We start from the raw sequence: 116,974 nt of genomic DNA on the forward strand, positions 1-116,974 counted from the left end.
TTTAAGACACAGAGTAAAAATTCTCCCAAACTCACTCCTTTGAAGTTGCTTCTTTGAGACAAATCCTTTGAATTCCATGTGGTTACCAAATCACATCTGAGGTCAGTGTGCCCCGGCTCAGGATACCCCTCCAGGACTTCCCACTAGCGTTACTGTCTTAGAGGTGGCATCCTGTGGGTTGGTGAAGGTTTGCTTTTTCCCACTCCCTTACCACACCTCAGAGGTCTTGAAGATGTCATGAAAGACACCACTGTGCTTAATAACCTATTTCCAGGCTACTCTGGTACGATAAACATATTGAGCCGTGCAGTTTGTGTGTAAGTGGCTCTGTAGCCAAGGTACTGGCACTGGCCTGAATGAAGCATTCACCTCCCCTGGTAACTTCAGATATACATCACTGTGTAAACAAGTGCTCTTTAGAACGCACAGCACTGTTTACTCCTGCTTTGAGGAAAAAGGTTATTTAAATAGATGGCATAGATGGAGCCAAAAGTTTTGGAGGAATGGAATGACTATTTTGGTCTTTACAACTTAAACTACATCTCTGCTGCAAGTCCCTGGTTATCATTTACATAGTCCTTGGGGCATGGTGTCCCCTGTTTTTCGTGATATACAGGGAGAGGGCTGTCAAATGAGCTGCCATTTTTCCAAAGTGACAGCTATATATTTATTCTGCTTTGAGCCTGCATCCATGCACATCTCAAGTCAGAGTTTAGTACTGAAAACATATGTTGTTTTAATCTGCTTTATGTCTAGGATCAGTAATAACGGCAGCAATATAACCCATTTATTTCACCTGAATGAAAGAAGCCAAAAGCCACTCTTTTAATGATTTTTCCATTCCTGCTGTTTATATTTTTATAGTGCCTATTAATTGGAGACTATTAGTAAAACAATACCATGTACGCTGTTTAGGAGCCATGTTTAAAATTAACTCATTAGCTGACAAGTTGTTACAGAGAAATACTTTGGTTAAAAAAAAATAAATAAAAAACCACATTCACTCCAGCCCAGTCTTCAGTGACTAGCACTGAAAGGAGTTCCCCCATTTTCTGAAAGCACTTCCATGGGGGAGAGTGAGCTTACTTCCTAAGGAAATTACTCTAGAGGTGTCTGCAAGAGAAAACCAGGCACCGCTTTGCAGCTCTACAATTGCAATGAGAGTAGTCATGAATGAACGCTGAGCCAAAAGAGTGATGCATGTTTACATTATGCTTACTATATTATGCCTGCAAATGCATAAAAATGTAGCTGCCATGAACAACTGCCATGTATAGCACTTAGTATTCAGGAAAGCATTTGGTTCTGGGTATAGGGCTCTGTGTCAGCCTCCTGCTTTAAAAAAGCCTTCTCCAGGCAGTCACAGGCTTGCAGAGGTGAATGCTCTGGCACATAACGCACGCTGCAGCAGATGAGCAGTGCCTGTGGGCAGGCTTCATTTAAAGAAAACCCACTGTCGCTTACACTGTTCTGGGACCTCAGAAGAAGCAAAGCCGGCTTTGTGCTAGGCAGTCTCTTCGCAGGGCCCCAGTGGCACGGGGAGAGGTGATGGCTGCATGCATGTTTCCTTTGGCACCCACAGAGGTTCCTCCCCCTCCCTTCCACCTGGCACAGGTTACACTAGTACTACTGGTTGTGGGACTGTATCATGAACTAGGTCAGTGAGTGAGCCAAGCTGGAAATCATCCTTGGAAATAAATAAAATAAAATAAAATAAAATAAAATAAAATAAAATAAAATAAAATAAAATAAAATAAAGTAATAATATAGCAGTTTTAAGCTGGGTATATTCCCTGATTACTTCATCTTGTAGTTTCGTAAACACTTGCACTGACACCACTGAGAGGACAAAAAATGAGCAGGTGGAAGCCACTCACATGACCCTACCACTGAAAAACTGGCATGTGTAAACCACGTCCTTACTGTAGAGAAGTCAATGCACAGGTGCTTGTCTTGTGATTATTTTGGGCTCAGTTAATGATATTTTCTTTTCGTATTGTGAATTATCCTATTCCTCCTAACCAAGAAGTTTCCCAGAGTGATACCTTTTGAAAGGCTGAAAGAAATTTAAAAGTTGATTTAGATGATAACTGAAGAAACAAACACTTTTATCATTTCTTTCAAGGTTAGCAAATCCACCTGGTATGGTAGAAACTTGTGCTACCAAGCATGTAATACACCAGGAATCAGAGACTACTATCAGAAGATGAGTTGTGAAGGTGACTTTTTAATTTCTTTTTTTTTTCGCATATGCCTGAAAAAATGACTGTCTTCACTAAGTATATCGTGGAGAAAAAAATATTTTCACAAGCAATTTTTGCTTTGTCTTTCACATGTCCTCTTTGTGATCAGAGCATTAGTGTTTTAACATTCATCAAATGGTTAAGTGCACAGGCTGAGTGGCTCCCAAAATAGGAGCAGAAATACACTTTGATTAAATTCTTTCAAACTCCTTGACAAGAAAATTAGTGCTATAAAAGAGTGCTGAAATGGAGTGATTCAAGTAGTGCTACATTCACAACCTAATTCCTTGAGCCTGCCTATTTCCTCTGGACTTATTAACTTCTAAAACCCTTCCATACCCCATGTAGGCCAATACAGAACAAATTAGCCCAGGTCTGCAGCAAGCTGGCATTCAGGCACACCTGTAAATCCTGGCACAGGTAGTATACCTACTGTGAAGTTCTGTGGTCAGCAAAATAGGAGTCTGCAGGCAAACAGGAGGTTGATAAGCGCTGTGCCTAATTTCTGTAACCATTATGCAACTGGAGTAGCCAAGTGTGACGACATCCTGTGCTACCGCACTGGCACAAAGCCCTCCATCCCCCGATGGCAGCGTGGTGGAGGGAAAGGGAAAGCAAATGAAATAGCAGTTTCTGACTGCACCAAAACCTAACTAAATTTCTGCTGTACACAGATCAGTTATGTTATACCATAGTCTCAAGTTAGCTTTGAGTTCTCAAATACTTGAAATCTGCATTCTCGTGTTGTAGCTAGTCGTAGACTATGTGCACACGTCATGTGGTCTTCAAATACTGTTTTGCACCTAGCTGACATGTATGACTTTAGCAAGTCTCACCAATTAACCTCCCCTGTGTAGGAATTCAGAAAGACATCATTCATAAACATTTTGCAGCCAGTTTTCCTTACATTTTCAAACAGTTAGTCCCGAGGACTTTCATTGACTGTACATAAAACACATCCTTCCCTCATAGCCACTCTTGCATGCATTAATTTATTTTATCCTGTGCTCTCCATACTGACACATCAGTGAGCACATTGTACCTCCAGCAAACATCATGAGAAGCCTGGCGGCAGCAGCCTCCCCACTCGCCCAGTCACCCTCGGTGTATTTATGTGCTGGAGTAATGAGCGGATGACAAGCTGCTGTTCTTCATCAGAAACCTTACAGATCCCTCATTAGAGAGGTTTTAGGAGCAGATAACCTCTGCTTTTTGAAGTCCCACCCTGAGTGGATGGACAGGAAGAAAACAGTAGTTGGTTGATGTAAAGTTAGAGAGGAAATAGTCAGCAGAGGTTTAGACAGCCTGGGGAAGTGAAGCTGGCAGGCTGCATCAATTACAAAAGGCAAGACAGGGAGGGGAGGGTGAAATCAATCTTTTATATCTGTGTTCTGCAATGTTCTCTGAAGGCCAGCTTTGTTAGAGACTTTGCTGCCCACTGTTCAAATATGCGTATTTTCACGTCCACATAAAACTATGTGAAGTGTCAGGTCTTGAGGATTTAGCCCAACATTCACTTGCAGGTTGCACTGGGACAGTATTTTTAGAGGTCTAGGACACCAGCTCTGAAGATCAAGTACACGGAGGCAAGGAACTCTGAGGCAATTTTCAGATAAGAGTGGGTTAAATCACTTTACAGTAATTGGCCAAAGGCTTACACTTGAGGGATTTACTACTAAGAGTTCGCTTAAAAACCAAATCATTCCCAACAGAGATTTTCAGTGACGAATGTGTGAGTTTTAATGGAGAGACAGCTCGGAAGAAGCCTAAACTTCACCCTCTTTATCTTTCTATTTTGTTTATTTTTTTTAATCATACTCTTCCATATTTACCTCACAACAACAAATCATCTTGCTCCTGAAGTCTGCCCACAATCCTTTCCATCTCCCAAACAGATTTTTTTCAATTCATATTATGTGGAGATGGTCATGGAAAAAAAAATAGGCTATAAATCAGGCAAGATAGGGCTACTTAGGCCCCCTTTGTTATTTGGATGAGCAGCCATCAACACAACCTTACCCATCAGGAAGAAATGCGGAGCCTTCTGCAATAAGGCAGCTTGTGAAGCAGAGAGCCATGCAGAAACAGAAATAAGCATCCTCTGGCAAGATCTGCACTTGAGAGTTGTTTGTGTGGTTACATAAAATGTAGTTCTATCCATTAAACCATGCTTAGACCTATGGTTACTGTGAGATATACATGCCAGTCCTATTTGCCATATATGGCTTGCTACCGGAGTACGGGATGGTATTTGGGAGACCGAAGTGCTCAGAATCAGTGCATCAAGAACAAACATCCAGAGCCCTTTGGCACTGGCACATCACAGTTCCAAACACCTGTAAAATCCCCATTGACAGCAGCAATCACACTAGAAAATACTTCAGCTTTTTCAGCATGTGTAACTTATTTTTTCATCCAATTGTTATTGACCAATGTACCACATATACCTCCAGTAGTCCACAACTCTGGTAGCTGAAGAAGGTGGTGTTAGTGAGAAACAGGACTTTTGGCTGTATGGATTGGGTGCAAAAGGATACATAACCATTCTCAGACATGTTGTTGAATAATACTGAGTTAGACTGGCACAGCTGAGGGGAAGTGAATGCAAGAAGGGTAAGTAGAATTCTGCGCAAACAATGGATCTACTAATTAGTCTTTCTTGGCAGAGACCAAATTGCTTGAAACTAATGCTGTACCTACAAAGCATTCTTTGATCCTGTGTCTTAAAGCAGATGACTGCAAGATTTTAACATCATTTTCTGATGAAATGGGAAGTACAGAATTATATAGTCTGGCTGTCATCTGATTTTAACCAGATTTGAGATAAATTTCAGAAAGTCTTGCAAGGGCCTGAAATATGCCTGAGAAACCAAGACTCACTAGTGCTTCTTTGAATAGAACAATTTATTTTTTGTTTCCATTTTCAAAGACATGGCTTCTTTTGTCATCCTACCTAACATGATCAGAAGAGAGACATGGAGAAGTTTTGCTTCTCAATTGTAGAGAGAGTCTGAAACTCTGAAAAAGCATAGGGAAAAGAACACGGCCTTTAAGCAGGCTACACTGCCCATTCTGTGGATGGTAAATAAATAGATTGCATCTGATTTCATTTTTAAAAGGTTTATTAAAGTAGATCTTTAACCACCTGTTCTGATCTAGAGAAGCATCTGAAAAGTTACTTCTTGATTTTCTACATCATGCTGCTTGCACGGTTTTTTCAGTGCTATCAGATACGATAACTATCATTTGCTATACTTTTCTATGGGATAATTCTCAGCTTTTGATGCTCTTTCTAACGCACAATGTTACTAGTTGCAGTGCCACACCACCCAAAACTGAAAATGCTCTACTTGCATGCTCTGCTAGCTCCTGGGGTTGGAGTGTTGATTTTCACATGCTTCACCTGCTTCCCTTGGCTCATGACAGACGGCTGTTGACATGAGAGAGCAGAATGTAATAGGTTCTCTGTAATAGCATTTGGGTGCAGCAGCTAATATTAATGAATTATTCATAAATCTCAGAAAATGAATGATTAATTTCTAAACTACACTACAGGAGAAGTAATATTAGTGCATACTGAAGTTCTCAACAATTATTTGACCTGAGAATGAGTCCTTAATGAAAAGCAATGGATTGTTTATGCAGTCTCGATGTTTAGAACAGCAGACTTTCACACAGGTCTTTTGCCATTTCTGGGTGCAATCCATATGATTAGTTGGTCTACACTGCAAAAGAGCAACAGCATTGTCAGGACAACAGGAATGGCTCGATTGTTTATAGATGATGAAGGCAACATTACTTTCTCCTCTGACTTCATATCAGCCTTTCAAATATTTAGATTCTCATTTACAGCCGTTCATCACCATGCAGGCTCCTGGTGTGGGCTGTCAAGGGGCCATCCCAGTGCTTCTCCCTTGATCTGCATGGTGAAATAGATTAGGAAACTGACCTGGTTGAAAGGCAACCATAACAAAAAAGGCAGGTTATCAGTCCTCAGAAACTTTGCTTTGGCTGGCTCACCACGATCAGTTCCCAGCTCTAATCTGATTTAAATGCTACCCTGCTCGTGTCACAAGAGCACCTCCCTAGATACTTTGCTTAAAGCAATGCACAGCAATCACATAATGGCTTTGGACTGACTCCCATACTATAGGACTACAAGACCTTCAATGGTTAGTCACATAAACATGCATTGTTTTCCAAACATTTCATGTTCAACTTCTTTTGAACATAACATCTTGCATTTGTATCTTTCCTTCAGTATACTAGTGAAATGGTTTTTCTACCAGTGGTTTTTGAGAGGAAGAAACCGATTACTTTATTACTTCTGCTTAGCTCTATTTTATGAGGGAGCTTATTTTCTAAAATACAGTGCTGGTAGGAGACAAACTACTTGTTTTAGCTGTATTACAGCAAACACAGCATTTGTCCAATTTTTGTATCCAGATATCATACAGACTGACAAGATGTTCATGCCACTCTGTAAACATACAAAGAAACAGAATTTTGAGACCATATTGAAGGAATCTTAGAGGTACATTATTCAGCACTGTAAGACCAGGAAATTCCAAAATTCAGTGTAAATTTTCAACCTTCATTCTTGACTTGTAAGTTTGCACAAACCATGATTTAAATAAAGCCTCATTTTTCAAGTAATAAAATATTTCCCAAGATGTTCTAATTTTGAGTAAAATTAATGTATTATAACATTATGAATAGTGTTTGAATAACATTTTGTATATCTCACAGTTGTTACTGTAATTTTAAGGGAGTGGAGGGTGACAAATATTATTTTACATATTTCTGAATTACAGAAGCTGTTGACAAAAGCTAGTCCAGGGTTTCAACCTTAAATTTGCCATCTAAAGCCTTGCAACTGATAGTCATCCCCATATTATTAGGGCTTAGGAGGAACACCAGAGGAGTTGGAGGCTTTTTGTGGGTTTCAGGGTCTGCCCACATGCTTCTGATAGTGCTATATAGCAAAAAACTTGAAAGAACATTGTCCTAAGCTTAAGTTAAGCACCTGTTTGATTATTTAAGAGGAAATCTCTAGCAAGTATTGGGAAGATAAAACCAAATGGGCTACAAATTTCAACATTCAGAGCTTTCCATTTTGTTTTAGCTTCAGAAGAAGTTTCTCAGCTTAAACATGTCCTGTATGCTTGCAGCCTAATTGAATAAATTCTAATTCAATTGATTTATTTTATAAGCTATAAAGGGTGAACTGGGAGACCACATTTTTACTTTAAAAGAAATCAAATACTCAGATTCCTCCATAATTACGCATCTCTAAATAGTTTCCCCTTATGTTTAAAAATCTTAGCTGAAAGTACCTTCCCAGAGTTTTAAAAGTGCTAACCATCCAGTACTGCACTGGATGGTGCCCCCATTAGCTTAAATGACCAGGCAGAAAGAACTGCAGAGAGTTCAAATCCGGGAAAATACAGACCTTAGTCTGACTCTGTAGGTATTGATTTAAGTACCAAGGCTAAGCACATACTAATCTGAGCTCTACACAGCAGTGTGCAAGCTACTAGCAATCCTGAAAGTGCATTTAATAAGCAAAAGGCATTTAAAGCCTTACGATGCAAAGAAAGGCCTTTACATAATGGACCTTAGTATAGACTTTAACTAAGAAGATTCGTCTTCATTGTTAAAGAATTAAAAACTCAGTACCTGCTCTACTGTACATCATGCCCACTTTTTCCATACAATTGGAAGAGCAATTTTTGAAGCATACAGTTGAAGAGCAGGTATTCCTGTACAGGAACATATTCAACATGGACAAAAAAACCCCACTTTTTCCTTTTCAGATATAAGCTTTTTTCAAGAAAAGTCTCAGAACAATCTCAAAAATGTTCCATGGGTCCTAAATTCATTGTAAAGAACCCTTCCTTCTGTAGTGCTTTATGTTTACTGACTTTTATTTTAAATGCAGCCTTTACATTACAAAGCTGCAGCTTAGTTTCATGAAGCTCTAAGCAGAGGCAACCATTGAAAACCACTCAACCAATGCTAGCCAAATATAACCATTGATCAGCACTATTTGCCCCTTAAAGTTAGGACCTAATCCCTAATGCGATCCCTAAGAAGCCTCTACTTTATTTTGGCATTTTTTGCTTTTGGAATCTACTGCCTTCTTCGCCACAGAAAACAATTGGTGTCTCTCCCCCTCTCCCTCAGTTCTGCCACACCCAAAATTATAAGCAGAGCTGGAGGGATCAGTTCAGAACAAATACAAGCTCAAAGCGGGCATTGCTGGCAGTTTGAAAGAGTATGATTTCTTTATTCCATTGTTTTCTTCTTTTTTTTTTTTTTTTTCTTTTTTTTGTTTCTTTTTTTTTTTTTTTTTCTTTTTTGTCCTTGTGCTCTGTGTTCTGATTCCTGCAGGGACTGCAAGTGGAGAAATGCCATAAGAAAAGCTGTTTACAGAGGACTGTTCGCCTATTTAGCAGCACTAGAAATCTCATGAGGACTCTTGCATACATGAGGCTTTCAGCCCAATTGTACAAACTGAAGAACACAGTTAAGTTTCAGATCAACATCCACACCACGGTTGACAATTGCAGTTAGTTAGTTATGCTGTGACAAGAAGAAGAGGTCCCACAAGGTTAGGTAGAGTGCAAAAGAGTCTCTTTTTTTCAGCCTTCAGATTAGCAATGCACTTTATTAAAGGTGTAATGTGTGATTTCTACTGTGGTAGCCTAAAAACAGTGTTCGGTGAGGATGATAACCCTCTCAAAGCAGATACAAGAAAAAAAGATTGATTAGATATAGAGCAGTAAAGCTATCCCCAAGTAGCTTCTAGCTTCTTGTCAAGCAAGAACATTGTATTCTAAGATATCTTAATTCATCCTGAAAATGTGTAAACTAAAAGGGGAGCGAGATCCCTTTGCTCCCCAGTGAGATTGTGCGCAGCTGAAGTAAGCCAGAAATAGCTGGAATGCCATAAATTCAGACCCTTTCACCTGAATTCACTTTCAGGCATTATCAACTCCCTAAAAGATAGTCCCTATCCTACACTTCAATTTAGTACCTGAACCCAAAGATGTTTGTTCAAACCAGTCTCTGAAACACATAAAAACTAAACATTTTTCACTTAACCACCCTTTGCCGATCAGATTACCACAAGAGCTCTCAGGATCCTAAATTCCTTCCCCATAGTATAGATCTATACGAAGTCCTCTGAAGACTGACACACCACGCTGAACTCAGCCTTAATATTAAATCCCATGCAGTGTCACTGGCTTCACTGGAACTGAGTTTGTAAAATAATTTAGCTCTGTATATGATCTGAAAACTTAAATTTATTAAAGTTATTTATAGCTAATATTATCTTTTATGAGAGGTGGTCAATATTTTACTGAAGAAACTCACTTTCAGCAAATTCTCTCCTCCTTTTGAGAAATTTCTTGGTACAAGGAAAGTCAGTGTTTCAACACCTCAGGTTTCAAACTGAAGCTCAGCAAAAACTGAAAGAACAAAACAGAGGAACTGAGGGTTTGAGAAGGGTCAGGTATACTCATGGATATTTGTGTCAATCTTCCCACCTTCCCCATTTCTTTTTGATTTTTCCTGCCCGCCCCACCCCGGCCCTGCCTTACCCCAGCAGCAAACTGAAAAAGACATGTGGGGAATAGGCATGAGAGGAAGAAATGTACAAAGGAATCACATGCAGGTTTGGGTGCCCTGGAGGCTACTTGTGATCATTTCAGAGGATGCTGGCTTCAGTGACAAAACTTTTTTAAAACCTCATGTCCTGTCTCTCACCCATGTCTGTCAGTTCAAACCAAGATCTTATTACTCTTAGCATTCGAACACAAAACTACAGCAATTAAAGTAGCCCTTGATTTTTAAATTTTGGGGTTCACTATGGGCTAAAGGAACACCCTGTTCTGCAAGTTGTGCCAATGAATTCAGTATTTCCAAGGTTTTGTGTGAGAGAAGATGATGGCATCCTGCCCCTGACCTGCTTATGTTTTCAGGAGGAAGGGATGGAAAAACTTTGATTCTACAGCTTGGGTAACAAGTTATAATCACTAAATTTGTCTTTGTGTGATTTAGTCTAAGTATTGTGGTATCCACGTTTATCGAAAATTATGGAAGAAAATTATGGATTATGGTATATTTACTTTTTTTTCTTTATCTCCAACTAACATCAGAAAACACAAGTTTAGAACAGCTTCCTTTTGGTCTTGTACAAATATCAGGATGATTCAACCAGCCAAGGCATTTTTTTCTACCTGCTGCAGTAGCTAAAAATGAAGTAGATTTGAATGTATTTTTAGTTGCTGTATTTCCTACTTTTCTTTCATATAAGAAAAGCCTGTTCCAAAAAGACATTTATTATGTAGCAAGAGTTGACTATTACTCCCTAGTGATACATATATAACTTCCACAACAGTTTTGCTCAGTTTGTAGGTCAACAGCGTATTCCTTAATGAAAGAGAAAAAAACAGAGTTGCTGTTATGACGCAGGTGCTGAAATCTCGGTAACAGTTCCAGAGCAATGTGAAAGCCCCGTAAATCATGACTGTCTCACAAGGCAACCAAGGCGACGGATTTCTCCAAACTACTCTTATTTTGCTAAGAGTGTCATCTTGTGGAATTCTTGGAACACTCTTCGACCCTGATTGGCAGCTGAAGAGGAGGATTAGTTTTCCTCCTGGTGGAGTAATCCAATACAGCTGAGGGTGATTTCTTTTAAGAAAGCAATGTGTCAGCAAAATCAAAGAAAATGTGGTTCCCTGACATCTACCATTAATGAGACACCATTCTTTTATTTGCTCTCCAGAGGTATTTCCTAATGACGAAGTTGAGGGGGGTGAGAATGGTGTTTGGTTTTTTAACCTGCAGCAGCTGTGTAGACTTTGATATCAAGCTGTTGTAATCTCAAACCAAAAGGCACTCAGCACCCATAGGACTGTACAGGCTCCACTATACCTGATGGGTCTGATTCCCCCGTTCCTACCACCACTGTTACCCTCACCTACAAAGCTCTGTGGTGCTGATAGTGATCACCTTAACCAAAGTGTATGTTTTCCTCTGGGTGTCACACTGAAAGAGGAGTTTGTTTTAGATTTTCTAACTTTGCCAGCCTTTCCCTGATGGTTGACAGTAGTCTGAGCCATGGTACTGCCAAATCAATGGCAGCAACAATTAAAAATGTCGATTCTGAGAATGGAATTTATTTCTTGTAACCAAAGTTGTACTCTGTGGCACTATGCCAAAAGGCATTTTCATTTCTCTTTAATTGTCTAAAGAAATTAATGTTCTAAAGCTTTTTTTTTAAGTAATACACTGAGAAAATACAGGTTAGGAGCTTTAATAATATTATGTAGGTCAGCAGACAAGGACAGTTTTCGAAGTACAGTTCAATACAATTCATTGTATTGTGGCTTAAAACTTAACCTTGTGTGACTCAGCCCACACAGCTTTTATATAGGGTATTCAAACTACATATTAAAGGCTAGAACGGCAGCTAGCTGGATATCTGAAAACATTGCTCTCCTTTATTTGGTATGTTTCATGAATCTTCGCTCTAGGCAGATACCTTCTGCTGGTAGCATACAGGCACCTGGCTTGCAAAAAATATTCTTAATAAAGAATAGAAGAGGAAAAAAAACCCCAAACATTTCTGAATGTTCACAAGTTCTGAATTGTGACTCTTCGTCACATAATCCACAAACAGGTCAAATTTAACAGCTTTACTAGTTTTGAAAACAGCAATGAACTCCTTAACTAGCTCATAATACTAGGACTCACCCAGATGGAAGAGTTCTGTTGAATAAATCAACAGCACTACGTCATTCAAGAGCAATTAATTCTCAGTGAAGTCGACGCAGCTGGAAATAAGCCCATGGTTCTAACAGGCTGCATTTTTCTAAGCTCTTCCATCCAGCTATCACATAGCCTCTGTTTGAAACTGAGTTATTGCATAAAAACACACCATCGCAGGTATTTTAGAAGCATGAATTCTACTGGGATATAAACACTCAACTTTGTTATCTGAGGTCCCCAGGTTTTTAAGCAGATTCTTACTTGTTTGTTTATTTGCAGAGGGGTGCCCAATTGCCTCCCAAGTGGGGGAAATTAAGTGCCTCCCAAAATCAAGAACACTGTAAAAAGAAAATAAAAGTCATAGGTCAGTGATGAACTGGAAGAACCTCTATCACTACTAGCAGTCCAAGTTGGAAACAGCTGTTTACAAAATGGCAGACTCTCCAGCTACCTGTCCAGAAGAGAAAATAACCTTTTTTCAAAACAAAGCTCAACAGCAGTAGTAACAATAACGACGAGATATAACAACATGAGTAAACATTAAAAATAGATTCATAAACATCTAAGCATGTGTCTTTGTGTAGTGAATCCTAGCCTATTTGTCCGGACGATTTGTTACAGATGAGTACAAAATGCTCAGTAGCATATGTCACTGATCTTCACTAACACAGATGCTTTCTTAAGTTTCACACTTAGCAAGGATTTTGTAGCAGAGCATTACAAAGTACTTCTGTATTAGTGTAACAGCATAGTGAGAGCTAAGACTTCATTTACTCATTTGCTAGTAGATTAAATAATATCATTAATAAGGAAAATGAAACTGCCAAAATAAATATAGAAAGTGTATTGTGATGCAAAATTCTTGGGGCAAGCATGACAGAGTTGCTCTGTACATTCCTTCCCTACTTTACAAAATAAAGGGCAATTTTTTCCATTGTTATTTAAGAGAAAATACTCTATCATGAGAGTATCTTGGGTTACAACTTAAAATGCAGTAATTTTGCCCAGACTCATTAAATATTGTAGAGAAGACCAACTAGCTGGTCTTCCTCCACTGGAAAATGAAAGTACTTCACAAAACGAAAAGGCAAAGAAATCATACAAAACACAACTTCATACTGTTACTGAGGAAAATAGCTGGCATTTATCTGGGGAGGAAACCTCTTCAGTTAACTTAGCTAAGATTAAACGCCAAAAGCAGTCTTTCAGTTCTTATGCTTCAGGGCCTAAACACACCAGCAAAGGATAAAGCAGATGTCTGTCCTGCCATCTATAGATGAGCAACTAAAAATGAAGAAGGAGAGGAGAGGAGAGGAGAGGAGAGGAGAGGAGAGGAGAGGAGAGGAGAGGAGAGGAGAGGAGAGGAGAGGAGAGGAGAGGAGAGGAGAGGAGAGGAGAGGAGAGGAGAGGAGAGGAGAGGAGAGGAGAGGAGAGGAGAGGAGAGGAGAGGAGAGGAGAGGAGAGGAGAGGAGAGGAGAGGAGAGGAGAGGAGAGGAGAGGAGAGGAGAGGAGAGGAGAGGAGAGGAGAGGAGAGGAGAGGAGAGGAGAGGAGAGGAGAGGAGAGGAGAGGAGAGGAGAGGAGAGGAGAGGAGAGGAGAGGAGAGGAGAGGAGAGGAGAGGAGAGGAGAGGAGAGGAGAGGAGAGGAGAGGAGAGGAGAGGAGAGGAGAGGAGAGGAGAGGAGAGGAGAGGAGAGGAGAGGAGAGGAGAGGAGAGGAGAGGAGAGGAGAGGAGAGGAGAGGAGAGGAGAGGAGAGGAGAGGAGAGGAGAGGAGAGGAGAGGAGAGGAGAGGAGAGGAGAGGAGAGGAGAGGAGAGGAGAGGAGAGGAGAGGAGAGGAGAGGAGAGGAGAGGAGAGGAGAGGAGAGGAGAGGAGAGGAGAGGAGAGGAGAGGAGAGGAGAGGAGAGGAGAGGAGAGGGAGGCTTGCTTCTGAACAGTCTGGCATTCAGACACACTGGATTTCCCTGTAGCTGAGCTGCCTATTTCTTATAATAAGAAGATATGTAGGTAGAGACAATATATTTTATTACTCCACCTTGTACAAATGAAGGGGAAAGGGTAGCTTTTGGGTGCACAAACCCTTTTGTTATTAAATACTCCCTTCAAAATATGCACCTGGGCACTGAAACTCAAAACTGCAGCAGACACTAGAAATCCTGGATTCATTAGCTGTTTAGGGCATACTTTCCCTCTTCCTTTTTCTCCTCCAGCTCTCTCCAAAAACCTCTGTGTGTTCCCTAGGCAATAAATTACACGTTTCCTCAATTATCTTAGGAGATAACGCCTCTTAACACCTCTCTGCTTCAGAGGCCCAAATACCTTTCCTCTTATGTCTAATTAAACTCAGCATAATTAAATTCACAGGCACCGTTCCAAACTTGCAGGTAATTTTTGAGTTTTCTGCTTCTCTTTCAGAGCTGAAGGAAGATCTGTGTACCCATGAGTTTGCCTAGACTCCTCACTATTCTACTTGTCCCAACTTAAAAAATTCACCATGACTTAAAAAATTGCCCTTGGGTACAACTTTAGCACATGTGACCCCAACATCCCAGCACCACTGTCACTCTAGTTTGAAAGTAGAGCGAAGTACAGTTAATAGCAAATGATGGCATAGAAAATCCCCTTGGTCCTGATGGCTACCAGTGTCCTAGGAAGTACCACAGGGAGAAGAGCAGATTGCTCTGCCCTTCTCTAACACTTCTTCATTGGGCAGACAGGTAGGAATGACCTGTCAGCAAAACCCTTGCAGAGTCCCATGACTTACCAAGGCCACTATTGCTTTTGTTCCCAGGGAATTGTTCACCAAATTCCCTCTCTCTCCCATGAAGAGGCATAGATCTGGGAAATGCTGCAACAGAAACAGGATGTTCACAGACTGGCACACTCTTTGACACATCCTCCTAACCATACATCCAAAGTCCTCATTTACCAACATGGTTTCAGTAGGTACAAGGTATAAGTCCATTTCTTAGATCCAGATAAATACCTAACAACCACCCACATCCATGGTGCTGCTTCTGTTTCTTCTCTGCACCACATGAAATTTTTGGTCCCACAGGGATGGTTTGCACCATCTTTAGACTGACATGTAGGATTAACAAAAGGCCACACACACTGACTTGCAGATACGAATCTTCACAGATCCAGCTTTGAAGCTGACGGCAAGAAGAGACCCTGCAGAAGATCTGCCTCTCTTGTACCTTCTGTCACTTGCATTGCTTCTGAGAGTCCACCGTATTTCCTGCATCACACCAGAAACTTTATACACTATGTTAATTACCTCAATAAACCTGAGAAATCTCAGGTCAGCGATGGCTTAAGAGGTTTCTCAGGTTTACTGAGCTAATATCAAGCCAGAGATGGCCTGAGAGTGCAGCCTGGGGACCATGTATTTATTTTCAGCAAACAGCTTCCTTCAGTTACATGTTTCTGTTAGTATGGTGGGAATCCTTGATATGACATTGGGTCTTTTATCCTTGATGTGACATTCTGAAATCAAACCACCAGTCTTAGTTAGTCAATGAGTTAGCATTGTCAATCATCTTGCTGATGGCTTGCAGAAGATGGGCTAATTCCCAGCAGCTGAGCTCCCACCTTTATTCATATTTGGGCTGCATTTAATAAAATAAAATGTTTAGCAAGATCTTTAAATTAAGTCAGTGAATTTCAGGTTCACTTGCAAGATTAACAAGCAAGTTTTTTCTAACAAGGCCCCACAGAGGTAAGGCAAGACATTTCATGTTTTCATTGACAATGGCCAAACTTTTACTGGAAAGCTCACTGTACTGCAATATGATACCAAAGTAAAGTGGATAAGAAAATCATAAGATTTCATAACAGCTGAATATGATACAAAAACTGGAATAAAACTGTTTTCCAGTGACATATAGACACACTTAAAGAGAAGACTTCAGACAAGGATAATGCAGAAGAGGATCTGGGGATTATAGTGGATTCTATGCTGAGCACAAGCGAAAAAATGCCACGCTTGCAAACAAGGCAAATTCCATGCTACCGTCTGTAGGTAGAGGTACCATGTGTGAGCCTTGATTCTACAACATTTGGACCAGCTGTGGAGTGTCACAGGCACAACAGTCATTAGAGGTTTAGAACATATGCCACTGGAGAAAGGTTGAATGAATTGTCTAGAGACTGAAGATGGAGAATAGACATGGATGATATAATTTTCTTTTTTGAATGTATTGAGACGGGAAATAAACTTTATGTTCACAGTTAAAATGACAAGAAGCAATATGTCTAAACTATAGAAAAGGAAATTTGGATTAGACATCAGGAAAAAACTTTCCAGCAGTCAGAACCAGTCTCCCTCTTGTTTGTGCAGAAAGATTGTGAGGGAACATTTAAAAGGCCAGACTGGAGGACCGTCTTCCAGGAATATCACGTGAACCAATCCTGTCTTCAAAGGGAGGATGGAGCAAATGATCTGGCTGGCCCTAAGACTTCCGATACTGGTTTTTGGACATTTTTTGCTATTTGAACATCTCTTTTCCAGGGTTTCTTAAATCACCAACAGTCTGCAAGATACTCGTGATAAAAGTAGCAAAGGACTAGCAGACTTACAACCACAGCTGTGTTTCCTCTCTATAACAAATGAAAGTAAACCAGGCAGTATATTCCTTTTCCCGCTCTCCTCTCTCCTTTTTCTGCTCCAGAGATCAGCATGCTCAGGGCTGAAAACCATGGGACTTCAAAAGTGTTGGGTGATGAGGACTGATTTTTTTTTTTGGTAGTGAGGGTCAGCACTGAGGTAATAAGGGACTCCTTTTATTACCAAAAAAAAAAAAAGTTGGAAACATGGCATACTTTTGTATCAGACCTGCAGGTACTTCATACCAGATTCTGTCATTCAGGCACGGCATTGTGGCCTTGTATTATGTTCAGAATGGTTTTCTTGGCAGCATCACCTGTAGTGACAACCAAGATAGCTTGAGCTGAAGACCCTCAACAGTAGCCTCAGAAGGCAAGTACAGAATTGTACTGAAATATCATTTTTATTAGTATAGGACCGAAGTAGAATAAATTAGGATAAGATCCTGGAGCATGGATGCAGAAGATGTCTGCTTTTCAGCAGCAAAGTCAGCTTTGGCTTGGTTTTCTCACGTTCCCTTCACTTGTGAAGTACTGACATCCAAGCAGAACCAGAATGAACTTCCAGATTGCTATTTGTAATTATCAGTAAAGTCAATGTGGCAGCACTGGCCACTGTAGGGTTACCTGTGCTAGGAAGTCGTGTGAGAGATGCCATCAGGAACTACCTACCAGAAACCTCTGAGCTTTCATACTTGAGTAACCACCTCCTGACGGTCAAATTTATAAACAGGAGCAGGCACAGGAGCACAATTTCTGCTTTTTCGAGAGAGCATAATAGTTCTTGTTTGCCAGGCTATGAATTTTTCTCCCCATCATTTTCAAAGGTTTCTGTCAATGGACTATAATCATTAATTCCATTGAGAGTATAGTAACTGATCTATTTTTTCCCCAGGAGTTCCATTAAGTATAGATACACAGATGTAAATGTCTACTCACCATTCAGTAACAGCTACTATTAGTATACAATAATTAGTGAAGTTACAGAAAAAATACCAAACTATTTGCTATATAAGACCATAAATAAAAACACTATGTGTCATGTGAAGCCCCAACCTGACCATCATGCTGCGTTTAACAGGATCTAGTAGGAGGTGCTTAGGGAAGTAGTACAGAAAAGAGGACGATAATGAAGTAGTTCTTCCCTGGTTTAATTTCCCAGGTATATGTAACATCTTGGTTTAAATAGCTACACTAGAGAACTAAGAAACTAGCACTGTTACCTCTGCCCTCCTCTTCTGAAACATTCCGGATGATCCCCATACGTGTCTATTTTTTTATTTCCCCTGCGTCATGTGTCTGGCCAGTTCATGTCCAATTACACTCTTTCTTCCGAGCATGTTAAGAGCTTCAGTGACATGGGTGCAAAAGACTCAAGTTTGCTGGGTAGTGCAGAAGTAACTGGAAGAATTAGACTGGAAAAAGAAAGAGGCAATGAAAGTTATGGTTTTTACCACTGATCTGTATTTGATGTTGAACAAGTGAGGAGCCTTGTATTTCTCAGGTTATTTTCTCTGACATTCCTAACTTGCGCAAACATCCCAGTCTTATAATTGTTCCTAATTCTTTGTCTGTACCGCACACCTCTTTCTAAATCTGTACATTCAAATATTGCAATGTTTTGCCCCACTTTTCTTCCCTAGCAGGATAATTGCAGATTCTTTATGTGACTATTCTGCTATTCTGCCTCCTAACAGCTTGAATAACAGTATTGTGGATACACAGCATGGTTAGGCTGGGCACTGTGGATCCTGTCCTGTCCAATATGTAGAGTTAGAAACCACTGGGACTTATTATCAGGAGTTATGATGAGTTTCTCTGGACAATTTAAGGCTGAATGCACTGAGTGGGAGGACAGACTGGAGGATTACTACCATGACACCCATGCACCTTCTACCCTTGTTGTCTTGCTGCAGTAATTTAACTCTGTGATTGATCTGTGAGGCCATAAAAAGTGATGTATGTTTTTCATGTACACTTTAAAAATCCTGTAAAATGTCTTTTTGCATGCTTTTCCAACTCTTTATTGTTGATGCAAGCCCCTCTGTCATGTAAAAATAATAACAGTTTTGTAGGCAAAATATCTTTCTTGCTCATTATTTTGATGCCTAGTCTGGTTTTATGTAGATAAGAATGTGTACGGAGTAAGGCTGTTTAATGCAGTCTGACCGTGAGATGTTTCCTAACAGTTTTTCTTAAACAGTATTTTTATATTCTTGATAGTGCCTATATGACCATAAGATACATATTATTCTCTGTTAGTGGAATTCTCTAACGGAAGTCATGTAGATAAAGCATAGCTAAAGAATATAAAAAAAAGTCATGTGAAATCACTGAACCCAATCATGAAGCACGTTTTCTAAATGTATCACAAAGAGAAATATCTGAGGAACTTGGACACAAGACTATGGTGATATGGAATGCATTTTATTCTCAAAATACATTGTGGATATAACAAATCTGACAGCAAATCAAATATGACTGACTAGAGGAACAGGATCTTCCATGAAAAATTAGTGACATGTCTTCCCAGACACATGTTTTATTCCTTGCAATGTGCCTTAATCCAGAAACAACACTTGACATCATTTCTCTCAGATCCTGTAATGATACTCAGCCGCTACAAGATCCCCAAAAGGTAGTGGTAAATTTCTGCACTGTTTATATCGTGTTTGTAACTATTCAAGAAAAAGAGGCTTTTTAAAAAAGAAAATCACTGTGCTCCTCCCCAGCAACATTCAGGTATTATTCACTGGAGTTAACTTTCTTGCCCTGCGCTGCTTCACCACCTGAAAGCTGACATTCTAGTGACCTCTAGCAAAAATGAGCAGGACGAGCATAAACCTTCCAGAACACACCAAATCAGGTGCAGCGCGGGGCGCCCAGCAGCCAGAAGAAAACTCTGCTTCCCCCTCGTCTCCCTGTACATCCAACTATATATTTATTCTGACAACGAAACCGCTTTCCACCGCCTGGCACCTTTCGCACTCTCCCTGCTCTCGAAAGCCAAGGTGGGAGAAGAGAGGGAGGGCAGAGGCGGAACGAGCCCCGTGCGCGCTGCCGTGCGGCGGGGGGGAGCGGCGGGGCCGGGCAGCGGTGCGGGCCGGCGGCACGGGGCTCTGCCTCCCTTCGCCTTTTCTTTTTTTTCCCCCTAAAGTTTATTGTAAAGGGGTAACGTTTGCGGGTTCGTCACGTGACCCTGACAGGTCCTGCCTATTGAGAGCCAGACCACCCACATGGAGGACGATGGAGCTGCTTAATAGAAACAGGCATGTAATTGTGAGGCTTTCCAGCACTCTGCAGAATGCCTGCAACCTAGGAGGGTTATTTTTTTACACTTTCCGTTCCTTTGGGGTAGGGGAAAAAAAAAAAAAAAAAAAAAAGGAAGGAGGAGGAGGACAACGAGAAGAGAGAGAGGGAAGGAAGGAAGGAAGGAGGGAAGGAAGGAAGGAAGGAAGGAGGGAAGGAAGGAAGGAAGGAAAAGAAAGAAAGAAAAAAAAAGAAAGAAAGAAAGAAAGGAAGGAAGGAAGGAAAATAAAGAAAGAAAAAAAAAAGAAAGAAAGAAAGGAAGGAAGGAAGGAAAGAAAGAGAAAGACAGAGGAAGCAAGCACTGATGTCCTATTAAAGCCGTCAGTGCCAGTGAATGAGGGCGCACCCAGCCCTCCAGCACGGCTCCCCACCAGCGGCTCCAGCGAGGGCAGCGATGGTAGGTGCAGCCCCGTGGGGCGACGGCGGGGCGGCAGCGGGGCTGGGGGCCGCAGGACCCAGCGGAGAGGGCCCGGGGGCTGGGACGGTGCTGGAGGGGCTGCGCGAGCCCTCACCGGAGCCGCTGGCAGCGGGGGCCCGGGGCTGGCGGAGGGGGTGGGGGGAGCCTCCCTCCAGCCGCCGGGGCCGCGGCTACGCCGGGGGCCCGGGCCCTCCCCCGTGCAGGGAAACCAGGGACAGGGACCGGGCCAGCGGCTCCCGCCTGCCGGCTCCGGCCCGAGCGGGGACGGCAGCGCGGGGCACGACCGGGCAGGGTGGGGCGGGGGCGCGGTGCGGGAGGCGCGGGGTGACGGGGCTCCCCCGGGACCGGGCGCTGCGCTGCCCCTTGCCCAGCCGGCTCCCCGCACCTCGGCGGTGCCGTGGCTCGGAGCTCCCAGTGGGGACGCTGGGGATCTCACCGCTGACGGGAAGTGTCTCCTGCGGTGACTCTTGTGTAGTCACGCACAGCACTGCAGATGGGGCCTCAGTCCCAGCAACTTGGCACCTGGATGAGCTCGGGGTCCAAACAACCTGCCATGCATGGCGCAGAAACCCCTCTCAGGCCAGGCTCCATAGGACACCAGCCGCAGGGAAGATGCAGTTTGCATCCTCCTTTTCTTTGGGAAAGCTAAATAGGGATTCTTACATGAGATGTACTGAGGAGCTCTTTCCCTCTCTTCGCAACTCAGATTGAATGCCCGCAGTCAGTGGAAGCTGCTGAAAACATAGAGCTATATGGAAAAGGAGGGACAGTCACTGCCTAATGTAACAGCAGTGACATGCATGGTGTGCCTTAGGTTAAGTCGAATAGTCCTTCAGCCTCTGATTCCAGTATTAGACTCTGCATGTGGTTGGACCATCAGGACCAGTAGACCGCTGCTGTCATTGGTCTTGCACGCATTGTCCCACTGCTCCCAGGGTCTGGAGGCCTGAGGACATGCAGTGAACACATCTACCCCAGCTGGAGCCTTAAGCTCCACCATAAGAGGCAGACCTGGAGAGGGCAAAAGAGGGGAGAGGAATGGGGAAGACGTCTGGTGTCGCTGGTTGGTATTAGAAGAAGTGTTGGAGACAAAGTGGCTATCTTCCAGCTCCTAACCAGATAGCGTTTACCAGTTCTGGTTAGAGGGTCTCACATTGTTTTGGCACCAGTCTGATAGGTGTATCTAATTTCTGGTTAGGGCTATTAGGGTCATTTGTATCTGGATTATAATCTGACACTGCATCTGGACGGGAGGTAGTATTGTTGAGAAATGTTAGGGTTGAGGAGGGAAGGGGAGAGGGAGGCATTCTTTAAAATCTATTCGCTTTTGAGAGCTGGTAGATATAAAAACTGACAGCCCACTCTGAATTAAAATGTCTTGGGCTTCTCTGTTTTTATCCTTATTTCACATGCACACACACGCGCACACACACTCACACACACACCTTTTATTTTGCTCTGCCTTTGCCACAGTGTATAAAGCCCTATTGAGACATGTAGGCGTGATGTGTAAACTGGATTAGCAGTATGAAAGAAAGACATACAATGAGCCCGAATTGTTTTACTTCCTTTTCATTTCTCACACCTATATCTCTAATAAATTTGTTGCCCCAGCAGTGGATCAAAGAGATCGTGTTGCTCAGCTATTTTTTCTGCAAGACCCGATGGCAGAGATCATGAATTACCTGCCTTCTGCCAAATGCGAGACTTGAGCTATATCATTACACAGACCTGGTGTTGTCCAGACTGACTAAAAACTGTTCCGTATAACTTTCCCTCTTTATGCACATTAAAGTCCTGCAAGTGGCAGGGCATTTTGCCAGGAAAAGAATCTGTTATGAAGATGACTTGGGCTTTTAGAGCTAAAGCCCCTTGTAGAGTATGATGAAGTTTGCCAGGGCTGGGATGTCCTGCAGCTTTTGGGGGAAGATGGCTGCTGCTCCCACTGCTGTCCTCTGCAGACCCCCAGGTGCTCTGGTCCTTCCCTGGGAGTCCACTGCTGCGATGGAGGAGCACAAGAGCCTCGGAGGTTCTTCTAGAGGCACAGTTTCCCGCAGCCCTCCACAGAAGAAAATGCCTGAGCTCTTGGGTTGGTGCTGTAGATCCCTCATTTGCTCCTTTGTGGCGTGCAGAGCAGCTTTCCATTAAAGGAGATCAGGGGTAATTAGCCGCATTATTTTGACAAGTTGGCTCGAGCAGTTCCCTTTCTTCCAGGTCTGAGGAGGGGGAGAGGGCGAGCTTCGTGCTGCCGCCTCCCTCCCAGGCGTGGGCACTACACGTAGGTGCTGCCCTGTGTAGTGGGTCCCTGCTGTGCGCCACCACCCCGAAACTGCAACCCCCACTTGCCTGGTGGCAAGTGGGGCATTATGAGTGGAAACAGAGAGACTTCGGCTGCTGTGCAAAACCCAGTGAAGGTGCTGCCCTGTGGCCCTATCTGATGTCAAAGCCAGAGCCAGGCATGCCTGTGGGGTTCAGGCAGGAGGCAGACGTGTGCTCTTGCACAATGAAGATGTGTGTGACAGAAAAAAATCTGAGGGAACAGGCAAAATCAGGTTATTTTCTCTCAAGTCCTTCTTCTGCTATGGTCAGCTTTCTTGCAGCCCCTACAAAAGGAAGACAAAGTGCCCATGCTTCATTTCTACATCATTTCTTTATTAAGGTAATCAGATGCTCCAGCGCTGCAATGCCCTTGGTACTGTATCCACAGGTGTTGAGCCATCTGGAAAAATGTGTTAAAGTAAAATCAGTGTAAATACCTGTTCCCCATTGCTAACCTCTATTGGATTTGATCCCTCATCTGGAGGGAGAAAGTATGAAGCTCTGCAGTATTTGAGGTTATGACATAAGCAAGAGGCAGAGCATTACAAAACGAAGCCACTATGACCCAAGCTCTGAGGTTCTTGTACGCCAGCCCTGGCTGTCCAGGAATCAGGAGGACTGGGTGTAAAAGGTTGCAGGCTGCAGGCACCCTACCCAAGGAGACACGTTCCTAGGCCTTCGCCAGGGAGCAAGTCTGAGATAAGGAGTCTGTGGGATCCCTGCAAGATGCTGAATATGGAAAAAGCCCTTGGTGTGGAGGAGCAGTTGCACACACAGGGCATGCATATCACAGCCAGTAGTGCTTACAAATGTAAATAAGGGCAGATTGATTAGGAACAACATTATCTTCGGGAATGTAGCACACAGGCATCAGCTATGAGGCAAACTAGGGGCAGCCACTGCTTTGACCACCCAAGTGGAGACTTTTACACTGACACTTCTTCCTTAAGGGAAAAAAAAAAAAAACAGAAACAAGGCCAATTAGATCCCTGCAGTAATTCATCTCTTGTGTATGCTTTAAAAAAAAAAAAAAAAAATCCCTCCAGACCACAGGGAGAGAGGGGAGATTAAGATAGCGCTTGTTAAATTCGAGTCTTCAGACTGAGTTTTTGGAACCAGAAAGGAGCACTGACGGGCACTGGGCTATTGTGTGAAGCAGAGCAGGCAGGAGCCAGACAGGAGCCACACAGGGCAACTCTGAGGCTGGATGTGCTTGAAGGGACACTCTTCCCTGGTTTTGAAGCCTGCTGGGAGACTGAACCAAAAAGCCTTTCCACCCATCCCTTCCTTCTTCATCTCTCAGTCCTACCACCCCATCAGACTGGGTGAGGTTAAGCAAGGGCACATCGGTTCCTAGCGAGATGGATGGTCATTTTCCCAAGCGGAAACGCGTATTAGAGGTGGCCGACCGCATCTCAGGTGCGGTTTCAGCTTCCAGCTCCAAGCCCTTTAGGTTTCCTTCTCCCATATGTATTCAGCTACCTGTGCATGACAGCTTGCTGTTCCCAGCCACCTTCCTGGAGACGGTCCTGTGCGGAGCACGGGGACGGGCTTTCACCGTGGCAGGTTTCCCAGTGTGAGACAAACGGAGGTGGTACGGAGACGAAAGGAAAAGGGACACCGGCAGCTGCGACTCGAGGAAGCTGCTGGCCGTGGGTGCCCCGGGCAGTTTCACGGAGAGGCTCCGCACGGAGAATGCACGCGTCCCGCAGCCCCCTCCCGCCGGCGGCCTCGGCCTCCCGAGCGCTGCCCGCCCCCACTGCTGGCGCCGGGGCTGTGTGCCTGGCAGCCCGGCGGGCAGGGAGCTGCCCGGTCTCCCCCTGGCACCTCGGGTCCCCACACTTTTTCTCAGTATTTTCCCGCAACGAACGTACAGCCGGGACGCCCACAGCCGCGCTCCACCGCGGGCGCGCAGCGGACTCCCTGCTGGGGGGCAGTCCGTCCCCCCCCCCCCCCCAAACGCCTCCCCGGGCGCGGCGCGGAGCGGCGGGGCGCGCTTCGCGCTGCCCTCCGCGCCAGTTCGCCGGGAGGTCCGCCGGGCCGCGGAGCCGCGCTGGGGGCCGGTGCGCACAGCCCCGGAGCTGGGGGGAGTGCGCGCAGCCGTAACGGCAGCAATTAATGGCTGATTCTCAATGAACAGAGACGGGGAGAAGCGGTGCCAAAAAAGTAAACAATCGCGAATAGTTGAAGAAGTTTTTAGCGCGGCCGGGCAGGCTGCGTTTCATGGACTTTTACACTAAAAACATATTAAAATTGGTTTTCCTCAGGTTTCAGTTAAAGAATGAGCCCTAAGTTGAAACAGGCTAGCTACCGCGTGGCTTTAAATCCCTCAAGTGTTAAGTTTTCATTGTGTTTTTCTAACTGGACGGAGTGGTTTTCTTGCAAGGAACTAAGACTCCTCTTTAGTTAAAAAAGAAAGAGAGAGGGAGAAAAATCTGGCACTTTCTACCGCGGTATCCACCACTCTGTCATTATTTCTGCAAGCCTGGGAATTCAGCTCAGACCTCCCAGTATTTGTTGCAGCTTGAGGCCAAGGTGCCTCTAAAAGGATTTTCTTTTTAAGGGCTTTAGAAATCGTTTAACGCTGCTTTCCCCCCGTTTCGCTCTCTTTTTTACAAGGGAAAAATATATTTGTGTGTCGATCGCGAGAAAGTTCTGCGCGTGTATTTGTCTGCAAGCATCCCGGTCGGGAAAAAAAAAAAAAGAAAACTTTCTTGAAAAGAAAATGAAAAAGAAGGGGGGGGCAAGGGGGGGGAGGCATTCCTTAATGGAAGTATTGCATGCAAAGAAGGCTGGATCTCTTTAAGGCTCCCCCTGAAGCTGGAGATGCACACACAAGGGTTGCCTGCCTGGGTGGTCTCTCTACTTTGGTGAGCTGTTGCTAAGCAGCTAATAATAGTCATGTTTGCTGAGTAATTTCTGCCCTCCCCGAGCCAATCGCCTCGCAGAAACCCAAGCCATCTGACAGCCCTGGGGGCGGGCTTTCAGCTTTTTTTTTTTTTTTTTTTTTTTTTCCTCCCTCCCTCGCTGCCTCTCTCTCCTCTCATACTCCCCCCCCCCCTCCCACCCCTCCTCCTCTTTATCCAAATGGAGAGAGTAGTTTTTTTCTTATTCATCTCATCTCTTGAGCCGAGGGGCTGCAGCTCCGTGCTGCCGCGCACACGCCGGGGGAGAGCGCCAGGCAGCCGGCTGCCCGCCTCCGCGGCGGGGCCGACCGCGGAGCCCCGCCGGCCCCGCGGCCCGCGGGAAGCACCCCGGCGCTGAAGCAGGATGGTGCAGCGCGGCGAAGCAGCCCAGCAGCAGCAGCAGCCACCGCGGCCCGCCGCGCCGCCTTCCCGCCGCCGTCGCTGAGCGCCGCCGCGGACGGCAGCTTCCCGGAGGCAGCGGCGGCCGGAGGAGGCGATTTCAACGGGAGCGGAGGGAGGCGCGGCGGCGGCAGCCGGGGAGGCCCGGGGGTCGCGCCCGTCCGCCCGCCCTCGCCGGGCGCGGGGAGCGGCCGCCTGCAGCTCGGGGTCCGCGCGCGATGTGGCAATGGGAGGCGCGGGGAGCGACTCGGCCGGAGCGGCCGCGGCGGCAGCCGCCGCCCCGCGCCCCGCGTGAGGCGGCCGCGCCGCAGCAGCCCCCGCAGCAGCAGCAGCCCGCGGCCCGCAGCGCCGCCAGCCCCCCGCGGCCCCGCCGCGCCCCCGGGCCCCCGAGCTCCGCCGCAGCGGCGGCAGCGCCAGCTCCCCCGTCCCGCCGGCGGCGGCAACATGGCCTCGGCCGGTAACGCGTCGGAGCCAGAGACCAGCAGCAGTGCGGGCGGCAGCGGCCACCCTGGCCGGGCGGCGAGGAGCGGCGGCGGGAGGCGGCGAAGAACCGGAGGGAATCGGCGTGCCGCGGCGCCCGACCGGGAGTATCTGCAGCGGCCAAGCTACTGCGATGCGGCTTTCGCCTTGGAGCAGATCGCAAAGGTGCATTCACTCTTTTTTCCAGAGATACACGGTAGTGCTAGTGCTGTTTTTCGGCGGGGGAGGAGGGGGGTGGTGTGTTTTCTCGCGGGGGTGGAAGGAGGAGATGGAAATCAAACAGCCACCAATAAAATGCTGGGAAAAAGAGAGGGACGTCTGTGACTCTTCAGTGCGGGAAGAGAGTGCCCTCCTTCCCTGCTCGCCTGTGCCTGCCCTGGTGCGTGCTTGCACTGCGGAGCACTCTTCTGGTTAAATTTCCCGAGACAGCCTCAGCTCGCTCCCCGCCTTCCCCCCCCGCCCCCCCCGCCCGGCTAGCCCCTGGCCCGCTCTCCCTCAGCTTCCTTTCTGCTTCTCCATCCCCTCGTAGCGCCCTGCGACCTCGGCAACACTTGCTCCCGGCTGGGACGGGGTAGAAAGCGGGCAGCCGCTTTCTTGGCAGAAGTTGTGCTTTTGTGAAGTTCTCCGCCGAGCGCCGACTGCCCTCGGAGAGGGGGTTCCCCAGAAGAGAAAGCTTGCGGCGGTTTTCTTCCCTCGGCGGTCGGAGGGGAAGCGAGGGCCGTAAACAACTTGCCACCTTAATTCTGCCGCGCAGGTCGCGCCGGTCCCCGCGGTGCGGTGGCGGTATTGTTGGCGGCGAAGGGCTGAAGGTGCCGGAGCGCCCCGCAAGCCCGGCCCGGGCGGGGCGGAGGGACGTCCCTGGCCGCCAATCTCCGCCGGCCAAAAAATGTTCAAAGTAAACAACCTCAAGACGCTGCCTTGCTGCAGGGATGGTTTCACTTCAGGGAGCAGATTTCTAGGCTTTGTAAGAAGGAGGAAAGGAGGAGGGAAAAAAAAAATCCATGTGGCTGCCCTCTTCCGTTCACAAATATTGTCGTAACTTACAGATGGCTGTTCTACTTCCTAATTCAGATCACACAGCGTCTCCAAACTCTATGGAAATGAATTACTTCTGATCTTACAGCGCTGCTCACCACGTGGGTCCTGCCTCCAGCACCAAACCCCTGCTAGGAGCTGGGGATGGGGGAAACGGCAGCTAGTTTGCTACCCACTAGCTTCCCATCGCCAGTGACTCCCCCTCCATTCCCCCCGCCGCCCTTCAGAGGTCTAAGGAGAACAGGAAAAGGGACTTAAACGTTTCTTTCTTGTGGCTGTTAAGGTTCATTGGCAGTGGTTACTTCTGCCCTGGAGCCGTAGGTCTTGGCAGCAAGAGTGCTTTGCAGCCTGAGCTGCTGGCGGTGCCTTGGGCATGAGGGGAGTGCGGTGGGCAGCATAAGCGAGGGCGCAGGGGTCTTGGGCAGTGGCGTTGCTCCAAACCCGTGCGTTGGCCTGGGGCGAGGATGGCTACCAGCAGGTACACCTTGGCCTGTGTGTGTGCCCAAGGGTGGCCCTGCTGGAAGAATGCCTGCTTGAGCTGCTCACGGGGCTGTCCTTACTCCCAGGGATGCTGCGTGGGAAATGCGCCCCGAGGAGCACGGGCTGTTTGGCCCGTGGGGGGCTCCCCCCACGCGTCCCTGGGTGAGGAAGCGTGTCCAGGGGCCTGTCACAGCCCCTCTACTACTGACATCTTCTTGCCTTGCAGGGGAAGGCCACGGGACGGAAAGCGCCGCTCTGGCTGCGAGCAAAGTTTCAGAGACTGCTATTTAAACTGGGCTGTTACATTCAGAAAAACTGCGGGAAGTTCTTGGTTGTCGGCCTCCTGATATTTGGGGCTTTCGCTGTAGGATTAAGGGCAGCTAATCTCGAAACCAACGTGGAGGAGCTGTGGGTGGAAGGTAAGTCCGGGGCCCCGTCCTCTGCTGTTTCCCTTCCCCGTCCCCCCACGCCAGGCCGGCCGGGAAAAGTTAGCTCGAGCGGCGGAGGCTGGAGTGCCTGCGTGTGTACGATTGTGCACAGGGCCGCTCCGCATGCCGAGGAGGGCCTGCTGCCGGCGGGGAAGCCGGCGCAGCGCTGGGCGGTTGGGCGGGCGGTTGTCGAGGCGGGCGTTGGGCCGGCGCGTACCACTTCTCTGCCTGCGGGGGGCCGCGGTAGCAGGCCGTGCCCTCAGCGGGGGGCGCCGGGCCAGGCCGCCCCCGTTCCACCCCGCGCTCCCGCCTCCGGCCCGTTTCCCCGTGCGGGATGGCGGTGGGCGACGGGTCCCTGCGTCCCCGTCGGCGGCGGGAGGCGGTCTCGCTGCCGGGAGGCGCCCCTCCGCCATTTTGGGAGTGCGTGCGCCCGCGGCGGGGGGAGGGGGCGGGAGGCGAGGAGCGCGGCGCCGCGGGGCGGGTGCCTGTGTGTGGTCCTGTTTTTTGGACAGCTTTCAACTGTGGGGGGGAGCGTTTGTCTCAAGGTAAAAAAAAAAAAAAAAAGAAAAAAAAAAGGAAAAAAAAAAAAGAAAGAAGGAGGGAGAGGACAAAAAAGCCGGCTGCCGAGGCGAGGCGGGGCTTGTCAGGCCGCCGGGAGCAGGGTGGCCGCGGGCAGTGCCCGGGGCGGGGGGCGCCGTCCTCCCGGCCCAGCACGGCGGCGCGGGCGTCGCAAGGCAGGCTCGGGAAAGGAGAGGAGCGGCACCGGGGCTTCGCGGGCTGCCTTTCGAAACAGACACCCTGCACCCCGGACACAAACACCCGGGGCTGTGGGGTGGGCAGGGCCGTGTCAGCAGCGCCCCCTTCGCAGGCCCCGCGCGTCCCTCAGGGAGTGGAGCAGCCAGCCCGGGCGAGTCACCCTGCCCTGAGAGGCACGGCTGCCGCGTTTGTGGTGCTTTTTGTGTTTGGGGTTTTGGTTGGTTGGTTTTTTTCTTTTGTATTTTGTTCTTTTTGTATGTGTGGGTTTTTTCTTTTTTCTTTTTTTCTTTTGTTTCCTTTTTGTGTGAGTTTTTGGTTTTGCTGTGGGGCTTTGGATTTTTCTTCTGGGGGAAAATATTATTTACTTAGCGTCACATTCCGTTGCTAGCTGGGTTGACGTGAAAACAGAGTTCCTTGACTGCAGTAGTTACTCAGGTTTTATGTTGAGGTCGCTTGCAGCAGATTTGGCTTATAAAAGTTAATATGGAGAGCTGCGTAAATAATCATTCCTAAATAGCTCTCTGTATGTGAGCCTGTGGAAAAGCCAGTGCTGAGTGCAAACAAAGCTAGCGGCTGTTATGAAGGTGGTCTGTCTTGCCCCTTGGATGAATTGGAGCATATAGGACCAGATTCCATCCTAGCAGATGACAGCCATATTGGGGTCAGGATGGGGTTCCTGGGTCATTTAGTGAGTATTGATTTTTCTGTTTTGGAAAATAAAGTATTACCAGCTGAACTTGTTTTGGTCCATGTAGCCCAGGAGCCCAAAATATGATGAGATTTGCTGCCAGTAGCACTTAGAAACAGAGCAGGCAGGATCCCATCTGTAAGAAGAGACGGGCATTCAGAGTCTGTGTTGATCACTAGGTGCTGTGCACCTTAAATACTAATGCAAAGTATTATGAACATACTGGGGAGTTTTTTAAGTCCTTGTGAGTGTGTTGTGGTGAAGTTTGTCAATTTTTGCACAAGTGTTTTGTCTTTGCTTTTCTGTCAGTGTTTGGTAAATAGTATGTGAATGCAGTTCCATCCAACACCATTCCCTGAGGCTTATTATTCTAATATTACTGGGTTTCACTTACTTGATAGGGTGATCCCATCCCATAAATGCCACCTGTGTTTGTAACTGTGTAATACCAAGAAGGTACTTGCTGACAATGCCTGTATGACTGGCCTTGCAGTAAAAATGCAGTTCTCAAGGAAAAAATACGATTTGCAAAATAGCTGCTTAGTTCAGTTGCTGCAGTGACCTCGTGTCATTATTGCTTCTTGGAGGAGGGAGGGGGAAAAGTCCCTGGTAGAAAATCTAGTTGAAATTGATCTGTGAGGTTTTTATGGCCAAGATGAATTCATAATACAGTTGATTGTACAGAGTTAACCTATGTAATTTCACATCTGTTGAGTTTTGTTTTCAGGTCAGAATTAGTGTAAAATAATGTATTAAAACTCTGCATTTAGAAACCCTTGTGTTTGCAGATTGCAAAAAAAGGCTTGCTGATTAAGATGAAATAAAATATTCTGGATTTAATTTAAATTAACTTCCAGTCTTCCTGTTCTAGTGCTACGTGACGGTCTACACAAAAGGCCTTGCTATAATGTGCTTTCTTGGTAGAGACTCTATAAATATTCCAGTCATTAACCAGGGTGTTATACACCTAACAAATAGCAATCCCATATTTCTGTTGCAAAACTACAGAGGGAAGTGCAGAGTGGGAACTTGAGATGGAACAGATGTAGAAAGAGATAGTGTGGAAAATGGGGTTCTTCCTATGCAGAAATGGAAAGCAGTGACCAAACTCATTTCTCTGCACTTGTATGGCCCTGGTCCTAACAACTTTAAAGTACACTCTATGGAGGTTATTGTACTAGCTGACCCTTTAGAACAAGGTTTCTTTTAGAAGAAGCAGTGACTGAATTGCCCTGTTTATTAAAATAGCTGTCTTATTTTTGCCTTTACCTTTTGTCTACTAAGAGTTTGAATGAACTGAGCAATGTTGGCCAAAGATGGTAAATTACTTGAAATATATTACAAGTAACAGTTTTGATTTGCTGTTGAAGCTTTTTACAGTTATTACTACTGAATAAATTGGCAGTGTTTATATAAAGAGACTGATTTTGTATAGTGCATTTCTGAATACCGTGGAGCATGGAACATAATACAGCACTAAAGTTTGCTGGAAGTAAGCGGTTGCTTTAAAACCGTGACACAATTAATTAAAAATAGCAAAGTGAAGTTTGAATGAGTTTTAAGACCATGTACATTCCAAGATAAATGATTAGTAGTCTGGGTCTGAAGCTATTATGGCTGAAATATTTACATAAGAAGTTTAGAAACCCACCTCGTAGGCAAACTTTCAAAGAGAGAAAAAGAAAAACAGATCTCCGAAACATCATTCTTTCAGTTTTCCTGTAGTAGTCGTCCTCCTTCAGAATTTGTGCCAGCACTCTTGGCGTTCTCTAAGCCTCCTGATACCAAAGTGGCTTTCCTCTCAGCTTGTTTCTTGGCACTAAGTGTTGTAGAGTAGAGTAGCTTTTTTTTTTTTTTTTTTTTTTAACCCACAGTCCTCCTCTGGCTGCTCATCAGAGCATTTCAGTGTCCCCTCCCCGTGGTATGCTTTCTGGCGTTGTTGTTTGGGTCAGATACCTGTTTCCCCTGAGCCCGTCAGCAGGTCTGTCATCCCTGTGTGCATACCTTGCTATTGGAGGATGCTTGTGTTAGTTTTTTGGGCAAACAAATTCTGGACTGGCATTTTAGTGGCTGTTCTGTTGTCCATGCCGATTCAGCTTTAGTTGAATGGCTGTATGTGGGTGTCCATGCATACTGGAGTTGTGGAGACTGTTTAGCATCTTTATACATCGTAAGCCCGTGAGAGAACAAAAAGGGCTTTGCATTGATTTCCTCTGTGACTGAATTTTGTTGGACACAGATGTGCTTTTAGAAACATCCATTCATAACTAGAAAGTACTCTGGATGGAAAAGAAATCATGCCTATAACTGCTTATGTTTTTTGCTACCACTCTAATAGGCAGTCTAAGACCCTGTATGTGAACAGCAGTCATACATGTAAATTCACAGCCTCTGCTTCTGAAAGAAGGTAGTTTTTGGCTCCAGAGAAGGTTCTGTTAAGCAGAGCTTGAAATTTGGCTACTGCAATGCCTTGAATGGCATTAGTTGGAGCAGTTTATATGGGGCAATATGGTCTAGTCTTACTCCTTGATAATTCTTTTAATGTTACTATTGTCTTTGGATTTTTTTTCCCCTCACTTTCTTCATTACTTTTTCTTCTTTAAGAGATTGAAGATAATGGTGTTCTTTCCTTCCTTTCTTGCTTTCTGCAGTTTTTGAACTAGCTGTAGATCAATTGAAGCCTCCCCCATGGCCTTGGTTAGCTCTTTTCACAAAGCTAGCCAAGTTCTAACATGTGGAGTTCCTTCTTTAAGCTAGTTTGAAGGAACAGGGTAGGTGTTACAGGTAGGGATACGACATCCTGTAGGGTAAACAAAAATGCCTCAGTGGCCACATAGTTCAGCTTTGGTACTTGGAACAAGGTGAGTGTGTTCTAATTGTAAGTGAATTAGGACTGAGTTCATATGGTATAAACAGTTTTAAAGTTTTAAAGATTTGACCTATGTGTAGTATTGTGTCCTTTCATTCTAAAGGGGCAAAAATCAAGTTACTGTTGGTATTTATGGCTGACCCATCTTAAAATGTCAGCCTACCCATGCAACATAAGGATGAGTTGAAAATGAGGAAAGTGTCTAAGTGATGCAGGAGTCAGTGATTCCATAGATACTCGGTTTGCTTAACCCAGCAAGATCAAATGCAGGTGGAGAGGAAAGTTATTCTTATATTCTGCCTAAGGCATCTGTTAACTTTGCAGTAGTATTCTTTGGAGAAACAGAACAGTAAAGGAACAGATCTTTGGGAATTGGCGACAAATTTATATGAGGGGCTTGGAGTAACATATTCGGTTTGAATATAGTTAGCAGGAATTGACCCAGTTGGGTATAATTCAGTTCTCCCACAAACAAGCACATTTGTGTACAGCAGTGGAGTAGAATTGGTTTGGATGTCCTTGTACCTGCATCACCACATCAACACAGAGTAGATGGCAGAAGAGCAGAAGTTACTCTCCTGGTGAATCTGAGCTGGTGTGTTTGTTGGCTGCATGACACTCTGGGACCTTATCTCTGATCTTGTCACCAAATCCGTTAGTTTCATATGGATTGGGTGACATAAGAGTTTACATATCTCTGAATATTGTCTTGCGCTGTATTGTGTCCCTCAGTGTGTATTAAAAGTTCATGGAAAGGTGTTTATCTGGAAAATTTCCAAGTCCACTGTTTGTTTGAATTAAGTATGATTATTTATTATGTGGTTTCTCAAATGGGAAAGTAGCAGCGGTGTTTCCACATGGTGGCTGAAGGATGATCGCCTGGACAACATGTTCTTTTTCGTGTTTACTGGTCAAAATGGAAGAGTATTCTGTACTTGCTTCTGTTTTGAAAAATAACATGAAATTCTAATATTTAAGCTTTACATGATGTTTTGTGGATAAAAACATAAGCATAGTGGGTGTTGCATTCCTGTGAAGTTGAACTCCCTCTCTTTCCATATATTGAAAGTTGTTAAGAAAAGGTGTCTAAAGGTTTTAGTTATATGGATGCTCAATGGTTACCTTTCAAGTGCCTGCTGTTACATTCAAAGTCGCTGGAGCTCTCTGTTAAGCGCCATCTTGACAGGGGTCCATATCAGCAGCTCAGAGTTGGTGTTCCTTGCTGAAAAATTCTTACATAAAAAAGAATAACAAACAGCTTCAGTGTTAAACTCCTCTTTCATCTGTAAGCGTTTTAATGAAGGTATTATTGCATGTGACCATTCTTTGGTCATTGAGAAGGTAAAGGGTGAAATCCTGAACTTGCCGAATGTAGTGGAAGAATCTGGAATGGCTTTATTGCAGCCATGCTTTTACCCCCATATAAAGCCACAGCAGACTAACAGCATGCCTCTGCTCTACCTCTTCTGGGAAGGGCAGGAGGATGATGTCCTCCTGTAGAACTGGCACCCCCCTAAGCTGTAATTGCATGGTTGCACAGTTCCTTCTGCCTTTCAGACTTTAGAGGCATTTAATGTATTCAAGGCTGCAGAAAATTAATCTTCATTAGTATTTCCAAACTTAGCACACCGTCACCAGTGTCCATGCCAGAATGTGCCCTTACAGATCCTTGTTTGGAAGGGTCTGTTTCCTTCTCTGCTGAAATATGTATTTAAACAGGGTAGTGCCTTGGCTGCACCATTCCCCTCTTCTGAACTTTGAGTGTCATCTTGCACTCTGGGGATTTTGCTGTTTGTGAAGAGGGTGTGAAGGCATTTCTGTAGTTCCGGAGAGCCTGGAGATTTCAGTACAGAAATCCTGGAGTGAAATAGAACAGTTGAAAGCAGCATTGCTTTATTGGTGTTCCCCATGCCGTTGCTGCTGAGGAGGAACAAGGGAATGTAGGTAAGCAGAAGAGCTAGCTCAGCTCTAGGGCTGGCTGCTGCTGGAGTTGCGGTGCTATGTGGAGGTGGTGGTGAGTGGTTTTGAGGTCTACTACCAGCTCCTGTTACCTGCTAAGTGGACTTTTTTTTTTTTTTTTTTTGTTAAGAGAATAGGCCTTCATTTCTCATTATTCCTCAGCAGACGCTGGGTTCAGACAAGAATGAACTCTAAAAGCCATGGGTACTCAAACTCGCTTCCAACAGAGAATGCATTAAGGAAAACTCTAGCTCCTCACCCTGACTCCATCCGTTTTCATGATTTATTTTTTCCATGGGAAGAGATGGACCTAGCCCTGTTAGTATTTGTGGTGGTTCCCCAGAGAGTAGTAATACTACGTAGTGTATACATGTAGTTCTTGACCACTCAACAAATTTAAAGGCTGCTACATGCAAGTGCATGTTTCAGTTACACATAACTGTTAGGAGGCTCCAAAATATGACAGCTTCCAGATGTATGAACCGACTGATCCCTTCGTTTAGATTATGCACCACAGCCGATGCCTAGATTAGTGCTGGCTGGACAAAGCTATGGGAGATTTGTCTGGTTTCCACAATACCATGTTTATATTTCATTTGGATTTTTCCTTTAAAGCTGACCTCCCTATGACCTGTTGGAACTGTGTCCACTAGGATGCTGGTTTTAATGTGTCTGCAACTGCTTTCCTTTTGGTGTCTAATGGAACATATTCTCATTTTGATGCTCATGGACTTTTATGCACAATCCTTTTAACATTGAATCACACACTTCAGCCTATGAGCACTCAGATAAAACTGTGCTTGTAAAGCTTTCTGCCCCACAGCTAGCTTTTAAAGAATATTCTGATTAGTTTAAACAGCATTTTGGTTATAGACCTTGTGGGGCTGTTCCTTGTCAGGCATTTTCTCCCGTATGTAGAATAAAGTTAAGTCTTCCAGCCTTTGCACGGTGGTTTTTCTCTCTGGAGATGATGGCGTGGGTATATACATGGTTCTAGCTGCTCTTTTTTGGAGTTCAGCAAGAGCTGGAGTGCAGAATTTTACCAAGAAGTTCGTTCTTCATTGTGTCTACTGTAAGGTTACATGTTAATAATTCTTATTTATCTTCAGTATGACTTTGGTTATTTTCATTTCTCTAATCTCTCCTGCCTTTTATTACGGAGGAGGTCTTTTGCCATTTGTGTTTATTACCTGGGGAAACCTGAAGATACCAGTAAAACTCCTTAAGGGCTGACAGTTCTAGAATAAGATGAGTAGTCCCCTGTCAGAGTTCAGAAAGATAAAGATACACAACTTTCATTATTACTTACAGAAACTGTATGCTTTTTTTACTATTGATGCTTCACTGGGGCAACAGATTCCCAAGGTGGTACCTCATAACACAAAATTCATTGCTTTGAAGTATAATTTGTGCACTGAAAATACATGCTATCTTATAATGGCCACTTTATTTTTGTGCTCATAAATCAAGGAAAACAGGAAAGTGTTTTGCTCCTGTTTTGCATGATCTGTGCTATTTTATTATCTATTTACAGTGTCCTAAATATGACCAACGAATACAGGATACAATAAGCTATGCTCATTCTTGCTGTTAGCTGAGTGACTTTGGGAATAATATTTCATTATACTTTGCACTAGAAATACTTTGAATTCAGAATTTAAAAATAAAATTTATTTTTCTTCTTTTTTTCTGTATAAAATTAGTTTAATGTCTGTAAGTACAATTTACTCGTTACTGGTTTTTTTTTCTCTGTTATTTTCATTCTGTATCACCTCAGTCGCTATCAACATCCTGAATTTGGCAGAAGTAGTAGTTTCATGAGGTAAAAAGCCCTGTATGGAAACTGCTGACCATATAGATGTTTTGATGTATGGAGAATTTTAATTTTGGTTTTTAGAATGAATGTCTTGGCTTTGACTTCTGCTTGGTTTTGGAAAACTTAAGTTATTTCAGTGCTTGAGCAAAATATATAAGAGGTAAGGGAATGAGCAGAACCATAACCTGACTCTTCTGCAAAGGTGCTGCTCCTTCAGAGAATTGTACTGAACTTAATTCCAGCTTTAAATATACAAGTAATCATTGTGTATTTGAAACATCTGTATTTGGCTCATGTGCAAGAAAAAAAGAAAAAGCTGATATTTTTAAGGCACATGGGCGGTGTTGTACACCCGCATATCCAGAGCTGGAACTGAACCCTTAAACTGTAATACAGTCTTCATTTACTAACACTGAGATAAATTAAAAGAAACAGCCTTCTGTTGTTTACCAGTCTGATGCATTTCTGCTTTTCAGTCAGTAACCAAAAGCTAAATGCAGCAAGCTAGAAATGAGCACTGTTCAGTCAAGTTGTGTGATTTCCCACCCCCCCCCTTTAAATCATTGCTTAAGGGCTTCTGGCCCCTAGCTCAGGAATCCTGCCCAAAAATGCCAGATGTATTACAGTCAAGTATTGCAATGTAAATAGTGTTCTATGCCATGAGAGCAGGGTGGTCCATCTCCCAGTTAAAAAAAAAAAAATAGAAGAAAAGGGAAAAATCCACACAGTCTGAAAAAAGCACAGTAGTTGTAGTGTTATTTGTGTTTTTGGCTGCACAACCAGTATTTTGGAGCTGAAAAAACACAGTGCTTTGGACTGGCAGATAATAATAACTGAAACTGAGATGCTAGAAAGCAAGATGTGTCTTGGCTGAGGCTGCTTAATTTAGTCAAACAGGCGTGTAAGAAGTAAAATATTAAAGGCCATTGCCGACAGGCAGAACCTATTACTTTACCTTACTGTGAACAGCAGTCTCATGCACATGGAAGCAGAGTGGACAAAGGGTGGGAAGTAGGGAAGGCAGAGGCATTGCGTTTTTCTCGACCTCGTGCTGTGTAATGAAAAGACTGGGTGTGTTACTGCACCTTCTGAGTAGAAACATTGCTGAGCTGTTCTTGTTTTTAATTGCTCTATATTAACAATGACTTACCTTCCAGTGTGCTTATCTTCTTCAGATGCAGTAGTGGATATAGGAGGTTTATTTGCACATTTTTCCATTTTGTATATGAACATGTCATTTCATAACATTTAAAACTAGTTGAAATGAGATTCCACAAATCTGACCTGAAAGGAAATCGCCAAGGGTGATGCAGTAATCAGATTTACGTTTGGGTTATCTGACAAATCTGTGAATTGCCATAGCTTCCTTGGGTGTGTGCAGAGGGGAAAGGGGTTATAGGAACTTATTTGTATGTGATAAACTGTATTTAAATAGCTACAGGAATGTAATCCCAATGCAGATCTTGGTGTAATCTCCTGAGTGAGATACTCAGAAGAAAAATAAGATTTAGGAACTCATTTAAACCTCTCCCTTCCCACTGACCCTATTATAACATTAAAAAAAAACCCAACAAAAAACCAACAAACAACCCAACAACAGTCCAATCCCTTACAACTGTTAAGTTTTTCTTCCTAAATTACCTTTTCTGTAGTGGTAAAAAATGCATTAGATATTGAAAGAATATAGTATCTTGCACCCATTTTGCTGGTATTTCCTGTGAATTTGTCTTATTTGCGTCTCGACATGGGCCTGATTCTGATGTCGTTTACACCAGTCTTACTCCACTGACTTCACGAGGGGTTTGCCATACTCAGAAAAAAAGCCTGTGCTGTTAAGATGCTGACACTAAGTGGTAGGTAATAGAAAATATGATATTCTAGTGCAAATTATTAAGATCAAGAAACAAAACTAAAACATGTTTAGTATGACTTCCAACTGTAGATAAAAGCTAGCACCTTGAGAGAATTGTGATCAGGCATAAACATCTATTAACTGCTCTTTCTAGAGATTTGGGGAAATAGGATGACCTTTTTTTATTCCTTTTTTTAATCTTTTTTTTTTTCCCCTCTCCCCCCCCCCCCCCCCCCTTTTTTTTTTTTAAATAGGCTACAGTTTCACATGGCTTGCAAAAGAAATCTTTCTCCCTTTTTGTTTCCCACACCAATTGATTTATCATTTTGCTTGCAAGCAGACTTAGAATGTTAGGGCAGGAACACACTCACTTTTTTCTCGTAACTTTTTTGTTGCAGACCGAAACCAGTTGACTTGAATAAATTTTTCTGTGGTCTGAATGAAGCCAGCAACGTGGAAAAATCTTGCCATTCAGAGCCGTCTGAATGTACATTTCAGCCACACAGTAAGCTGTATTGGTAGGCAGTGGACTGCTAAATACAACCATTTTTCGCAGCAGAGAGTTAGACAGGTGATTAGCATAATTAGCACAGAGTAGGCTATACATATGGTAATGTTAAGTGTGTAAATGCCAGCTGCGGTGTAAAATTTATGTCAGGGGTCGACAGGGCTGTGCGAAAGTATTGTGTTACAGCTGCAGGTCAAAGCCTCCATTGCTTTACCCCCTTTTCTCTTGTTGGTGAATGCGCTAAACAGAAGAGAAAGACGGACAGAAATATAACAGATAAGGCTTTGATTGAACAGCCTGGTTCTGTGCAAGAGGGACTGCTTTAGGAAAAAAAAAAACAAACCACACAAAACAAAAAAAACCCACACACCGAAAAACAAAAAACTACACGCACACTTGCAAAACAAAAGTCTCCCTCTTTCACTATAGATTTTATTTTGCATCATGCCATCTACAAAAGTGTTGCTGCCTTTGAGTGATGTCATTACTATGGGATGAGGAGAATCTTGGTGGGGGGGTGGGTGGAGTATGAAGTTGGTAATTACGCTTTAAGGAGAAAAAAAAAAAAAACTTAAATTCACCTTCTCCTTTCTGCATTCCAACCCACCTCTGTTTTTTTAATGTTTCTGTTACTGCACTTAGGGGGCTAGGAATTAAATAGTCTTGAAGGTGACAGCATTATATGTAATAAAATCTCAACAGTGCAACAATCTTCGAGCTGCATGACTGGTTTTAGACTAAGTGCCAAAAGTTCCTCTGTGGTTTTGTGTGTGGGTTGCTGCGCTTATTCCCCAGGTTCCTCCCACCTCCTAAACCACTAAATTCTTTATAAATTAAAAATGACTAATACAGGTTTCTTGTTTTAAAGGAGCACAGCGTTGAAGGGTACACATCTTCTTAAACAGCTGATGGGGAAATCTGTAAATCTCTTTGTTGCCGTAAACTGTTCATTCACATATTTCACTTGCAATTTTTTTCGCCCCTTTTGTATTTTTTGTACTCGGCTATAAGGAGTGGTGGTGTTGACAGAGTATAGTTCACACCACACTGACCTTGCGATGAAACTTCCTCACAGCCGCAGGGGGTCCTTATGAATCGGCCCCTAATCCAGCTAATCCCGCTCGCAACAAAATCATGAAAGTGGCTCCCAGCGATGTGTGTTTCCCTGCACAGATGCGGCGGGAAGGCGCGGCGTTGGGAAGGAAAGCGCGGCGGCGTTCCGTGCCGTTCCGTTCCGCTCCGCCGGCCCGGGGCCGCCATTGTGCGCGGCCCCGGGGGGAGCAGCGGGGAAGGGGCTGGGAGGGGGTTCCCGGTGCGCCGGGGGCTGCCGGTGGGAGCGTGGGGCGGCCCCGGTTGGCGACAGGGCCCGGGAAAGCCGCCCGTGTGCCGCCGTGTCCGCTGCGGCAGGGGCGTGTCTCCGCCGGTGCTGGAGCTGCTGGTAATTGCCCGTTCAAAGGGAGAACGGACCGTTGTTGTAGCCTGGTGGGCTTGGTGGTGAAGTGAAATTACCTGCATGATCAGACTAGCTAAAAGTAGAAAATAAAGGTTGTGTTGTGGGGTGTGTTTGGTCATTTGTTTAACTTTCTTTCCCAGCCCTTTCTGCTTCAGAATAAACTTGACCATATGGTCACGCTCTCAGAGTATCTGACGGGAATCTCTGATTGCATCCTGCACAAAATGAAATGTGCTCTTTACTGCTCAGTGTGAATAGCAAGCAAACTATGAAAAATGGGCCTCCTGACAGATGCAACACTGTCTTGGGAGCTGGTGGCCAGTAAGAAATATCGAGGTGGGGGGAGCTGTGACAGGCAGCAGGTTCAGTGCTGGGGGGAGTGCTGACCTGACCTGATTGTGTCTGACAGAGAGAGCAGTTCTGCTTCACTGCAAAGCCATTCAGAAGGAAGCTGCTTAGGCAACAACAGATGGTACAGCAAGCAGCTGGTAGGGAATACTTGAAAGAAACTGTACCCTGTTTCATAACATGTTCATTCCTTTCATTTTTCTATATGTTAGCATTGCCATCTCCTAAAAGCAATATTTAGGAAGCGGTATCCCCTAAAAGGTTCTGCATTAAGAGTTTTTTCATTACTATTTGCTGCTCCTTTGAAAAAAATTGCATTCAAATTTTGTGATTCTCCATGTACAGCTGAAATTTGTGCTATCCCAGGAGTAAAGATGAAAAGACTTTAAAATGCTGCTTTTAACCACACAGGAAAACAATTACATATTTGAGGAAAGGGCACTGAGAGGTTAAATGAAAAGTTGGGCCTAGAGGAAAGCTGACTGCTGTGGAACAACACAGCAAATTGTTTTTAACATATTACCCAGCAGAAGCTCTTATTCAAGTTAAAGTAACTTAAAACAATTACATTCAGCTGTTTAGAAATCCTTAGCTTTAGACCTTGAAGCTCCTTACATGCCCTTCGCAGCAGAACTGGAAACTTAGACACTTGCATGGACAATTGAGGATTTTGGCCTGTTACGAAGTGTGCTCCAATGTTCTCTTAAATTATAAAAAAATTATTCAGCTTTGCCTCTCAGCGGGTGTAAACTGTTACATAACCATAAAAGTTGGAGAGTAGCAACAGTCTGTATTAGCTGCCTATCCTCAGTGTAGGCCTTCTCCCTGATTTCTAGGAAAAAGCAGTCTAGAGTGCTCTATTCCTTTGCTGCTTTGGCCAGAAAACTCAATAGTTGGGCTTCTCCACCAGAAGCTGTGGCTTAGGTCTGTCCTGAAGGGACCACATCTTCGGAAGAAAGGATAGTTTGCTCTCCATGCCCATTCATTCCTCAGCCTCTTTGTTGGGATGGTCAACAAGAATGCCAGTTGTGATGGTGGTTTTCTGTAATGTGGACACCTACCCACTAGGAAATGAACTGAGATCACAAACTCATTTCACATAAGCTAGCAAACAGCTGTCAGATGGTAAACAACTTGTGGTCACTATTATTCCTGGCTGGATTAGATCCAGTGACCCAGAGGTGAACAGCTCATATCCTGTTACCAAGGACATGTGTCGCAGCTCGGTAAGCAGCTACTGCGTTTTGTGTTTAATTGGAAACTTTGAAATGCAGGTAGCAGTTCTGTGTATTACTGTACATTTCAAAGCTGCTTGTGTGGGCTTTTTTTTTTTCTGTTTGTAGTGTTCAGTGCTTTTAAAACTTTTTTTTTAACTGCAGATTTCCAGTTTCTCAAACCAGAGGGGCACCAAGGAAGAAACACATCAAAAAATGTTTAATTTTTTTTTAGCAATCTGTTTGTTTTACCCAATCAGAAATAATATTTTTCTGCTTGTGGGCAATACAGATGCATATGTGTAAAATCAGCTTTTATTTGATTTTTAGAAACAAGAGGTTTCAGCTCCTAAAATTGCACAGAAGGTTTCCTTCTACAAGCAGAGGCAGCTGTTGTTGGGCTGTCTTCCTGAGTATGCAGGCAGCTTTGTGTCCTTGTCACAGCTCTAAACTTTGTCAAACTGTGATAGAATGAAAAGGCATCTTTGATGTGTGTTTTTATTTTTGCTATTCATAATCATGTCAGCATTATTGAAATGTGTAACAGGAACACTGGAGTCATCCCCAGCATGAGTGAGGAGTAACTTGACTCATACGATCGCTTGGGAGATAAAAGCAGCCTTTTGAAGTGTGGCTTTTGGTTGGTTTTTTGTTTTGGTTTGGTTTGGGGTTTTTTTCGCATGTGTAGGCTACAGTCTTTTATACTTGCTTTTTATTTCTTTTTTTAAGCAAACCCAAAGAACTTGGTGTTATCTAATTCCCAGTGTGACTGGTTGAGATGGTCATGTCGCTTCTAGATTTCCCTGGAAGTCAGTGGTGTTAAAGAGAGACTGAAGTCAGTTGATTCTTCACATTGGGATGTGGTGATATTCTGGACAGACAGTGTCCTTTTGTTGGACATTATAATGGGGAGAAGATGAAGAAGGGTAGAGCATCCACTGGGCCTTGGGGGAAGGGAGGTGGTGGGGTGCGGTCTGTCTTAACCTGGGCATGCACAACCCTCGCTGTTCCATGTCAGCTATACAAGCGCAGATATGTATATTCAGCAGAGTAAATGCCGTGCTAGAAAACCTAGACACAGCGTGGAATTTCTGACTGCCTGCAGTCAAGTGTTAGCATAGATCATGTCTAATGACATGATAAAGGTGATAATTTTTCATTGAGCTGTTGCACAGCCTATCGAACGACCATGTAATCTCTTTAAGACACTGCTTACCACTGTGTTCTAGTTCTTGTAAGCTCATAATTTCTCAGTGGTTTTTTTTGGTAGCTCAGCTTCAGTCACTCCCTGTGAAGTCTGTATTTTGCATAGTTAAATAAATGAGCAGAAAAAAATAATTGCAGGTAGCCAAAACTTTTTTGTAATGTAATCCTGATGGGTTCGTGAGAGCCATCCAGAGCATTGTTAGAATATCAGATATGTTAAATACATGGTAATGTCTTACAGTCGCTAGTTAATAAATTCAGAGATCAACCATGTGAGCCAATAGCAGTTCTGGCTCTACAAGTAGACAGCATTTCAAAAGTTTAAAGAAGCAGACATGCCAACCAGACCAATCTCTTGTACTGACTAAAGTTAGATTTCAAGGGAAGTGTTTTGCACTTCTTCCCAGCGAACAGTTTTACCCGTCCTCTGCCAGTCAGGCCTAAAGAGTGATAATTCTGAGGAAGGTGCCATCTTCCCTGCTCTTCTGTCAGGATGCTAACTAATACTGTCTGTGTGCAGAAAAACTATTATTCTGTTGCTGACGAAGAGCAGCACAGACAAGCTCAAACATCCAAGAGAACTCCCTAGAGAGCAACAGGAAGCTTTAAATCAAAAGGCCATTATTTTTCCGTGCCCAGTAAGAGTCAGGGTAATCTTCATACTTGCCAGAGAGCTTCAACTCTTCATCTCAATTTCTTTATAGGAGGTTTTGATCCTGTATGAGTAGTACTTGACTGCTGCGTTTGCTGTCATGAGGTGTGTGCTCCTTTATTAATAAAAATGGGAATTGTCATTGGTGTCATTAGGTACTACCTTCTGATATGCAGCAGGTGTGAAGACTTCTAATACCAGAATGCCATACCGACAGGGAGGCAAAGCTGTGACTGGCTGGCTTATCTGTGTACCAATGAAGTGGACTGAAATTAGTTTCATTTTGTAGTTTTTAAGTAATGCCTGTATCTGCATGTAATGTTGATGCATGTGAGAACAGCCCAAGGAGAGACTATGTGGGGGCGTGGAGTGGAAGAAAGCCCTTAACAGCAGTCAAAGCTGAGGGAGATAGGCTATGTAGGATGCATGGTAGAGACGTATGAAGACAAAGACCCATCCTGGTTCTCATCCCGGCAGGGAGAGGATGCTGAAGGGAGGGAAGACAGGGTGTCTGCAGCTTTCCCTGGCACTCACCCAGGATGGAGCGCATCACATAGGCAAGTCTGGGCTGTTCTTGTCTTTCTCTGCATGCTGCTGCTTTTTGGGTCGAGTCCTAAAGGTTGAGTCTCAGGTGGACACATTGGGATATTGTTCTCATTCTTCATTTTTATATGGTTACTGAGTCATTAACGGTTTTTATTTTCTGTTTCTCTTTTGTTCCTGTTGTGGTGGTAACAGGTATTGCAAATTGCAGAGGTTGCCTGCTTTTGCTATTGCTCAAGCTGTAATGTAAGCATTGTAAGGGGTACTGATTGACACGTCTGATTTATCAAAAAGGGTTCGCATCTTTTGGAGGGATGAAATTAAAACATGGTTTGTGTGAGGTGTCCGTGGCTATTAGAAGTACAATTGTATTGATTCGAGTTGTCATTGTCAAAAGGTTGGGCTAGATTGCCCTAATGCTACAGTTACAGTCCTGGAAAAATGTAAAAGATAATGTTGCTCAAACACAGCAGAAGTGTGTGTGCTCACCTGTCTCCCATAAGGCCCATAGTCTTCAGAAGGGAGATTCTCCAGAAAAATTTGCTCCATTCACACACCTCAACCTTGTCACAGAAGAACTTAGGCTCCAAAACCAGTAGGTATTTCTGGAAATCTTAGCTTTGGTTTCTCAAAAGTCTGTCCTCCACATTGTTAGGCAAACGTTTTTATCTGAAGTATTGGACTCTGGGGAATGTTCTCTTTCAGAGAGAGCTTGCTCTCTGCTAAGCTACTTGTTGCACAGTTGTGCACAAGGTAGCTATTGAATGGTTAATAGAGGTAGTGTTCATGTCTGAAAAAAAATAACAAAGCCTCAGGCTATATGATGCAATTCCAGTAACCTGAAATGAAACATTTTAAGATACTCTGAAAAATAAATATTTCATGCCTTTTGAGCAACCGGACAATAAATTAACAGGCAGTGATTTTTGGGTATCATTCATGGCTTGATTTAGGATCAATCTCTTAGTGTATCAGAGATCAAACTTGCTCCTGAGACTACTCAGTGTGGAAGGGATTGCAGTTCCTGGTGGTAAATTCCAGAGTTCTTTATAAGCATGTTAATGTAATGCCATGTAAATTTTGAATGTGAATTGTGAGAAGAGTGTAGGTAAAACAGTGACATTTGCAGTGGAAATGAGCACGAGGTGAGTGATGCAGTAAATTCAGAATTGGTAGTAAGTTGGTGGAAGGAAATCTGTAAGAAATTGCGTCACTGAAAACAAGTATGTTTTCACTCTAATATTGTTAGAGAGATGATCCTTGTGGGTCCCTTCTAACTCAGGGTATTCTATGATTCTCTGATTCTATGGTCACTGTTTTGCAAAGGTACACTAGAGGCAAGTAGTTTTGTTTTTCTGGGTGCTTCTCTTAAGATGCACTGAAGCATTTTAATGTGTGATGACTGAAACACTGGGACTGTGACCCCAGTGCCTGGTAATGGGATCTAGAGCCTTTCACCTATAGGTCACGGGTTCAGGTCTGCCTCAAGTTAAGGATGACTAAAACTTGTTACCACCTGACAGCTGTTCATTGCTCTTGGGGGAGGGAGACATGGTGGTCCATACATAGTTCTTAGCAACCCAGTGTCCATACTGACAATTACTGCTCTCTTTGGGCTGTTCAGAAGGGCACAGAATTTAATACCTTGACCAGCTTCTGTTCAGGTTGGTGGGAAAGTTCAGGAGAAGCGCCAGTGTGTTTTCATGGAACAAGATGCTGATTTGCGCAAGGCAGATCTGATGTGTTCTGGCTAAGAGGGAAGCCTGTGGGTATTGCGGAGAGGGGGGAAGGGGAAGACACTTTCCTCTTGCCTGGAAAGCACAAGTTTTTAACAAGAATTAATAACTCAGCAACAAAGATGCTGTCAGTAAAACTGTCTCATTTTGAACGCTGGTCCTCAAACACATTCTTAAGAATTAGAAACTGACATATTAAGTAAGAGATGGTGCCAGAATGCTGGTGTTATTACTTTCTTGTGTTTTTTCTTTTCTTTTTTAAAAATTTGTTAGCTAAAATGCAGAGATGGCATAGTATCTCATTCCTAGTAGGCAGACACCCAGAACCTAATGACGCTGCTGTAAGGATGGTATTCAAACTGCTGCATTTGTTACCACCAGCCATGAGACTGTACCGATCTGTTCTTTAAATCAGCGTTTTGGCTTATGGGAATTCGTGCCACCAACTCAGCCACTTAGGCACTAAATCATAAGGAATCATGTAATAAAGGACTCAGATGCTGTCAGTTGGCTTTTGATGTACCAGAAAAGGAGGGCGATGTGTGGATTTTGTCACCAAGATATTAAAGTGAAATAGTCTGTCTTCGATATGGAATAAAATGGGAAGTATTGGTACTGTATGCTGTATACAATTTAAGTCAGTAGCATTTTGAGTGTAAAATGTTGTCACCAAAGATAGCGAAGCAGAGTCCATAAAGGAAGACCACAAAGCACCAATATTTTGTTAATTGATCGTATTTTCCATTGCATCATTTGTCCTATAGCATGGAAATCCTATGATGACTATAATGCATGTACTTTTTTTTCTTACAAGTGGAAGGAGTCGCTTTCTGCAGAGTGTGCAAGTGTTGAGCATAGTATTGCATATCTTCAGCACAGTGAGGCCAGAGGCTTCATGTACATTTCAGTGACATGTTTAGTGGTCTCTCTCCTAGGTTTTTGCACCAGCTGTGGATAGTCAGGGGGTAGAGGGGAGGCGGCGGTGAGGGATGGAAAAAAAGGCAGCAGGAGTGCTTGATCTGAAAAAAGTGCATATTCAGCTGATAGTGCTGGTTGTGGAGGCTTAAGATCTCTGGGTATCACAGCCTTCAGTGATCTTTGCAAACTTAAATGGAAACATAACTGGTAGAAGCACTTTTTTTTGCCTTCACTTTTTCTCTTTATTACTTGTGGTGTGGTGGTATGCCACGGATGTATCTACTTGCTGCTGGTCTATGTTTTTGACATCATGTGTCTTTGGCAGAGTTTTCCTCTGCAATCTACGTTGTATCAGTTCCTTGTACCTGACTGTTACATTGTATAAAGTATCCACTTTTGCCTGTGGAGTGATCTTTATGCTATTTGACTGAAGGAATGTACATAATAGGCCCATCAAATAAATAATTAAATGGTGTAATGCCTTAAGAAGAATGTGGAGCAGACCTGCTGCTGAGTTCTGGAACGTGCACCCGCCTTCTTGGGTGGTTTTGCTATTCCTGTTTTGAATGTTAAAAGGGGAAGAAAATAGCTTCTGTTCTGATGACTGACTTGTGTGATGCGATTTTGATTAGCTAAATCTGCCTTGTTCAGTGAAGTTAATGTGGTTTGACAGGACCTTGATTAGGAAGCAATCATTTCTGTTGATAGTAAACAGTTGGTCACTTTCAGCAGAGATAGGAATGCTGCCCTTTGTCTTGCATGAAGTATGGTTTGTTGGTTCAAGTCCTGGTTAAATTCAAAAGGAAAGTGTGGGTGGGGTGGGAGAGAATATAGTACCAGGAGCAGAAGTTTATGGTAGACTCCACAGTCCTCATAAAATTGGGGCTTTATTGTCTTGGCTGGCATTGAGACACAAGAGGGAGAGAGACATTTCGTCTTTGGAAACACTTGCAGTGTAAAGGACTGCAAAAGAAAGCTCTGATTCCAAGACATACGGAATATAGGTAACTGCTCCCTTGCCCACCGCCACCCCATATTCCAGTAAGATGAAGTAAAATTCATTAGTGTATCATAGGCTGCTTGTTGGTGGAGGAAGACGGCAGTGAGCATGAACATGAGCCTGATGGGTGAAAGTATTTTTCGGGTTTAATTCTTGATAAAAAGTAACAATAGCTTTTTTTTACTATGCAATGCAGTCTCAATGATCATGTGTTCTCTCACTGTAGTAAGAGGGATGTTAAGTCATAAACAGACTCCAGGTGTGGAAGTTATACTTTGATTTTTATTTTTTTCTTACTGTGAGCTGGTCACTGTTACTTGGTGTGAAGAAGGTAACGCCACATGTGACAGGCTGAAAAAAAATGAGTGTATTGCGGAAACACTTCTTCAAAGAATTCTTGAACTAGAAATTAAGCAATGCTTCATGCCAGAATGACTGTATGGTTTAATTGTTGAGGGTCTCATTCTGACAGCTTTATCCATGCGGGGGCCCAGCTTCTTGCCTGGTGGTCCTTCTAGCCCCAGAGGGGGTTACGAATGGGTTGAGGGCCCAAGTGATTGAAAAAGTATGTCTCTGTTCAGGCTTGGGAATGTCATCTTCCACACCGCCAGCTGGTTACACATCAGTCTTCCGGTATTCAACCTAGGAGCAGATAGATGTACATGCCTAATTTCTGTTCACACTGTTGCAGAACTGAACTCTGGCAGTAATTCAGATCACCAGTGCCAAGCTGACTAGGACTGAAAAAAATGTAACAAATTATACCAGGTCTATAGCTTGGACTTAGCAGAGCAATACAGGTAATGAATTGTAAGGGATGGAAACAACGTGGTGGTATTCTTGTCCTTCTCATCTGGATGTGGTCTTGATTCAGGTAATGGGCTGAATTAATTGACCCTGCTTCCCACATGCATTTTCTAGAGAGACTAAAAGGGAGGTAATATAAAATATATGAACTCTAGAAGAATGCTTTTTTGTGGGAGGAAAGATAATTTTCCATTCTTACGTAATATTTTCTGGCAAGGCAAATTGAGTATGGCTCCCTCTAGAGCCTGTCGACTTTGCAGTCTCCCTCTGCCTTTCTCATGTGGGTTTAAGAACAGATGGTGCTTATGAATGAGCTGCATCATAACATGTTATGCAGGTTTTGGATGCACTGGGGTAAATTAGCTGTAGACAGTCCTTTCTGCTACACTCAAAACTGCATCTCTTTATATGAACTTGTTATTTTTTTTTTTTAATTTAAGGTTGAAAGAAGTACTCCTGCTCACTTAGTCTTTCCCTCCTCCCTTTTTTTAACTGAAAAGAAACATTCTCCTTCTGCCTTTGCTAAATTATTTAGCAGAAGAGTGTAAATTAAAGTAATTTATCTTGAAATGTGCTATTGGAGCAGACTGTTTATACACGTGTAAGAAATTGTAACATAGTATTTGGTCTGGTCTGCAAGGAAAAGCTTTTTCTTTTTATTTTTTTTTTAAATTTTCGCATATGGGATATTGGTTAAAATGAAGAAAAAACTGTTCGAGGCTCCAGTTTATGCATCAATGTTTTAGTGAAGTAGAGACGATGGTGTTTTAATGAGGAATATGGTTTTTGTTGCAGTTTTATTAAAATAAAGTTATTAGTTCTAGAGTTAAACTGTAATCAGTTTGGAACAGTATAGTCCATGCACATGGTGAAGTTTTCCTGACTAGGAAGTGCTCATCACGTCAATCCAGAATAAGCAGTTACTGGCTAATACAAGGCTGTTGATATTTATCCATCAGTTGGTGGACGAGTGAGTCGGGAGTTAAATTACACACGGCAGAAGATTGGAGAAGAGGCCATGTTTAACCCCCAGCTCATGATCCAGACTCCACAGGAAGATGGTGCTAATATACTAACCACAGAAGCACTCCGACAGCATCTCGACTCTGCGCTTCAAGCCAGCAGAGTACATGTCTATATGTACAACAGGTAAGAGGAAAAGCAGAAATTTTCCTGTTCCTCTGTGACAGCTAAAAAGTGGGTGCACACTTCCCTCCGTGTATTTTTAAACAGTTATCACTTCAGAACCTTTCTGTTAGGACTGTGTTTTGATTTGAAGGCCACTGGTTTCTGATACTTGACATGGTGGCATGATAAAGTGACAAGTTGGCTTTTAACAAATAAGATGGAGTAAGTGGTGTTGGAAGAGATTTCGAGTGTACCCTGATGAGCAGTGCTACAGTATCCCAGCATTTGTCTTGGTATGGCAGCGATGTCTGTGCTCTTAAACGCAGGATCTTAGCGATGGGATTCCTAACACTGCAAATCCTTCCATATTAGAGTTGAATTTACTTGCCGACACCATCATGAGGTACATAATGACTGAGCATTGGCACAGCTCGCTGTCCTTCCAATAGTTTGGATGTAAAGGGAAATGCGGATGTGAGAAATGGCGGTGGGTGGAATAACAGACATAATAGAGATGGCCTTCAGAGTGTCTGTGTGCAGTACTGAAGGCTGGGAGTTGTGTCTTATCCAACAAAAAAATAATAAAGGTGCACCTTAGGAAGGTACCAGCTTTGGGCTAGTGAGATGTCTCCCTGAAAACTGCCTTCTTCAGGGTTTCTGCTTACAGGATGATGTGCCATGGGGTGCTGCCTGCAAGGCACGAAGTCCCCTGTCTTTCAGCATATCTTTTCAACTGAAGCCTTAAGTGAACTAATGCCAAGGCTCCAATTATCTTTTACCCAGCTCCTGCCTCGTCTAAGGCATTAGAAGCCATGGCAGCAGAGGTTGTAACATAGCTGAAAAAGGAAGGCAGAATTCCTAATGGTTTCTTTTCTCCTGTGTGTCTGGGTCAGCTGGGAATATTCTAATCCTCTGAGCTGGAGCTGGCTTCTCCTTCACTTGTGTCTCTGAGTGACATGTTAAGTCACAAGTGGTCCCATTTATACAAAAATGTATTTCTGTCCCTTAAACATGTGTTTACTAGCCTGTTCCTCCAAAAGCAGCTCCATTATTTTTAATGAGTTTTACAGAGAACAGGAGAATAACTGAAACAATTGTCTAGTCTGTAACTACAAAAAGAAAGACCTTTGCTTTTTTTGAGTATATCTATGCTGAATAATATTTGCCTTTCTCAATTATTTGCTGTTTGAGGCTAATATGTGTCTATGAGTTGCAATTTTATAGGTATGTTACATTTTAGAAATAACTTTTCAGTAATTGTGAAAGAAAAAAAATGTTCTTTGCATTTCTTACAGACAGTGGAAATTGGAACATTTGTGTTACAAATCAGGAGAACTCATCACAGAAGCAGGTTACATGGACCAGGTATGGGTAGCAGGCATTTAGTGATAAGATTTGTTTATTCTTATGATACAGCTTGTGCTACTTGAATTATATTCTAATGTAACTGTGTTTTTCCCCTTTCTGATTTTGACAGATCATAGAATATCTTTATCCTTGCTTAATTATCACTCCTTTGGACTGCTTCTGGGAGGGAGCAAAGCTACAGTCAGGAACTGCCTACCTATTGTAAGCATGTTTTTATAACTTTCGGGTCTGACTGATTTTAATTGTATAACTGTATGATTTTTCATTTGTATTCCTATTGTTTGGTCAGATTCTGGTTTAACAGAAAAGTAAAAGATAAAGCGTAGTGTCTCTACAGAAAATATGCATTGATTTTTTTTCATTGAACAAAGATTTTCCTTTTTCTAAGAAGTGATTTGTAGGTGTCAGTTTAAATCCCATGTTATTTTTCCCATTCTGCTAGCATGCAAAATAAAATGTAAGTTCTGAATTCAAGCTTTAGGAATTTTATGCTTTTTTTTTTCCTGAAAGAAACTTGTTTCTGGTGTTGGTTTGGTTTTTTGGTTTTTGTTTTGTTTTTCCCATAAAATACAAAAACATTGGCTTGGAATTTTATTCCTAACAAAATGCCTTGATTTAAATCTCAAGTCTTCCTAAAGGAATAAAGAACAAATCCTTTGCTTGTGAGATCATTAAATAGACCATATAGTATCTTTTATGGGTCGTTTCTCACAGTTTACAAGTGTGATATTATATGCCCTTGAATCCTTTAAAGAGTTAATTGTTAATCTGTGCAGGCATTTTCTGTTAATTATGCAAGAGTTAGCATTTGAGTTATTGTTTCTGTCCTGGTTTGCATGTCTCTGTAAAAGCAATTCGCAATGGCCATCTCCTAACCTTTAGTGTACAGTTTTAGATGGGGAAATAAGGGGGTTTGTGTTTTCTGGTTGGGAGATTCGGAATAATGACTTAAGCCTGGTTAAGCAGATACAGTGTGGTTTGAACCACAGAATGTGGCAGCCAAAAGCCTTTCTAGTCTGTCAACATCACAAATTTAGAAGTGGGGGGTGGGAGACGTGACAGTGATAGTGGTGACAGCCATGGTAGCGGGAAAGCTTAATGGTTGATAGTCAAGCTGCCAGGGCATTTGAAGGAGTGCAGTATTGTTACAGATAAACAAAGATCAGCTATATTGATTGATTACATTTGCAAGATGATTATTAGACTAGCAAGAAGTAATCTGATACTATGAGAAAGTCTTTCTTTCCTCAGCCCCCTCTCTTCTTTCCCTCTCCCCTCCCCCCCGATTCTTTGAAGGAGCAGTTGGCTGCTTTTTTGTTATTTAGGTGCTTGATGATTTGTTTTCCTTTGCGTGTAAATGGAAATATTTTTAACCTGTGAGTATTCCGTTTTATACAGTAACTTTGTAAGAACTGAGTATTTTTGTTAAAATTACAACTGGGCTGCAAGAACAGTAAATAAACTAATCTTAATTAAAGCATGCCTTACATTTAATGAAACAACCTTACCAGAAAAGGTTTTAACTTGTAGCAGAAAATAACTCAATTATCTGTGCAAATATGATTTTGTATCTTTGATTCAGTACTTCTTTTGTCTTTTTTGTGTGTGTCATTTTCTCCTGGTTTCTCTTGCAGAGGGAAGCCTCCTTTGCAGTGGATCAACTTTGACCCCTTAGAATTCTTGGAAGAGTTAAAGAAAATAAACTACCAAGTGGAGAGCTGGGAAGAAATGCTGAATAAAGCAGAGGTTGGTCATGGTTATATGGATCGACCCTGCCTGAATCCTGCTGATCCCGATTGTCCAATCACAGCTCCCAATAAAAATTCCACCAAAGTAAGTTTGCTTGTCCTCGTGCATATCTTTTCAAGTGAGGCCAGGGCTTGAGGGGAGGTCAGAGAGGAGAGAAGGTGGTAAACCATTTTCTTCCAAGCAACATATAGTTTCTGTTCTTGAGCAATGTCATTTTTCTGTTTCTATTATATGCTGTTAGCCCACACTGACAGCCTCCTCATTCTGTGATGTAATGCTTAATCCTGTGTATTTAGAGTCAAGAGTATGGTTGTCGGCTACGGGCTGGTTGTGGCAAGGCAGTGATGTGGCATTTCAGCAAACCTGATGCGTCAGACAGATGTAGCCACTGCTGGGATACAGCTGCTGCTCTACACTCACACCATGCAGCAAATCCTTCCTGGAAGTAGCACCATTTCTGTTGGTTTTTGTGAAGAATTTGAAGTCACGGGCCCCAATTTTATGTATTGCTATCTGGTCAATAAGTATCCAGCTGATTTGTTCAGCTTGGTTTGTTGGACACATTTCTCTTTGTAAACCTCCAAGATTGTCTTCAATATCCATTATTCTAGTACACTGAGTGTTGAATTAGGGTATGAGTTTGTCTTAAGTTAGGAAACTGATTCATTGCTTATTTATGACTTTTTCTAGCCTCTTGATATAGCGCTTGTTTTGAGTGGCGGATGCTATGGACTGTCAAGAAAATACATGCATTGGCAAGAGGAGTTGATTATAGGTGGTACAGTCAAGAACAGTTCTGGTAAACTTGTCAGGTAAACAAATGTTTAATGGAAACTTAAAAGTTTTTATTGTTAGAGTTTGGTTTTCATGGCACAGGGAGAAGATCATGCAAAATCTGCTCTTTGTGTGTAGTATGAGCCCCAGTTTAGGAGGACATCCCTCAAGATAATAGAATTTAAAAGAGTAATTTTGTAACTTTATTTTTTATAACAGTGTTTAAAGCACCGAACAGTTTTGATCATGTTTTGAAATACAATCAGAGGAAAAAGGGCAAAAAATAATTTGGATAATGTGCTCACTCATTTGACATCTCTCAGAATTCCAAAATCTCCACTGAACTTTTTGTTCAGGATCAATACAGAGAAAAGTCTGGTTTTGTGTCCCTACATCTTGAATACAGTTTTGAGTAATAAAACAAACCCGTTTGTTTTTGGACACTTGAAGAAGTCATGGAACACCGGACTTCATTGTGGGGAAAAAACAGTGAAATAGAACTATTCTGAAAAATGTAGGCCATACTAAACTAAATAAAGCATATTTCTTCCGTATTTAATACAGAGAACTTTTACTAGAACTTTTAACATTAGTTTTGAATTTTTTAACATTCACACTAAATTGATAAGTCTTTCAATGAGTAGTCAAATAATATATTTTTAGTGAAAAATAAAATAGTTCCTTAAGTTTCTAAAATTGGTGGATACAGTTGGATACTGTGGAAATTCAGGGTGGATAGTTGTTGCAATTGTGTGCTTCTTGCAGCTCGTCAGGCATCAGGAGTTTAATCTGGCATTTTTCTCCAAGGGATGGAAAAGACCAAGGTCTTCAAATGACAGATTGCCAACAGCATTTACAAGATCTCATAGAAATAACTGTTCCTGTGGCATCCTCACAGTAATCTGTCTGTTAATCATGATCTTAAGTGATTTTAGTGTTACATTCTTTGCTCCTGAAACTGATCCTGTTGAAAATAATGGTAAAACTCTCATTAGCTTCAGTGAAACCAAATTGAGCCTCAATGTTGTGTGGACCGGTACAGCTGCACCGGATACACAGTAAAATAATTACACTCTCTTCAATTCTAATACGAACATGTGCCCTATAAAATGAAGAACTCCATTAAGGTCTCATTTAGGCCTTGATGCCATGAAAATAATTTCCAGAAAATGCTCATTTTATGCCTCGTCCTCTTCTTCCTTCTCTCCATGTTGCAGTGCCCAGGCTTTACAAACCATGTTTCAGTTAATGACTCCTAAGCAAATGTATGAGCACTTCAAGGGGTATGAATATGTTTCACATATCAACTGGAACGAGGATAAAGCAGCAGCAATTCTGGAAGCCTGGCAGAGGATGTATGTTGAGGTAAAATTGAAAATAACGTATATATCATACTATGAAGTCCTGCTAAGATCCACTGCCTTCTGTCGTGGATTTTTATAGTATTTCTTCAAGGAAGATGCTTAAACCAGAACTGAGTCATTGCCTACCAGCCTTTAACCTCTTTTTTTTTTTTTTGTGGTGGCTTTTGGTTTGGTTTTGGTTGGTTGTTTGGGTTTTTTTGGGGGGGCCGTTTGTTTTTGTTGATGGTTTGGGGTTTTTTTGTGGTGTGGGGGTTTTTTTGGTTGGTTGGTTGGTTGGTTTGTTTGTTTTCTTTCAATTAAGAAGCCGCTTGGTTATTCACATAAGAGAAGACCTGAAAGTTTCGCTCTGGTGTGTGGGACATTTTTGCTTTGCTGGGGCTGAGAAGGAACCAAAGAGCTAGCTGGAATTCGAAAGCTTTTGGTTGGCGTGATTATTCTAAATGCATCTGGAAAACATTAGCCAGCCACGGGCTGCTGTGCCAGCAGCAGCCTGGGTGGGGAGGCTCTGTGACAGTGCCTGGCCTCTGTGTCCCAAGCTTTGACCTCTGCTGCGCTGCTTCTGACCTCTGCAAATGGCCAGGCAGGGGGAAAGAGGAGCACTCTGAAGAGATCACTGGCCTTGGCTTAAAGGCAAAACTCATACTGCAACAAATCCACAGTGGATTTATGGAAAGAGGATTCAAGTTAAATGTTTGGAATAGGCTGGGAATGCAGTAGCCTTTCCTGAGGGATGCAAATTCTTATCTGATAACCAGTAGCTTGCAAGAAGTAATTCCCAAACACATTTGCATAGTACCAGCATAATCTCTGTGTAGGGTGTGGGCTTTCGCAGGAACATTAAGGCAGAAGTAGATATGTGCTGTAGAAGACAGTAATGAATTTGTTCTTTACTCACATGAAGTTTTATTTTTCTTTTGATAGGTCGTTCATCAAAGTGTTGCACAAAACTCTACTCAGAAAGTGCTTTCCTTTACTACGACCACCCTGGATGACATCCTAAAGTCGTTTTCTGATGTCAGTGTTATCAGAGTAGCTAGTGGCTACTTGCTAATGGTAATAAAATTTATTTAATTTTCACTGGTGGTAGAGCAGGGCTTAAATATCTTGCTTTATTGTTACCAGTCAGAAGTCCAGCACATGTAAGGCATATTTAAAATAAAACCTACAGTTTGTAAACTTTTGCCTCAGGCTTGTCACCTGTTCCTCCGTGTAGCATCTATGATGTGTCTGTTCTGTTTAGAGATGTTTGTAAGGATGTGTATTTTGGGTGGAGAGAGATAGCTGTTAGAGAAGGATCCATTCTAATATTTTGCCTTTTTTTTCCCCCAACTCCTTCCCCCCCACTTGCTTTAGCTTGCCTACGCCTGTTTAACAATGCTGCGGTGGGACTGTGCCAAGTCTCAGGGTGCCGTGGGGCTGGCAGGAGTCTTGTTGGTTGCACTCTCAGTGGCTGCAGGATTGGGCCTGTGCTCATTGATTGGAATTTCCTTTAATGCTGCCACAACTCAGGTATTTAAGAGACGCAAGTCTGCTATTAAGTTATAAGTACTCGGTTAGTAAATGAACACATCTGAATCTCTGAGGGGAAAAAAGCTGCAGAAGTATTTTCACTCTAGATTTTTACATGTGGCTTTCTCCTATCTCATAGCTTATGCTGGTAGAAAATAAGTGATTGTGCTGCCAAATGATATTAAAGAAAGGTATCATGTAGTTTATATAATTACTAGAATCTGTGTTTTTTGGTTTTTCTCGGTCCAAATACGAGTGGAGGCACTCAGTTGTACATAAAAAGATGCAGTTTTTTTCTTTACATCTGAATACATCTGGATGTTCAAATTCTAAAAATACTTTAAATATATCTTGAATTATTGTCAGATATTCTTCATCTACTCAGAACTTCAATTCTTTTGGTGAAATTTTGTACCTGTAAATGGTATAGGGCAAGTACATGGCAGTATTCCAGAATAAAAGTTAATGGCTGTATTGCATCCTTTTGATTTTCATTTTACCCTTGGATTTGTGTACAGTGTAATGTAAAAGTTGCTTTAATTAGTCATTTAATGGCTAGCTGCATGGCAGATCATAAAACAACTTTATTGGTTTTTGTTTGTTTTGTTTCTCCCTCAAGGTTTTGCCTTTTCTTGCTCTTGGAGTTGGTGTAGATGATGTTTTCCTTCTGGCACATGCATTTAGTGAAACAGGGCAGAATAAGAGAATTCCATTTGAGGTAATAACAAAATGGGGATTTGGGGGAAGATAAAACAAAAGGTTTCACATAGGAAAAGATAACTGTATCCAGAGTTAATTAGTAGTGATTAAAAAAACCCAGGTTTTTTCTCAACAGCTTTTCCTAGGGTCTGGAAATTCTTATTTCTGTCAAAATAGGAAACAATGGCAATATGTGCGATCCTAGAATGTTTTGGAATGTTCATATTCTTTTTCTCTTTTTTTTTTTAATTGTGTCTTAGATTTATTTTGTTTTTAAAATGTAATGTATAGCGGTCATATAAAGGCTAATTTACGTAATCCAAATTGTGTCCAAAATTTCAGCAAAAGTCAGTGTAAATTTAGGAACAAACTCAAATATGAATCTGACAATTAAATGATAGAATGCTTTTAATGGGAAGACAAAATTATTAAAGTGAAGAAAAGGAGGATAGCTTGGAAAACAAATGTTTCTTTTTATTTCTATCAACTGTTACCTTTACTTATTTGTTATGGCCTTAAATTTGACTTATATTGTGTATTTTTCTGTTTTTCTTTTCTGATGTTTATAATTGACCATGACATTTCAAAGCATAATATTAATGTTATGAAATGTAAGATGATGTAGCTTTTATGATCCTTTCTTTTTATTGACCTTTCTGCCCTCAGTCCTAAGTTTCCTATCCAAAGTACAAACCATTTAAAAGCAATGTATATTTGCCCATTTGGTTTTGTACAAGCAACGTCTTCCATGTGCTCTTTCCAGCGAGTTGGGCATACAGGCAGGACAACCTCAGTCTACCAAAGCCTCCATATGCTTTAAAATAGGTCATGTGTTTATCTTGATATCTCTGCATTTTTTGTGTATGGTCCTCGGTTTTGGGTTTTCTTGTTTTGTTACATACTTCTTCAAGATGTGTAGCTGTGTTATACCTTCATGCTGTTAATACATGGTTATTTTGCCTGAAAACTAAGAACACCAAGTGACTCCACTGGTAAAAAACACATCCCACTTAATTACAGATATATTTGCTACAATGTCAGTACTAATTTAGTTTTGTGTTCTGAAGCTGGAATCAGCTTTGATAATGTTTTCTACCCTCAAAAAACATGAGCACTTCATGCGTCATCTGCTTTTCTCCTGAACTGTATATTTAGTATCTTGTTTATTCTCATGTACTCTCAAGTGCACACTTGTATTCAGAATTTCATTATAAAATTTTTTCACTGTTACTGTGTTATCTCTGTAGGATGAGCCCTTCATTTGCAGGACATCACCTTATTCACTTCTAAGACACACCATTTGTTTTGCAGGACAGAACAGGTGAATGTTTGAAGCGAACGGGAGCAAGCGTAGCCCTTACATCTATCAGCAATGTTACTGCTTTCTTTATGGCTGCCTTAATCCCTATTCCTGCTTTACGAGCATTTTCACTCCAAGTAAGTTTATATGATATTTTGCTAGCTCTTATGCATGGTCCCATCCTGGGAGGCTAGTGATGATACCTGTTAGTGGCAAAGTCCGTGTTGAGTGCTGCTGCAGTTCACTGAACCAGTATGTGATGGCCGGGTGACAACAATTGCTGTCTATCCTTGATTCTGCCATTTCTCGTGCCTGGAGTCTCTCGCATCCTCTTGGTAGGTGAATGAAGACCCTGCCCCATCACAGCTGGGTTGAGTGCGAAAACCAAGATGTATTCAACTAAGCAGAAACAAGTCTCCAGGAAGATTTGCATTAAGACAAAAGGAATAGACTCTACCGTAATATTCCTTAGTAGGAATTTAATCCTTTCATTCAATGTTTGTCCAATTTGCTGCTCTTAAAAACTGTAACCAAAGTGCAAAAACAGCAGCGAATATGCATTTGCCATATTAATTATTACCGCAGCAGTTTCTGCTGCCTTGCTCCCAGTGCAATTTTAGCAATCTTGGATAAAACTTCAAGAAGTTTATGTTCCAACTGCTTTGAGAGAAAATGTGAATTTTATGTGCTGAACCATGTATCATTCTCTCTCCCTTTCTCTCTTTGTCTTCTTGTATTTGTTTGTAATATTATACCTTCAGGAATATGAAATATTAAGGATGATGGAGAAAGCTTTCTTCTAAAAGCAAGAGCTCTTCAAAGAAAGCTTTGGGAGTTTCTCCCTGGCACTGCTTTAATACACAAGCAATTTATAGCACTGTGTGACCTCGGTGCAGAGCAGACAAACTGTACTTTTTCAGCATTTATTTTTCTTCTGCTGTAGCCCAGTTCTCCAATCATTTTTCATTATCCTTGAGCCCTTGGCTATCCAGAGGAAGCAAGGGCTGCAATTTTTCTTAATATATGTGGCAATTATTGCTGTTTTCAGAGGTTTAAGTATGCCTGCATTAAGCTGTAAAGTGTTAAACTCTTTGCAATTGTAGTTACATTACCAATAAGTTTTAATAATTTGTTTACCATTTCCTTCTCAGTAGGCAATTGGTAGTGAATAATAGAGAAAGTAAAGGCCGCATTGGTTCTCTGCATTGTTTAGCAGACGTCTGTGGCAACTAAAACTAGATCCTTCATCCTGAATCATTAGCAGTATTTAGCTCTGCTGATTTGCCAAAACCTAGATGTCTCTGCTTACAGGTGATGTGACAGTGAATTATTTTATGGCAAAGATGAGTGTCAATGTGTGAAATATTTTTTGAAGTGTAACGCTTCTTCTTTTGGAAGAAGTTATTTATGTCTCCTAAATCTGTGGCCTAATTTAAAACATTCAACATGTACCCTAAGCAGTTAACACGATACTGGAGATCTTCTCTAGGAATCAGCGAAGGCTTGTTTTGTCAGGCTTTGTGGTACCTGTGTTTTACAGAAGTTACTTCAGCCTAAATGCATCTCAAAAGAAGTACTCAACAAGGGAGGGGTCATTTTGTCCTAATCGCACTGCTGAGCTATTGAGTGGGAGCCACCAGAATTATTCTTTCTTATCTGATGAAAGCCTTTCTCTGTTCTCAGTCTTCACATCAGAACATGACAGGTTGCCTTTGGAACATATGTGGAAACAACAGCTGTAATTGCTACTTTAATCTGAGTATAAGTTAAATATGCATTTCCTAAACTATTTTATTTTTGCCTCTTGCCACACTGTAGACTGAATCACTGAAAGTTCAGAAAACAAAGTCTGCATAGCAAAATGATAAAAAGTTTCCAGTGAGATTTCAACATATTCATGTATGAACATGTTGATATTATTCAGAATAAAAACATGATTATCAAAGTCCTTTTTAAGGCAGTGATTAATATGGAATCTATGTGGAGGAACTTTTGGGTGTCCAGAAATTAATGTTTGAGTTGCTCAATCTTTTCTCATATGCATCTGTAATTTGTCTTTGCTTGCACAAAGTAACCCCTGATATGTATGTAAGAGATGGAAAAACATGCAAAAAAAGGGCAGCTGTAGGCCTGTAATGAGGATTTATTGATGCTAGAGCAATATATATATAACTGGTATGTATATAAGATAGGAGCCACTAAAATAACATCCTTTGTTGTTAGAAAAGGACATCTATTACTTGTTTTGCCTAGCTTCACCAGGTAAAATCAGAATCAGGTGGTACATCAATCACAGCATTCAGAATCAGAACTATGGCAGATTTTGGTGGGTGGTCTGTATTTATGTATAGATTTCTTTATTTACAGTCTTCTTCCTCCCTCTCCCTCTTACTCAGGCTTGTTTAAACAAGAAGTCTTTGCTGTCTTTGATAGCTTCCTAGCAAGACTTAGAAAGCAATGAAATACTGCATTTACTTTTCACAGATGCTGCCTTCTTCTCATCCAGATAGTGAATTTTTAACAGATGGACTTAAAAAAAGGATTGCTCTTGACCTTGTTTTGCTCTTCATTCACTTTTCTTGAGACACTGCAAGATAATTGTCAGAGTTTCCATAACTTTTGAGGCCCAGTATCTGTAAAACAACCCAGCTGCTGGGGGAGAATAAATGGTTTCCTGCATCTGCAGCACAACTTCCAGTTTGAAACTCATATTTTGCATATCAATGCTTGCTTCTTTCCCAGCTTATCTTCTGACAGCTAAAGCAGTTCATTGGTACCTCTGAGTTGTTAATTTATTTGTGGAACTCCAACTCTGCAAGTCTGATGCTGTCTTAGGAGTTTGCTAGGGTTAGCTCTTGCTGAGTTTTAAAAAACGGAAATCAGTCCTTTTGAAAGTAATTTTTTAATTAATTAATTCCACTGTGCAGATAGGGACTGTTTTACCTTTTTAATAGTTTTAATTTTTTTCATTTGTTGATCTTATTAGCCACTTATTTAGGCAGTCTTAGGGCTTTGAGATGCTGAAGGTGTCCCAGATAGTCACAAGAATCACCTGTAAGAGTGCTTGGACTTTGAAGGAGTAGGTCCTTGGTTTTCAGATGTGTTTCATTTCTTAAAATTGTGGTGGGGGAGGTTATTAGAGAAATCCACTGAAAGTTTTTGAAGTTTGCAGTGGAAATGTCTTAAACATAGCCCTTTGTTTTGAATATAAGTTAAGGAAATCAAAGCAGAGTGTAACTACTGCTGGACTGAATTCTTTCCTCAGACAGACTATTTGGATACCATTATGGAATAAATTCTGCTCAGGAAAGAGAAGGTACAGCTTCACAAAAATTCATCCACCTCTTCTTGCTTACACCAGAAACTTCCTCCCCTGACAGTAGAGGAGTGGTGTGAATTCACTAATGAGCAGGCATGGAACTTTTCCCAATAAGTCTAAGAAGTAACTTTTTCCCTCACTATAAAAAATGACAAGCTTTTTCCTAAATGTAAAAGTGCATTACCAGGTGGTAGTGGTGGGCTTGTGGATAGGAAGAACGTAAGTTTTCAAGCTCTTTCAGTTATCTTACTCTGCTGGAGTGGTTTGTCCCTCTTCTTTTACCCACGTAATTTACCTTTCCCTGCTCCTGACACGAGAATTTAACAACCAAAGTAAAAACTTAAGGGAAAAGGCGAGGGGAAGGAGGGATCTGAGTCCAGGAGGGACTGTCAGGAGGGAGTTGCAGATAAGCAGCAGTAGGGTGGAAGTTTCTGACAGACCTCCTCCTCTGTTCATCACCTCTGGCTATACAGCACACCCCTTCTCCTTGGGTGGGCTGCCAGGAATGGCACAGAGCAGCACATACCTTCCGCGGGGCCCCAGCCAGGCTGCCTCTCCCTTGCCGCCTCCAGCACAGACTGCCATTCTTCTGTCTCCCTTAACAGTTGCACCAGCAATAATATTTTAAGGTTTGTGCATTATGAAAAGTTGCAAAGAGTGGAGCGTGTTTCTCAGAAAGTGACCAACAATTTTTTTCTGATTAATGGAATTTTTTTACTGCTCTCTGATCTCATTTCACTGAATGCCTTCATTTTACACCCTTGAGTAGGCCACATTTATCCCTTCTAGGACTAATCTTACCTTTGTTGACTTCTCAAGGGTAAGGTCTGGGGCCCTTTCCTCTCCTGTTCATCTCTGAAGGCATGAGATAAGATGCCCTGTCCTCAAAAATCCTAAGCATGCTCTCATCTGCTGCAAATAGATTGTCTGTGTTCTGCAAGCTCTGCTACCACTGGTTTTTGTCAATGTAATTGTTACAGGTTGTGGGGATTTCCATGATGGCAGTTCTCATATGTTCCCATTCCTAGCCACCAGATGTCTAAATGGCATTGGGAGGGGAAGCGATGGCTGATGCGTCAGGTCAGAGATGGAGTCACTCCTCAACAGTTCTTCCTTCCCTCTCCTTATCAAGTCACAGGGTGTTTTTTGATGGTACAACAAATTAGAATTGATACAAGAACAATGTTTTCTGTATGTAATTCTGAAAATCGAGAACTGTTACACCTTTGAAACGCTTGATAGGTGAGTGGGGGAGAGACAGTGTGCAATATATAGGAATTGTGGTGTTAAGCTCTAGGAATCTATGTAAGTACAAATCATAACAGAGAGGATTGTTTAAAAATATTTTAGTTGCAGGGTTAGTACATCAACACTGGAATGTCACAATGAAAAATCTAATTGTTCTAAAAAGAAATGCCACGTTAATAGGCAGATTTACCATGTGTTGTTGGATTAGTTTCCATGCTTCTTAAAAAATCCAAGGTGAATATCAGTAACTTTACTGGCACCTCTGCTGTACATTTAAGTGCTAGTTTTCAGGTTTAGCAGCATTTGAGATTCAAAGTTGCTGAGATCTACAATGGGAACTGATACAGCATGACATGGTTGCAGTTTATGGAGCAGGAACAAAGGACTTCTATTAGTTTTTCAGCCATGCTGGGAGGACCAAGAATTAATGAGTCAGGCCTCAGCTATTTTTTCCAAATCTCAATAAACCTTAGTTGATCGTCGATAGAAGATCTTGGTTAGACACGACTAATTATTCATGTTATATGGTTGATTCAACCTTCTCTGGTTTAGCAGCAATAAAGGAAGCAGTTGTATGAACTAGGTCCAACAAACACCTTGCTTGCAATAGCAGCCATTTGTTTTTCTGACAGTTTCAGTTAATTCTAGAGAGGATCAAAAGGAAATAACTTAATTTTAAAGTCTTGGCTATAACCTTACATAGCTTTCTGTGTGGATATTTCTAAATCATGAAATAGTCATTGGATCTTTTATCTCAAAGATGGCTTAGTGCTAATTTGGCTTTAAGTACTAGGTAATTCTGTTTTAGTAGTTGTGTCTACAGACAGCCACCAGCAGGACCAAAATCTTACTTCAGGCAGATGGGAGACAACAAGAAAAACACCAGTAAAAACCACTTTTTTATACAATATATTTATGACTGAAATGACTAGAAAATATTTACATAACTAGTTGATCCTCTCATTCTCAGAAAAGTGAAAACAATAGCCTTTTTATTATACTTTGACAGCTTCAGAACCTTTGAAATTATTCAGTGTTTAGTACTTCAATTTGCAGATAAAGAGACACAAAAATAAAAATTGCATTATTTAGGTGATTCATAGTATTTATTTAGCACGTAAGTCAATAATTTTTACAACATGGATTTTGGATATCACATCTTTTGAGCTGTCAGTTTTGAGGCCTGATTTTTCAACATCAAAAGCAGCCATTCATTTATTTTGGAAAGAGGAGGGCCTATTTATATCAGGTCAATGACTTCATTTTTGTAGCCTGACTTTTGCTCTTTTATGACTTTTAACTCAAGCAGCTGTCACTTAGAAGTTTACAGGTGGAGGCACTTGATAGTTTGTATTATTTCCTTAACATGAAACTGGGCTACTATTGAGATGGCTACTGCTTATGTAATGGGTAAAATAAAAGGATTTCAGGGTGCTTTTTCACCTGTTGATGGCTCAACCATTTTTTTCCCAGTGTCTCTCCTACTCTTATAACTGTCTTCCTGTCCCATCTGTGCCCAGGCTTTCCCTTTGTGATGACTAGTGCTCCTAACAATTCTGCATTACAAATAAATGCTATTAATAATAATGATAGATGCTGCACTGCATATGTTCATGGAAATTCTCTGGGAATCTCTGTGTGGGAAAGGGTTTGAAGTATGGTTTGAAAGGGGGTGGGCGGGGAGGTTTTTTTTGTTCATTACGTAATGTTCACTTTGCAAATTAAACCAAGTATTCTTGTTCCAGTTTAAGATCTATTCTTGTTACAATTTAAGACTCGTTTTGGTAGACTGGCTCATTAATCAAGTTCTGTTAAACGCAAGCACATTCATATATAGATTTAGTATGTCGCGTTGGATTAATTTTGATTCCCCTTTAAAAATAATACCCGATAAACCCAAAATGTTGCTCTTTTTGGCTAGACTTAAGTAAGTACATCAAGTGCATAACATTTTACTAAATAGAACACTTTCATTAAAATTTACTTAAACCTTTGCTTGATTTCTGATTTAATAATATGCTTTAATGTTATTGTAATGCTTAAATTACTTCACATCCCCTTCTAGCTCCAGGTTTGCCTTTGCTTCCATCTTTTGTTTTACTGTGAGACTCTAAATATGGCAGAATCTCATGCAAAACTATGATCTTTTGACTCTGTTTTCCCACATTAAAAAATCACAACCACATCTCCAGACACAGATGTATTCAAACAATATGAAATTTATTATTAAAATTAATTAACTACAATAGGCCTACCATAATGAAAGAGGAATGTAGAAGTATATCAGTTCCATCAGGGAAAATCTTGAAAGCATCTGATGGGTTGACATGGTAAATGGGTGAACGAATGACAACTGAAAGGAAGTTTTATGCTTTGTAAAGCTGATGCCCTATGTGAAGCTTAGTAATGACATCACTTCTCCCATGATTGATCTCTAGGCAGCAGTTGTGGTGGTATTCAACTTTGCTATGGTTCTGCTGATTTTTCCTGCTATCCTGAGCATGGACCTTTATCGTCGGGAAGACAGGAGACTGGATATATTCTGCTGTTTTACCAGGTGAGAAAGTGTGATAGATTAACAAAAGAGGTGCATCCGTGTTGTGGTCACCAGCCTGTGCTACCTTTCCTTGTCAGGAGTAGGAGTTTTTGATTGCAACAGGGTCAGTTATGTTATTGTTATGATTTCATTGCCAGTGACTGACTTACGTTTGCTGCTTTGGTTTTTACTTGATTGAGGGGAGAAGTTAAAACATCTCTCTCTCTCTCTCTCTCTCTCTCTCTCTCTCTCTCTCACACTTTTCCCTTCATTCATACGTTATGTTCATTTTGACTGTTGGAGGACAATATTTGGAAAGCAGATAAAAGATCCATGCTTTAGGAATATCTTCAAGTATTTTTAGAATGCTACAGGGTACTGCAAGGTGTCCAGTGCTAGTACTGGGTAGTCTTGGAAGACTACATAACTCAGAGTGCTGAGAAGCCTTACTTACAGTTAATCACTCTGCTAATTTCTATGTTTTTTATGCCTTTAAATTCAAATACATAAACATAATGTATAAACTGTAAAATGACTTCCGCTTAGCTGAGTTTTTCATAGGACTATGAGGAATGCAGGATGATCAGTATCATTACAGGATAATGCTCGATAAAGTTTCTGTTATCACTGCGATAGTAATTTGAAATGGTAATACCGGCATTCTAAAGAGTGTACACACAGACTTTACCTGATACATGGCCAGCTCTGAGCGTAGAGTGAAGCTAGGAAGAGTCTATTCTCATCGGTGGAGCCACTGATAATTAAGCACATTTTCTGCCTTAGTTTTTGCTTTTGCCTGCAATGGAGAGGATCACATACATTTCTACACTTGTCCTCTTACTGTCATAACCAGCATGTGGAGAGTCCATATTGTGTCATCTTAGCCTTTTACACCCACCTAGGAGCTGACATAGTTCACCATTTTAATTTTAATGTCAAAGAGAGGAAGTGCTTTCCTAAATTTGTTTCTGAAGGAGTGGTTGGAACAGGGAGTCGATCCCAAGCCAGGACTTCTACTTTCTATTTCTGATTTCAGTCATAGTTTCAGTGGATGGCCTAATGTGCTTGAATTTTGGAGCCCTGATTCTCAGAAATACAGGGCAATCAGACCTTCCATTTATTCCCTCCTCTAAAGTTACACCAAATGTGTTTCAGAATTTGGGTCTATTTACATATGAAGAAATGCAGTTAATGAGAGCTTGCTTTGTTTAGCTGGGCAACATTCTGAATTCCTCTTGTTTTTGTAGGATTTGTCAACTTGGTGAAAAATCTCTGATACTATTTTTTATCATAAATTTGTCTTTTCTCATTTATAGGAAGAAGTTTCTGATAATTTTTTTCATAAACTAGATATCTGTTAAGGTCTGTGTAGACAAAAATGAGGGGAATGTTTCAATTACTTTGGTAATTTTGTCTCTTCATGTTGCCCATCCTTTCTGGGAATTAATCCTTGCATATGTTTATTTAATTTTTAAAACATTCTGTCAGTGTATGGCAAGTGGTTTCAACCTGCCTCCCAAAAGTCTGAGATCTTATCCAGAACGCCCAAATATTATTTAACAGTTACTTTAATAGTTCTAAACAGAAGAACTCAGTATGTCGTGTGTTTACATTTTGATCTAAATAGCTTAATTCTCAGCATGGGCAGGTAGGTGTAAACTCACACACATACTGTGCATTCAGACTGTGTAACTACCTGGGTGTTGACCTGATTAGCATGTGTAATTAATGGAGTGGTGTGGGCAGATGTCAGTATCTTCAGACAAATGCTGGTTCCTTCTTTCCAGAGCACAAGAAATGTGCTTACATTCTCAGAGGCCTATGCTTTGAACTATATCTGAGAAATGTTTCCTAAAGGTGCAGAGTAAAATTTATATCAAAACATTACACTTAATTAATATAAACTAATAGTAGTAGAAGCAGTCTCAGATAGAAGCAGGTTATCCTATCCATTCTGATTAAAGTAAAGGTCCATCTAAATGCGAACAGATGTTTTCCTCTTCTGTTACAGTCCGTGTGTCACTAGAGTGATTCAGATTGAGCCTCAAGCATATGCGGAAAATGACAATACTTGCTACAGTCCTCCACCCCCCTACAGCAGTCACAGTTTTGCACATGAAACTCAGATTACAATGCAGTCTACAGTGCAGTTGCGCACAGAATACGATCCTCATACGCAGGTGTACTACACCACCGCAGAGCCTCGCTCAGAAATCTCTGTGCAGCCAGTGACAGTGACGCAAGATAATCTCAGCTGCCAGAGCCCAGAAAGCGCAAGCTCGACGAGGGATTTGCTTTCCCAATTCTCAGACTCCAACATGCATTGCCTTGAGCCACCCTGTACAAAGTGGACACTCTCATCTTTTGCAGAAAAGCATTATGCTCCGTTCCTCCTAAAACCAAAAGCTAAGGTAATCGGGGAACTCTTTACCTGTTTTTCAAAAATAGACTTCTGCCTTGCACAGTAATGAGATGATCCTGGCAGTGGTATTGAATATAAGGAATAAATGGAATTCTCTTGGAACAACAAGCCTTAATAATTTTACAGCTAATTTTGTTCTGTAAAAGTTTTATCTTACAAGTGCTGTGGAGACATACTTTTCAAATCTAAGTTGCGAGTGAGAGTTTTGGTGATTTTCAGTAACATAAGCTTGTGAATAATGAAACTAAAGCCACTTTTAAACCTTATTATTATACAGATTTATCATCCATGACACAGAGCCCCTTCAATAAAGCGCAGATTAGCTTAGCCTTGTGGTATGTATCTGTATGAAAAAATAAAAAAATAGAATCTTTAAAGTAGACTGACGGGTGTTCATTTTGAACCTGGCTTTGTAGACTGCCCTTATGAATTGTTAATTTCTTTAGAAACCTGAAACCAAATGCATTTTCCATTTTCTGTTGCAGGTTGTGGTTATTTTTCTTTTTCTGGGTTTACTTGGGCTCAGCCTTTATGGAACTACCCAGGTGAGAGATGGACTGGATCTCACAGACATCGTACCACGGGAAACACGGGAATATGACTTTATTGCCGCACAGTTCAAGTACTTTTCATTCTACAACATGTATATTGTGACACAGAAAGCAGACTATCCAAATGTCCAGCACTTACTTTATGAACTTCACAGAAGTTTCAGCAACGTGACATACGTTTTGTTGGAAGAGGATAGGCAGCTTCCCAAAATGTGGTTGCACTACTTTCGAGACTGGCTGCAAGGTAAGAGGGAGTTCCATGAACTTTTATTCTTAATTACACAGTAGGAATTGTTTGTTCATGGTGGTAACGTTCCCCTTTTCAAATACAGTCACATGGTTAAGGACTATGAGCAGGAGGGAGAACACCTAGGTGCTGATCCAAACTCGCATGTTGACTTGCTGTTTCTCTACCAGGTCACTTAAATTCTTTGTGGCTAACTTCCCAGTAAGACAGTTTTGAAGCTTTAAGAGATTAGATCCATGAGAGGCCATCTCATGCCATTAATTTCTAAGCAGCTAGTGAGGAATTCTGCTGTAGAATTAATGGCAAAATATGACCCACTGTCTTGGGAAAATAAATGTTTGCTCAGTGTTTTGAGAACAGTACATGAGAAATCCCTGTCCAGCAATGTGTTTCGGCACAGGCTTAACTTCACCATGAGTGATCCTGTTGGATTCAGCTGGGACTGCTGGCATGAATAAAATTCAGTGTGGCTTATGTGTTTTATTGGATTTGGAACTTACGGTACATTCTACATTTCCAGTCAAGTGTCCTCAGTTTACTATGGTGCTGCTTATTCTGTGCTAAGTTGTAATGGGGCAGGGAAAAACAAGAGAAGGCATGGCCTTTCAGGTACTGTGATTATAATTATATTGAAGTCAGCTTATTAAAGATATTATAATTACACATGTTGAGACAAATAACTGTTTTGTATTTAAAATAAACAGTACTGTTACATCTCAGCAAATTTCACAGCTCTCTGCTGTGAGCAAACATATTCTGCCTTGGAGTAATTCTGTCCTACCACTGTCTTTCTGTTGGGAGAATCTCCAGGAAGCCTTTGCCAACAGAAAAATAAATTGTGCTGACCTAGCGAGACTGTAAATTTTAACCTTAACTGTTTACAGACGACCAGTGCAGCCAGTGATTCTTAGACAACATGTAGGTAACTGCCAGTACTTGGGCTATTTTATTCCTTCTGAAAATATGTTGGGCAGCATTAGGAGAGCGGATGCATTTAAGTGACACATCTAAACAAAATGATCAAGTTTCCTGTGTGTTTAGTGCACTGTTAAGTCATGCAAAGCAGTATTTCAGCAATTAGCTTTGTTTTTTTAATGGTTTTTAAATACATTGGCTCCATTCATTACATTCTACTTACTGGAAGTTTTACTTAAAATATTTTGCTCACATAAGCATATTGAGCTGTAAGGGGAGGTATTACTGGCAGGAAGAAAAATCGACATAGCTTAGACATTTTGCTGGATTGAAACCTTACTATACTTTCTAGATTTCTAATCAAGCATCTTTCTACATGCTTTTCTAAATTCTCTTGTAGCTCTGCTATTTTATTTGGGGGGGTGGGGGTGGGGGTGGTATTTTTTGTTGTTGTTCCAAAACAGTAGGAAGAAAATGTGTGTGGTGTGCCACCTGCCACCTTCCCCCCACTTCCGCCTCCAAACCTGTGAAGGAGATGGAAATCCGAGATGGCGCTTAGGATCTTCACATGCTAGTGCTGAATCTCAGCACAGCCTGCCAGCGATAAAGTCAGGAAGAGGTGCCCTTGGATCCTCTCCCCTGCTGCCTTCTCAGGGTGAAACGCTGGAGGCCGGTCCACTTAGTGCTGCTCCCATTCCCTCTCTCTCAGGCCCACCACGTGTTTTCCCGAACCCCTTCCAATTTGATTGCCTCCCTGTCCATTTGTAATCACCTCCGTGTGCCAAGGACTGTTTGTGTGGCCCTGGCTCAGTGCCAAGGGCCTGCACGTCTCCTCTGTTCTGTGTGTCTGTGCTCAGATGTGACCTTTCCACATCCGCTTTGCTCTTAAGGGTGTTCCTGTTCTCTTCTTACTGCCCATAGGTACATTTTTCTTTCCAGCCCACATTAGCCTGCCTGTGCTTCTTGTCCTCGGCTTCTCTTTGACTAGAGGAGCTGTGAGTATTCGTGGTACCCTGGCTATTCTGACAGGGTTCATGGAGCTGAAATGCTATACTGGAAAGGCTAGGGACACTCCAAGGAAGCACTGACTTGCAGTGGTTCAAGTGGATGTGGAAGCACATTGCTTGGCCCATTGATCACCCACAGTTCTAGAATCAATTGTTATGATTACTAATTAGCATTTAGGTCTGTGTCCTTACCCATCTTACCCACCTTCCCCTAGAGGGGCACGATTAATTGAAACCAGCTGCTTTGTAAAGGTGTGGGGCTGTCTGCACAGAGTATGATATTGCATTCACAAAGCTGTAAATAAGAAGGATATTGAGATGTATCAATAAAAATAAATTATGTTTTAAAATCGTACAGGGCATTGATGTAACTGGGTAACTAAACTGTTATACTAAAAGCTACCACACTTGTCGTAGTTAGGTAATTATCTCAAGGGGCAGACACTAATAGGCAGAATAATACCTGATCATTACCAGCTGGGGCCAGTGCTGAGGGAGTAAAGGTGAGGGAAGGTGAAAACAGAATTTACAAACAAGGTAAAGTTTTACGCCGGATTAAGGGAGGATCATTTTGGGAATGGTTCTCCTAGTGCATTTTGATGTGCTGGAGTAGCAGGATAATCAAAGTCAACTTTGAACTTCGTTGCTAACTTCTGCCGACTTGACTGGGAATTCAGTTGTAGAGATTAATGGCTCAAGATGGCCTTCTGACACACACACATTTGTCGGGCAGAATGAGGGAAGCAACAGCATGTGAACAGAAGCATTTTTCATTAAGAAGGCGTCCTTAATCTTAGCCATACGTTTCTCCTCATTTACTAGCAGCAGAGTGCCTTCAGCCTAACGTGCTGCTTTTTTCAGAGGTTCCCTTGTATTTTGCTTTCTGGTATCATATCCTATTGGTGTATTTTCTGTTACTGAAAATGCAACAGAGTAAGAGTTAACAGGAATCATTCATTTAAACCAGAAATGTTAACTTTATTTTTGTGACTGAATGTAAATGAGGTACCTTGAATTCCCTGATGGCTTGTAATTGGGCTTATTTTTGCAAAGGGTAATCTTATCTGGTGTTTCATGGTGCCAGCTGTTCACATGAGTCAGTAGGAATTCCTTCCTCCCCCCCATTACTGCATCCAACATAATTTTAGAGGATTTCACTTTCTTCTGAAGCACTAAGCAAATGTGACTGCAGATATTAAAAAATCCCAAATATAAGATTTTTTTAATTCCCTTAATTTTTATAACTCTTTGGCAGAAGGAGGTCAACAAGTTACTTTTATCTTTCTGCCTGGAGACATTTCATTAACCCAATTTAAAAAACGTTAAATGTCTTTTAAAATCATTAGTATAAATAGTTTATAACGGAAATACTGTTTGCTTTGAAAGCAGCAACTCTGCTATTAATTTCAAAGTGTTATGGGAAATTTTAGTTATCGAAACTTTGAAATCCTTTCGAAATTAAGCACAACTGATAGTGGTTTCTTGGTATTCTTTCTGCAGACTTTTGGTTTCAGCAAGGTCAGTAACAGAATAACCTGAAGTGTAAAGCGGTTAAGCCAGCTGAGGAATAAAGATATAAAAGTGAGCAGGGTTTGAGGGATGACCAAACTTGTGAGAATAGGGGAGGGGCAGAGATGTGAGAGAGATGAGTTTTCACCTGCTGCAGTAATGTTCAGCATACATGCTCTTTTTTGACATCCCTTGCAGCCACAAACTGGTGAGGTCACATGCCAATGGGTATGCTTGTTATTGTGCGTCTGTGGAGCGCCCTGACAGGGGCCGGATGTTAGTCTGAAAGCTCTGCCCTCACATGCTGTCTATCATAGCAATTTGTGTGCTCCTCCTGCTGAAGGGAGCCATTTTTACTGCAAGTTAAGCTGTTCTTTGGTGGTCTCCTCCTTCCCCACATTTTTTTTGGCAGCCTCCTCCTAACCTTCCAAAGTCATCTTTCACATCACCAGTGTGATGGCACAAATGCTTTCACCTGACCACTTTCTGAAGGACAGACATGGAGCTGAACTTGGTGCAGCAGGATTAGATTGATATTTTTGCATGTCCTAAGCAATGTTTCCCCTCTCTGGGGGCACCAACAAATGTTTTTTTCAAGAGGGCCACAAAGTCCTTTGGTGATGCCAGAAAATTTGATGGCGAATAGTCCTTCTTCTGGGCAGACGCTGGAGAGCTGCATGTGGAGATCTGGCAGGCTTCTTTTATGGCTTGGTTCTCAGCCTCTTGGCTTCACGAGGGGGTACAATTTGGCAGGACAACATGAGAGACAGTTTTCTGAGGAGGGGGACAAGTTTGTAAATGGGAGCAGGTACTGCAGATCGAAGGCAGTCTGCTGGGTGTGTTTTCTCTTCCAGCACTCTTATCTCCATACAGCTGTAGTTAACCTATCTGATCTGTAATGATGGTTTTCATTACGGCTCCTCAGCACAGCTGCGAGGTGGGTCCGCGATTTCCTCCACCGCTGGTCTCCTGGCCTTTTCTATCCTTCCCCTGGACATGCGGTTTGTCATCTGCTTGCACAGAGCCTCCTTGTACTGGGCTGTGGCTTCCTGTACTAAATCTGATCCAAATTTGTGCTGTGAGGTATTCCCTGCCCCTTGAAGGGTGGCAAAGAGGAAAATAACAGTTGAGAGTGAATAGGTGTTGGCTGTGATCTTTACATGTGCTGGCAGCAGATCCCACGACTTGTATTAGCTGTACAAGTTGAACAGATGGAACAAATTGACAAAATCGTGTTCACTCACGCTGTGCTCGAGGAGCAGCTGAGTTGCTGTTTGAAGTTGAAAGTTTAAGTGTGTTTTTTTTTCCCTTGTAGTGGAATTTCTGGTTATATCGTAGAAGCTATTGCCTCAGTGCTCTGCAGTAGCCCAAAACATTTAATGAGAGCGGTGTGTGTCCTCCTCTGTGGCTCAGTGCACTTGACCAGGGTTTGATGAGCTAGAGAGGAGTATGGAGAGCGTTTCCCATCTAGATAATGGACTATATGCCTCCTCTGGTTTGAACTCTGCAGTAGGCATTGAACTTGGATCAGGGCTGAACTCAACCCTTTTCTGTTCTGGAACCATCCAGGTCAGGCCAGGACTTCAGCTTTGTTTTGAGGAAAGTGTGTATGAAAGGGGTAATATATGCAAATACGCTTATGGAGTTTTGAGTTTGATGATTCTGGAATTGTGGTTCACAAAGAAAACCACTCTCTATTCTAGATAATGTTAACTCTTCCCCATATACTTCTCCAAGCAGAGTGCTAGCTTGCTCTCAAAGGTTCTGAGAAGGACGCTGAAGGGTCCTAATCCCATCCAAAATCTCTTTACCTTGAGGGGAAGCTGTTTTACACAAGCTCACACTGCATCTGCAACTTGCTAGCTCAGCTTTGCTGGTCTGTACAACATGGGAAGACTCTTGAGGCTTCTCCCATGGACTTTCTTGCTCTCTCTGCCATTCTTTGTGCAAAGTACTGGTCATGCAACTGGTTCTTTTACCTTCCCATACACCGACAGTGAGTGAGGCACCCCAAATTTAGGAGGCATCAGGTGGATAATTTTCTTTCTGACTCAGCTATGAAAAAGAGTAATTCTTCATTTCTGCTGAAATTCATTTCTAAGAGTGACTGCTTACTTGCTCGTTCTGTCTTCCCCTTGCCTCCCTTAACTCTTCAGGACTTCAGGATGCATTTGACAGCGACTGGGAAACTGGGAAGATCACTTACAACAATTACAAAAACGGATCTGATGATGCTGTTTTGGCTTACAAACTCTTGGTACAAACAGGCAACCGAGCAAAGCCCATTGACATCAGCCAGGTACTGTATGAGAGTCCATACTGGTTTGTACAGGAATACACAAGTCATGAGGAGTAGGAGAAGGTGCAAAGAGCACATTGTAGTCTCTTATTTCATCTTGATTAATTGAATGCCTGAGTTACACCTTAAGTGCATGGCCTCAATGACTGTCCTGAAGCCGCTCGTTAGCTGCAGTCTGGCATGTGTTGCAAAGTGTTCACAATCAGCGCTGGGAATGCCTGCCCTTGATTGTTACTGTTTGGTGTGCGTTCAGTGCTGCTCCTGTGTCAGACACAGGCAGTTTCCACTGAATTCTTTGTGAAAAATGCTTTGCTGCATCCAAAGGTAGATGGAGTCTGGTCTCATGCCAGACAGAGCCAACATTAGCCTTGTTGCCCTAAGTGGGGTTGTCTCTGATTTGAATCAGCTTGCCTTATAGGGTTGACCTTTGCTCAGCTTTCTGCTGTGACTTTGAATCTAGCATTTGCAATTGTTTGGTTACTTCCTACCAATTTATGCAAAACGTAACATTTAAAAAAAGATGTTGGTGATAGCGGAAGGAAATTGCAATCACTGCATACTGTATCTTATTCTTGTTCCACCATCACTAAATACAGCTATACTGTTGTAGAACTAAGAGTGCCAGTTGCCCAAGTAAAATATGTCTGAGGTTCTTTTGCAAGGTTATCACAGCGTATTACTGCATTTGCTGTAGCCATTGGTAGGTGGAAACACGAGGTTTGACTCCTTACACTAAAATTAGATTTCAAACCTCTTAAGAAGAAATTCTGCAATAACCTAACTTCTCCTCTCCTAGAGTCATCATTGACTCACTGTGCTTTCAGGCAGAAAAATAGTCTTTCTAATGAGCTTCTTGGCAGATCTGCTTATTGTCTTTCTTTTTTTCCTGGCATTAAAGGTGACAGATTTACGGAGTACATTGTTCAAAGTTACTATGGTGTGTAAAACACACTGCTGTATAGCAACATGCAGTATGCTGTCAGGTATGAATGAGGCTTCAGCTATGAATTAAGCAAAGAAAGGCAGTTGAAGAGAAAACCTTCAGTGAGATTTTTGTTTAGCAGAGTGTACCAGGTACACTGTGGAACAAATGCGATTGGACTGCAGCTGCTGATATAATTTCCTGTGCCTGGGAGGGGGAAAAGTGTGGTGCACCCACAGGGGCTGAGCGCTGTACTGTGCAGTTCCAGAGACAGCTTGAAGACATACAGTTGTTGCATATCCTGTGGACTAATTGAATCCAGATCCTTGGAATCCAGCTTTTTTTTTTAACTGCTGTCACTGTTGTTTTTCATTTCATTAAAAAGACCTGAAACTGGAGCCGAGCCAGAATTTTAAATAAACAAAACAAAAAACCGCAGTAATACTTTTCACCCAGAGAGTCCTCTGTCAGGGCTCTGGCTGTGCAGGATTTGGCTGCAGAATCCTAGAAGTGTGCCACTGCTGTTTACCCCACAGATGCATTTGCCCACAGTGACCCAAATAACACAGGACTCTCGTCTGCTTACTTGACGCTGGGCATTGTCTGAACACATAGGTCATAGGAGGCAAGTGTTAGCAAAATTTATACAGATGTTGTTTTATTTTTATAGCTCTCCTCCATTTACTGGGTGGCATTTCCTTCAGTGTTAACAACAGAGGTTAACTGCACACAGACGTGTATAGGGACTCTTGCCAGGTTTTCTTTCCCTTTCTTTAAATATGTTTTTCCAACTTGGTTGTTTTTCACTCTTGGCTGCGGGCTTTCAGAATTCAGATATCAATGGTTCAGTCTATTCTGGAACCATCTGCTGATTTAGCGGTTATTGTAAGTATTATATGAGTACTAATTTATAACTACTTTCTACTGTCACTGTGGTTTTTTTATGTTTTTTTCACTGTCAAACAATAGTTTACTGACAAGTCACATCACGTGAAGATTCATACTCTTTTGCTTTTTCCTGTCCTCTACGTGCGTTGCATCTCCAGGCCATTTGTCAAAGGCTTTGCGGCAAGAGGCCTGAAAACAACTCTCATCTGAAAGGCTTCTAATTTTTTTTTTTTTTCATTTTGCAGTTGACCAAACAACGTCTGGTGGATGCGGATGGAATCATTAACCCAAATGCTTTCTACATCTACCTGACAGCCTGGGTTAGCAATGACCCTGTGGCCTACGCTGCCTCGCAAGCCAACATCCGGCCCCACCGCCCAGAGTGGGTCCACGACAAAGCAGACTACATGCCAGAAACAAGGCTGAGAAGTAAGTAGCATTTCATCTTAATGTCTTACAGTTTATGTAAGTGCCCCCGCTCCTTCCTCCAAGAGCCAGTAACTGTAGTTGGCTGATGCTGCACAGGGCTCGGAAGCGTAAACAGGACAATATATTGTGTTACCGTGTAATCTTAGGAGACCCATGCACCACTGCAAATGTGGCACCACTGCAGGGTTTTATCATGTTGAAAAATGAGGTTTATAACCATTTAAAGTTCTAAAAACTTACAATAAGCATTGCTTTTTAGTGTCGCCTGATAGTTCTGTCTGTGAGACAAACCTGCAGATTGCATGAAATTCCTACCTGTGATTCTGAAATTTCATCCCTGAGATTATATCACGTTTATCCTCAATTCTTAAGAGATTTTTATCAAGGTATCTGATAGGCTGAGCTACCAACACTGATATGGTACAACAGCTATTTAGGTAGGGGAGTAGTCCCATTCCATTTCATTCACTGTTTTCTTGAGCACCAATGCCAGTTTGCATTGCGTTACTTCAGCTTTCAGTTTATTGGGAGGATTGCTAGTTGGACACCAGCAGAGAAGGGGAGAGTGCATATAGGGGAGGACTGGTGTGGGATTGGGTAACCAGCTAGCGGTGCTTCAGTGTATCCAAACCCTAGAGTTTTGTGGCAGTCAGCCAAGTCTTGTCTTAATGAAAATTTATAGTTGAGATTATAATAGGGCAAATCATGTTTAGCAAGTCAACTGAATGACCCTGTGGGGTCTGGAACACACAACGGCAGTAACAAAATTCTTGTTGTGGAGGCTTTTTTTTTTTTCCCATGTCATAGAGTAGGCTTAGCACTACACTCAAAAAGAAGCATGGAGACTGTTCAGTTGTCAAATTATTAAAGGATAAAAAGTTCCATATTTCCTCAGTAAACCATTACTTTTATGTTAGTTTTTTTCCCAGTCTTTTGCATCAGTAACAGAACATGGATTTCTGAATCTGACTTTCAAAATATTCAAGGGAAATCTTAAAAACCAACCAGCTTAATTGAGCTTAATTCTTGTCTAGTTTTGTGTCTGTGGACCTCAGTCTTAGGAAAATTACCTTTGATTTCAAAGGAACTGCACTTGCATAAAAGAAGAGAATTTGGATTAAAAGTTTAAGATTATGTGATCTACTTTATATTGCAGTTAGGGATTTTTGGCCAGATATTCAGTAAAAAACACTGTAGCACTGATGGTGGTTAAATATATTGAAATATATCTGTTAAATTATACAGAATTGCTTGGGGACTTGATGTAGACTGTGTTCATGCCATTGTACTGCATGATAAAATACAGCAATCTCCTGTATTGCCTCAGCTTTCCATTTGTTGGGAAGTTTTTAAATGTCACTTGTTCCAGGGAAGTGAAATTTAAATTCAACACCTTTAAGCATTTTGCTGTGGAGAACAAAGTGTTCTGTTAATTGTGCTCTCTGCATATCTTCTTTCTGAACACACATTTTAACACTGCTGTCCTCTTCCTAGTTCCAGCTGCTGAGCCCATTGAATACGCTCAGTTCCCTTTCTACCTCAACGGATTGCGTGAAACTTCTGACTTTGTGGAGGCTATTGAGAAAGTGAGAGCGATCTGTAGTAACTACACCAGCCTGGGCATCGCCAGCTACCCAAATGGTTACCCATTTCTGTTTTGGGAGCAGTACATTGGGCTTCGTCACTGGCTCCTCTTATCCATTAGTGTGGTTTTGGCTTGCACGTTTCTGGTGTGTGCCCTCTTCCTCCTAAACCCCTGGACGGCTGGGATCATTGTAAGTTTATTATAAGGGTCTTTGTTGAAGTCAAATTCCTTTCAGCATAGCTCTTGCTGTAGTCGGGAAGGTTTTGTTTATGTCTGGGCCTCTGGTGGAGTATATATATTGCATCATTCATTATATATTTATTCAACTTGAAGGGGTAGAGTTCATGCTAAAGGTACAAACCTTAATAACCTTAATCCTTTGGCCACCTTTTTTGCAGCTTTAAAGGTTTCTTAGAAAGGTACATAAACTTTTGCCCTTGCTCAGATGCACACTAACGTGAAAAATAAAGGCACAGAGGAAAAACTGAGAGCTTTATTAAATATCAAAGTTATTTCTAATTATTTATTCCTTCTCCCCTTTTATCAGGCATAGTTATTTTTCAAGGCAGTTGCTTGTGACTAACTTGCCTGTAAATTTTCCTACTGATTTCTGAATGCAGTCTTTCTGTAAAAACTGAAATGGCTAGGTTGTACAGCACACACTGTGGCAAGAGTGTAACTGAGTGATTGAGGAGAAATAGTCATAAAATTATAAACTGAAGAGAATACTCCTCCATGCTTTCTGCAAGGCACCATAAGCCTCTCAATAAACATTCAAGTTGAACTGAATGATGATCTTCCTATGTTTAAATTCCATAAGCTATCGTATGGTTTATAAAATGCCAGAAGTAGAAAAGTGTAAAACAGTTACTAGTTTTTGTAATATACGTTTATACGACAGGTATGTTAAAAGGTAAATGTTTAGTCTAGAATATTTTTCATAGCACTTAATCAAGCAATTTATGTTATTACTCTTGATTCATTAGCTTATAAAATCATTTATTGTAGTGCATACTTTTTTTCCTTGGAAAAGGCGTTTATTTTCAGAGTCCATCATTGCTTTTATAAGTATGTCTATCTTTTTTTCCTGCTTGGCTTTAGCAACTTTTAAAGTTTACTCTACAGATTTCCTCCCCTCTCTTTTCTTCAAGTTTTTTTTGCACAGTAGATGAAAGAAGAATAAAAGCTTTCTGTTAGATTTAACTGTTCACTTTGTCTGTGTCAATCCCTCCAAGTATCTTAAAAGCTCAGAGCCCTTCTGTTACCTGAGACTCATCAGATGATTATGGCATTCACTTTCTTCTGGGCTTTAAACCTACTCAGAAGTCATCCTTGTTTATTGCCATTCTACAAAAACAATTTCAACATAGGTAGTTGATAGTTACTTTTTCTGGAAAGATTGTCTGAGAAAAAGGTGAAGGAGAGAATGCATGTTTTGAGGGGCATCCATGATAAGGAAGAATAAAGCGTTTTTCAGGTCACAAATAAATTGTAACCAATACAAATTTGATGCTTGGCCTGTTAACTGGTTCTTAAGAATATAATTTAAAGTATTTTTTTTAGCAAGTCATTGCCATTCAGCAGAACGAAACACGGAGAAGTGCCTTGTCTTTGGGAATATAGGATGGCTTTGAGTATGTTTTATAGTCACCATGTTGTTTTGAAATATCTTTCTCTTCTTTTGCCTGGAGTATAAGAAGTTGCTAACAGCTGTTTGAAATCATCTAGGTGGTGGTGCTGGCTCTGATGACTGTGGAGCTGTTTGGTATGATGGGTCTAATTGGAATAAAGCTGAGTGCAGTGCCTGTGGTTATCCTGATTGCTTCTGTTGGCATCGGCGTGGAATTCACTGTTCATGTTGCTTTGGTACGTAAAATCGGAAGCATTTTCAAAATATTTCAAAATAAAATGGTGGCAATGTTAGGACTGTGAATCCTTGCTTAGTCTTCTGAGTCATTGGCGTGATTCTCAGAAGGGAATTGGTCACAGTTTTGTGTGTGTTTCAGTTTGTCTTAATAGATCGGAGTTCCTAGTTATTGAGTCAGTCTCCCAGGAGATGCGAGGGGATACATTACCTGTGGTATCTAGTTGTCTGAGTGATGCAAATATAAAGACAAAGCAGAGCTCTTAATGCACCTTACTTCAGTCCAAATGCTCCTGGTCCTTGTCTGCAGCCTTGCTGTTGTTGTCTCAGTGCTATGTAGCTGTTGTTCCCTCTTGCGTGTAGGTTCTGTATCTTGTGGAAGAGAAGCCTTTAAAGGAGATTTTCAAAATCGCATGTGGTGTCATTTGATCTCTCTGGACCACTAAAATTTGAATGTATTTGGATTCATTTTCCACTTGAAAATTCTGTACCTTCTTTTCAGAACCCATCAGCTATTAATAACGGGCACAAACATGCAGTCTGTAGGAAAATTATTTTCTGATGTGAGGTGAGGGAGCAGAAAGGGGAAAAGTATGTTTTGTATAAAGATTTTCAAGATTTTCAACGTTAAGTGTCTAAATCTAGAGTGCGCCTACTTTCCCAGCTTTGTCAACCTGATGTGCAAAAGTGCATAGAAACGACAGTGTGCTTGCAAGGGAGCACTTTTGGGTGTTCAAGGTAGGCAAAACTCATCCTGCTTTATTTGGTGACAAAGAACAGGCTAAAGGGCTATTTTTCTGTGTTGACATTTGACAGTGTCAGCACTGATCTTGCCAACATTTTACACACTCACTGTGAGTAATTTTCCTCTAAGACTATTCTTACTGATATTTCAGAATAGTTTAATAATATTATCTTCGTGTATTTGAATTTTACTGTATTAAAAAGTAGGAAAGGGTGAGTAGTTAATATAATTTCATGGAGGAAGTGCTTGTAGTTTACTATAATCTCAAGTATACTAGTACTGTAGCAATCCAAAAAGAAGTGAAGGGAGGGGGCTGGAAAGTGGTGGGGAGATTGAATGGGAATGGAACGGGCCTTGTAGACTCAAAAGAAGACTGGTAGGCTGCTAAGAGGATCTGGTGACAGTGAAAAAGAGGAGAACTAAGAGGGATCTTAGCATACTGGAGATGGCCAAATACTGGGACCACGTTGCAGATGATGTACAGAGTTGGGACAGGGTGGAAAGAATAATTTTAAGAAAAAAAGTAGGGGTAGTAGGGTGAGGTTAAACAGGAGCAACTGGATCTCTGGGGCAGTGACATCTCTTTTTCTGTTACTACGATGAATAGTTAGGCTTTTGGAGCTAAACCTGTTTGCTGGGATTTGCAGTAGTTTGGAAAGTGTCAGGATCTAATGGTGTACATGAGGAAGAAAGACATGACAATTTCTTAGAACTGAAGATTCAAAACAGGAAAACTGCAATAAAAAAGGACAAACCACTTGGCTCTAAATGGGAAAAAACTGATCTAATTTACAGGACTTCATATATATATATATTTTTTTTATATATATATAGTATATATGTAAAGTAGAAGTCACCTGTGGCTGAAGGTAAAATGCCAAGCAAATTGAAAACTTCATTTTTTCACATTGACTCTGGAGTAAAAAACTTTCAAACATAGGCTTTAAATAAAGGAATGCCTAGTAGACTTCAGATGATAGCAGCAGCACTAACCTTCGCAGAACTTTCTGCATATAAACAGTCAAACCAGTGTTGCATAAACAAAAAAAGGCAATGCTGTAACTGTTGATACAGAACTTAATTGGACTTGTTTAAGAGTGGTTTGCAATCCACTTGTGGCTCAGTTCTCTGCTATCACTTGTGAATTGTGACCTCATTTTTCTGATTTTGCAAATAAATTCTGAATTGACAGTAGACTCTTGTATTATGCATCCTTTAATTACACACATGTACATAAGTTTATATAACTTGCAAATATGTTTGTGGATCAGATCCCATAGCTCCCATTAATGTGAGTGATCTCATTGACAGCCGCCTTTACCCTGAGGGGGATTCTTTATCTGTTTATGAGAATGTAAAATGTCCTGGTTACGTTCATTTTTGGTAGATGACTTTTAATCCAACACAAAAGATTAATACTACATGGTTTCACTACCTATGGAAGTGAGGTTTGGGAATCTTACTCCACATGTACCCATTTTTGGTCTGCTTGTCCTGCTAAATAACTTTTTAATGTGTTGACTGATTTTACCCCAGATTTGACAGATAAGTGAAAATAAGACACTAGAGAGGAGAGACATTCCAGGGCCAAGAGGAAGATAGGTGCTTGAACTCAAATCTTAGTAGGCAGTAGAGAATTCACCAAAGAGAGCCCTTATAAATCATAGGAAGAAGATCATCTATGTTCTTGTCATCTTAAACCGTTAAGTGGTGTACAGAGAAGACAAATTCATATGAAACAACAGTGTTTGTGTGTTCTTGGTACAGCTTGTTCACTAACAAGTTGGAGCAAGGAGGACAGTTCACCAATATTGTTGCTCAGACACTGTGTTCAGCACTATTCCTGAGGCAATTTTAAATGTGTAGGCTTGCTAGTTTTGAAGTAGTAGAGGCTGCAAAACAATTAATTTGGAGTGAAACGGAAGTGTTTCAGTCTAGTGTTACTCCATACCAGTCCTCTGAGTATGCTGACAAATTTCCATCATTTGGGTGCTTACTGTGTGTAACATCTGATGGTCTGGGGCTTCGGACCAGGGAGAAGAAACATACTGTACCAATGGACAATTCCATGTACAGGGACAAAAGGACCCGATGTGTCAGTGAGCCACGGGTGTCACTGTGTACCCAAACTGAGGCTACCAGTCCCTGGTCTGTGGCAAGTGCATGGGAAAGCCTGCATCAGTATTGGCTGGTTTTACAGCAAACTTTTCTGACAGTCATGGAAACCATGGCCCCACAAGAGCGAGAGGAGTAGCCCTACAATTTTGACACCTGAAGTGCTTTAACCATGAAATGAATTGTTTGAAGGTGGACATAAACAAAGCTGGAGACAAAAGCCTACTCACACAAGCAGGCATTGTTTCCAAAATTATTCATATGGTCTGAATCTGTAATCAGTGCCTGCTTTGGTTGTGTGACTTCAACAACAGGTTTGTGGTATGGCTGCAGAATCAGGCCTTCTCTTGAAGGTTAGCCAGCTGTAGAGATACTTTCATAAACTACAGTTTGCAGTAAATAACTGGTGGAAAACTGTGCATGCTATGAGAGAGGCTGTTTGGAAGGTCGTATCCGGCTGTCCAGTGAAATGCATTTCATTGTTTTACAGGCATTTTTAACTGCCATAGGAGACAGGAACCATAGGGCTGTCCTTGCACTGGAACACATGTTTGCACCAGTGCTGGATGGGGCCATGTCCACTCTGCTTGGAGTGTTAATGCTCGCAGGATCGGAGTTTGATTTTATTGTCAGGTAAAGCATTTGTGTGTGTCTTGACTTTCTTTTTAAAATAAAAATAAGTATGCTTTTAATTTTTAGTCACTTCAGCGTATCTGTCATTTTATTACTATGCATGGTGTGTCAAGCATGCTTACATCATGGTCCTGCTTTCCCTCTGTTTTATTAACTCCTTGTTACATGCTAGACGCAGTAATGTTTCCATTGCTGGTATTAAAATCTGTTCCAGGAAAATCTGACACCCAGCGTGAAGGAACACAAAAGTGGCCCTCTTTAGCAAAGTTTGCTAATTCTGGGTTTCGTTCAATTCAAAGCATCTAGTATTGTCTGGTATTAGCTGCATTTGACCTTTAGCCTTCAGGTCCTCCAGATGTCTTCTATGCACAACAATTTTTGTGTAAAGGACACATGAACCCACAAACACACTGCAACTGTGCTGCAAGTGACTTCTATTCGTTACATGAGGTATACAGCGACGTATAACACGGAGAGGGAAAAAATCCCTGTTTGGGAGCTGGGGAGCCATAAGTATGAACACAGAACTTCATATTAAAATTTTGTAAAGCAAAGCCTGAAGGCCCTTCTGTTCCAAACTCAACAGGCAGACTCTTTCTTGTGAATATAATTAAGAATGTGAATTAGTCAAGTATGAGAGGAAAGCAAGTTTTTAGTTGAGAGGAATTTGAGAAGTGCAGTGAAACAGATTCTATTCTATTCCAAACAACCTGTGGAGCTCTGCAAAAAGGCTAATCTTAGAAGTAACACAGGTTCTTTGTGGCAAACATGCATTAAAAAAAAAAAAATCCAAGCTGTAAAATGGAACTGAGGTAGAACTGGGCCAAATAAAAATGTTCTGCAAGATGACTTAACTACATAGGTAGACATAACCTGGATAGATAACTAGAGTTAGCTGACATGCATTTGACAATAAGAACAACAAAATGTCAGAGGCAGGAACTGAGAGAATGGTTGCTAAATCTCATCAAGATTTGTTGTTTATATATGTAAGAGATTTGAAGAAAGCAAGCAGTTTGCAGTTAGACCTCATGAAACCTGCATGAGGATTATTACTATACAGATATTACATGTCCTGAAATAGAACTTGTCTTCCTCAAGTCAATATTTTTTACTTTATTGTTGTTGAAGAAATGAGATAGAATTACTCTTTTAGGACCAGATCTCGTAAGACTTGGAACACTTTGACATATAGATTACTTACAGATTTAACCTAAATTTATAGGAGTACATTTGGTGTGCTACTTTCCTACTTAACAGACGAGATTTTGGCAAGCATGTTTTTGTGTCATAGCAAATGGAAGATTGTAGCAGCCCTCCACACCAAATTTGGGTGGGATGTTCTCTCAGTTTATAAAATGAACTTTTAAACTCACGTTATTTTACTTTTTTTGGCCATCAGTTTCTCATTTGCTAGCATAATCTGACTTTAGTGTGCCTTGTTTAAAAAGAAAATAAAATAAACTATGGGAGCCTTAGCATTGTTATAGTGGGTGAAGAAGATCCCAAACTTCCGGAAAGCGATAGATTAGTCCAACAATGTGGAAGATTAAGTAAATTAAGAGACATTGTATACACCAAGTGGTCATAGCTATAATCCTCCTGTTTATCCTAGCGTTAGATGGATGAGATGCAAATGTTTTTAATGCCTGTTGTTGATCTCTGTCCCAATATAAAATTCTGGTGGTTTATGTTAGTAGAGTAGATTGGCTTGCTGATTTTTGCTAATGCAGATCAGAAATTCCCAGATGTTTACAACAGCAGGATATTTGCAGTTTTACAGGAGTCCCGATATATTTGATCAAATGTGAAAACAGCGAGGCAGTGAAGTTTGTTGCCAGCTAGACAATGTAATCAGCAGACCCATTAGGAGCAAACTTGCCCTCCGTTCTTCTCCTTTGCCTTCTCCAGGAATTTACCAAGTCTGAGTCCTTGAAATCATTAGTTACAATGCAGCCTTAAGTTTAGTCTGAGCCCCAGCTGTGCCGAATACCAACTAGCAAGGCTTTCCTTTTACTGACAAGTTTACCTTGGTATTCATGAAGGATCCCAGACCTTAGCCCTCAGTGGTGGGAAAGGACAACCACTTGTGCACTTTCCTCTTCTTCCATAGTGCTTCAGCCTTTATGTTTGAATTGGCTGACGCAAAACAAGAGTATTCAGAGATGCTAAATTGTTCAACAAAAGATTAGCCTGCAATGCAGCTCTGCCATTGTGGAGTGCTCTTACTCAGTACAATGCTGAAGCTTGCTATAGAATGGGCAGCATTTTCTTTGCAGAAAGCAGGTTCCTGTGTTGTAAAAAGGTTGCGATTCGAGCTATTTGGTAAAACTGGAACTCACAGAATTCTAGGCGGAAAGTTGTGATTAATGAACAGCAAGGGAAACCCTTACCTGATACACTGGAGATTTAATTAGAGATTCTGCTGTAAGATGCAGAAGCATTTCACAGTGGATTAGCTGCTGGGAGAAGAGGGCTTCTTTTCCTCCTAGGCTAAATTGTTTAAATTCTACACCCTTCACTTCATTTGTTTGCTTCTGCTGGGTTTTCACTAATGGGGGCCCCTTTTCATTGTATTTGTGCTTTCAATCCATTCAGCTATTCACTGCACATTCCATATTTTTGTGTTTGTGTAACACATTCATAAATAACATTACATGCTTCCAGATTCTGGGAAATTAACAAATGTAATTTTTTTCTTCCCTTTATCAACTAACACTTTGGGTTGTGGAATGTAGCTTCTCTAATTCACAAGGTAAAAACCCCTATATCTATATATGGAAAGTGATATATTTATTTAGTACTATGTTAGTAACATTTTAGATTTATTGTAGTATATGTATTGTTTTAACATATTTAGGAGTATTTTGTAATCCCTTATTTCTAACAATATTTGCGGCTATTCTCTCTCCCAAACCTCTTAAACGGCACTTCAGGTATTTCTTTGCTGTTTTGGCAATCTTAACCATTCTGGGAGTTCTCAATGGATTGGTGCTGCTTCCTGTTCTTCTTTCATTCTTTGGACCATACCCTGAGGTCAGTAAAATTAATGGTGAACAGAAGAAATAATGCTATCTCTCCACTCTGCTCTACCCACCCCCCCTGCCCCAATAACCTCCCTTTTTTAGAAACTGTTTATGTTTTAAATTCCCCTGGATTTTTAGTTTTTCAGTTTCTTGCTCTAGGTGGGGTTTTTTTCATCTTTATTAAATGTGCTGTTATTTAGCTGATATTCTTCTGCTATATTTTTTAAGTGGTTTTGTAAGTATTGTTTAGAGGCTGCAGTCAGCAAGCTTGACACAAGTGTAGGGTTGCTTATGCTTTTAAAAGCATAATGTAATATGCAGACCAGTCCGTAAAATAGGGATTTCCCCCAGTATTTCACAAAAGACGGTTCGTTTTGTACACATTCCTTCTTCTTTCCTACCTCACTGCCTCTTTTGCTTTCCTCAAAATATTGAACTGAGCAGACCACCAGGAAGGCCTGTGTGGACCAACATACACCAGTGGTGGTCCACAGACCACGCCTTGATAACCATGACCGGTCTGCCAGGAGGTCCCCCCTGGCCAGTTGCCCTTCCGTGCAGCGTGCTCTTGGCTCAAGCAACATTTTTGATGGGTGGAAGGCTTCACTTTGATGTTGATGACTTTACAGTATAAAGCCAAAGTCCAGCGAAAAAGGATTCACAGATACCAAATTTGTATTTGGTTGATCATTATTCATTACCTACTCTGTAGTTAACAAAATTACTGTGTTACATAGGGCTATCTTTATCACATATTAGTAGAATGTCTGCTGTGCTTCTTGTTTGTATGTGTCCGTGAGTTTACAAGAATAAAACACAAGGTACATATACAGCACTAGTAATATTTCAGAGGTATTTATTATTTAGTATTAGTAAAACAGTTTTGACAAGTGTGTCATCTTATATATTCCTAACAGTATACATGTCCTGTCCTGTACTCAAGCAATATGTTTGTGCGTGTTATTGTCACTTGTATCACTGTTGTGTGTGTGTCCATCTCTCTTTGCAAATAGACACTGTACCATGCTATACATACACATTTGTGGTGATTTTATGAAATCACTGTTAATGTAAGCTGAAAGAGGATGGAAGTCCACGTACTGTTTTTATATTTTTAAGTGCAAGTGCATGCACACCTGTGCGCACACACATACATGGACTTCCTGAGACAGTGATACCCAGAAGAATCTAGGTGATCCTGTTTACATGCATGTGCACAGATGGAGATCCTGTGTCTCTTTCTTTCCTTTATTTTTTCAGTTCAGTATAAATGTTCATCAGAAAACTGGTTCTAAGCTTCCTTGTGGTGTGGGAGGGTGCATTTGGCAGAAGAACATCAGTCTCAAGCACTAATGATTAAAAGGGTAATGCTAATTGAAAGTTATTGAATGCATTGTCATTATCAGATTTCTCCAGCCAATGGACGAAACAGATTGCCCACACCATCTCCTGAGCCGCCCCCCAGCATCGTGAGGTTTGCGCTGCCACCCGGGCACACAAATAATGGGTCAGATTCCTCTGATTCAGAGTACAGCTCTCAAACCACAGTGTCGGGCATCAGTGAAGAGCTTCATCAGTATGAGGCCACCCAAGGCTCTGGGGCACCAGTCCATCAAGTTATAGTGGAAGCCACTGAGAATCCTGTCTTTGCGAGATCCACTGTAAGTAGCTCGTATATTGACTGCCAGGAGAGCAAGAAGAGTGTTTGGGTTTTTTAAATTTAAATCTATTTATTTTTGTGGAAACCTTTTTCATTTTTCTGGCTGGTAATGCTTTGTGACTTTGTGCCAAGACTTGTAAGCAGGGAGTGAAGGCTTTCCTCATCCTCTCCTTTAGAATCAAGTCGGGGGTAAAATGATGGTATGAAAGCAGAGGTCTTTGGCATGTGTAATTGCTATTGCATCGTATTGACATCAGCCACAAGAGAGAGCTCTCGGTCTGTTTGTTGACTGTTCTTAGAGATCAGAGAGATTAAAAGACCTCTTCCACACAACTTCTTGTGGATCACCATCTTATATGCCTCACTTTGACAGCTTATTTTGGGGAAAAAGGTTTCATAGAGCCAGAAGAGAACAGTTTCAGGGTTGTACCAAATCTTGGGCCTATTGCATCTTGCTACTGGGTTGGCATAACTGCGATTTCAAAGGAAAGTGAAAAAGCTCTGTCTCCTACCCCTGCTGATGCTGCATGCTGAGCTGCAATGTGGATCTGGTTTTGTTCAGCAGAGGCCTAGAAATAGGTACAAGCACAGCCACATTTGAAGTTGGTCACGGTTTGTTGACTGATGTGGCCGCTGTGCTTCACGCTTTTTACAGAAATCAGAAAACAGATTCCTACAGTCTATACAAACTACCCTACTAACATCCTGTGTATGAACCCTGCATGGAATAGAGCTTTTTGCAACAATTCTGCTTGCTGAATGAGTTAAGATCAAGTGCTTGTTACCCATCCCTTTGAAAAGAGGGACCAGTATGTAGGAATTTTACAATAATATTTTCAGCTGTCATCCTGTGTTTTTCTGAGGGCATGGTTTCCAGGTTTTAATAACTTCAGATAATGACTATCTGGAAAAAGCAAATATTACCAGACTCCAGAACATTACCTTTGTGAAGTTAGAGCCACGACAGCATTATTATAATTGTTCTCAGCATAAAATATAAGGGAGCGTAGTATTTGTTTGCCTCGCTTTGTGAGAGGCATAACCATGCATCTCTCTTTCAGGTGGTTCAGCCAGAGACAAGGTATCAGTCAAGTCCCAGATCACAATTGAACCCGGAGTCCAGCACGCAGCAGGCGTCGCGTCAGGGCAGACAACCCAAACGGGAAGCAAGGGAAGGCCCGCGGCCACCTCCTTATCGCCCTCGCAGGGACGCTTTTGAAATTTCTACTGAAGGGCATTCAGGACCCGGCAATAGGGATCGCTTGGGCCACAGGGCACGTTCTCACAACATGAGAAGCCCGGCATTCGGCGCCGCGGGCGCCGCAGGACCAGCGTACTGCCAGCCCATCACTACTGTGACTGCCTCAGCTTCAGTGACTGTTGCTGTCCACCCTGCTGTGCACAGCCACAGCTCTCGGGGAGGGAGCTTTCCATCCTACGAGGGATACCGTGAAGCTGACCATGGGCCATTTGAGGACCCCCACGTGCCTTTTAATGTGCGATGTGAAAGAAGAAATTCTAAAGTAGAAGTTATAGAACTGCAAGATGTTGAATGTGAGGAAAGGATACCTGGCAACAGCTCACAGTAAGGTAGGTCCTCTCCTGTAGCTGCAACCCTTGCCTGTGCCAGGCAATGGTGTGATCGAAAGAAAGGTGAAAGACAAAATTTCTCTGAGGTACCTTTCCTTCAGGTAGGTTTACTTATTGGTCCCTAATCATCTCAAATCTGCTGACTATGAATATAGTGCATTTTGCACTAGAAATCAGGTTGGATAAGATAGTACTTTCCAGCGCTAAGAAGTTACAGTGGGTTCAGACATGAGCTACTTCCAAGAGCCTTGCAAAGTGGGTAAGTACCTGGTACAATCCCAGCTTACCAGATGAGGAAAATGAAGCAGAGATGTTCTGTAACATCTTCAAAGCTGTGCAACTGCATTTATTTTTGATAGTCCTGTCTTCTGTTCCTTGAATCAGGCACATTCTAAAACATCATGCAGAATGACGTTGCCTAGGGGAGTGTAAAATTGCCAGCTACTCTGAGTTGTACTGTCTTGAGTAAAACTCTGTGAAAGAATTTGAAGGCATAGTGGGGACTGAATCCCTGTGGACAACAGGCCGAGTGAGAGGTGGCAAGGTCTCACCATGCCTAGTGTACTGCTGCGTGGTGGAGTGTCCCTGCGCTTTTTGGGGCTTTCAGAGACCCACCCAGCGAACTCATGTGCTGAAGGAGTCCTTGGGCCAATCTCTCCCTTGCCAGGGGCAAGCTGCAGTGGCTGTTGCAGATCTGTGAAGGGTAGAGCTGACCTAGCAGGGCAACAGGTACACCCTTGTCAGACTTGATACCTAAATCCTTGTCTATCTTCAGGCTTGTGAGAGAACGTTGCAGGAAACTGTGCTCTTTAGAGCAGAGAGGATATTTTAGCAGATGTTTGGGGAAGAATAAAGCTGTTTGTTTACTTGGAAGTTTTCAATTAAATTTGTAGGGAATACAGTGAAGGGGAGAAACTGAGATTTCACCCTGATAGCTTTTGGGAGCTTGTACCTGAAAAAACATTTCTCACTATTTTAACTGTTTTTCTCTTTTTGGGGAAAAGAGGAAGTGTTAAAACAGTTACTTAGCTGTGGATCCCTGTTTTCTGCCTTTGCTTTTCAGAGCTTTTCAGTGACAGACACTAGTTTGACCAGAGCAAACCCTTTTATTGTGCTTGTAGAACTATTTTAGATGTATGCATGCGCATGCACCTTCACACACACACGCAGAGTTTCGATGGAACTTTTTTGATGACTCATAATGAAATTGCCTTCCAGTTTATAAAAAGTCTCTGCAAACATCTCAAAGTGCAAGTAGACATGAATGCCTTCAGCCTCGCAGTCTAGAAATACGGCAAGTAAGTATCCTCAGAGTAGGGAAGTACTGGTGCTTGGCTTTTTCAAGCTGAATGGCATGGTGATATGAGATTCTTAACTGTGTGCACTGTTCGATGTAGTGTATTTCTCCTTGAAGTGTTCATTGGTTTTGACTAAATTCGTCGCAGGTATCTAAAGCTGGGAACTCAGAAATTAAAGCATCCTCGTTTTTTTATTTGGCATCAGTATTTCTTTACTGCAAAATTTATGACTTAGGTGAAAGCAGAGCCCATGTTTCCTGACTGCGAACTGTAGCCACAAGAATCATGAAATGAGTTTTGGATTAACTTGATTTATTTGTTTTTCTTGAACTTTAATGAATGTTTGTTTTTCTTCTTTCTTTATTTGTAAAGGGTAATAACTGAAGCAAAGAAGAGGCCAAAGATGGAAAACTGTATTTCCAGAACTGCTTGAAGAGAAGAACTGCTTGAAGTTGTAGAAAAGGACATGCTGCATCAGGACAACAGTTCTCTGTTACTGTAACCTATTGTATTATTTTGTTAAATATTTCTTTACGTATTTAAAAGATGTACACATATGTAATATACAAATGAACAATGTAAAGTAGTATAATCTGGAGTCATTTGCCTCTGGGCAATAGAATGGGGACAATATTGTGTGCGCTTTGTACTTTTTGTACATTGATCTCTGTGCCACAACTAAGCTTAATCTAGTTCTAAATTTCAGCATAAGTTGCTGCTGCTTAAATATTGTATAATTTACTTGTATAATTCTATGCAAATATTGCTTATGTAATAGGATTTTTTTAAAGGTACATGTCTGTTTAAAATATTTTAAATTTGCATATCACAACCCTGTGGTAGTATGAAATGTTACTGTTAACTTTCAAACACGCTATGCGTGATAATTTTTAAAATAAGCAGATATGAAGAAAAGCAAGTTAATCTGGGAGGCTTAAATAGATTTAGCTATGTGCAGGTTTTGTTTTGCTGTGTGTATCCATGTGTGCCTCTGGAAGCGTGCATGCTTTTGTCTGTATGTTCTTGGTGTACTGTAGTTTCTCTTTTGCTGTATGGTAACACTTAGTGGGCTTAGAAACCCACTGATGCTGACATGAGTCTGGCTTTCCCTGTTAGTAGGCACTAGTGAAAACTGTGTTGGTGTTTACCAACGTATACCATAGACTGCCATCATCAAAGGCCCAACTAAAATAGAAGACAGGAAGTCAGAGTTTGGGATTGTGGTTCAGTTTCCCACACTCTTAATGACTTGGTTCACATGACTTGGGTCAAGTCGCTTGACAGCCCCTGCCTCAGTTTCTCATTCCATAAAATGGGTACCATTACACTTACCTACCTCCCAGGAATGTTGTGAGGCTTAATTACTGTTTGTATAGTGCTTTGATTATTTTTTTTTGCAAAAGGTGCCAGGTAAGTGCAGACACTATAACCATTATTTTTTCACTTCCAAAGGTGCTGGATATTGAGAGGTGCTGGTGGTTATAGAAATTCAATGAGCATATGCCTTACTTTGGTGTTGATACTGTTTAACTGTGAGTGGCATTAGAAGCTGGGTAATTGAGCTGTTTGATGAGCCACAGCTCAGAATTGAAAGCAGTATCTTTGGTCTCATTATTTTCATGGCAGGAAGGAAGTTAATAGTGATAAAGTTCAAATGGAAGGATAAAGAAATTCTGTTTTCACTTTTAAAATATAAATGGCTTTCTGATTGGTCCAGGACTATAATGACAGATATGGCCTGGGGTGTTTTTTCTCTGTCGTTTGTATTTTCCCATGCTGCATTGGCACTTTTATTTAAAACAGCTAAACTGGGATCTCTTTGCGAAACTAATTTAGCTTTTTGTATTATTATTTTTAAACTAAAGGGGATTGTTGCAGGTGAAGGGTCTGAAAAAAACACTACAATCTGTGTTCCAGTTGGAAACAAACCCTAAGAAAGGAGAACTTTAATTTAAAATAATGGAACAAAAGTTTTCAATCTCTCTGCCTTCTTCTTTCTTCATCTTTTTTCTGCCCTTCTCCAAGCTGTTTTTTAGTGCAGGTAGATGTTCAGTTGTGTATTCAGAGCCAAACAAACACAACCAATATTCAGTTTCTAAACACAGCACTGGTGGGGATTTTCTTTAAGTATGATGCCTGAACAGCAGTGGCCAGTTCTTTGATGGGAAGGTGTTTTTCTCCAGTGGCTTCAGGGAGCCTATCTTTGCCCACAGACCTTGCCAGCATAACAAATGGGGATAATTAGAATGCACAAATTTCCATGCCTTTTTTGCTCACTTGAAAACACTTTGATATGAGGCACTTGTTTACAGATCTCCAATGTGAACGCTCAAAGAGCAGGTGGTGAGAGCCTGTTGTCATTGCTGTGACACACGAGCTGCTGTTCCGGTGCACACGAAGGGTTAATGTCGCAGCTGCCCACTGGTCCAGTTCACTGTCTGACATGAAAACTCGAAATGACAAAAAGGCGAGGGGCCCCGATTTAGCACTAGCAGCATAGTGACCTCTGATCGTACGAAGTCTGCAGCAGAAGCGTATGATCCTAATTGGGAGCTCCCTCCGGCCGCCGAGCGTGTGCGCGCCGCTGTCAGAGGTCGGTGGGGCTCCCACTGACACCTCGGCCACCATCCCTGCGGCTGCCGCGCTCCCTCCTCTTCCTCGGGAGGGACGCAGGGGGCCAGGGCAGCCGCCGTGCCTCCCACCTGCCCCTGCCCGAGTCCTCCTGCCTGCTCGTGTGTGGGTGAGCTGTCTGCTGCTTCGTGCACAACGGGGACCTTCGCCTCCCACAGTCACGTTGGCAAGGGGAGAACTCGGTGGCTGGCAACATTTGTTTTGTTTTGGTTTTTAACTTTTTTAATCATGGGTGATATTTATATTTTTGTATCATAAGAATGTTTTCTTACAGTATTTGTCATGCCAGTTTATAACAAACAAGATGCAGGGATTTTATTTCTATTGGAAACACTATTACAGCTATGTTTTTACTGTTTAATGGATTTTTATTTGTATAGAGTGCTTACTAATGTTAAATAGGAAAGAGTATATAACATTTACATTAAGGACTCGTCGTAGCTTTTAGCATAAGGAGTTAAAAGGAAAAAAATATTCAAACTGGGTCTCATTGCCTGCCTGTTTGGGTAGGAGTGGGTTTGTGTCATTTCAGTTACAAAGATAAAATTATGCCATATAATTTATTTATATGAAAATTTATTTTTGTAGTGTACATAGTAGTCATCAAGTCTTTTGACAGAAGTATATTTTTAAAGAGTTTATATGTAATGATGATACCATTATGTTTTGGAACACTGCTGAGATACGATTACGGTGCACAGTTTTCCTTGTAAACCCCCTGGCAGAAAAGAAAGTGTTTAACAGTGTTAAGAGAGAAAGAGAGTGTGACTATTCATACAATTCTGAACTGTGTTTTAGTTACCATTTGTGATCTAATGTGGTTCTCATTTTAAACTTCGAATGGAAATTGTACAAACTCTCTAAATATTAATGTTCAAACACTGATAGAAATTCTAACATGAATAAAAAAATATTATAACTTATTGGCTACAGTTTGGGTTGTTTATAGAATGCTGGTTCATGGTCAGCTGTGCAGGTACAACCACGCAATCATTCTGATTTGAAGCATGAATTTCATGTATGTGGGATGTTCGGGAGATCCAGATTTTGGAGCAGGAGCCACTCCTAAAGTCCTGTCTAAATTGTAATACGCTGGTGCTTTTGTCTGTTAATTCTGTTGCCCATGCCTTTGTTATGTCTCAGGTGATAGGTTTAGGACTGGATGATACATTTCATTCTCACTCTAAACGAAGCATTTTGTGTAGACATTTAGCCCTTGGATAAAGCAGTTTATGTACAGGTTATTTCTGCTTAGAAATGGGAGGAAACTCTTCGTCTTTTTCAATCTTTGTGGTTGCTCCCTAAATTGGATTAGAGAAATAGTCTGTTTTTTCCCACTTCGTGGAACGAAAAGCAGATAAATGCGGAGTTATGAAAACGACAGTGCTCCCTAAGAAGAGAGACTCTTGCAAAACTCCTTCTGGGGCGTGTGGCAGCACCTGCAAGCCGGGACACAGGTCCCCCTGTCCCGCCGAGCAGGGGTGGAAGCTCCAGGTAGCAACATCTGCCTGAAGTCACCTGCCTTGTAAACCTCAACGTGGTTTGTCCTGTGCAAACAGCCTCTGCTGAGCATTCACCGAGGTGCCACAGAGCCAACAGTCCTTCACTTCAGCCTACAACCCTTAGGTGATTTTTTTCATGAGCCTTCTAAATTTCTCAATAAATAAAAAGCCCAAACATGTCTTGGGATAATTTATAATTCAGCTTCTGGTTTTTGTGGTCAGAGGAAATACAACTTCGACGTTTTCTGGAAGTCTAACCAGCAAACAGGGAAACACAGTTAAAGGACTTGAACTGCAGAACTCCTGCGTGTGGTGGTTTTTGCTGCTGAAAATGCTCTCCTTCAGATCCCCGGGACTCGCCAGACTGAGTCAGGTGGCAGATCTGGTCTTAGTAGTGGGCTACAGCCCATGAGAACAGCAGCCACTGAAGTCCTGCATTAGCTCAACTCGCCGGCTTTGCCTCCTGCATCCCAGCCATTCATGGGAGCAGCTCCATTCACAGCACTGGAAACCACATGAATAAACCAATACGTTCTGCCAGTCAGAACACAGGATTTTTCTTCAAAAATTCAATTTTGCATCAATGGTAGCTATTTACCTTGTATTACTTGTCATGTTTAGATTTCCTATAAATGGCTCTTCTAGCTGTCAGTTGTATTAACTACAGGTAAGACCTTAATCAGATTTTTGTCAGAGATCGGCCCTGTTTATTCAGGCCTTAAGTAAACATGTGGCAAAATTTTTGTTGGCATAATGCATGTATTTAACAGCTTCAGGAATGCTGGATGCTGCTAAACTGCAGCAGCACTGATGTATGAACAGGTGTTTCATTTTTGTTAACTTTCACTCCCAATGAGCATCTGAGACACCGACTGTTTATATCTGAAAACCACCGTTGCCAAATTGTAATTACTTTTAATGGCTGCTGCAAGTAATGAGAACAATTACTACTTCCCTACTCCATTTAATCATTCTTGCCCTTTTTGTTGCAGACATGCCGAACCTTACCACCAGAACAGGATGCATGCCAGGAAACTGCACTACCCAGACTGAGTGGCTTAAAAAAATACATGCTCGGTTTAACTTTACATGGTTAATTGCAGCTAATTAAACACAAAAATGAAGCAGTACTCCGAGGAAAAAAAAAAAAGTTTAATTAATTATCCTGGTATATTTGGTACTGCAGAAACCGTTCTGCCTCTGGATAAGCAAAGGAAATCCCTTCCTGAGATTTTTGTGTCTGCAGTGGCATCCAGGCCACTCACCACTCTACAACAGCTTTTCTCAGGAACACTTCCACCCTCGTTTAACAGCCGTAACTACATGCGTCACTAGTGCTTCTGCCGCCACGGCAGCAATACCCACTTGCCACTGCTGTTGGGTAAGGCTGCTATGGAGAAAATTGTTTCTCCCTCGAATTAGTGAAAGTGCTATAACACAGCTTGCCCTAAGAAGCACCGAACACAAGGCAGCATGGATTTTAATTTGCTTTGCTAATCAGAGCATCCTCCCAGGCTCCTTTCCAGGCTTAACTCAAGCTGCCAGTTAGGAGTTGCTGGATCTTTTGAGCCAGCTACTTTGAATTAGGACGTCACGTTCACACGGTGCAGACAACAGCAGAGCGCAAAAACCCCGTGGCTTTTCTGTCTGGTCTTTCCACCCCTTGAGCCTCAGACCTTTGCAGCGGGGCTGACTTTGCAGGTCCCTGGCTGCCTACGGGCTCCACAGCTGTGAAACCTGCTGGGGAGCGAAGCCATGAGCCCTGGCAGCCAGGAAGGGGATGGGTTGGAAGCTGCTTCCCAGGCAAGGGAGGGTCTGCCTGGGCTGGAGAGGCAGGGCTGGGAAGCAGGGGCCAGGCTTCATTCATGGGTGAGTGAATTAGGTGGGTTTCCTGATCTCCGGAGGGGGAAAGACCACTGAAGTGTTTGAAAAGTGATTTACAGCAGCAGCGAGGGGCCCTGGGTGCTCTGGAAGAGGGAGAGCTCCACCATGTGATTTAGGAGAGGCAGAAAGAATAGTGTGGCAAATGTATTTCAAAGCCTCAGTAAGACTGATTTTTCTGTTACAGGTTGTGTCCAGTTTAACAATCCTGGATTTTTTGTTCCGAAGTTTACATTGGGAAATAGACTTGTAGGGAGGAATCTCTGCCTAGCCTTTTGAAGAAGACAGGAAGGGAAAAGAATTAAACAAGAGTTATTTGGTAACCAGAAAGGACTCAAAGGGTGCTATCATGCTTCTTTTTTCCAGCTTTTGTTACTCGGATGAAGCGAAATTTTTCCTCTTTCTCTCCCTCATGACAGATGTTGTGTCTTGCCCGGAAGACAAGAGGTTGCACCTCCCTGGTCTGCCAGATCTTGGCAGGGATTTTAAGCAAGGAGCTTCCTTTAGGAGAGCCTGTCAGCACGGAGCGCTGCTCCCGCACTGCAGTGGCTTTATTGAAAGTATGTGTGACTCTGTACGCCTTTGAGATGGCTGGATTTAAACTACTAATTTTGAGGTTAAAATGCCAATTTTCCTTTTCCTAGTTACCAAACATGTAACCCATCTGTAACTACAGTTTACGTCTCTGAGCCAAACGCGTTATTTCTTCTTATTAAACAAGGGACCAGATACTTTAGTAGTCATTAAGACTAACAAAGGTAAAAGATTTGAGTACCTTATTTCAGTAGAATAATTGGAGGAAATAGGAAACTCACAGCTTCCACCCCAAATAACTAGTGCTTGCTGTAAGAGAATTCAAACCCTCTTTCACTGTATTGCTTCCCTATTATGCCATCATTTTAAGTGGGCTATTTATTTTAACTTAATAGCATTTACTTTGGTAGCCAATATAAGAGGCTTCTACACCATTTTGCAACATTTTAGAAGACTAGCAGGTTCTACTTTAAATGGCCGGAAAGACCATATCACACACCTTAGCGGAGCACTTGCGCAAATTGTCAGATGACATCTAAAAGTGTTGCAGATGAGTCGAATGTACCTCACTCAAAAGAGAAAAGCAGCAATACATTTTATTGAGGTAACAGCTAAAACTTTTCAGCTTAGAATTAGCAGAATAGAGCTTTTTACCTGGCAAAAGCGGGAGGGAGCCTCTTTCTGTTCACTCTTGTCTTCTCAAAATTTGCAAAAAACCGAACAAAGTTCTTCTGAAACGGAATGAATGGAACAAAAGTATCCATCATATAAGTTCTGTGAACGCCATGCATTTCATTCAGTCTGGCCTCTATTGAATCAAGTGAGGAAACAGAACTATAAACTGAGTTATTTTTAGCCCTTTAAAAGGCCTATGTATGAATATAACTAATTATTAAGCGTATAACTTATGAAAATACTAACCAATACATAAGCTCTAGTGTCCAGCTCCTCTGTTTAAGTTACTTAACATTGCTCCATTTAGGTAATTCAACTTTTCACTCTGTATTCCTATGCTGTTGTCAGGCATTTGGGCATAAGTTTGAGGAAAAGTGTATGTACAGGGGAAAAAAGTGCTTTTAAGTATGTTATCTGAGAAAGCTTTAATCTCATTCATAAATAGATTTCCCAATTAATTAGATAGTAGATGGATTTAAACCCATTTCAATGGATGTTCTCTAATGTCATGCTCCAAAGTAATCATTACAGTCCCTTGAATCGGTAGCCCACAAACTAATGACGATTTACACATTAGTTGGTTATGGTTCCTTCGGAAGCCCACAGCTTAAGCAGGATGTGAAGGTCCTTGAATGTGTCCAGAGGAGAGGAACAAAGCTGGTGCAAGGGTTGGGAGGCATGAACTGAACTGTGAGGAGCTGCTGAGGGATTTGGGCTTCTCTAGTTTGGAGAAAAGGCAGTTGAGGGACAATCTCATTCTCTCCACAGCTTCCTGAGGAGGGGACGTGGAGAGGGAGATGCTGAGCTCTTCTCCCTGGGATGCAGCCATGGGATGCGTGGGACGGGTTCAAAGCTGTGCCAGGAGAGGTTTAGACTGGACATGAGGAAGCATTTCCTTACCAAGAGGGTGGTCAAACACTGGCACAGGCTTCCTAGAGAGGTGGGTGATGTCACACACCTCTCAGTGCCTTAAAAAGGCTCATCTGGACAATGCCCTTAACAATATGTTTTAACCCTTGATCAGCCATGAAGTGGTCAGGCAGTTGGACTAGATGCTCTTTGTAGGTCCCTTCCAGCTGAAAATATTCTAGTCTAGTCTGGTCTAGTCTAACTGTTAAGAACTTTTAAACATTTTGTTAGTGAAATTTGGCATGGAAATTCTGGCCAAATCTGATGGGAACAAGCCATGAGTCAGCAAGGGTGTTTAAAAGCCTTAAGCAAACATTGCTTTTAAATTGTCTTTGGTCGGCTTACTCATAGGTAAACCTGCATTTGTATTAATCTTTGCACTGTTAGGTCCATGGAGTGTACAGTGAAAAGTGTGGTCTTGCTTATGCTATTCATACCCTTCCTTCAGCCCACGGTGTATAACACAGCGAGTCATCCCAGTGGAGGTGTCCCTCTGCTGTCATTGACTACAAAATGTACGGGGGTTTCAGCGGTGCAGAGCCTGGCTGGAGGCTGTAGTTAGTGGGGTTCCCCAGCAGTCAGTCCTGGGTCCAGCCCTGTTCAACCTGTTCATCAGTGACCTGGACGAAGAGACTGTGCGCAGCCTCAGCAAGTTTGCTGATGGTACCAAACTGGGAGGAGTGGCTGATACAGCAGAAGGCTGTGCTGCCATCCAGGGAGACATGGACAGGCTGGAGGACTGGGCAGAGAAGAACCTAAAGAAGTTCAACAAGGGCAAGTGTAGGGTCCTGCACCTGGGGAGGAATAACCCATGCACCAGTACAGGTTAGGGGGACACCTGCTGGAAGGCAGCACTGCAGAGAAGGACCTGGGAGTCCTGGTGGACAACAGGTTGACCATGAGTCAACAATGTGCCCTTGTGGCCAAGAAGGCCAATGGTATCCTGGGGTGCATTAAGAAGAGTGTGACCAGCAGGTCGAGAGAGGTTCTCCTCCCCCTCTACTCTGCCCTGGTGAGGCTGCATCTGGAGTACTGCATCCAGTTCTGGGCTCCCCAGTTTAAGGAGAAGGAATTACCGGAATCCAGCAGTGGGCTACAGAGATGATTAGGGGCCTGCAGCATCTTCCTTATGAGGAGAGACTGACAGAGCTGGGTCTGTTCAGCCTGGAGAAGAAAAGGCTGAGAGGGGATCTCATCAGTCTTCATGAATATCTCAAGTGTGGGTGTCAAGAGGACAGGACCAGACCCCTTTCAGTGGTGCCCAGTGATAGCATGAGGGGCAACAGGTACAGACTGAAGCAAAGGAGGTTCCATCTGAATACGAGGAGAAACTTCTTTACTTTGAGGAGACTTTGAAATTGGGTCCGTCTTTATGAAACACTCGGTTATGTTCCCTGGAAAATTATTACCTGTGGGACTTTTTTGTTTGCTTTCCTTCTCTGCTTAGTGCATATGTTTCACAAATTGTTTCATGGTTCAGGTTTTACATGAGTCTAATTGAGAGTTTTACATTGTTGAAAGTCAAGTCATTTATATCAGACACATTTAGCAGAAAAAAAGTAGTATTACAGAAAACTCAGGATTCTCCTAAAAAAAAGTGACAAAGGCTCTGATCCTTTGAATGTTAAGTCCTTTGTTTCATAATCACACTGAGCAGCTGGGACTGTTCAAACTGGAAAAATTAAGTAAGTACTAAAGTAGTTGCAGAAATGGGATGTGAGTGCTGCAACTGATAAAAAAACTAATAAGAAAGTTTGAGTTTTACTGCTAATGATGATGAGACTTGGTTTGCACACTGTGTGTGGTGTGGTGGTTGTTTGCTGCCTTCATAGATGCAGGGTGAAGCGATGCTGAGACACAGAGAAGCAAAATAGCCAGTGATCTGTACAGTAGAAAGTGAAAGGGAAACAGCAGAAAAATAAATGGGAGAGAACTATGCCTGAGCCCATGTGGGAGGACTCAAAAAAGTTTCTTCAAAAGGTGCATTTGAAGTTTGTGTGAAATGAGTAGGGGTGTCACTCTGCTGGACAAGGGGGGCTTGGCTGTGCCTGCATGCTGAGCATAAGAGCCCAGTGTTCCTACTCATAGGGGAGGTGATAACTTGCTTTGGGGGATATTTTTTATAATGTTGATGCTGGCTTTTTCAATGTTTTTCTATGCAGCGTGTGTGTGTCTATGTGTATGTGAGTGTGTATGATGGGAAACACACGAGTGTATAGTAAGAACTGTGGTTTCAGTGTGTGGAATTTGCTACTGGCAAGTTATTCTAGCACCGAGTCCAAGATAAATACCAGGTAGACTTATATTTTTGCATGTGCTTTTTTGTCCTGGAAGTGTTTGAAAAGTCTTCCAAAACGCAGGAAGTTGCACCTGAGGTTTCACAGTTTTCTTGGGGCTGAAATTCCTGGTGCATATTGCTTCATTTTCTGTTTCTGCTTTAATTTTTGTTGTTTGGCAAACTCCTGAAGGGAAGCTTAGAAGAAGAGACTCCAGACAAGTGGGTTTTCTTGGTTGTCTGGCTTCACTGACACTTTCTAAAAAGTTTTCTTCTGCCCTGTCCTGCAGACTATGGGAGTCTCTAGACCTCCTTTCCACACTCCCGTTGTTTTGGTTCGTTTCTTCAGAGCACCAGTAGGATTAAGCGGAGTGGAAGGGTACTGACTTACTGGAAATGGCCTTGTTAGCTTCCTTAATGTACATGTAATAGAATATAAGGCTTTGAATTGAATACACTCCACTGCGACGTTTAAAATCATTTTCTCTGGCCTAAGAGGACCTTTCCCTTTAAGGTCTTCTTTGCATGGACGCTTGGACTAACGCTTGACTTCTTCCCATCGAAACTGTGTGTCAGACCCAGAAGTGGGCTGTGGCCCAGGAGACGCTTTTTTTTCCTGTTCCAGAGAACACACATCCCCCTAATAACCACCGTATTATTCCTCACGTGCCACCGAACGGGCCGAGTACGTGAAAAGAGCAAAGCCTCTGGAAGCCCTTGCGCAGAAGCCCTGCAGCAGGGGCGCGTAGGAAGCCGCCGCTTACGGGACAGCTGCGAGTCTGGCAGTCGCCACGGCTTTTCCAGTCCCTGCGCTCCGATCAAAAGGAAAGGAACGAGCGAATGGGCTTGGCTGGCCGCAAAAGCCAGAGGGAGGGTGGCAGATGGGGAGAAAAGTGCCAGAAAGGGCGCCGTCTGGGTCAAATTGTGGACAGCGGCGGCGGCAGCAGCGTTCCCTCGTACGGTCATGGCAGCTGGGCAAGAAAGCTCATCTCTGTGTTCAGGCAGTGCAAGGAAGATTTGGGAAGTGTTGGGAAGCCAGGGATTTGGCTGGGGCTTGAGCCAGTAGAGGATGGGTTAGTAGGGTCAGGAGACTTCTGAGGTGGGAGCGTGGGCTGGTGGCTTGGAGAGAACAAGAAGCCGGGGTTAGTTTAGAAAATGGAGAGTTTTTCAACTAAAATGTATAGAAAAGTGAGTGAAAGCCACAGAGCTGACCAAAAAAAAAAAAAACAAAAACCAACCAGCTTCTGCACTTTAAAAGATTAAAAAACTTAAAATAGTCATAGAACTTTGTGACAGAGCAGCGAAATACTGCACAAAACAGACAGAAAACAATGCAATTGTAATTAAAATATAATACGACATCACCAAAATTATCTTTTATCTAGTTATCTTTTCGTCACAAGAAATCAACCCTTGTAAAATATTCATTAAATGCATAGAATAGTTGTGATCTGTCCAGTCCAAATATTATGTTTAAGAGTCCTACCTTACAATAATAATGATAAATACTACAAAAGATTAGGACATTGTTTGGAGGCACCACCATCACAGGGATAAGTAATGCACGTGCAGTTCATAGAACTGAGAGGAGTCTTGTGCTGGCAAACTGGAGGCTGTATATACTCTTATAAATGTGCTTCTGTTGAAGCTTTGTGCATTTTGCTGTCATTTTTTTCATAATTCTCAGTGACACGAAAAAAACCCCAAATATAAGAGGGGCCAATATTGTCTTAGATCCTTTTCTTTCAAAATTTTGCTACACTATCATCACTAACAGGGAAGAACGCATTTTGTATTTTTTTTCCCTGTTTTGGCTACAAGCAGGTTCTTTTTTCAAGAATGACTTAATATTTTTTAGCTTTTTTATAAAGAAGGACTTTAAAAGGCAAATGAGATTTTGTGATAGGCTGTCAGTAAGAGTATAACCTTGGAAAGAATACCCACGTAGTTAAAGATATTTATCAGCTTCAGAAATTCCGCATGCAGATTCACAGATGCACATCTACAGTCAAAGAATACTTCTCACTGACTTAGCATCTTGAACATTTGTTTCTCTGAAGCTTTGAGAACAAAACACCACTTAAAAACAAGCAGGAAAGAGCCACAATAGGAGAAGTGACACTGTGGAACTGTGACAAACGGATGGGGAATTCCACCCTCCTACAAGTGCCTTCTGGCTTTGGTTTATTCTATGGCCCTCTCCGGGATCATACAATTTTATTTAGGCACCAAAATAGGTCACCACGTTTTCAGGAGCACTGAGAACTCGGCTATGGTTTCTCTGTTGGATGCTGGCCTCTTTGTTCCAACCAACAGAGGTAGGAAAGATCTATCAAAGCCTTTTTCTCTTTTTTTTTTTTTGTGCTTTGTTCCAAAGGAAGTGGGTTCTGGAAACATTCACCACTGTAAATCATGGCTTAAATTCGATACTTGTTCATCTGTTTAACTGCTGCTCTGTGTTTTCAGCCTCTTACCCAGCGCTGTGGTTTTGGGAGCATAGAGGTAGCTGTATTGTCACTTAAAATATATGAAAATCATAATGTATATTAGTAATTTACATAAAATACTGATATTGAAGGGTTCTTTAATCTCTGTTTTAAAATTAAAAGTGGCTACACATCTTATTTATTGTGTGCCATGAATCCTTTCCCATTCTTTTATATCTTACAATAACTGATAAAATCTAAGCCTTTCATCCACAACAGACGCTCCATATCCTAGTGAGCCTTTGATCCAATATGATCTTCTTAAATGGCACCACAGAGTCAGAGCGTTTTCTCCAGAGAGTTTTGAGCTGAAGCATATTTCATAATGAGGTCCTTTTATTAAGATCCCTTCTGCCACTCCAATGTAAAATATGGATTTGTGACCTGTCTCTTACAGGATATTAAACAAAAAATTATACTATCATTATTGGATTAGTTACCTCAGTGCTTTCAGAGATTAACTCGTTATCATTACATTTTTCTAAATGGCTTATTGCTTGTTTAATACAAATGGATTTCAAGTGGTCCTGTAAGCAGAAAATCAATAAATGGAACGGCAGTGTGATCTTTTAGACTAATAAAAAAAATGACGACTCCCAGCTTCATACAATTCAGCCTGATTTTAAATCTCTTCCATATCTTCATCAAGGTTTTAATTCTCTTTTGCTTTTCCACGGAAGGAAAGTTCCAGGTTTAGTAGTTCCGAAGGAGGCACTGAGGAAGAATTTTTCTGTAACTAGATCAGACGAGCTGACCTGAGCTGAAGCAAATGTAGAAACCTGACAGCAGGATTTATGCTAAAGCTACGTCTTTAGATCATGTATTCTGGTAAGGCATTTACTTCTTGTGCTTCATATATGCTGCAAAACATGTTGCTGAAAGAAGGTGTTCACTGGGTCAGCGGAACCATAGCCACAATACTGGTTCTCCTTCCCACAGCCTGTGATAAAAATGGTATGTCTATGTACATGCCCATTTAAACAATTTATTGTCATAGCCAGGGGGCCAGTGATGTACAGCGCTCCAGAACACACAGAATTTGTACTTGCATGTTGTTTGCAAGCTGCTGAAAGCAGACATTGCCTCTATGAAATGTAGAACTTTGTATGCTGCTGTATGTAGTAATTTATACACATTCAAGGAGTCTACGCAAAAGCATCTCTGTTAGGTTCCCTCTAATATCTTTGTGGTACATGAAATCAAATAACAATGGATGTGAGGAAGACCCTGGGAATAAGTAGAAGTATACTTGGAATCCTATGATGGAGGATGTGCTGCTTTCCCCATTAAATGCGGTGACTCCGAGATGTGTATACTACCTTGAGTAATTAATCTTTCTAGTGGGTGTGCATCCAAACTGTAATTCTGGGCATCCTTGTTAGTAGTTCTGGCATTGCAGTAAAACCTAGGAACTTCAGGCATAGATTAGTTTAATTCTTCATGCAATCTAACGACATTGTCATGTGAACATCTACTGTTTTGATTGGCTTGACTTCAGAATTGTGAACTGAATTAGGTGGATGTTGCTTACTAAGGTCTATGATTTCTGAAATCTTCTGCAGTGGCTGTATCTCTCTTATCAAAATACAGAAATTTGTGTTTGCTTCTGGTTTCCAGCATTCTGTTCTGGACCTCCATATTGCTTATATATGTTCACCTATGTTTTTCACTTGGATTTTTACTTGCATTTGCCCAGATTTCCCCCTTCTATCCACATAAGTACTGAGATACTTGAGTCTGGTTCTCTAAGCATGTGTCAGGTAACGCAGAAACAAAAAAATAATAAGGTGTAATGCTGTAAGAAGGTTTCCTTCAATTTTGATGCAACCTGTACACTTCAGGAAAAACGCACTTTCTACCCAGCTGAGTGACATCTATCTATCCTCACAAGGTAAGAAATCTGCCTAAAACCTGACGAAGAAGTGTTAATTCTGGGAATACCCCGGTGAAAACAAAAATAATTTCAAAGGGTTTTCTTTTCAAGTATTTGTCTGCAGGAAGATAAGCTGCAGTTTAAAACCTAGAATCATTTAAATAGTTTGCCAGTGTACCTCTGAATGTCCGATATGGATTTCAGGATTGAAGCTATCCATTTGGTGAGAAATTTTTGTTCAGAGCAACATTCAACATGTTGGACAATCAGATATTGCTAAACTCGGGTATATATCGGGGGTGCTAAATTGTGTTTTGGAATGGTGGTTTTATTATTAATTATCTGGTTGAGAGACTTAAACCATTTGGTGCTTGGACAAATTGGAATCCTTTAAGTAAATAGTTTAGTCTTGGCATCCTTTCACCCTAACTGCTGCAACTTATCCAGTTAATGTCGGAGGGGTGGATGTTTCATCTCGAAAGCACATTTAGAAGGACAAAATTTGGTTTTATACACACTGTCTCTTACACTAAAAGCACAGACTTTCAAACAGTGTATAAAAGTCCATAATTCATGCCCAGCCACAGGCAGCATTTGCAACTATTTCAGCCTAAACTAGGAAAGCACTTTTTTTTTTTTTTTTTTTTTTGAGAAACCTGCATTTCTTAGAGTGCCTTGAATTCAGGTTGGGAGTCTGACTTCCTGGATTGCATTTGGCTATTGCTATCAGAATGTGGTGGCTGAGAGGGAAAATTCACATTTGAACAGGCAGTATAGTCATGGGGATAAAAGCATATTCCTGCATGCGTAATATTAATAAAATATTACAATAAAAAACCCCTTAAGCTTCAATCCTACAAACGTTTACTAAGTGATTAACTCTCAGAGGACTCTTAAGTCTGTACAATTAAGCAGATGTGTAACTGTTTGCAGGATTTGTGCCGCAGGACTTGCTCTGTATCCTACCAAGCTGAATGGAGGTCAGGTTTGGGATATTCACAAGCCTTAAGGTAACACCTGTGCACATTGTTGAGGTGCTGAAACATTTTTGAGAATAAAAGAAACCCATATGCCAGTGGAAATAATCTTAAAATAGGGTGGAACAGCTATGGGGGTGTGTATGTGTGTATATTTGTATGGAAAGCACACGTGTAACTGCAAGGTTATTCCAGCAGAAGTGATATAAGATTTTGTAGTGCAACAGGGTGTTGACAGGATTGCTGGAATCATCTTTTGCTCTGCAGCTCTGAGTACCTTAAGAAAATAATTACTGCTGAAACATAGTTTGCCCAGCAGGATGACTGGCTTTAGAAACTTCCCCGTTTACTGATAGTGACTCTAACAGCAGTTGAGAGGGATGTGTTGACACTTTCCTTTGTCTTATTAAAAGTGGTGAAGTCAAACCCCAGAGCCCTGACACATCCCCCAAAGGTAATCTCCCAGTGAATTAAATTCTGGTGGAATAAAAATCTGCCATTTGACAGGAGCAGAACTGGTTTAATGCACCAATCAGGCTCAGAAGCTCCAGGCAAGTCACCTACCTGACTTTAAGTTTGAAAATCAGTAGAGACATTAAAGACTTAAGATGTTATAGAACTGGCAGCATTAGAGGCTTCGGCTTTATCTGTCCCTGGGCTTATTTGTGTTACCATAGTACAAATGTATAAAACAGTAAAAAATAATGATTTCTACTAAACTTCCAGAACTTTCTTTTCCCCAGCAGCAATAGCAATATTTCAACAATGATGTTCTTACTGTGCTTTGTTTTTTGAAGTCAGAATATTACAAAAATACAAAGCCTTGTATGGACAGCCATTCTGAAAGACAAATGACCTACTAGACACAGAAGTTTCAAGATTTATTCGGTAGTTTGTAGAGCTTAAACCAAATGTTTATTCCAAACTGTGCCCACTCAGGAGCAACAATACTTCCACTGAGTGCTCCTTTTCTGTTCCACCAAATTGATTCCAAATGTATTTTCTTGAATTCTTCTTTTGCTACTACACTGTCTCCCCAGAAGATGTTTTAAATGGAATTATTTATAATTTATGGACCCTTATTAGAGCCTATAAAATCCTGCCTGTGTTAAATTTTCATTTTGGCCTGTTGGCCAGCTGGTATTCTGAATGATCATGTCTTTGTGAAAACATACTAGATGATGAGGAAAAGAAGATGGAATATTTAGTTCTTGGTGAATACATGCACATTTCAGTGTTTTTGTTTCTTTGGTAGGCAAAAAATATCCCATGTCTGCCAGGAGATCTGAAATGATAATCAGATAAACTGATCTGAAAGTTGTCGGGGTGCTCTGCTTCCATTTTTCATAATAAGTATAATTAAAACTGTGTGACTGGAATGCTGAGAGGTGACTCAAGTAATTGGCTGGTTAATGTTAAGAGGGTGTAAATTCTCCAGAAAAACCCTGTGCATACCAACTGAAAATGCAACCCATGAAATAAATCCATCTGCCTACATTTGTTTTAACAGTAAAACTGACCTTAGAGCAAGGTATTTCCGAAGGATTTTTAATGACCAGCTGGAGTTAATAGCCTCTGGCTGTTCCTCAGGCTTTAAACTCTGCCCAGCCAGTCATTAATTCCTAGGAAATGCTCTGTTCCTTGATTGTTTCTGCTTAACGACATGACAACCTAGACTGTAAATAGCCGTCAGCAGAGAAAATACTATTATTGTCAAATGCACATAGTACCTTCCTTCAGAAAAGACTCCAAAGTATTTACAAGCCCAGGGTTCTGAAAAAAAGTATGCAGATTATTTTTTTGCTGGGAAAATAGCCTATTTTGTAACAGGCAGGGCTAAGATGATGCATATTCTCAGTATGTCTCTGAGAAATTAGACACCTTTAGGGTTGTCTCATTGCTGGTGTTTCTGGCTATAGGCTCGAGAAGCATCAGCTTACCCTCTTCTGGCCCTGGACAAGAGGATCTGAATTTTGTAGACATTTACCAGTCTTCCGGGGAAACATGTCAAAAGTCTGCAAACGTTTGCCACCGGACTTCCAACACGCAAAAAAATCCAAAACCAGAGCAAACAAACAAAACTCATATAAGGAGTTTGTGGTTAAGTCTTACTGTATTGGTACAACATCTAAGGCCGTACAGCCTTCTCTGAGATGGCTGCATGCTGCAGCGACTTCGGAGGAGAACGTTTGATTACTGAAAATGACGAGCCAGACAGAAGTCTTGATTTCTGCCAGGAACATCCACAGAGACATTAGTCACCGGAAGGATGAAGAGGCAGACCCAGTCACTGACACAACAGAGGAATCATGCAGCTGAAAGCCAGATTTTCTGGCTTACTCTGTGCCACTGGCATCCTCCAAGGGGGTCATTCAGGCCACCATTTCCCATTCAACCACAAGCATCAGTGAGGTGCTAAGGACGTTACCTCTGATGCTAAGAAACTCCATAAGCTCATGTGTGACATGTCACTTGCCGCAATACTCTGCCTAACCTTAAGCATGGGTCCAAGGGCTTTGTCAGGCTAACAGCAAAGGCTGAACAGAAGGCTTTGCTAAGCATGCAGCTGCACTCTACAGAAACACAGAACTTCTGGAACCTGAAATGAATTAATAACAAGTCACTGTCAAAGCTGCCTGTTTTAAAATTGTATATGAGAGGAGACTGATACTATGGATTTTTAACAGTGCTAAATGTAATATGATTGATAAATGACTTTTGACACGTTAGTTAAGGAATTTTATCATGTGGATATGAATGAAAACTCGTGATGAGCATAGAGCTATTAGAGATTTCACAACCTCAAATCCACGGCTGACAGAAAAAATAATGTTTTTCTGATAGAGAATATTTCACAGCATTGACCTTTAAAAATTATATCATTATTTGTAACTGGCCTACTATGACTTTTCTAGATCTAACATGGTTACAAGTTCTTTGAACAAGTACTAATAGATTTTACTATAATTTTAAACGAAATTCTGCTGAAGCTAGCAAAATGACATTTTAAAACCTTTTTTTCCAGCGGTTGCAGACTTTCTTAAAAGAACAGACCTCTTGTGTTTTCTCCCTGCTGTTTCTTAATTAGGCTTTCGTTATTCCATGACAAATGCATGTCACACCACTATCCAGTTACTGATCAGTCTTCATATGTCTTCCCCATTAAAGCACTGGCACAACTTGGAGCAGCATTTAATTGCGTTCCATTTTTTATTCCTCTCGGAGCTACAGAGCAGCCATCACTGAACAGAGTGTGCCTGGCAAAGTGCGAATCATCAAGACATCAGCAGCATCACAAGGGCAGCTCTGACAACAGAGGCACAAGGTCTTACTGGTGGAGTTTTTACTCCACCCTTGTTACAGACTGAGAAAAATTCCAGATGGGAATTTAGCACCCAGTCTCCTCATCTTTTTGGCCATGTGTTCCCATCAACAGCTTGGCTCTCGGCTCATGGCATGGAGAAGTGTTTTTGGGAGGTGACAAGTAATGCTGCAGCCCCTACATAGGTTTTGAATATTGAGGAATTTGGAACCAATCAAGACAGATGTCTCCTTAACTAATTTAGTTACTTATTTGCAGCATTTCATGTGCTAAAATGTACAAATACATATTGTCATGGATAGAATATTTCACTGCTGTATCTCATGTTTCCAGTAAATACACTTACTGGGAAACCACTCAGGAGCCTTTTTGCATTCTAAATAATTTCCCAGTGACACTTTAATTTTCCTACTCTGTTACTAAAGCTAGTGATGCTGTAATTTTTTTTTTTTCGTACTTTTAATTATGGCCTCATAGTATTTAGTTAGTGCATGGAAAAAACAAAGGTTAATGACTTCCTTGAAATCACAAAGCCAATTAATGAAGAATCTGAGCAACCAGGCTTCTTGACTCCTACTGTTTGAATGTCTTTTTTCCTCTATAACAATTATTAGACTTACTTTTTGCATCACGCTCCTTAGTCCTCATTCCTAGAGCATTTTACGACACCACATCATTTTGCTCATTTACTAGACAGGGAAAAATTGCCACTTGGAAGAAGGAAATAAAACACTTTAAGCCACCCAGAACACTCATGGTTCACCCAGCGCACTCTCCACAAAATTCACTGCCCACTAGGTGCGATTTGAATATTGTTTTACTGCCTATGATATGGTTGTACACAAGGCATGGTGACTTCAAGGAGAGAGAGTAACATTTCCAGATAGGATAGAAACGAATACTCAGGTCATTGGCTTTTTGGTGAGGTGAAGCTGGACACATTTTACATTCAGGCATAGAGGGAGCTCATGGGGAAACCGGGTACAATCTCTTTTATCTTATAGTCAAATACCACCTGTTTCTTGAGTTTTTCCAAATGTCATTGGCCATTTGGTCAATCAGTACAATCCAATGATCTGAAGTAAAAGCCTATTACTGAGAAATTTTTAGGACTCTTGATATTTAGGGAATCAAGAATATTTAGTATTTCTAAATGTATAAATTTTAAGACTGGAAATATTAATTATTCGTTGGTTCTTATTTGTACAAACTGTAGTTTAGGAGCAAACAAATTCACATAGCGGATCAGGCCACTAATATAGCAAGCTGGGTTATCTGTCTGCAGCAGTAGTCCACAGATACCTAACTGCGAGCTGTTATTCACGGACGCAGAATTTCTTGCACCAGCTTTATTGCTCGCTGCAGTTTTATGCCAGCTTAGGTATCAATAACTGACAGGCTCCCTCGCACAGTCCTGCCCTCACAGCTGGGCAGACTGACCTGAGAGAACTGAGGAGCACTTGAAGTATGGACACTACAGAGTTTAATATACAGGGCTCCTTGCACAATTTTTGTATTTGATACTTTGTCCAGATGAGTGAATTTTGGATAACAGTTTAACAGACAAGAAGGTTGCCTGCACTTATTTTCAGGTCATGATGAGCTCCATGTGGTAGCACTTAGTAGGGAGGGAACTGAGCTTCATATTCCTGTTTGACAATATATTATTTAATGACAAAAACTATTTTATAAGATCAAATATGACAGAACCTCTAATTACACTATAGCTGCCTCCAGAGTTATTTTATGTCCCGTAAAAAAAAAAAAAGAAAAGAAAAAAAAAAGAAAAAAAGAAGTACATAAGTGTAAGGAAATGCATAGTTAAATTCTAGGTTTGAGCTAAAGCTCTTGAGCACGCTTCCAGGGACACCACTGGGAGAAAACAAGGGGTGTGACACTGTGGGTACAAGAGAAACAGAGGGCAGGCAACTACTTCCAAAATAAATAAAATCTTGTACAGAGCAACAAACTCTATGCATTGAACTTGTGATTATTGCATGAACAGTCTTATGAGATTTTTGACTCTTACTTTCTTAAGAGTGTTTCTTAATACATTTAGAATTATTTTATATGTGATCTTAATTAATAACATGGCATTGTGATGCTCAGATTTGGGCTGATTGAACACAATTTGTTTCAAATATATTTATTTGTAATTTACAGATACATGTTCTCAACCTTATCTTAATACAAGATCTGTCTTTGCTTTTTATGCGGTATCATGTACTTGCATATACATCTTTCATTTATAGAGATATCTGAAACAATGCCTTTAAACCAGGCTTTATATGGTCTGTACAAAGCTGTACCCTTTTGAACTGTATGCATTACATGCATGTAAATGATTATCAGCTGTGAATCAGATTCACCATATTATATTATAGACCATTTAAAGGTGATCCAATGTAAATATTCAGTTAATGCAGCAAGGAAATTGAGGAAACAAAGGAACACCATTTTAATGAGAGAATGATAGAAAACAAATTGATATTTTATCTGCAATGTCACGAGGAAGGGACTAAATCTGAAGATAGACAAGGTTAAAGAAAGGTTAATACCAATAAAGGAAGAAGGATTGCTAAAACAACTGAGAGGAGATTTATGAAAGGGTGCATTCCACAGATTTGCAACTATGAGTATTGCAGGCGAAGGGGTGTGGATGACAAACTGTTTAAAGAAGCAGTGAAGGCACTGCAATATTGGAGTTACATTTCCTTTGGGAGGTCAAAGAAGCACCATATTGTAGTGTCCAATAAACTAAACGAAGAAAGGAGAAATATGGGGCTTTTGGTTAATGTATAGAGGATGTGGGGGCAAAGCTGGCAATTCACAAATTGCGGTTTCTGTTTTCTGCCATAGGCTGTATTGTTTCAGTCTTATTTTGATTAACACTGTAATGACTGTGACTGTATAGACTTGCTATACTATTGTGGTAGCAACTTTAATACTCAGTAAATGGAGATCTTTTCCATTTTGAAGGGAATTCCTACTTAGGGACATTTTTTTTTTTCTTGTCAGGGGCAGGGGTCTGCAACACTGAAAAAATATGTAATTTGCCAAGGCATGAAGACCACGCTAGCAGGTTGGCCTGCCTTACTGTGAACAAAGGATCATATACGATATTCAGCAAACACTGAAAAATGCAGACCATGGATTTAGCAAACAAATAAGTTAAAGATGCCTGCGTGAGGTTTGGTTAAAACCAAACAGAGGTATCTTCTCAGTGTCTTCCCATCTAGTCGTCTTCTCCTGTGTTCTATGTCCTTTTAATGTTCTATTATTACTTTTTTTTTCTTTCTTTTTTTTTAATATGCATCATAGCACCATGGAAGTCAACATTAGGAATACTATGGTTAACAGGTGGAAATTCATGCATTGAGTAAATATTGGTAATTTTTTCATGTCTCTACTGAGGTATAGAATTTATGCTTACACTTTGGATTTATTTGGCTTTGATGGAGACATATTTGGGATGGCTTAGAGATGAAAAGGAAGTCTCATGTTCCAAACACAACTATGCCAGTTTGGCAACTGCACTTCCATTTTAATAAAAGCATTTCATCCAGATGATAAAAGGCAATTGTAAGAGAAATGTATCCACTTGTACACTTATATTTTCTCCTCGTATTCTCACACCTACCCTTTTCACTGTGGACAGTGACTCTTTCGCTGCACTTTTAGTACAGTGGGATGTTATAAGGCAACATTCTGCTTTTACTTCAGTTTATGATTTGTATCATATCACAAAAAGTTGAGACATACTATTTCTGTGTGTGAATTTAGCTTTTTGTTTAATTTCAAAATTTCTATATTTAATGGATAAGAACTCATAAACTGTTTTACTAGCAACATTTTACAGTATTGTGGGCTTGTTTGAAATTTCAGTTTCAAGTAGTGAAATATTTTTAAACTGTGAAGAAAAATGATTTTACTGACATTTAATTTCTTAATTTTAAAATCTCACTTGTTATAATCAAGTTTGCAAAGGAAAAAAACTTAAGACTTTCAGTGTGTGATGTCATTGAGTTCACTGATGTACTTTAAATTATGATGGTAACTTCATTTTCTAAGATTTAATGCTTCATAACTTGACCCAAGTTTGCATAATGATGTAAGTTATGAAAGAATATAAGGTTTTGTGGCTGCATTCTGATTCTCAACAGGCAGTTTCCCACACCTCCAAACTTCTGTAAATTGGTTCAAGTGTGATTTTTATCACATTTTGTTGATTTGTTATTTTGGCTCCTGCTTGCTGCCAGTAAAACCAGCATTTCCCTTCTTATTATCTTAAATTTTGCGAAGATTTCTCAGGTTCTAGAATATGTAAATACCTCTTCTAGTTAAGGAGAATATTTTATAGAAAGTATGAATGAATAGGATCACACACATGAAACTGAAAATCTCACTTAAGTATTTCATATTGTTAACAGCTCTCAGTAACAGGTCAAGGCAAAGTCATTAACTTTCCATTCTATAGCAAGTACTTTATGCTCCTTCCATATATGCCATGGAAACTTTTCAAGGTATCAACAGAGAATACCACAGAAATGAGTAAGTTCTCTGCTCCTATGCACTGTGCTTAGTTCCTGCTCTCCGGTATCCATCAAGTGTTCAACCATCACACAAAAGCAGCAGGACATCATGGAATATTTTATACCTTTGCCATCTCAGTGTCTCAGGAATGATCAGCTTCACTCTTTTTTTTTTTTTTTTAACAGCATCTGGTGAGAGTGCAGATAGGTACACAGAAAGGGATTATTTTCAGGATTATTTTCCACAAGAAACCTTATAAAGTATAGACAGAAATATAATCAATCACCAAATTAAATCCTTCAGCTTCTTTAATAATGCACATATTGGAAAGATACACAATAAGACAAATTATGAAAATCTTTACTGTGTCAAGATTAGCTAATCAATTTACATATGATATAATTTCCAAATTTTATCCTTGTGAACATATATTTAACACAAGACTGAGAAATACCAAGGGCACAGCTTTAATAGATACTAAAACTCATAAAATCTGGTTTAAGGAGCATGAAATACCATTGGCCTATTCAGGGCAAATTTTTTAGAATGCTGCAGAGGTTCCTCAGCTAAAGGCTTGATAGTTTTTGCATTAAGAAGAAACCAAACGTATTCACCTATCACTAGGGACACAGAAGACAGCAAATGGTCCTGCCCTTCTTAGGAACAAGTAAATCTCCCCAGGATGTCAAATTAAAATGAACAACAAGCAAATCAGCAATCACAAGGAGAGGAAAAATTATTCCAGTGTCAGAATAAAGACTGCATGACATGTAGCGCTCACAAGGACCATCAACCAGATTTGCAGAGCCTGGTGCCTCCAAGAAGCAAGTCCACTTCTCCTTACCAAAGACGGTTCTTTATTTCATAGAACAGCACAGAAAACATAAGCAATGCTGAAGCATGAAATTATACTGGAAAGTGAATGGGAGATATGAGAGAGAACAAACACCTGGAACTCAAGGGTGTTAGTATGGCTAGCTATTACCCTAACAGTCGCTGAAAATACAGTATTTTAGGGGGGAAATTTTCGAAGATATAATCACCAGGTAGAAATGACACATCTGCCTAGTCAGAAATCCCCCAGTGTGGGTAGCAAACAGCAGTAAACTGAAATGTATTGGTGACATACTGTGGCATAATATCTTTGGAGAAGACGGGAAACCTCTCTGATATTACTGATGGTTTGCTTGACACTCTAATACTTGGGCAGTTCCAATTCCGTCCATAAAGGAGAGCAATATGTATGCAGCAGCTACATTAGCTACTTCTTGTCTTATAGCAACCATTTTCAACTACCTACAGATCTATAGCAAGGTGTATATAGAATGTTCATTTCAGCCAAGGGGTCTGAGGGCATTTTGCTTGGTACTGTGCATTTGTTTGTTTAAGCACAATCTCTTGTGTTGCTTAAAGCAGTATGCGCTCTTTAGACAACCATTATAATGTGCACAAAATATATTACATATGTGGTGCTCATGTGCACTGATAAATTATATTTACCATGCACCTTTGTATGCCTCACCTGCAGTTCGTCCCATCAATCTATCTCCCCCAGTATTTACTCTAACATTCCAAACCTCTGAGCAGCTTCACACAGCTGGGACTTTTTTTTTTTCCCCAAAAAACCTGCCAAAGATATATTTCCTTCTTTTCCCCCAAGAAGGGATTTTTTCCTACCAAATTAATACTGGCCAAAAGACAGAATGGTGATATGTTGCCCCGAATCAAAGCGTAATATCTGCTGCATCCCATCAAAGTGCAAAGCGTAACAAGGGGCTTCTACAACATACTTTGGGGAAGAATAGGTTGCTCAGCTTCTGAGGGAGCAGCCAGCAAGTTTCAACCATTTGGAAGATCCTTTCCTAAATATTCAGGTTTTGAAGTCATGGCATTCTTATCTATTTCTGATGACTTCAAAAAGTTTCAAGTATTTTTTGGAAGTTTCAA

General features: G+C 41.6%; 1 protein-coding gene across 2 annotated transcripts; it reads left to right on the plus strand.

Moving 5' to 3' along the window:
- Nucleotides 1–25,751: 25,751 nt before the first annotated feature.
- Nucleotides 25,752–94,871, plus strand: PTCH1 (patched 1). 2 transcript variants are annotated; one of them, XM_065655827.1, is made up of 24 exons: nt 25,752–26,627; nt 28,204–28,396; nt 49,690–49,879; nt 51,154–51,223; nt 51,336–51,427; nt 52,861–53,059; nt 53,666–53,787; nt 54,967–55,114; nt 56,035–56,166; nt 56,467–56,622; nt 57,242–57,340; nt 58,633–58,758; nt 65,627–65,745; nt 67,736–68,135; nt 68,632–68,941; nt 74,532–74,674; nt 76,730–76,913; nt 78,408–78,688; nt 80,227–80,364; nt 83,713–83,855; nt 86,792–86,891; nt 88,288–88,542; nt 89,603–90,131; nt 91,802–94,871. In XM_065655827.1, the coding sequence occupies exons 1-23, from the start codon at nt 26,427–26,429 to the stop codon at nt 90,128–90,130; spliced, it is 4,329 nt and encodes a 1,442-aa protein (XP_065511899.1). In that variant the 5' UTR covers nt 25,752–26,426; the 3' UTR covers nt 90,131; nt 91,802–94,871. The 2 variants fall into 2 exon arrangements, with proteins under 2 accessions (XP_065511899.1, XP_065511900.1); XM_065655828.1 differs by lacking the exons at nt 25,752–26,627; nt 28,204–28,396 and adding an exon at nt 28,886–28,950.
- The last annotated feature ends 22,103 nt before the right edge of the window (nt 94,872–116,974 follow it).

This window comes from Caloenas nicobarica, chromosome Z (genome assembly GCF_036013445.1).
Source record: "Caloenas nicobarica isolate bCalNic1 chromosome Z, bCalNic1.hap1, whole genome shotgun sequence".
Classification (NCBI taxonomy): domain Eukaryota; kingdom Metazoa; phylum Chordata; class Aves; order Columbiformes; family Columbidae; genus Caloenas; species Caloenas nicobarica.

What these genes read in the sequence shown, in the direction of transcription:
- PTCH1 (XM_065655827.1), top strand. Translation starts at nt 26,427, where the DNA reads ATGGCCTCGGCCGGTAACGCGTCGGAGCCAGAGACCAGCAGCAGTGCG. An exon ending in GGCAGAGGATGTATGTTGAG is followed by an intron (nt 55,115 to 56,034) that starts GTAAAATTGAAA and finishes TTCTTTTGATAG; the next exon opens with GTCGTTCATCAAAGTGTTGC. An exon ending in TCTTTGGACCATACCCTGAG is followed by an intron (nt 86,892 to 88,287) that starts GTCAGTAAAATT and finishes TGTCATTATCAG; the next exon opens with ATTTCTCCAGCCAATGGACG.